The sequence below is a fragment of the Eucalyptus grandis genome, chromosome 4 (genome assembly GCF_016545825.1).
Source record: "Eucalyptus grandis isolate ANBG69807.140 chromosome 4, ASM1654582v1, whole genome shotgun sequence".
In the NCBI taxonomy this organism is placed as follows: domain Eukaryota; kingdom Viridiplantae; phylum Streptophyta; class Magnoliopsida; order Myrtales; family Myrtaceae; genus Eucalyptus; species Eucalyptus grandis.
Genome location: NC_052615.1, coordinates 5,514,943 through 5,659,121, shown reverse-complemented (window position 1 = coordinate 5,659,121; position 144,179 = coordinate 5,514,943). Strand labels below are relative to the sequence as shown.

The 144,179-nt window shown below is 38.0% G+C and overlaps 10 protein-coding genes across 15 annotated transcripts; 7 read left to right on the top strand and 3 right to left on the bottom strand.

Moving 5' to 3' along the window:
* Nucleotides 1-1,824: 1,824 nt before the first annotated feature.
* LOC104419788 (BTB/POZ domain-containing protein At3g50780) lies at nt 1,825-8,352 on the bottom strand. 3 transcript variants are annotated; one of them, XM_010031562.3, is made up of 4 exons: nt 7,532-8,352; nt 7,228-7,266; nt 6,284-7,149; nt 1,825-3,339 (listed from the first exon to the last, which is right to left on the bottom strand). In XM_010031562.3, the coding sequence occupies exons 3-4, from the start codon at nt 6,914-6,916 to the stop codon at nt 2,392-2,394; spliced, it is 1,581 nt and encodes a 526-aa protein (XP_010029864.1). In that variant the 5' UTR covers nt 6,917-7,149; nt 7,228-7,266; nt 7,532-8,352; the 3' UTR covers nt 1,825-2,391. The 3 variants fall into 3 exon arrangements, with proteins under 3 accessions (XP_010029864.1, XP_010029863.1, XP_039167267.1); XM_010031561.3 differs by lacking the exon at nt 7,228-7,266; XM_039311333.1 differs by lacking the exons at nt 7,228-7,266; nt 7,532-8,352 and having other exon boundaries at nt 6,284-7,221.
* Nucleotides 8,353-52,403: 44,051 nt separating this feature from the next.
* On the top strand, nt 52,404-60,331 carry LOC104440765 (putative hydrolase C777.06c). Of its 2 annotated transcripts, none has more exons than XM_010053732.3 (10): nt 52,404-52,689; nt 53,837-53,972; nt 55,628-55,755; nt 56,691-56,838; nt 56,925-57,030; nt 57,904-57,962; nt 59,193-59,228; nt 59,322-59,431; nt 59,706-59,774; nt 59,851-60,331. In XM_010053732.3, exons 1-9 carry the CDS (start codon nt 52,439-52,441, stop codon nt 59,761-59,763), a joined length of 1,032 nt encoding a protein of 343 aa, XP_010052034.2. In that variant the 5' UTR covers nt 52,404-52,438; the 3' UTR covers nt 59,764-59,774; nt 59,851-60,331. The 2 variants fall into 2 exon arrangements, with proteins under 2 accessions (XP_010052034.2, XP_010052033.2); XM_010053731.3 differs by having other exon boundaries at nt 52,406-52,689; nt 59,868-60,331.
* Nucleotides 60,332-62,828: 2,497 nt separating this feature from the next.
* LOC104440764 (B3 domain-containing transcription factor VRN1) lies at nt 62,829-66,490 on the top strand. Its single transcript, XM_010053730.3, has 6 exons — nt 62,829-63,126; nt 63,543-63,942; nt 64,296-64,396; nt 64,800-65,037; nt 65,531-65,716; nt 65,832-66,490. The coding sequence occupies exons 1-5, from the start codon at nt 62,992-62,994 to the stop codon at nt 65,701-65,703; spliced, it is 1,047 nt and encodes a 348-aa protein (XP_010052032.2). The 5' UTR covers nt 62,829-62,991; the 3' UTR covers nt 65,704-65,716; nt 65,832-66,490.
* A 5,580-nt stretch (nt 66,491-72,070) lies between these two features.
* On the bottom strand, nt 72,071-72,966 carry LOC120292463. Its single transcript, XM_039310655.1, has 2 exons — nt 72,601-72,966; nt 72,071-72,550 (listed from the first exon to the last, which is right to left on the bottom strand). Exons 1-2 carry the CDS (start codon nt 72,964-72,966, stop codon nt 72,071-72,073), a joined length of 846 nt encoding a protein of 281 aa, XP_039166589.1.
* Nucleotides 72,967-75,050: 2,084 nt separating this feature from the next.
* LOC104440762 (B3 domain-containing transcription factor VRN1) lies at nt 75,051-78,581 on the top strand. The gene is made up of 6 exons (XM_010053725.3): nt 75,051-75,300; nt 75,714-76,113; nt 76,464-76,564; nt 76,968-77,205; nt 77,726-77,898; nt 78,014-78,581. The coding sequence occupies exons 1-6, from the start codon at nt 75,166-75,168 to the stop codon at nt 78,281-78,283; spliced, it is 1,317 nt and encodes a 438-aa protein (XP_010052027.2). The 5' UTR covers nt 75,051-75,165; the 3' UTR covers nt 78,284-78,581.
* A 5,086-nt stretch (nt 78,582-83,667) lies between these two features.
* Nucleotides 83,668-86,400, top strand: LOC104440763 (B3 domain-containing transcription factor VRN1-like). 3 transcript variants are annotated; one of them, XM_010053727.3, is made up of 6 exons: nt 83,668-83,983; nt 84,337-84,437; nt 84,841-85,078; nt 85,346-85,381; nt 85,627-85,799; nt 85,913-86,400. In XM_010053727.3, the coding sequence occupies exons 1-6, from the start codon at nt 83,731-83,733 to the stop codon at nt 86,180-86,182; spliced, it is 1,071 nt and encodes a 356-aa protein (XP_010052029.2). In that variant the 5' UTR covers nt 83,668-83,730; the 3' UTR covers nt 86,183-86,400. The 3 variants fall into 3 exon arrangements, with proteins under 3 accessions (XP_010052029.2, XP_010052028.2, XP_010052031.2); XM_010053726.3 differs by having other exon boundaries at nt 85,346-85,402; XM_010053729.3 differs by lacking the exon at nt 85,346-85,381.
* A 9,996-nt stretch (nt 86,401-96,396) lies between these two features.
* LOC104442529 lies at nt 96,397-99,379 on the top strand. The gene is made up of 3 exons (XM_010055949.3): nt 96,397-96,609; nt 97,377-97,442; nt 98,848-99,379. Exons 1-3 carry the CDS (start codon nt 96,442-96,444, stop codon nt 99,346-99,348), a joined length of 735 nt encoding a protein of 244 aa, XP_010054251.2. The 5' UTR covers nt 96,397-96,441; the 3' UTR covers nt 99,349-99,379.
* A 15,733-nt stretch (nt 99,380-115,112) lies between these two features.
* On the top strand, nt 115,113-117,344 carry LOC104417970. Its single transcript, XM_039310654.1, has 3 exons — nt 115,113-115,173; nt 116,246-116,609; nt 116,744-117,344. Exons 1-3 carry the CDS (start codon nt 115,113-115,115, stop codon nt 117,342-117,344), a joined length of 1,026 nt encoding a protein of 341 aa, XP_039166588.1.
* A 2,166-nt stretch (nt 117,345-119,510) lies between these two features.
* LOC104417969 (ATP synthase subunit beta, mitochondrial-like) lies at nt 119,511-126,115 on the bottom strand. Its single transcript, XM_039310653.1, has 3 exons — nt 126,107-126,115; nt 120,937-121,549; nt 119,511-119,922 (listed from the first exon to the last, which is right to left on the bottom strand). Exons 1-3 carry the CDS (start codon nt 126,113-126,115, stop codon nt 119,843-119,845), a joined length of 702 nt encoding a protein of 233 aa, XP_039166587.1. The 3' UTR covers nt 119,511-119,842.
* A 9,830-nt stretch (nt 126,116-135,945) lies between these two features.
* LOC104440760 lies at nt 135,946-139,546 on the top strand. The gene is given in 6 exon segments (XM_010053723.3): nt 135,946-135,975; nt 136,471-136,645; nt 137,072-137,767; nt 138,368-138,803; nt 138,944-139,025; nt 139,337-139,546. Coding segments are annotated over 6 exon segments (1,629 nt in total).
* The last annotated feature ends 4,633 nt before the right edge of the window (nt 139,547-144,179 follow it).

Here is a 144,179-nt window from a genome sequence, read left to right as displayed (position 1 = left end):
AGGGGTGAGGAGGGGCAAGTCCTTGATGGTCTTCAGGATGGAATTGTTGTTCTTGAAGGTGGCATTTTCAGTTTGCATAAGCAACTTAGTGAGAGCAGGGGCGAAATTGGGCCATGGATCTAGAGGCTAGTAGGTAATAACAAATTGGCGGAGAAGCATAAATTGTTGATTAGCTTGATGAGGTTTCGGGCAAGGGCTTCAACTCTTGGATCTAAATTTTTAATGGGGGTTCCTCTTGTCTTCTTGATTGATCAATTGAAGAGTCTAATGTGAGATGGGACACTGAATAACACAGGGCGAAAAGGATGGAATGGGGTGAAGAGTGGAGAGATACGAGATATGAGATGGGTTTTTACTTACAGTTGAGCTTTGAGTTGAAGAAATTGAGATGGAAGTGAACTAGTTCGGTAAGGAGGTAATTTCTGCAAATCACTTAGTGAGTTGTTTGGGTTAGAGATGGATGTTTTTTTTTTTTTTTTTTGGTTAATATCCTGAAAAACTCTACCTATGACAAATTTACCCAAAACTATTTTTTTTACCATCAAAAACCTCAAACCAGTATACTTGTGACAAATTTACTCTCTATTAATTTTCGTTAAATTTTAATTAAGTTAAATGACACGTGACAGATGATTGGTATACCAATTTGGGATTTTACACTCCGTTTGTCACAATTTACAATTTTTGTGATTTTTTTTTTTGTGATATTAATCCAATTTAGCGGAGGGTATAATTGTCACAAATTTACCAGTCTTGGATTTTTTGTGATCGAATAAATTAGTTTTGGATAAATTTGTCATAAATATACAAGTTTAGAGTTTTTTATGGTCAATTGGGATAAATTTGTCACAAGTGTATCAGTTTGGGGTTTTTTAGGATATTAATCTTCTTCATTTTTTCTTTGGTACTATTGATGTACATTGGGGGTTCAAAACACTTGTCAATTATTGAAATGAAAGGAGTGTTCAAGAAAGAGAGATAATAAAGAGAAATAAATGAGAAGAAGGAAGGTGGCACAAGCAAAAAATTCCGTCATAGTGAGAGGGGGAAAAGATAGGGCCCAAAAAGGTTGATATTGTCGAAATATTCTGACGAGAAGTGTTTTAGCCATAATGAGAGGGGGGAAAAGCGCAACTCAATCATAATACACATAAATCAGAGGTTTGCGATTCCACGGACAAGATGTATTCTTTTCCGACAGTCATCAAGGTTTTTGATTATTTGAGGCACGCCAGTCTCGACTGTTGTGACTGATGCGAATCGAACAGCAAGTTGTGGACCTGGTCATAGTGTTTCCCACCAAAGAGAAACACAATTTACCCTGCCAACATGGCCCAATCTTGGCTTGGGGCGTTAGACAAACAACGACGGTTGCTGCGGAAACTCGAACAAACCAAAATTTTAGTTTCCGGCCCGACGACTCATACCAGAACTGGCGAGATCCGGATTGAGATCATTCGGAATGTATTCCGCGAAGACTCCGGCTTTCTAGCTGATTTTTCGGTTTTCCACTAACAAAGGGGGAAGATAAATGAATGCAAAACTAAAAGACTAAAACATAAGAAGAGGTGGATAAGGTGTATGTTTTCATCCAGACTCAGGTTTGAACGTGATAAAACATACGAGAACAACATAGTTAAGTCTGATTTTAACCATTTCTGTTTTCAGTTCTGTGGCTGGAACTGAAGCTTAACTTGGCCTTGGCCCTTGACTTTGGTCTGGAATCCCATTGAACCTGAAATACTTGATTCCAAATCCATTCAAATTGCCTCTTTCAAGGAAACCGACATCCGTTCGTGGGTTTGGAGTTTTAGCACATCCAGGGCAACAAATGGGAGAGAAATATTATCTCTATCAAGAAACTGCCCAGAATACAATATAATCTTGATGAACGAGTTTCGTCGCAAGCTCGCTTTGAGAATGCAACATGATAGAAATTAGCTAGAAACAGAGCATTGTGTACCGGGGGTAGAGAAGCAATATAAGAAAAGGCAATCGATGCAATCTTGAATACTTTAGAAATTCAGTTCTGATATACCCCGAGAGCCACCACGCCGTAGTCAAACCATGCACGTACTTGTTAGATGATCAAATAATTGCATCAAGAAGCAACTTCAAGCGTGCTCCCCGGAAAGCTTCTATATACAAAGCAATTCACTGCATTTTCGATCTACAGTGTCGGTGAACGTCCAGATGACACAATGTCCGGTCTTTGCTTCACCACGAACGGACCTCTAAGTTCTTCAAGAGGTTGGGTCTGGCACATGCAAGATTTCTTCTCTTTTCTCTACTCTTGCAATTCCCAGGTTGCATGAAGATTGCTTACGAAGAAATCCACTCAATTAAATCCTAAACAAAGCCTTGCTAGCAAGGACATTTTTTTTTACTTCCTTATTTTGGAGCTATCAAGCTTTCTATGTGGAGAGAATTCCCCTGCGACTCCACGTACGGCCTAACGAAAGTACGGCGCCACCAGACCTCAAATGCCCTCTGAAGATTCGGGCAATTATCGCCAGCCTTCAAGAAGCTGCCCAACCAGGAAAGCAGAATGCTCTGCTGGTCCTCCAATGGTAGGGTCAATATGGTCCTACCGATCCCTTCTTCCACAACCTTACGATCAAAGGACCTACACCCGTGTTGCAACCAGCTGTAATCGTTGATCAACGGCTGCAACCAGGTCTTCAACAACATCTGGCGTGTCTCCTTGGATGGCAACAACTGTCCTCTTCCAATTCCTACAAAGAGCCGTGCTGTGATGCAACTCACATGGTAGCGTGACATTATAGGAAGTTTCCCGTGTAAGGTCGCAAGTTCTTGTTGGCCAGCCCACATGACGGCGAAGTCATCCGCTGCTTGTCTGTCGGCTAAAATCTCTAGCAGCCAAGTGAGGTTATCAGACTCCAAGGCTATCTGCTTCACCAACATTTCTTTGCCAGCGATAATGCTATCATTCGATTCCAGTTCAGTGGCTTGCTTGAAACAAGAGACTAATGCATATAAACAGCTCCTGCATGAGTTATAGATGGCTTCATTACAACTGGGAAGACTACTGTTGTTCTCCTTGAGGAGCTTCAGTACAATGGATTTCATCTCGCGTCGACCTCTTTCCTCATTACTCTTGAGAACCATATCCATTATTTGAGAGAGCGTGTCTTTGGATGGGGCAGAGGCATTAGATGAGACTCTCTTCAGGATGGGAGTGACACCAATTCCTTCACCCTGGAGGTGCAAGATGGATGACACTACTTTCTCTTCTTCATCGTCGTCGACCCAAGGAACAGCTTCCAAATATTGCACGCATGAGTGTATGCATTGGTTAAAGCCAAGTGCTTCTGCGACCTGTGAAAGGCAAATATGTGTCAAGTTGTTGACATCAGAGAAGCCTCGTTGGACATTCACTGAAAAGTTTGTCAATGATTTAAAAGAAAAGAAACGCAAGGCAAGCGATTTTGACATAACTAGAAAAGAAAAGTTACTATGATGACATTGCATCTTCAAGTAATTCAAGAGAATATATTCAACAATCAGACTTCTTCAAATATCAAGTACTCATAAGATCATGCAATCACAAAACATAAACCCAGACGCAACAGCCTTATCAGCTCATGGTGGGTTCAGTTAGGGAAAATTAACTTTCAACTGAAATAGGAGGATTCCTGCTCAAGTAGCGGCTTATCTAATTGAAGATCATGTATTAACAAATTATGTCACAGCCTCATCATATGCTATTTAAGGCTGACACACAAGGAAAAAAGAAAATTTAACAGCCTGATTATGAGAGTTCATTATATCCAGGATGGGCACTTGATGCACCATGTGTTTATCAGTTCCAATATTTCCCTCAAGAGAATCATCAACTCCTTAGACAAAACGAAATCTAGTCATTTAAATTGTTGGCCCTTTGCAACTTAATAAACCATTTACTCCATGTTTTCTCTCAAAGGTCCAGCAAGAACTATGATGTCTTCTAACCAACCAGCTTAAACCGAAAATCTTCTATTGAGGGTATTCAATTCTTATCAGGTAAAATTAAGTTAAAGACTCCATTTAATAAATAATCAATATTTCAAAATTTAAATAATGGAATTACAAGTCTGCTAAAATCACTCAAGTCAATCAAAAAACTCATTTGCATGGGCCACATCCTAGCTCAAATGTGCTGCAGGTAACCCTTGAATGGTTCTCAAAGCCGATCCTTGAGGTTGAGACTAGTACCAATTAATCATCACCAAAACTAATAGCTCTTATGTCTTGTATGTGGCAATGAGGAGCTCTAAAAATCGTAGCAAACAAGCTAGACACTAGCATCTTGAGCCACCACCTAGGAAGAGAGAGAGAGACCAGAAACACAGCTTATAAATTCACAATAATGGTGCATGAGTCTATTACCTATCAAACTAGATGTCACATCAATTTTAACCCACTAAACAATTAAGTGAGGGCTAGACCCCTATGTGTTAATCCTGTCATGCATGACTCATCCAATTAATTTTTTGCAACTTGATGTCCCGCTATGTGCTCGTAAGCCACAAGGTATTTGCTCAATGACACACATATCATCATAACCAGGCAATTAACCCCAAAGCATTTAAAACATGATTAAAAAAAAAATAAAAAATCTGGTTGGACCTCTTGAGATCAATCATCCAAAGCCTAAAGCCTACACAGCCCATTGTATGTTCATTCAGTTATAAAGCCATGCCGTGTTTCACTAAATATTCAGCTGCTGACATGATAATTCAAGTGCTCTTAGGTTACAAGAAATCTACAAACTCAAGTATATTGATGCAGTAAAACTACAATTACTTTCTGTGTCAAATACCTAACGATCCATTGACATCTGCTAGATTAGGGAAGTGTCATCTAAAGGGACAAGTCTTGGCTACATTACTGCAGTAATGCTATTGGAGTAGGTGTTCATTCATTACAATCTGTAACGAGATATCCATAAGCCCCTCTAGTGCAATTTCTAATAAAAAGTAGAAAGTAATAATCAGTATTATCAGATAATCACAATAAAGAGTCAACTGTCAAAAAGGACAACAGATAAACAATGAAGTCATATTTGAGGCATTTTCGCATTATTCAAACAAACGGCCAGAAGCTCTCCGCAGTTTGAATTTGTGAAGTTCATCTAAATACTCTAGATTAAATTACTGACTGAAATACATAAATTACATCATTAAATTACGTAACCAGCAGAAGAAGATCCTGCTCAACATCTGGAATTGCATAAGCAAATGGAGACCTAACTGCTTCAGATAGGTTATTTTTGGTTAACAGCTCTGAGAACCCAAGAGTCGATAAGGGATCTACAGAGCGCGCTTAAATACCCTACAAGCTTTATGAAGAGGTACTGTTGAGTCTTGCCCTAATTAAATTTTACAGGAGGTCCCCCATGGCCTCGCTACAATTTGATCGATTGCAGATGCGTGGATGAAGGTTTTGATCGTTGTTTTGTCTATTTTCTCACAGTCAAAAAAACCATGTTATCCACCAATCGCATTTTTTTCTAATGTCTACAAAAGTCTGTAACCCTTCTAGCCTATATACTGAGAAACTTCAGTCTAAGAGCCTGCCGGAAAGGTAAACAAGTTTGCACCCTAGAAAGACCCAAATCTTAAGAGACATGGTAAAAGCTTGCCAACTAGGGGACCACCTTATATCAATCAGATACTTCCAGACTGTGCTGTTGCAATATGATAAATTGCCTTTTGAAGAGAATCTCTAGATTTGAATTTGCCATAGCGTGGTCTAGTCGAATAGACAAAGACATAAGACAAATAAATCAGCATGCCTCACAGCCACCCCGGTACATGACTCTTTTTTTCAACTCTTCTGCTGTACCTTCCAGTGCAACCAACCGAAGCAAATGGCCCTTACATGAAGTGTCATCAAAATTCACCTAGTAATACCTGTTTATGCTTGGTTTTCAAATTTGGCACATTGTCCACTGTCCAAGGAAACATGCAATGTCTCTGAATAACAGCTATGAATTGCTGTATAACGCGAATGGCAAGCTCTTCTCTTTTTAAGAGTCGCATGGAACAGGGACTAGTGAATGGAAACCCTCTCTATAAGCTGAAACAGAACTGCAGCCCTGACCGTAGCTTCTTTTACAACAGATAAAAGAAAGAAACTTTCTCCAGAAAATTATCCAGAGAGAAACCATCAACCCTTGTTAACAAGTGTAGGCTTCATCAAAATACTATTACGCACTGTTGAACTATCGCTGTATAGAAAGGTAGAAAACAACTACATGACTCTTAGGATTATGAATTACCTTGAGTATGCGTAGAACTCGGGGAACAGTTTGCTTGATCATCCTCTGCTTCATATCTTTGCAATACATTAGTCCGACAGTTTCAACGTATATCTCAGCATCCTCACAATCATCAATTTCTAAACAGGGCAGAGCATCCTCTTCTTCCAGTAGCTTCTTGGCAAAGAAACTGCTATTCTCTACTAGAACATTCCGGTGGACGCTTAACTTCACACAAAATCCCTGCTTCCCTAACAAAATCACCTTCATATCACTAGTCCCGGGTTCACCAAACTCAATTGACACCTTCCTTGGCAAATGATCTGGTTTTGGTCTCGGAGGTCTCTCGGGAGCTGCAGGTGCAGCAACAGCAGGAGTGTCAGCCGCCGCACTTTGGTTCTCAGAAACCACTCCCGACCTCAATGGGGCGGTTGTCGGCCTTTTCTCAGTCACTGGGACTTGCTTTTTCTGGATGTTAGACTTGTGTGGAGGTGAGGATGGTCGTGGCTTGTTTACAGTGTTTTGAACTTTGATGCTCTTCTGAAACACTGCAGGAGAGGGACAACACCAAAAACCCTCTGGGGTAACAGCAATCGGAACGTTTTTTATCTTTGTCTGGCCTTGTTCCACTCTCGTAAGTCGAATTTCAGCCATATTTTCCAAAAGTTACACTTAGAGCATACGATGGTGATTCTATGGCTAAGCAGGCCAACAACCCGAACCGACAATCACGTATTTTTCCAAATTCCTAAAGAAAGAAGAGCAATTTTCTTCAGATATGGACACTGATAAGACCACTTCAGATACTATCAATTTCTTAGGCTCTCAGATAACACAAAAGACTCTTCCTCCTCCTCAGCAAATCTTTGTGCTACTGCTAATAATGCCTGAAAAAAGAAACGGAAAGGGCTGAGATCAAGATTGAGTCCCGGAAGCGCATTCTGCACCAGAGAAAATGCCACCACCTTTCATTTCGAGAGAACAAGCCCAAAAAATAACTATTCCTGCGATTATAAAATTCGAACTACAGATAAGAAATTCTGCTCAATGCAGCAGAAAATGACGAACGGTCTCAATCACGCATCAGCAGAAATTTCGTCAAGCGCGAATTTTTCACATGGACTTAGCCATAGATCAAGCCCCCAAAGAAACAGCTCAAGAAGATATCATGCCCAGCCCAGAATCAAGAAAACAAGAACAAAGTAAACGGGTCTCGTCCTAGTCCCGAAAAAATAGAATCTTGAAAATAACAAGCTCAAGACTACTGACCTGGAACTGAAATTGGGGTATTCTGAGAAATCCCAATGAACCCATCTCTTATCTTGATCAATTTCTTCCAAAAGCTCCCAAAGGGGTGCTCATGAAAATGATTGAACCACAGCTCCGGTGTCAGGCATCAAGGGAACCAAATGAACAGAGGATTGCAGAGAGGAAATGATGGGGGCAATGTGCCTTCCTTTAAATCTGTAAAGCTAAAGGAACCGATCGCAAAAACAACTCACAAAGCAAAAAAGCAAAGCGGGAGACTTAAAATAAAGCAGAGGCCGATGGCTCATGGGGGTTTGTTACTAGCTCCCTGCTTTTGCCAGTTCCTTGTCTCAAAACCAGTTGCTTTTCATGATTGCACTTGAGCCTGTGGGTCAGATAGACTATTTCCGTGATTTTCTTTTGCCTCGATATAATTTCTCTCCTCTTCCCCCTCGGCTATGAAACGACTAAAAAGACTAGAGCACGCCTAACCACTTTCTTCCATTTGTTTTCTTCCTCTCTTTCTTCTTTTCTTTTTCCAGGCTTCTGTCGGTTTTCGTGGGATGATGCTGGATTTTTCTTGGGGAAGAGAAACATGAAGCAGATCGCTGTCCATCGTGTGTTTCTCTCTGTCGGAAATGCCCTCGGAGAAGTGCCCAAAGAGGAGTGGGCGGTGGGAATCATGTCGTGGGCATTTCGAGAAAAAAGACTCGTGGGAATTAGCAAAACAATCCAAGATAGAGGTCTGGATAAAGTCTTGGTGTTTGAGGAAAGATGAAAAGGATGGATTGTGGCTCACTTGTGATTTGAAAGTTTAAAGCACGTTGTAACTGGTACTCATCGAGAATGAAGTTGCTTCTTTTTCACTAGTTGGAAGATCCCTGTGGCAACACTGTGATTGGTAATTCCATATGTGAATTATATAGTAAATACATCACCTTACCTCTTTCGAAGATCATCCATTATGAAATCTGAACATGAGGAAATGTCTAGCTACGGATCCTTTCGGTTTGTGACTAATCTTAACCCAAGCCACTTTAGTTAGTGCCAATCGTTGTGTATGCACATTCTTCTGCTGATTTTGTTTGGATGCATCAAACGGGCAGCAATTCTCACGACACAAGGTCATACCGTTGTATATTATGACGTAGAAAGCATTAGTAACCAATGCTAAGAGCCAATGTAAACCTTTTGCTTGACAAATGCTTAACGTAAGTTGCTTAAAACCATGTCATGAGTTGAGTTTGTGGCATATGATCAGGGGCACGCCCCTTGTCTCTTCCACATAAAATCTTAGATGAAGTCACGGTTGCACATCATTATTGCCTAGTTGAAAGGGTAGTCAGCTCCTGAATCGTTCGATCCTAATTAATAACCCAAAATCTACTTAGACATAACTGGTTCCTAATTTTTAGAATAACCGCGTTGCAATCAACTTGGAGTCGAACCGACTGATTCTAGGATAGACTTGTGAAGTTGGACGTGAGCTTCTTCCAATGATAAGATATGTTGAATTATTTTTGGGAAAATCGGGACGTTAGCTTTTCTTGGTAGAGTGGTTGAAGAACTTCATTTTTTTTCTTGGGCCACCTAGGAGCAAATATCCTCCTTTCCAAGTTCTATATATATTTCTCTAATTAGATCAAGATTAGTATTATGCTAGGGAACGAAACAACCTCGATCGGTTCCTAGTGCTTTTACCCTTGAATCTATTCGGTTCACTTGGGAAAAGACTTTCTTGAGTATAATTGGAAGGATATTGGCCCCAGTTAGTTGGTACTTTCTACCTCAAAAGAAAGTCCACTGAAAAATTCAGCCCGACGCCTTACAACTAATGCTTACCACTACTAATCGGTTCCTAATGCTTTTACCGTTGGCAATACTATATTATTACTTCATAACAAATGTAGATTATACATTGACAGTATAAAAGAAAATTTACGCAGGTGATCGTATCCACTCTTGATTTGAGGATGATTGCTACTCATACCTCAAATTAATAATGTTTAAGGCTGTGTCTATGTGAAACTTTTTTTACACCAATACCCAAATCAAAAGGCTGCTACAGTACCAATTAGCTAAATCCCACGAAACCATTTCATGAAAGTTTAATGAAATCTTCCTTTCATAAAGCAAGGCGATTTTGATTCTTGAATAATCCGAAAGCTGGATTTATTGGAGCACACGCAAGACAGTTCAGCAGACTATTGACTAAAAGCTCATAAATGGGTTGTCCAAGAAGGAACCCATGAAGAGATTAAAAGAAGACTCATGCTTTGGACCCCATCAATTAGACTCCAACCTTGTCTTATGGGGATAGGAGAAGGTTGGTCATCTAATACCCCATCGCTTCTTGGAATAATCATCTTTTCCCATTAGTCAAACCCTCGGATATTACAATACATGATTAGGACAACGTAGAATCTAATCCAAGTCGGAAAAATCAAACTTTTGTTGGGCCCATCAAATATAAAAATAAAAATCAAAGTGCCAAAGAGACCAAAAGAACCGCATCATTCAAATTCCCTTGAAAGAGACACCAAGCATCTTTCTTTCTCTACTAAAGAATAGAAAAGGCAAAAGTCGGGAAGCTTCACTATTTGGGAACGACCGGGATCCAAAGTTGGCGTGACAATTATGCAACATGATGTAGAACATCGTTGCAGATTGAGATTATGAAATTAGCATCAACGAAAGATTGTTCTCTTTTGATTTTTGTCCAATTTGCACCTAAATTGATGATCCCTTTTTATTTCAATGATAAGAATACCATACTTTTTTTTTAGTAACCGAGGACTCCACTAGGGGTCTCTCGTGCCCGGACTACATCGAAGAGCCGGGCTCCTATATCTTGGGGGAGACTGGCATGGAGTCTCATCACCATAATCCCCCACTTAAGACACTAGCATCTGGAGATTCAAACTTGCAACCTCAGCGATGATGAGCAAGTCCTGAACCTTCACAGCTGCCTATCGATGAGTTAAGAATATCGTACTTTAATGGTTACCTAGAGCAATGAATTGATCACCTTGCTTCATCTTCCTACCACACATCCTAGCATGACAAATTACCTTAAGTATTGTCGGTGTACAGTCTAAACATGGTTCATTGTCAATTTCTAGGTAATACGTTGTCATTATATACCCATTATAAGGAAAGGAAAACATAATAAATTCATTGTGGTTCACAAATTAATTATTCAACATGAAATTTAAGTTATTTGGATTCTTTTTTATAAAAATTATATCAATAGATGCTTTCGAAACACTTATGAAATATATTCAAAAGAAAAAAAAAGTTCACCTTCTAATATTCGTGACAGCACAGAACACGAAAAACATCGAAGTTCGTGAAGTTTTCTCACTCGGGCGCTTGTCAAGTTCACCGAAATAAACGTTAATTCAAATCTCTCTTTTCGTGATTTAAGATCACAACTTACTGTGGATCGCCCTGGACATGTGCCATCCAACTTTGGGATGCTTTGCATTGGTGCGTGGACCTCGTCGAGACCTGGTTGCTTCAGCAATAATTGAGTCGATGACAGAATGATTCATCAGTGGAAGAAAAAGGGAGGGAGAGGGGGGCACGTTTTCATCATCAACCAAAGAAAGGGCCCCACCACCACCGGCACCACCACCAACGCCATCGAATCGCTCCCCTGTCAAAAGCCCCTCATGTCGCGGTTCGCAAATTCGTGTGCCATTTCTACGCCACTCGATCCTTTTCCAAGTTCCAAGATGCCCCTCGCACGTGCTGATCAAAGCCAGGTTGGGGTTGCCGACTGTGGAAGCAATCTAGCAGCAATCATGTGACTGCCCTTGCACCTCCAGTCCTACTCCTAGGTTGGAAATGTCTTGCATAGACCCGATTTCATCCGGCTTCATCCATCCAAAATGATCGCAACTATCGGTCATTTTTTAATCCCATATATAGGACTCGCATGACTAATATCTATGACACTAAGACTACATTTGGCAGCAATCGAGATAAAATTTGAGATAAGATATGATTTATCATATTTTACATTTGATTTTAAATTTAGGGCGTGATAAAGTCGAATATAAAAAAATATAGATAAGATAAAATTCTCCTACATGGGAGATGGGATAAAGATAGATATAATTTCTAATATCCATAATAGAAAAGTTATTTTTCTCGAATAACAAATTTATTAAATTAACAAAATTGAAATTATATTTCAATATAAATAATATTTGAATTATAATTTAAGAAATTAAAAATAAAAAATAGAAATTTATTTTTAATTAATCTTATTTTAATTTATATATTCAAATTTAATTATATCTTATAATATAACATTCAATCTATATATTAAATATTTATATTTATTACATTTTTAGGTATGTTAGTACATTTTATTATTTGATAAAATTTAATTAAAGAATGATGAAAGGGGAAAAAAATAATAAAGAAAATAATAAAAAAGATGAAAAATAAAATAAAAATAAATTAAGGAATAGTGTTATGAGATATTTTCACCAACTCTATTTATGACAATTTAGGTTCTTTTATAATAACATGCAATTTATATCAAAAAAATGTACATGATATGATATGAATATATCCGACTTTAATACTGTGATTCACCAAACAGTGGACATGATATAAAAAAAATATCGGGATTTCATATCCTATCATATCCAGTCCTATCCCGATTAGAAATCCGGACGACCAAATGTAGCTTAAATATATATGAACTCGAATCCATATATATCTTTGCCTTCGTATATGTTGCTAATTCATTGCATGACTTTATTTTTGTCTCTATTGCTTGAGTCAATCTAAATATCAGCTTAAAGTCATTTTACATAAGGATAACAAATGGGATTGGATAGTATATAGGTAGGAATGTGGACTACGATCCCGACAAATATATACCTTCGGATGGAGGTTCTTGGGAAGTAATGATCTATATACACAACAGATATCCTGCAACAAAATTCCATGCATATAGTTTGCTAATTGACAAGTACATTTTGATGAAATCAAATTATATATAGAATTATTGTACAGTCCATCGGATTTGAAGCTAAACTTTGCCACCGGCAAAATAAATTTGACAATTCAAACTGTTTGATTAAGTTTTCAACGTGATGTATTTTATTGTGGTCAATGCTCATCGACATACATGAGATTTTCACTTTAATATAACCGTTCGATAAAATATATAATATTTAATCTTTACATAAGACGGGATTTTTTTTATACATTTTTTCTATAAAGAGAATTTTTTTGAAGAACTTCTCTTATATAACAGCAAAAGATCTTGTTTATCATTTTGTCCTAATAAATATTCATTTTGCATGGAGAACTCATGTATAAAATGTTTTTAGTCCATAATCTTACTTATGCGAATAATTAAAAAAAAATTTCTCTTTCCCATAAATGAGTTTATGTGAACACTATAACTTTGATGGATGTTTTTAGAGAACTTGTTTTTCTTGCAAATTCAATCTCGCAGAACCTTGGTTGAACAATTATTGCCAAATTTGTTAATTTTAATGCTTTTCTATTTATTCCATTATGTCGACTAAGTTGTTACGATATAAGATATTTTACAGTTTCTCGGCCAAGTTTGGTAAGCTCTTAGTCCGTTGGTCAATTATAGTAAAGACTTTGGCAATTGCCGTGTTCTTTAAGCTGTTTGACAAAAGGATTAAATTTTACATGGGATTGGGAAAGAAAGGAAAAAAAAAAACTCGTACATAAAAGCAAATGTCATTTTCATGAAACATTTATCTTTACGGAACATTTCAGTCTCCACTAGTGTGATAAATAAATTATTCAATCTTCTTTTCGACAAAAATAGCTTAAGTATGTGAATTCATTTAGAGAAATGGAAAATTGGGTATTACTGGAGTAAAGATAAGGTTCTTTTCAAAGGATGTGAATCAATCGGTCAGCTGCGATTAGGGGTGTAAAGAAGGCTCGAATCAATCCGAAATTTTTATGCTTCCATATCTGGAGGAGAAAACATTCGCTTTTCGCTCTCAGATCTGGCTCTTGCAAACCCTCCTCCAAATCATCTTCTTCTTCCCCAAGAGTAGCACAAGTAGCAATGAGAAGGCTAAGACCATCTGCATCGAAGACTCGACTCTGTTGTTGCAATCACGAGTGAGAGGAGTAAGCTGGAAATCGCCAACCCCAAAGCCTTCTGCCTTCTCTGCGGTTCCATCCCCGTCCTCACCGACAATGTCTTTCACGCCTTCAACTCTGCCCTCGCCCCCTTTCTTGCCAATTGCGCAACTCTGTTAATGTAATTTTGTGAAGTATTCATCTTCTCCTTCTAAATCTTGGGCTACTAATGAGCCTTCCGTCGTTTGCTTCTGCCGTTTGCTTCCGAATTCTATTGGAAAATATTACGTATTGGAAGAGATATACGTAATACTGTTTATTGTAAAAAAAAAAACAGAGATAATAAACTGAGAAAATAATAATAATATATAATCTTTACAATTAAAGATGTCTAATTACAAACCAAATATAGATTTGAAAGATGCTATAAACCCATAAAAGAATTAAACAGGAGGTGAGGTATGTCTAACCAAATCTCCTTAAGGTGATTAGTTCTTGTCAATGAAGTCAAGTAGCTTAACGAATTATGTCTTCTAAGATAAAACACCTCAAATTTGTTTGAATTAACTTTATAAAAACAAGACTCTATCAAACACTTCTCGAAATCGATATACTTAGAGAAAATTGAAGTGAAAATATGAGAGTTGTTGCCATTTTTCAATTAAGAATAATTCAAATCTGTTTATAAAGTTTGAAAAGTCATGCACTAAAGAAATAAATCAATTAAATAGATAAATGAATGGTTTGCTCTCTACCTTCTCACGGGGATGGAAAGAAGAGGTCAACATGGAAGCCAAACGAGGGGGCCAAGAATATGAATCCAAGAGATATTACATGAATTGGGGATCAAATTTCTTATACTCACCACCTTCATCAATTTGAAGGGCATTGATCTTTCAATTAAAATATTTTTTTACTTGGGATTTAAATTGTACAAAAGTAGAGGGAGCATCAATTTTTAAAGTAGAAAAAGCCATGGGTATCCACTATAAGCATCAATATAAATGATGTAATAACAAAAACCATTCATAAACGTAACAGAGATGGTTCCCATAGATTAGAATAAAATATTTCTAGAGAAGCATTACAAGTGGTCAATGATCTAGTAAAGGGAAGACGATACGATAACATGATTCACAGAAACTAGATGAGGAAGAAGTAGATATTGGCAAACCATTCTTTGAAATAACTAAAAAAAGTAATGCAAGCACACATGTTAAGTGGAAGTAGAAGCTTATTCATCAATGAAGCAGGATGAAGCTAGTGGTAATTTTTTTGACTACAGAGGGACCTTATTCGTGATACATGCATTAACAAAACAATAGAGTTCATTCTTATTCTAGCTTTTGAGTAGAGGTTCCCCAAGGATCGATCCTTTATACAACAAAAAGTATGATGAAATTTAAATACCACATCATTGACCTTGGTAAATTGAGAAATAGATAATTGATTCTTCTTGATAGATGGAACATGATAAATAGTCTGTAGATTAAAAGAACTAGTGGGAGAATGTAAGATGGAAGAACCGATATGTGACATTTGCAAACCTAACTCATTTGTAGTGCGGATTTGCTCGATGTTGGAATAGTTTAGGCAAATGTTAAATTTGCCATGTCAGCCATAAGAAGGTGAGTGGCACTAGAGTTTGGTTACCAATATGGGTTAAACAATTCACCAATTGAAGAGACATACATTGTAGATGGAGAGTCGGTACTGATTTTATAGCTAGGATTAAATCGTTAATAGTATTCGGGAGCTGAGTGACCTACACAACCAAAGACCTTATAGACGATTCAAGAATGATAGTAAGTTTCATCATAATAATTTGCGACCATGGCCTTAGCCGCATACTCATCCTCGGCCACGTCCTCGACCATTGGAGGGAGTATTCAGTGCATCAAATGACTTGAATGCAGCATTCACAATAGGATAAGACTTTATTGGAGATTAAGTGGTTCTATTTTGAAGAATAACTTTATGATTGTAAAGAAGGCCGAGGAAGTCATCAAGAGGTAGTTGATCAAGACGAGTTGTAACTGAGGTAATGAATGCATCATACTTTGAACCTAAGCCATTGAGGATGCTGAGAACTAATTGGGAATTAGACATGGGATGAGCAACCACAAAGATGATCCACAATGTTCTTGGCTTTTTTAGCAAAGACTTTCATAGAAAAAGAGCCCGTCTTTGGAGATCGAAGCTAATATTCCAATTGCATTATGCGAGCTTGAGGAGCCCTTCTTTAGAGAGCCCTTCTCAAGCAAAGTTTTGACATAATGAGAAGTCTCAAGATCGATAATGTGCAAGAAAATTGATTCAGTAAAAATGGAGAGGATGTAGCAAGAGATGAGCTGACCTTGATAATGCCATGAAGTAAGATTCGAGTTGTCAGCACAGTAATATCAATAGTGATAGTAGGTGTCGGACTAGGATACAAGCCATCTACAAACTAAAGATGTTCGTGAAGACGAAACTAAGGAAGAAGTTGTGCTCAACAAAGGAGGTAGTTGTTGCGATCTAGCTTAATTTGGAGAACATGAGATGTATTGTCAAGAGCAAAGGTTGGTTGGGGAGGGGGCCAACAATAATGGAGAGCTAGCATTGGCTGTAATGGCGTTAGAGGACGTGGAAGAAGACATTATAATGAAGAAGAGAAATAAGAATGAAAATAAAATAAAATGGAGAAGCTCTTATACTATTTGAGATTTTGCAGGATCATTGTCAATTGTATAAAAACTTAAGTTATTAAATAAATGCGTTGTTTATTATTTAAATACTCTAATAGCATGAACTCAAGAGATATAAGGAGATACACGAACTGAAAATATGTATTTTGTTTTGCTTACTTTCATTGATCTATTAACAATAATTACAACAATTTCATCAAGAACAACTATCTCCTCATTTACTCTCTCGTGATGGGTAATTTTGCATATGTTCGTTCTCTCCATTTTGCTTTCTCTTTTTATCTTTTTTGCTTGGATCTCACTCAGTTCTAATTTGCTTTGCTCACACGCTTGTGCTTTGAGTGAGGGTTTGGGATATGGACCAGAGGAGTTATGAGGAATTCCCGTCGAGATCTTGCGATAGGTGAGAATGCTGTTGTAGAGGATTTGCATTTGAGGCATAGTTTCTCTCAGCATCGTCGTCTTCTTTTGTGACGAATACTGTAGGTAACGGTGTTCACTTTCGTTAGCTTTTCATAGGATTCCCACTACCTTGTGGAGGAGGAAGACAGCCCCAAAAAAAAAAAAAAAAAAAAACAAAGAACCAAACAAGCACGCAAACGACAGAACCCAAACTGACATGGTTTTTCAGTTCTAGGTTTATGTGGGTCAAGTCAGAAAAAGCCATGTAGCCTTTATATTCGGTTCGATTTGGGTCGGATATCTTTAATTACTCAACTTGAACCAAACTATTGACACTTTTAGTCAGGATCTCCAAATTCATTCTAGAAATGGTGGAATCTAGACTACCGGCTTTGGATGGTAGACTAACTCATACCTAATTTGACAAACTTGAGAAGCTAATGTCGTAATTCAACTCTTTTTTTTTTTTTTTTGGTTAGTAGTGTTGTAATTCAAATGAATGGTACATTTGCTTTACTACAAAATTCATTATAAAGGAAAATATTTTATATGGAGATCATTTTCAAGGAAAAGTGATAGTTTACATTTATTTAGTAGATTAGCGAAAGTGTTTTCCTTCTTACTAGAAAGGGAAGTTATTTATTTCAATCTAAATTCGTTACTTTCAGTCCATGGAAAATGTTTTCTATAGATTGAGCAGTTTCGTGCAGGCTGAGGTGGGGATGCGTGAATGAGGGAGTAGAATTTTGCAACCTACATATAGCACATAGCACACACAATGGTTTGTAAAATAAATATAAGATACGATCAGACAAAAAAACTCTAAAAAATCGGAAAATAATTTCCCAAAACAGTTTTCCTTTAAATAAACTGATCATAAAACGCAATCTCAGTAGAGCTATTAGTCCTGGAATTATAATTTAATTCCACAAATGGGATTATGACAGTAGACTGCCTCAAGAAATTGTCATTTTCAGCAAGCAAATTCATCTGGAGTTTATTCAACATTCCTTTTGTAATCTTAAAAAAAAAAAAACGGTGGTGCATGTAATATAAAACTAAATATTTACTGGTCCTCGAAATTGATAGGAAATTTCTTTCAGCGTAAAAAGAACAAACCAAAGATCAAGATGTTTGAGTGGGTCGAGCATTGAAAAGCTAGAAGGAAAGAAGAAGCAGCCCAGGAAATAGACATGAATACCACCTTTTAGTTGCAAACAATCCAATAAAATTAACTTACAATTTAGATAGTTATGTCAAAATCAGGGGTAAATTGAATGTCACAAAAGAAGGAGGGGCAAGAGTGTGAACAAAGGCAAAGTAGCAAACATCACGGAAACACCTAAACTCATCCTGGCCAACCACTATGGACTATTCGAGCCCATTCATGACATTTCGGTCAAGATTTGGACTAATTCTGGCAAATTGTTCGGACTTTTCCTTTGGATATGGGCCTGGGCCTGGCCTGGGCCTGGGCCTCTCCCCCTTTCAAGATAACCCATCTTCGTTCTCATATTTGCTTACCTAAGGAAAACATTATAACTCTCATTAAGGTCCATGTTTGCTTAATCTGACCAAGGGACCAAAATGTAGAACTATATCTTTGGCAAGTACTCCCAAGTCCCAAACTATATTTTCCTCTTGGGTTCAATGCACCGGGCCATGACCGACGCATGCTCGCCACCACGATCAAATGCACTTGGACCCGGCACTAGCCATGACTCTCGGGCCATGTTGAGACCCAACCTAGTACGCGATGTGGGCCCTGACCAATGCGCTCGGACACGACCTCAGTGATGACTACTAGGTCTCGACAAGGCCATGACCAAGGCATGCGTGTGATGGCTTTTTCCTCTCAAACCAGGCTTTCTAGACCAGTCAAGCGTTTTTAGTTTAGTATGGTTATCCACTTCCTCCGCTAAGTCTTAAAATTTTTGTGTGCTTCATACGAAACAGATCGCATTTAAAGTTTTCTAAATTTTTTATTTTTTTGGCCGTATTGCATTCAATCATTGACAAAGTCCCCATTTGACCTAACGAAAATTTACAATATTTTCTTTATTTTGGGGAGAGAGAGAGAGAGAGAGAGAGATCTGTTTATAGTCCTCCAAATACTTTTAGGTGAGTCGTTTAATCTAACTCGTCTAAGTCCGGGACCCCATGTGATCTCAATCGACGAGGCAAAAACTTACCAACTTTCAATTGTGAAAACGATCTCTCCCAAAAAATAAATAATTAATTTAATTAACTTAAAGAAAAGGAACAATTAAATTATATCAGAAATATATGTATTAGGTACTCCTGTCCCCCCAGCAATCTAAAGCCCTAAGTCCCCAACCATGGCGAATCATCAGCATCAATTGCACTTTCTCGTCAATTCTGGTTTCTTTTATGCCCTTTTTCGCAAAAAATGAAAAGTGCTTTATGTCTGTCTGAACAGTTTAATTTTTATTATTTACTCTAGCTTTCTGGTAGTGGTTTATCTTACGAGCTTTACCCACCTACGCATGTCAACCAAAAGTGGGAGTTGGAGATAATAGCTTTGCTTTCTGTCTCTTTTAAAAAAGTTTAGTAGAGAATATTTGCATTTTTTTGAATATGTTTGCATATCCTCTCAAATTCTGTTTGGAACCTTTATCTTTTCCAATTTCTGCTTTTGGGTCCTTTAATTAGTAGAGAGGACTAAAAGAGGATTTGCTCGAAAAGAGTCGAAAGTTAAAAGTCGGTAGAGAATATTTGCTCTGGCTCCCGTTGTTCTAGCACTTCGTTGAAAGAACCGTGCACTAATTAATTAATAAAAGTGGAGAAAGAGAAAACATGCATGAAACTTTTCGCTTGCACTTGTAAAGGCAAAGTGGGTCAACAATCAATGCTGCTCATTGCTCTTAAAATATTCGATTGAAACTTTAATGTGCAAATTTACCCTAGATTGTTTTATAAAACTATGATGAAATTATCTAATAGGTTAATTGTACGATATCAATTTAGTTCTAAAATTTTTAATTTGTACAAAATTTTAACATAATATTTACAATCAATTTTAGTTGAAAATCACTAATATGATGATATGCCACATAGGATAGTTTATAATGACTTGACCACCTTTCGTTAACAATTATTGATGAAAATTGATTGAAATTATGTTGGAATTTGAGAAGGTTCATAACCAATTTGATAAAATAAAAAGTTCAGAACTAGATTAACATTCGTATAATAAATTTATGATTGAATAAGTAATTTTTTTTTTTTTTTTTGGTGAAGGTTAAGAATATATTGAGCTTTAACCAATAATTACAAAAGATTCGAGCGCTACAAAAACTTACACTCACCAAGACAACAAATCGGAAGTAAGTGGAAGGAAACCGAATGCAAAAAAGACCGCAAGAGTAGGCCTAAGGAAGCAAAACAGCCAAATAAGGCAAAAAAAAGCAGCGGGAGGCCGCGAAGGCTAGATGAACCACAATCTACACACACATCCGGTAGCGACAAAAGTAAAGAACCGTCAAGGATTGAATAAGTGATTTTTTTTTTTTTTGTAAAGGTTGGATTGAATAAGTGATTTTATATGCTACAACTAGACAAATGCGCGGATTGGATCCAATTATTTCCTAGCTATGACTCTTGCCGATAGAATTGATAAAACCTCTCTCCCAAAAGTCAAAAAAGGGCGTCTCCAAAAAGAGGATTAACAAATGATAGGGAATTCCATCATTGCTCGGGTGATATTCCCTCGAAAGAAAAAGGTGGTTGAGCCGTATATATTGCTTTAAAGGCGTACCATCTCTCTTTTCTGGCTCTAATCCCTCGAAAGAAAAAGACGACACCAAAATGTCAATGCCACCATGGCCCATCGCTCTTGACGGTCGTTGCACCCAAAAATCGATTGGGAGCTGGTCATTTCGTTCCCTCCTTTATACCGACGGGAATTCAATCATTTTCCGACCCATACATGTGCTTATGTAACGAACTTTTGTCGTCCCTATATCTCGGTGTTAGAATAGCAAGATTGTTAGGAAATGATGCATTCTCCCTTTATATATCTCAAATAAGAAGTAGCAATGGCCGACGGACCGTGCCATCGCCTTTGCTCTCGAGGCTGGTACCTGGGCACTGGCCGAGGGTGGGGACCAAAAATTCTTTCAAGTGCAATAATTAGGTCAAAGAAACATAAGAAACGGAGCTCAAAGGCCAATGGGTCAGTGACCGTGGAATGCTGGCCGACTACTTAACCGAGTTATAAGGAAAATAGAAAATTTCTTATAAATTAGAGATCTTTCACTCTCATTTTTGCCTTCATCCTCTCTGACAAACCCTCTAAAATTTTGAACTTTCTAACAATTTCCCACATTGTGTATACCTCTATCCAACTCGCTTCCCAAACTAGGAGTCAATACCTTCCGGTTAACAAGGGCACTTCAACTTCTTCATCGGCACAAGAACTTAGGAAACTCACAATGCGCTCGCTCCACTCGAGCAACAGCAATACTTCCATAACGAGAATGACAGAGACAGATTTTATGGATAATTATTCATAAATTTAGGGCAACACTATGCTGCCCTCCTCCCTAAGGCGACACCAACACCCTTCCCCTCGGGGAAACCCTTTACCGATGTTGGAAAACAACAAAACCCAAATACCGCACAGGCTTTGTGATTATATAAGTGTCCAATAGTTGGGAAACTTAAAAGGCGGTTCCTCCTTAATACTTAGAAGAAGGCGGTGTGCATGATACGTGAAGTACATATTTATCAATTTTCAAAGATAGGACACGCCACTTAAGGAGGCATCAAGAGAAATATAGCATTGAAATGTTCGACCAAGGCTCGTAGAAGCTTAGGGGGTGCATGACAAACTACAATTTTTATTCCATAAATAAATTTTCTATTCGGACTTGTTTTACCGGAATAAAATCCGTTTGATAAAATTATTTTATTTTTATTTCTGAAATAGATTTTGTTCCAAAAATAGGTTTGGAATAAAAAAGCAAAATTAAAAATTTTCTACTTTTCTATTTTTGGAATAGAAATGAAAATAAAAATTCTTCTTATCGTCCGTCCTTACTACGAAACTTGATTGTCCATCCGTCACCACCGACCACTTTGTCCGCGGCCGGCCAACGCCACTTGCCATCTGCCGATCCCGCGTTGTTTGCCAATCGCCGGTAGCCTTGCTATCTCCACCGGCCGTCGCCGCCACCACCATCGGTTCTTTGTTGTTCTTTGTCGTCCGAAATGAATAAATTTTGTGTTATTATCAAATAAATTTATATTTTTAAAGTAAAAATTTTATATCGTTATTAAACGCATATTTTTACTTAGAAACTCCTCTAAGAATAGAAATAGAAAAAATCTATTTCTCTTCTAAAAATCAATTTCTTACCAGAATGGCTATTATTCGTGCCCTTAGCCAATACAACGGTCCATACCAGCCGCTTGTTCAAGTACAACGAGACGAGCAGCCGGTGCTACTGGCACGTTATGCACTCGCTGCCGACCAACCACTTTTGTATTGCGCTTGCTTACATAATAATCATGAAAAGGACCGATGTGAGAGGGTCTTATAATAAATGGACACGGACTCCGATAACACGACCTGTATAACTCCTCTATTATTGTTAAGAATTGTGGCCTCAGCAATTGCTTCCTTTTTATTTATTTAAATTGACATTGGAGGTGCACAACTGGTTGAAACTCGAGAACTCGAAAGGAGCAGGATACCTAACATGAGGATGGTCGTCGGCGTGGAGGTCACGAAATCAGTGTTCCAGTTGCTCCACACGAGAAAATATATAAATTTTGTCATTGACTATAGAACTGGATGTATTACCTACCAAGATAATATTTTCATTTTGAAGGTAATATGTATTCATCATATCGTTCCACATAAATGAATAAAAAAATACTTTCTTACCCAAAGAATTTGTTAGAAACTACGTTAAGGCTAAGGCTCACCTTATGGATAGGATGAATGCACTTTGTGAGAAAATACCAAAAAATTTCTACATCCCTTGTGTGGATGCCATTTCGGTTCCAAATTTTTCATTTAGCCAATTTAATCCTAAAATTTTTAATGATTTGCCAATGTAATTCTTTTGACTAATTTTGATCAACAATTGCTGATGTAGATGCCAATCAAGTGGATATTTTTTTGCATTTTTTAATTTTTTCAAAAAATCTTATAATTTTTTTTTTAATTTTCTTCTTCTTTTTCCCTAACATAAGCACCATCCATGCCACATAAGATGGTCGGTGTCCATATCAATAATTTTCGACCAAAATTGTGCAAAATTACTAAATTGGCAAAATCGCCAAAATATTTAAGACTAAATAGGTCAAGTTTCTCTCATTCCCTTCCTTCTTCAGTTGCTTTTCCTTCTATTTTCTTTTATTTCTTACTCTACTCTCCCAATCTGGATCTAGATCTAAGAACTTTTGCTCTCCCGTTCTCATAAATCTAATAGCTTTTCTCTTATGATCTAATTCTAGAACTAGGAATTTTAATAAATAAGTATCACCCCTCCAGTGTTAGTGGTGTCCACAACAGCTCCAATGTCAAATTTGTACTTGTTCAATATGTTTTTGTTTGAAATTTTGGTATCTCGTACTTGTTAAAGGGCTCGCTCTCACAAGTGTTAAATTTGAACTTATTTAGCATTTTTCTTTTGTTTTAACCAAAAAATATTTTTTTTATTGTCTTCATTCGGTGATAGTGTTATACCGCCGAAAGGTAAAGCCGTAACTAGAAATAGAGATTCCGGCACGTGTTCATCACTAATAATGATGTGTCAACGGTGATCAGCCAATCATTTTGCTTGGATACAATCACAAATCTATTTTTGAAGGATGAGTGTATGCTTACCCACGTCTGACCATGCTTTAATGATATACCTTATAGTTTCTAGCAACTTTATGGGCTTGCTTTAGCGTGGTGATTTTGGGTTTTTCTATAAATCCTTGCTTGTATCGTTTTAGTAATGAATGAAAATTTCTTTAACAAAAAAATTCAAATTGAAAAGTTTATGAGTGAGTTAACATCCGTATGTAAGTTTATATTTTTGTTTTTGTAATTATCCATGTGCTTTGCATTATTCTGCACGATGAAATCAAGTATCACCGGTCATCAATCGGGAACCACCAAATTTAACGACTTAGATGGACTCATGATGCGCGCATCAAATTGCGTACCACCGGTTAATTTTTCCTTGCACGACTTCAAATGAACTGGCATTAATGAAAAATCATATGTGTGACAATAATTTAATGACCTAATTTTGAAATCTTTGCAGTCAAACGTTGGAGTAAGATGTTGTTCGGATACTGTACTATTATTTTTTCTTTTTATAATAATATCGTCCTCGGAATCTTCGACTTGAAGAATGATGTGTCGATCTTCGTGGACAATAAAATAGGCGTCGTAACCATGCGATCCCGCGGTGCATTCGTTGTTACGTCGTTGATTTGTTCGCTCAATATACGATGAAAACTGAATTCTAAAGTTGAATTTAGTGCACAAATGGCTGACGTTTCGCATAGAAACATCGGGAGACAGAAACCCGTGAGTAAGACACAAGCAATGTTGACATCGACATCGGAGTTTGGGGGAAAGACAAACCGGGTAGATTTCATTTCGTACATCACACGCATTATCAGTTTAGGGTGCATTTATTTTTGAAAAAAATAAATATTTTTAAAAATTTTCCTGAAAATGATCATTTATATCGTTTATAAAATGAATAGACAAAGCATATTTTTGTTGTACGTGAAAATATTTAGATATGAATTGTTATTTATAGTTAAAATGTTTTTTTATTGACTAATTATTTTAATCGATGTAAGTAATCATTCTTAGAAAAATATTTTTGAAATTGTTCATTTTCTACTAACAAGCAATGCCTTACTACTAACACAAATTGGCTCAATGTATAAAAATAGTACAATGATATTACGGGCATTGCAAAATATAACATAAAATTCGTGAAAGTTATATCGAAAGTTAAAAAGAAAGATGACAAATAACAAAAGCCTATTATCAAACGTATTCATGGTAGATCATTTACTATGCAATTTGGTTCACAAATCGAATTAGATTATTTTCTGCAATCTATGTTTGTTCTCCGTGAAAATATTTAAATGTTAAATAATGCCTTCATCTTATATAGAACGAGAGTGAAATTTCTTAAGTTCAAATACTTTCATGCTTCTATTTTATGTCTCCCTCTTATATATTCTGCATTTTAATCTCATGCCAAAGTTTAGGGTATGCACTTGAAGGATTGTGAAAGTATTTAAATATCTAATCACCATCTATTTGCTTAAAAATTTAAAATTATTAGTAAATGATCCCACGAAATCTTCTAGTCTTAACATTTTCTTTGCCTAATTACCTAAAAGTCTCCACCTTTTTGGCCAATTGCAATTGTAGCCTCAAATTTTTTTTTTTGGTTGAAAAACAAACTAACTTTTACTCTAGTTCCAATTCTGCCCTCATCTAAAAATTACTTTAGTCATCCGACATGGCATTTTCAAATCAGCAATAAAATCCACCTCAGTAAGTTAGAAGAAATTAGGGCTCGAATTTTTGGGGGAGTGGGGGTGCGATTTCTTCAGTTTGTCTAAAATCTTTTGTTCTCTATGTATCGAACTTACTCTCAAAGTTTTTATAACTTACTTACTCTCAAAGTTGCGAAGCCGGAGCTAGCAAGAAGCTTCTCCATCCTCCACATGTTCGCTGCCATGAACGAGGCTCTCGGTAGACACTCGTTTCACTTGAAAGAAATGATCGTGAATAGGAGAAATTCGTTTGTGAATTGATCGAGTTGCAAACTCCAAAGCTCTCGATCTCTTCCTAGTTCCCACTATCTCATAGGCTTGCACTCGCTCATTTCATTGCTTCTAATTTCCCTAATTTCAGAGCATGGGACGACCTTATTTTTGGAGCGGTTTTTCTGCGTCAGTTTGCTGACGAGGATTTATGCTAACGTGAAAATGCTGTCAAATGACTATCAGCAACTGTTGAATTAAGAGTGATGGAAGCAAGTTTGGAATTAGAGTGAAAGTTGGTTTCTTTTTTATAAAATAAAAAAAAAAAATAAGTTTTCTTTTAGGTAGGGTTTTCTTTTATGGGAATTAAGGCCCATTTTCTTTAAACAAACTGAAGTATGAAACTACACGGTACTGACTATTATTACTCAAGCTTTCTGTTATCATTTATTTGTGAGAACCTGTCTTTTATTCCTAATGGAGCTTAGATTTCATTTTGTGTGAATCTATGAAACAGTTAAATGTTTACCACAGAAATTATTAGGTTCTTGATGAAATTACTCTAAAAAAAAATGGTTTGGTTGGATTACAAGTAAAATCGAACCGCCTGTTTGGGTTTGCTTCCAAATTACAATTTGGCTAGATTTTTCTTTCATATATATATATATATATATATATATATATTGAACCCCGGTCCGAACTAAATTCAAATCAAACTCCTTAATTTTAAATCAAGTAGTCATATATGAAAAGAAGTTAGCCAGAGGAGAAGTATGCTTAGCGATCGCATTACTGCTCCTCCCATGTTTAATGGAAACTGCCAAATTCACCAATAACGATAGCCTTCCCACATTTTTAGCTCCACTATCTATTAAAAATATTGCAACATCTGCTTTTCAGCAAAATCTTTCTCATTATGAAATCCAGCAACATCTCCATTTTGGGAGGTGATTTTGAAAAATTTCCCCCCTCATTCCCCTATCTAACAGACATTGATTTGAAGATTTCCACTATCTCTAGCATTAGCACCAATAATACGCTTTAAATTGTTAAATTGAACCGAACTGAATTGAAATTTTCAGTTCAATTTGATTTGCCTTTGATTTCTTTCCAAAACCGGACCGCCTAAGTTTAAATGCACCCATATTAGTTGTATATGGTTTATTACTTTGGACAGGCTGAAATGTTGTCATATTTTTTTTTTTAACGAACCTTTGTTGGTTGTTTATGTTTTAATATTATGTTGACTTACGTGCAACGTTGTCGGTTTTTCGAAATGAAGAACTACATACAAGTTGGAATTGTAGCAATTGTTATTACATTGAAACTTCACTCTATTGAGCGACTTTATCATTAGATATTGATTTCAGTCCTTGAAAAAACTGAAGTTGATAAAATTAAACGCCCAAAGGCAATAAACAAGATAAGCACAAAAAAAAGAAAAAAAATGAATTCACTTCGATTCGGTTTTAAATCCTTATTTAGTTCAGTCGAGTTTCGTATTCTTTTTCAAGTTGTGTCTTTTCAATTTAGTTTGAGTTTTCTTCCGAATCGGGCTAAACTGAACCTTTTCAAAACATCTTTTTGGTGCATATATTGACAAAATTTTCCATTAAGTATTTCTACTTTTTTGCAAGTGTGGAAGCACGCACCATTGCTAAGTTTCTGATTTTGCACACGGTCCTTGAACTTGCATCGTGTATCGCATGGGTACACGCATCACAGATGAAATTGCTCGGTTACCTCGAATTTAGAATAGAGAAAAATTCTAGGAACTTGGAGTATACAGATTGGGGATTCTAACTTGGGAAATGGATCCTTGTAATGAACATGGATTACAAGGAGGTGTGCTACAACAACTCTATGATGAACTTGAGAAATGGATCCTCGTAGATTACCCTGAATGTAGACAAGATTTCGAGAATTTAGTCCCAATGATAACAGTAGATACCAAAGCCAGCCCGGATTGGCCTCGATCTGAGGCCATTGAAATTCTAGATCTCCATTCCAATCAAGAGATCCGTTGCACGAGCCAAGGCCACATCGGGATGATCCTCAGGGTTCATCACCATTGTCGTCTCCGTCGTAAGATCATGGATGGTGGAGCACACCTATGGTGACAAGCGTGGTTTCTTAAGGCATGGTAGAGGGGCAGACAACAGTAATTTGGTGGGTCAAGGAAGAGTGGAGAAGGAAGAGAGTGTGGGTATGTAGTACGTTTTTTTTTTTTTTTTTAAGGTGTTTGGTGGACTTGTGGTGCATATCCAACGTCTAGCGAGTGTAGGAGACGAATGAGAAAGCAAAATTAGAGATGACTCACTCGAGCCTGGAGATGGCCAACGAAATGTTCATGGCTTGGCCTGGCACGATGAGTCTCGTGACCCCTTAGCAAAAAAGGTTCGTGCCAGGCGTGGCGCCTTCACTCCCCAAGCCACTGGCCTGGGTGAGCCCTAGGCTGATCTAGTTTGAATCTTCATACTGGCAAGCCGTGTACATTGATTGGGAAACAAAATAAAATGGGGCCTCAAAAAATTGCATAGATTTTCTTATAGATTAGAGATCTCTCATTTTCACCTATATTCCTCTCCTACAAATTCTTCAAAAATTTTGACTTTCTAATGAAATCCCACTTTATACGTGATTCCTAGCTACTTTGGCCAATAATAGACCACAACGCTGTCTAACTTGCTTCTGGATGGTGAGCTAATACCTTTAGGCAAGCAGTGGCACTTCGATTCCTTCACTGCCCTGGTGACTTAGAAAATTCCCAATGTGCACTCCACCCAAGCAACAATAAGAATTCCATGATGACAATGACGAGAACACAATAACCATATGGTTATTCGCAATTGCTAGGGCAATAACGGCCCATCAACACTCCACCTATGTAGTAACAAAATTCCACAACAATGATGACAAGCCACAATAACCAAATGATTATGTGGAGTTGTAAAAGCAATAGTGGGCCAACACCCCTCCTCTTGGCGAAACCCTTGCCCTTGACGCTAGCAATTAGCAAATCTTGTATGATGTAGTGCAAATTTCGTGGTGACATGCATCCGCTATTTTTCGGAATAAGTCATCTTTAATGATATTTGGTGGTGTGCACGATTTGTGGGAACGAGTCATTTGCCAAATTTGGAGGTGAAATGGACTTGAAGAGGCACCAAGACAAACATAAAGCTCAAATGTCTGGGCTAGGGAAGCCTGACTAGTGCAATGGGTCATACCGGCAGCTTGTTCAAGTACAACAAGGCGAGAAACCAATGCCTACTCTAATATTATACCTTGGCCATCAAGCAAACCTTCATCTTCTCCCAAGATTCAAGATTCGTGCAACATGTGCAAGGGGCGTCGCAACCACATTTTAGGCTTGTTTCATGGTCATTGTAAATTAGGAATTGCAATTGACTTTATAAAGAAAAAGTGCAAATTAGGTCCAATTACCGGAAATTTATGAGACACTCGGCAAGGCTATAAACAAAGTAAGTCTAAACCTTTATAGGTTGCACTAATGTGACACAAGTTTTGATTGATTTCAACTGAATGTATGGATTAATCCAATCCAATGACATGGCAACCAAATTAAAGATCTGTATCCCAATTGGTCACCTCGCCATGATATGTAGCAATCGCCAATTTTGCAAAAATTCTAAAGAGGCACTTCCATGGTGTTTTACAAACTTAATCTCCCATAATAACTTTTCATCCCAAGTTCATCTATTATAATTCTTATATAGAGGATATCATATCCCAAAACAGTTATTCTTGAAATTCTTAAACATTGATTGCATATGACATTACATATTGGAGTTATGTAATGTCTTGGAGAACTGATCTCTGGAGAATATGTAGAAAACCTCCACCCTAAAAAAATCAAATATGGTGAATTATATTTTCTTTGTCTTTTTTGGGAAGGTAACGGTCGGCTGTAAATTGTAACTGGCAGGGAAGTTTGAGCATTTTATCTGGTTTCGTTTTCATTTTTGGGATATTCTTCTTGATTTCTTTTGATGTACTGAGGAGCCTGTGGTCCTATGAGGACATAGCCCCCATCCATTTCCATTTTGGACACCATGGGAGGGAAGAGGGAGAGAGGAGTGTTTTGCTGTGTTTTTGCTCTTTCGCTGGTTATGATTGGCATTGACTCACTTGTCCAGAAATGTCTTTGGAAAGTTCTAGCTTTTCCTGTTTCTTTCTCGTGGGATTCCACGCTCCTCTCTCTCTCTCTCTCTCTCTCCAACCAGCAGTGAGATGAATAAACAAATCAGGGCAGAAAAGGAAAGGCATGAACAGGCTCGGATGGGGCAGAAAAGGAAGGCATGAACAGGCGATAAAGAGTCGGATGTGTTAGTGGAGTTTGGCTTTATTCGATCGAGGCGCTCGTCAATTTCAATCACCGCATAATGCAGGATGGACTAGCCAAATGAAAAAAACTTAAATCAATAATGCAGCGGCTTCATGGACCAACCAAGCATTCTAAGCCAACATATCCGGTGTTAAATAATAAGACCGCTCTAGAATTATTAGAAAGATAAAGTATACTAAAAAATTTAAATTTTATCATGAAAGTTCAATAAAATTTTAAAATTTTAGAAAAATGTAATCAAGTCATACTTATCAAATTGGTAAAAATAAGTCATTTTATTAATTCTATCCAACCTTGATTAACGAAAAGCTTTTTTTTTTTTATATTCTCTTTCATATGTGGCATTGAGGTGGTTAAAAAATAAAGCAAAAGGTTAAAATGACATTGTTTTGGTCCAAATATTTTTTTTTAAAAAGTTTAGGTAAATAAAATTAAATTATAAACTAAATTAAGAAAAGGAACAAAAAAAGAAAAAAGAAAGCACAAGTAAAAATCATAAAAAAAAAAAGTTATGTCAACATTTTCCGTTAACAAAATTAGATGGAGTGAATAAAATGATTTGATTGCATAAATTTGACAAGTTTTATAATTTGACTACACTTTTGAAAGTTTCATGACTTAATTACATTTTTGTGATAAATCTTAAAATTTCAAATACATTTATCCCTTTTATTATACTCTTTGGGACTACGCAAGTGATTTGTTTTGTTACAAAGAGTAACCTAAATATCTGGATGATCCACAAAAAAATCCTAAACTCTTTCTATGTGGAAAACTAACATCCCAAACTTTTTCTTTTTCACTGTAGGTCAATATTCTCCAATTATATTAGCGACCCGAAATACATTGATTTAGATTTTTCTCTTTACGCTGCTAAAAATCCAGCACGGTAAGCGCGCATGGCTATGCTTCTAGTTGATGTGGCAACATGTGTCCATTGTCATGTTGGATTCGTTTGCCTGACATTGTCCATGAAAACTGTTACCTCGAATTTTTAATGATTCCTATTGACGGAAATATAGCAACAGGTTACTTTGTGTCATTGCAAAAGAAGCCGCAAAGACCATATTACACATGCTAGGACTGCGTAGCATCTTTCACATTAGCAGCCAAAAGATGTCGATTAACAAACTCTGGTTTAGTTTAAGTATGGCTGAGAATACAGAAAAACTATGGCTAGGCGTTTCTAACCTAGTATATATATTTATGATATGGAACGCTGTGCATTAGAATCTCAGTGAAATAAGATTCTGATTTTTAAGCAATTAAGAATAATATGGAAACAAATTAATTATCTTCGTGGGACCACAATCTGTCTCCATGTGACGGTGATCCAGAAATCGAAGGAAAACATAAAAAGAAATCTTGAAGAATAAAGTCAATTTTCACTTTAGACCTCCGCTGCAAAGGCAAGCATATTCATGAATTCTCCATCCTCCATTCCTCAATATGTCAATTTCCATACACATATCATATAAAAATCATGCGACTACAGGTACAATCATATGTATTAATTTATTACTATGGTAGATCAATAAAATATATACTAAATATTTTTATTGATAAGGATAATAGTTTTTTTAATATGCTTTCGTAAGTGATATAAACAGTCTCTTTAGAAATAATTTTGGGGAGGGGGCGGTGGAGGGGAAAACACAGGTGTTGTCCTATTGTGGTGATTGTATGCTTGTGCCAAGTAGATGCGACCGTCGCAAAGGCTTATGGGAGATGAGCAGCGTCCATTTTCGTCCAAGGCCCCGAGTTTTCTTTCGAGGGTACGGGGAAGGGTAGGACAGGGGATGACGAAGGTGACCGTCATGCGGTGGTGGCCGTCACCTGACAGCGAGCGGGCGGTCTCTTTCCATTTTTCCTGTACTTTAGAATGTTTTCTTTAAGGGGATGGACTGAGGGGTGATAGGGACGACAACAGTGGCCATCAAGCGTTGGTCTCCACCTCCTGCGGCTGCAATAGCCGGCTCCGTCGTCGGTTTCTAATAGCCGGCTCGGCCCACAGTCTCCTTCTTTCGCATCACAGGGTGGTTGTGGTCTTCTGTTTGGTCTGGGGAGGGGAGGGAGGGAGGGAGGGAGAGCCCATGTCACAGGGGCAGAGAAAGCTTCAGCCACATCATCGAGTCTGTCTGTCCTCAAAAGGACGAAATAGACATTTTTATAAAGTACGGGATTTCAAATTGCGGGTAACAGTATAGGGATCAACATTTTCTTTCACTAATATTTCTAAGTTCTGATAATAAGGTATTAATTTGATTAGTTTTTGAGGGGTATATTTTCTTTTTCCTCTTCAGGCACAAAAGAAATGGCCTCACCTCTAAAGAAAACACACTCTCGATGCATCACTGAAGTGATTGACGTAGTAATGAAAGGGTCATTCTATCATCCATGAGATCATGTGTTTGATTTATATAACATCTGAAAGACTTGTTTTTGCCCTTAGCTACACAAAATCCCATGTGGAGAAGTTCTTTGACTGGCTAATAGATTAGTTCACTTCAAATCTTCTAAGTACAATTGATATGAAGTGAACATGAGATCTTTTGGAAATACCTCGAGATGGTTGTTAGCATAGATCATTCCACTCGGCTATTTTGTATTATCCACAAAAAAGAAGTAAAACACTATGTGACCTGCCAATTGGCTACATTACCATTTGGCTCAATCTCATCAAAAAGGCTTCCACTAAAATAACAATATGACGATGTGAAAAAAAATAATAATAACAATATGACGAAAAAAACCCTCTAAGCTCTCTCTCTCTCTCTCTCTCTCTTCGCTCTCTCTCTCACCTCTACTGGCAATAGAAAAAAGATGCTTTTATTATATCTGAGTAGGTCAGAGTCACGACAAGAAAAAGGAGACTCGGCCAGCTTCATCACCCTTATTATTATTATTATTATTATTATTATATCACCCAACTTTTCACGGGCCTCGATCTTGGCAAGGTCAAGCCCCAAAATTTTCTTTATATTTTCATGGATTCTGTGACAAACATGAGTCTCTTTGATGCTGGAGGACAATGCGGGTATCTCAATTTTCAATGGACAAAAGAAAAATCCCCCCAAAACTTCAATTCCCTTTGGAGCATCCTATGGATCTTTTCTCATGAATCACCTTTCGTCCCTTTTGAGGCTGAGCCCTGCTTTTCCTCTTCTAATTGTTTTTTTCCCTGTCTTTGGCCCTTTAAAACTTTTCCCATCTTCAATTCTGGGATGCCGTTGCTGCACAACGGAGGTAGAAATATATATTTCCCCATAAACAGTAAACTAGAGTAAAGGCCAAAGCAAAGGACAAACCTAATGCTACGACGCCCGATACCTTTGGTCGCATTCTTTGATGGAAATATTCCAGCAACTCGAAGCTTGCAGGACATACTATTCATAATTCGGGTTGAGAATATTTTCGATGTATGACTTTTTTTCCTCGGTAGATCAGTGATACATCACCTAGGTCACAGTTGAAAAGTTTAAAATAGAATTAACATAAATGCAATAAGTCTATGACTTTTTTTTAGGTAATTATCCTTATCTAAACAACATTGGAGCACTAGAAATTAGACCATAGTCTTTGATGGGACCCACACGAAACTCACCATTTTTAATGACACAAATTCATTTTGGTGCAGCAATATTGGTCATAAATTTATGGTATAGATGTGAATTCAGTTTTAAACTTTCTAATTATGTTAATTTAGTCATAAATTTTTGTGCATCCCATCAATTTTCATCGAAAATCATTGAGTCACTGTCTACCATCCTACGTGGTACATCACCACATCAGTGATTTCCGGTGAAACTTGGCAAGAAGAACTACAGTGGAATTCTGTAGAAATTTAAGACTTAATTGACAAATTTAAAAGTTCTAAGACTATGTTAACATCCATGTAATATATTTAGGACTAATTAGAACCAATTTCTTCATTTACGTTGAACCCTCCTAGATGGAGCTTAATCTGCTCATTTTATAAATCTTAAACTTAAGATCAAGCTAACATTTTTCCATTCTTATCCTTTCCTTGAATGTACTCATCCGACACTACATTCTTAGCTCATTTTGCATAAATATCGATGCTTAATTGATCGTGCAAACCTCTATGCCTTGAAGCTTTTTCGTCTCGAGACTTGAGAGCAAAAGGTCGATCATTACCTGTAGCAATTGCGGATTAGACGTCCATAAATTAATGCGCCTATCTCTCCAATCTTCACCATCTATATTTTTTAAATATACAATAACGAGCTCTTTCTCCATCGGCTGCCTCTAAAGTTGACACGCATGACTCTAGATAGCAAAAGGTTGATCATTCTTCTTGCAAAAGGAAAAATTATCCAAATAATTTTTAAATTTTTTTACACTTTTACCAATTCAATCTTAAACATTTTAATTTTATTAATTGAATCCTAAAACTTTTTATCTTTTTTCAATTGAATCCATCCAACTAATTTTGGTAGGAATTCGCTAATGTAGACTTTGATTATCTTATATAATATGGTTAGTACTAATATGGACAATTTTTTATAATATTTTAATATTTTATGAATTTTTATTTTTTTTGTTCTTTTTCTTTTGTTTTCTTTTTTTCCTTATTTTTTTCTTTCGCCTCTAGGCGACAACCAAATCACCATGGAAAACGCAGCCCCGTGATCAACTCAACCTTGTGACTCACCCTCCACCACCACCTCACCACCGTTCCAACCCTCCATCCATCACCATCCCAGTAGCTTCCACCACCACAATCCTCCAAGCCCCTCTAGCTCGAAGCCATATTTCAGAGGTGCGGCCTTAAATTTGAGGCCACGACCTCCAGTAATGAAAGCTACCACCGGCAACTATGGGGCGTTAGGCTAAATAGCACCGACACCGACACGCAACACGCGATACGATACGACACGACACGTCGACACGTTTTTTTTTTTTTGTTGGTAAAAACAACACATCGACACGTTCTTTATAAAAAAAAACAGAGAATTCTAACATGTTGGGACATATTGTATATTAAATATATATTTTTATATATACATAATAATTATCATTTTTATGATTATTTCAATCAAATTAATTTGAATCAAATTCATAAATAATTAAATAATTTAAAAAAATCTAGAATGAATATACACTAAAAACATTAATCCGCCATTTATTAATATCATTCATTATTTCAATTTGACAAATTCAACTCTATTTCAATAATTCATAAAACTTGGAGGAAAAACAAGCGATCCATTTTCTAGACTTGCATGTTAGATATGTTGGAAGAGAAAAAAAAAATTATGGGGTGAATTGTATATCACAGAAGTGGAAGTCAAAAGAAATGTAAGACTAGGTTTTTTCTTCTTTCTCCATTTATTATGTTTATTATTATGTTTTATTTTTTCACATATATATATATATATATATATATATATATTGACATCTCATTTATTGAATTTTTAAAATTGACATTGATATCGGAATCATTATGTATGTCAGAATTCCGACTAGAGTGTCGAAGAGTGTTGAGAAAGTTGACCAGATGTTCCGACACATGTTGACCGAGTGTCAGAGAGTGTTCAAGAGTGTCGAACACGTGTCGAAATGTCCGACACGACACAAAAACTCTTGGAGAGTGTCGATACTTCATAGGTGCTAGGTGAAGGTCACCAAGCTCTCGTCAACCGCAAGTGAGGGCCGTGCAACCCTTGCCTAGATATGGGCGAGGCAACCTCACCCTTAGCAGCAATGGCCTTCTAGGTCGTGGGCGAGCAACCTCGGCCAACCCCACCGACTACTTAAGTTTCAAGCTCAAGGCCACAAACATGGACACGGGATCTAGAGTGAGCTTTAAGCTATGACTAGCCACTCGACTGTCAAATCTCAAACTCCTAGTCATGGCCATGATGGTCTCTCAAATCTATGCAAGGCTAGGCAAGGGCCGTGCGACCCTCGCCTACAACCAACAAGGGCTAATGAACCCTTATGAGCCACTAGTAAAAAAAAATAGAGAATGAAAAGAGAAAGGAAAAATAAATTAATAAAAAATTCGAAAAATATTAAATTTTATTAAAAATTGTACACGTTAACGCCGATCATGTCATATAGGACGTCAATATCCATGACAATAAATTCCAGCCAAAATTGCCTTGATAGACTTAATTGACAAAATTAAAAAGTTTAGCATTTTCTAGACAATAGCATTAGGACTTAATTGGTAAAAATACAAAAAATTTAAGACCTTTAAGACAATTTCCCTCTTGCAAGGAGTATTTTTCTTGTATTCTCCAGTATTTTTACTTCCAATATATGCTTGCCTTGTTCCAATCTGCCATTTTTTTTCCTATTGTTTGTTACATATCGTATTAGTTCGACCAAAAAAAAAAAAAAGCACTAATGTATTAGCAAATATTTGATCGACAATTGTATATACATCTACAATGAGCTTTTAGTGAGTGAGTTCCAACTTTTGATTTTGTTTTCATTTTGTATTGGTTAGCTGAGATTGTATAAATTTTATTTGATTAACCACTAATTTATTAGCCAAAGAAGGTTGATAAATTAATTCTTAACAGAAAGAATATGATCGACAATAGTGCATAAAATTTTATTTTCTTTTTTGCACCGGAGATGTAATTGAGTGATATCTTCATACTTCTTCTATAACTATCCAAAGATGATATTTTGACAAAATCATGTTTTACAATTACCATTTTGTAAAAAATCAAATTATCATAATCTGCATATTTGAATCACAATAGCGTTGACATTAATATCAATTAATTTTTATTAGGTACTTATTTTTTTAATTTGTGTTAGAATAGTTAAAAGTGAAAAGGATACATTTTCTAAATATTTAATTTGCATATTTTATCTGTATAACTTAAAATAATGAAAAATACACATGAATATATTCTTATACAAGTTGTGGGTTAACGGTCTAGTATAAGTGTATAACAGGAACCTCTTCTTCAAGAATTGCCTATAAGATGACACCTAAGACTCTAAATTTCGAAGGATTAATCATCATCCTTGCATAATCTACTTTTCCATCACTTTGCATTCGTGCTTCCAATTAAATTTGGTGCTTGCCAATTCAGTACCGTTAGTTTTTTCCCAACAAAGATTTAATAAATTTTAACGTTGCAAGTTAGCCATTAGTGAAAATTCTAACTTTCTAGTAACTTTTCTTATTTAATATTTCATTGGAAGTTTCTTATTATCTACTCTCAATATTTCGAAATTGTAGTTGATGACACATAAAATATCATATAACAACGACAATTAAGTTTTTTTATAACTAGTATATAATCCCCATATTTTACATAAGTATAATATGAACTAAGAATTTTATCTTTATTTTTTTTCAAAAGAAGAAGATTCATATGAAATAAGATACAGAAAAATTCCAAATAAGAGCCTGAAGTGCTCTCATTTTCTTAAATAAGGGTTCGAAGTGGATTTTGTTTCAAAAAATAGCCTGAAGTAGTCAAATCATCTCAAATAATGGCCTTTGACTGGCCAGTGACTATTTCGACCATCGAATAAAGGGTATTTTGGTAAAAAAAAATTATAACTATTTTTTTTTCCTTTTCTCCTCTTCCCTCCCTGTTGCCGTTGTTGATGGCCAGCAAAGGTCACCCTCGCTGGATCTAGCGAGGGTTGCCCTCGCCAATGTTGAGGCAGCCCAAGCAAGGCAACCCTCACTTGATGCTGGCAGGAGTTGCCCTCGCCAGATCAAGCAAAGACGGCCTTGCCCAACACTAATAAGGGCAACCCTCGCCAGCCCAGGCGAGGGTGACCCTCACCCAATGCTGATGAGGGCAACTCTCGCCCTCAATTGAGTTGGCGAGGCCATGCGAGGGCAAGGGTTGCCCTCGACCGATCTAGCAAGAAACTCCCTCACCTAATGCTAGGGGGGTTGCCCTCACCAGCCCACCCCCTCACCTGAGCTAGCAAGGCCATGCAAGTATGCGAGGGCAAAAGCTACCCTCACTAGATTTGGTGAGGAATGCCCGACACCAGTGAGGGCCCTCGCCTAAGTCCGATGACCTCCACCATGGCTAGCGAAGGGAAGGGGGAAACTGATATGGCCACTTCAAAATTTTAGTTAAAAAGACGAAAATAGCCTTCAAACTAAAAGGTTATGCCCTTTCTAGAAATTGATATGGCCACTTCAAACTCTTATTTAAAACAAGTTCTACTTCAGGCCTTTATTTGACACGATTTGGCCACTTCAGGCCTTTTATTTAAAATAATGTCCACTTCGGACCTTTATTTGAAAAAATGAAGGTATTTTAGGCTCTTATTTAGAATTTCCCTAAAATGCAACTTAACATATAACTTACACTAGAACACATAAAGAAATTTACCTTTGTGTAATAGACGTGTATGTTACTAGTTGAGTCTTAAACCCATCAATTTTAAATACACCACAAGCAAGATATGTCTTAAATAAATGGATAATTATTAAATCTACCGTCGATATAAATATATCCCCACACATTCACCATTGGATGAGGGACATACATGTGTAGAGTTAGTATTTTCACCAAACTCTTCCACATATCACTCGTGTAACGGTGAATATAAAACTTTTTTTGACACCGGCAATGATATATAAACCAAATGACCCATGACTCGTAAGTTGCTCCTTGAAATTTCAGTTTACTATGAACTCTTGAAATAAATTAATTTCGTCTACTACCTACCATGATGTTGCTCCTCATAAAAATAGAAGAGATTGATTTAAAATTGCTTCTTTCAAAACATTTACCTTTTGCAAGAAATAGAGAGCATAACGTCAGTTGCGTTATAAAAAGAGGACAGGCCGAGACGGGAGGGGCTGGACTTAGAGATGACGCTGCGGTTGGGCCGAGTCATCGACCAAGCTTGACTGCTTTCGAGCATTTTATCAAACTATCTCGATTTGCCTAAAAGGGAGACCCGACTTGCTAAGTCATGGTAGAGTTTAGTTTATAGTACTATGTTTGGGTGTGCTTCATATTCCTAATCAATAGAAAGGCACAACGATCCTGCTCCCCAATGAAAGGGCAAGGGTCTAGGGACCGCCCGGCGAGGGTTGCGGAGGCAGCATTCCTAAGCCACCAGAGGATTTTTACCGTTCAAGCTCATATTTTGTTGATAGTTTAGATTTGGACTCATAAATAATTACTAGTATATATAATCTCGTTCTTTTATAATTGAGAGTTGTAATAGAGAAGTGCGATGTGCTAATTCTAGTGAAATCTTATACTAGATAGATCTTATATCTCGATTTCTCTTCCTCATTTTTACTCTTTGTTTCATTGTGTTTGAGCGCCTAATCCTAACATGCTAGAGATTTAAAGCATACAATTATAATCAATGTGTATTTTAAATCTTAATCAAACTCACGTGATATATTACCAATTAATCACCTCAAAGGGAATCTGGTGAGCTAATTTTTACTAAGTACATATATGTATATAATTAGTATTACCGGCCTTCAAAATATTTTCTAGAGCTAGGACTTTCCTAATTGAGATTAAATATAACCGCGTGAACATATCCTTTACCATAAAAAGAATAAAAACTATTTTTGTCTTGGAATACTGGACAATAACTATCAATATGACGGACTTTATTTGCCATACTTGAAACAAGGTTTTATCATAGTAACTTGTTATAGCGATCAATTCAAATTCAAATTATACATTTGATCGGTCGCAAATATAGGAGACTTAGGGTGCATATGTTTGGGAGAAAGTGTTTTTTCGGGAATTGATTTTTCGGACTTTCACCCGTTTGGTTTGCGAAAAATGATTAGTGAATCGAAAACACTTTTCGATCCACAAATATATTCATACATAAAATTAAGAAAATGAATTCCTAAATGTAAAGATATAAAAACACTTTCTGGAATTGTTTCTATTAGGTTTTTTTATTTTTATTTTTCTTCTTTTTCTTTTCATTAAGCTCGAGCTCACCAATGTGAGGTTGCTCATCGAAATATGGCAAGTCTCGCCAACTCGCACCTGTGCTTCCAGATCGACCGTGCTTCGAGATCGGCCGAGCTTCGGTGGATGGAGTCGGCATAGAGGGAGGAAGGTAGTCGAAGATGGTGGCATTGGTAGTGGTGGAGTGGAGGAAGAGTGGTTGGTGAGGCAGAGAGGCGGGTGGGAGGGAGAAGGAAAAAAGAGAAAAAAAAAAAGAAACAAAAGAATAAAAAGAATAAAAAAATTATTTAAAAATTTAATTTAATTTTTTTCTTGAGATAAAGTCATAAAATTGAAATTATTTTCCAAATGAGATTAAAACACCATAAAACAATTTCGATCATATATCACCAAACAAATAAAAATTATCCATTTTTTTAGAAAATATTTTCTCCAAAAGTATTTTCCTTTATCATGATGTATTCTTCTAAACAAATGCACATTGAAATAGAAAGCCAAACTTCTGCGACTTAAACTCATCACCCACTCAACTGGTAGATCATGCTTACTATCGACCCTTAGAAAATGGTTGCCGAGGCCACCTATGATTAACGAATTGTCGAATGAGTTTGGACAGATCTTGGCAAGTTGGGCCCGAGAAGGGAATGGCTTGCCAAGGCCTACTCATTTTGCTCTTCGAATGACCGGGCCTAACAAGCATATTGATGTCAGGCCACTTGTCAATTGAGATTCACAAAAGTATTCGACATTTAAACTAAAATGAAATTAGATTTGTTAAATGAAATATGGGTCTTTTTGATATCCTGGAAACGATTTTTTTTAAATATAATTAGCAAAATTTATTTGGTCAGAAAATTAATCAATAGTACGAGTGGCGCCATGTTACATTTCATGAGCTAGTATTGCCTTGTGCACGAATCAGGCAGCAATCTCTCACTTGCCAGAAATCGTACGGATCCATCCTGGACACGAAGCGAACCTTCCTCTATTCTTTTTATAAGGCATCACCCCTCAAGTTTCAAAGCGTACAGGTCCCCCCCTAGACATGAAACGAACCTTCTTCTTTCTTTTCTTTAATAAGCATGAAGAAAAACTCATAAATGTATTGCCTGTCGAAACATAGGACAGAAGTTCCTACGCCACCAACTTGCTAAGATAGGGTAGAGTTTAGCTTATAATACTATGTTGGGTATGCTTCAAACTCCTAATCGACATAGAGATAGCACCCTCAAGTTGCCAATAATTTGAGCCCATATTTTACTGATAATTTGGATTTTTGCTAATAAATTACTACAATATATATATAATCTATTTTCTTATAACTGAGAATTGTAACATAGAGTTACGAAGTGTTAATTATTGTAGAATCTCCTATTGGATGTAATTCTAATTTAAAAGTGAATCAAAATAAATTTTATGTCTCAATTTTTCTTTCTCATATTTACTCTCTATTCTGTTGTATTTGAGTACCTATCCTAAGATACTAGAGATTTAAATCATACTATTATAATCATCATATATCTCGGATCTTTATAAGGCTCACGTGATATATTACCAATTAATCACCTAAATAGAGAATCTAGTGAACCAATTTTTACGCTGTACATATATGTATATAATTAGTATCACCAACCATCAAGATCTTGTCTAGAACTAGAACTTTCTTGATTTAGATAGTAACCAACCACGTGAACGTATCTTTTTACCATAGAGAGAATAAAAGCTATCTCGTTGACAATAACTTGTTGTAATTATGGTTAATGGATCAACGAATGCCAATAAATTAAGATACGTCTTTTCTATTCACGTATCTCTTTTGGATTCACGAATTTCTTAAACTTTTCCGTTCATGTATCTATTGAATTCATGAATTTTCTAGATCCATGTATATTTTAGTTTATGTATTTATTGAGTTCACGAATCTCTTGAATTCACGTATCTCTGGATTCGTGAATCTCTTGAATTCATGTATCTCTTGATTCATGAATTTCGTGGATACATGCGTCTATTTAATTCATGTATCTCTTTTGTACATGAACTAAAAATATCTATAAATAGATGGGAGCATAAGAGCTTCAGAATGGTTTTTTGGTTTTTCTGACTCGATTCCAAAAAGGCTCTGATACACTTTTCTACTCTTCTGAATTTTCTGAGTGTCTTTGGTTCAATTGAACGGTTCGGCCGAGTCCCGTTTGCATAGTGCTAATCCAAACAGGTTCGAGATGTTGTATCTTGGGAGGCATAGTTCGTGAATCTGCGGAGTACCATTGGCGGAACTAATTGCCTTAAGGAGATTCGGATATCCGTACCTCACCTCCAATTTCATGTTCTGATTGCAATAAACAGTTTGTGTTTTATTTTTGGATTATATTCCAACAATCTTAAGGCAATTATTCACTCACTTTTTGTTGTTCTTGTCGATTATTGAGATGGCTGGAAACAACCAAGTGCCCTTCAATGTCCCGAATGTTTCGGAGACGTTCCTATGGTCGATTCGACCGATGCTATGGAAGATGTTCAACCCTCGAGGTCTGAATTTGTAGCAGCCAATGCTACGGGCCCTTGGGCCAACACCAATTTTGGTGGTGCGGGTACAAGTCATATGACTGGTATACCCGGGACTGTTTTTCAGAACAGTATAGGCCAAATGGCTTTTGGCTCTGTTTCTGGAGGGATGGTTCAACGAACCTTGCCTACAGTGATGGCAACGCCTCCAGTTACAGCTAATGAGAAACCGGAGAAATTTACCGGAGTGGGCTTTAAACAGTGGCAGCAAAAGATGTACTTCTATTTGACCATGCTCAATCTGACGAAATATTTATCGGAGGTGTGCCCGATAATTAGTCCAAATGAGCAAGATGTCACGACGCTCGATGCGTTGGAGGCTTGGAAGCATGGGGACTTCTTATGCCGAAATTATATCCTTAACTGTTTAGTGAATTCTCTTTATAATGTTTATTGTAATATTGAATCTGCTAAACAATTATGAGAGTCCTTAGAGAAAAAATACAAAACTGAGGATGCTGGCACCAAGAAATTTGTGGTTGCCAAATTCTTGGACTACAAGATGGTGGATTTTAAATCTGTCATGAGTCGAGTTCAAGAATTGCAATTAATTCGAGTGACATCTCGGCTGAGGGAATGATACTTAGTGAATCATTCCAAGTGGCAGCCATGATTGAGAAACTACCTCCGGGCTGGTCAGACTTCAAAAATTATTTGAAGCATAAACGGAAAGAGATGAGCCTTGAAGATCTCATTTTGCGCCTCAGGATCGAGGAAGACAATAGAAGGAGTGCGAATCCTTCTTCTGAGCCAAAGGCCAACGTTGTGGAATCTTCCAAATCCAAGCAAGATAGAAAAAGGAAGATGTCTTTTCAAGGAAAAGGCAAGCAAAAGGAGCAGTTCCAGAAATTCCAAGGGACGTGTTTTATATGCAACAAGCCCGGCCATCGTGCTAAGGATTGCAAGAAGCGCCCGAAAAAAGGCAAGAACGAAGGTGCAACCCAGCAATCGAATCTAACGAGCATGACAATATTGAGAGACCGTATCTTTGGTAATGTCTCAAGCATCTCGGTGTCGAACACTAATGGCTGGTGGCTAGACACGGGTGCCACAAATCACATCGTGCGAGATAAACACATGTTCTCATCTTATGAGAAAGCTGAAGAAGATGAGAAGCTTTATATGGCTAACTCGCATCAGCAAAGATCGCCGGAAGAGGAAAGGTGATCCCGAAGTTTACATCCGGCAAGGAGGTCGCCCGCTGAATGTGCCGCATGTACCGATATTCGGAAAAATCTAATTTCTGGCCCTATACTTGTCAAGAAGGGTTTCAAAGTTGTATTTGAATCTGACAAGTTTGTACTTTCAAAAGGAGGGATGTATGTGGGGAAAGGGTACTTATGTAATGACCTGTTTAAGGCTAATGTGGCTGTCATTGATGTAAACTCAAAGTATGTGTACCCAAAGACTATTAATAAAGAAAAGTCTTCAGTTTACACTGTTGTGTCTCCTTATCTATGGCATGGTAGATTAGGACATGTAAACTATGGTACAATGAAGAGAATAGCAAACTTGGGATTAATTCCAAGATTTGAGTTGGATGCCCGTTACAAGTGTGAGACTTGTGTTGAGGCCAAGTTTGCCAAGAAACCTTTCAAATCCATTGAAAGAACAAGTGAACCTCTACAATTAATCCATAGTGATCTATGTGATTTAAAGTTTGTAGAAAGTAGAGGTGGAAAGAAGTACTTCATCACATTTGTGGATGATTGTACTAGATTTTGCTATGTTTATTTACTATCTAGCAAAGATGAGACTATGAGCATGTTTGTCAAGTATAAAACTGAAGTTGAAAATCAACTTGATAAACGAATCAAAGTGCTTAGGTCTGATAGAGGAGGAGAATACAGTTCAATCAATTTGAAAGAGTTTTGTGCTAGTCATGGAATAATTCTCCAAACGACTGCACCTTATACTCCACAACAAAATGGAGTTGCTGAACGATTGAACAGGACACTAAAGGAGATGGCTAACGCCATTCTTTTGAGTTCAGTTTACCTCGAACTTGTGGGGAAGCAGCTTTAACTACAAATTATATTCTTAATAAAATACCCCACAAAAGACAGGTAAAACTCCATACGAGTTATGGAATGGAAAGTTGCCATCCTACAATTTTCTAAAAGTGTGGGGGTGCTTGGCCAAGGTGGCGATTCCTCCTCCGAAACAAACTCGGTTGGGACCTAAAACGGTGGATTGCATATTCATCGGTTATGCTCAAAATAGTAGCGCATATAGATTTTTGGTTCATAAATCTGAAAATGCGGAAATTCATGTCAATACAATCCTAGAATCAAGGGATGCTGAATTTTTTTGAGGATATATATCCTGCAAAAAGAAATCAATGAGAACTTTCTCGAAAAGGCTTAGAGAATCGAGAATCGAGAATGATGAAGTTGTGGCCAAAGAAGCCGAACTTCGAAGGAGTAAAAGGTCTCGAATCGAAAAATCTTTCGGACCTGATTTTCTAACATACATGTTAGAAGGTGAGCCCCAAACATATAAAGAGGCAATGTCATCTCCGATGCTCCTTTCGAAAGAAGTCATTGACAATGAAATCCATTCTATCCTAAGTAACCATACTTGGGAATTGGTTGATCTTCCACCTGGAAATAAACCAATTGGATGTAAATGGATTTTCAAGAAAAAACTAAAAGCTGATGGTTCCATTGATAAGTACAAAGCTCGGCTTGTAGCCAAAGGGTTTAGACAAAAAGAGGGTCTTGACTACTTTGATACTTATTCACGTCACAAGAATAACATCGAAGGATGTTGATTGCTATAGCTTCGCTATACAATTTGCAAATACATCAAATGGATGTGAAAACGCATTCTTAAATGGTGATCTCGACGAGGAGATTTATATGGAACAACCTGAAGGGTTCAAGGTCAAAGGACAAGAACACAAAGTGTGTAGACTTGTCAAATCATTGTATGGACTTAAACAAGCTCCTAAGCAATGGCATGAGAAATTTGACCGGGTAATGATTCAAAATGGGTATAGAATCAATGAGTGTGACAAATGTGTGTACACTAAATCCACTACGATTGGATATGTACTTATTTGTCTATATGTTGATGACTTGTTAATTTTTGGAGATAACATTAAGGTCATCAAAATCACCAAGAACATTCTCAAGAAGAACTTTGAGATGAAAGATTTAGGTGTTGCAGATGTTATACTCGGCATCAAAATTCTAAGGAATTCGATGGCTTAGGTTTAACACAATCTCATTACATTGAAAAGGTATTTGAGAGATTTAAAGGATTCGGCATTAAAGATGCAAACAATCCTTTTCTTCCACACCTAACTTTAAGAAAGAACACTGGAAATAGTGTTAGACAGCTAGAATACTCTCAAGTAATCGGCAGCATCATGTATATCATGAATTGCACTAGACCTGATATTGCGTACTCGGTAAGCAACCGAGTAGATATACCAAGAACCCAGGTCATGAGCATTGGAATGCTTTGATGAGAGTATTAGGATATTTGAAAAGGACAAAAGACTATGTTCTACAATATGGCAAATATCTAGCTGTTTTGGAAGGTTATTGTGATGCAAACTGAATTTCAGATTCTAATGAATCGAAATCGACTAGCGGATATGTGTTCACGCTAGGAGGTGCTGCAGTGTCATGGAAATCCTCTAAACAAACTCTAATAACACGCTCTACAATGGAATCAGAGTTTGTTGCTTTGGATAAAGCTGCTGAAGAAGCAGAATGGCTTCGACATTTTTTAGAAGATGTTCCAATGTGGCCAAAACCTATGCCTGCAATTTGCATACATTGTGACAATCAAGCGGCAATTGCAAGGGCACATAATGTGATTTATAACGGTAAGTCTAGACATATTCGTCGTAGACATAACACCGTAAGGCAGCGATTGCTCTCAAATGGAATAATTTCTTTGGACTTTGTAAAGTCAAAGGAAAATATTATGGATCCGCCGACAAAAGGTTTGTCAAGAGAGCGAGATAAACTGCGCATCGAGGGGAATGGGTTTAAAAGCCTTAACCCAATAAAGAGATTCCGAGGGTGGAAACCTAACCTATGCGATTGGAGATCCCATGGACTAGGTTCAATAGGACAACACAAATTTTGGAAACTCTAGTGTAAGCACCGTCTCCCATTCCTAAGATGCAACAAGAAAGCTTTCCTACAGCGTTATTAAGGGTACGCTATGCGTTTAATGATTCCTATAACTTGGGATGTAACATCCAAGTAAGATATGGTAGGATATCTTTAATAGGAATGCACCTATATGCGTGGAGCTGGCCGACTCTATGAAAATCTTTAAAGGCTAGATTTTCTAAAGCACGCACGAATCCCGAGAGGTTCAGGGCCGAAAGAACGAACACAACCGAGAACCAATCTTGAATTGGAAATACTCCGTGTGAGGTTTATTGTCTAGGCTTACACAAACAACTGGCGATTCAAGGCTTAGTCCATCGACTAGTTAAGTAAGTCCGATAAGCTTTCACTAAAGAAGGTTCAAAGCGAAAGCTACCTTTCTTGATGCGGGCTATTTCAACAGGCATGCTCAGATTCCTTCGAGTCAAAAATGTTTTGTTGATCCATTAATGTAGGGGATTGTTGTAATTATGGTTAATGGATCAACGAATGCCAATAAATTAAGATACGTCTTTTCTATTCACGTATCTCTTTTGGATTCATGAATTTCTTAAACTTTTCCGTTCATGTATCTATTGAATTCATGAATTTTCTAGATCCATGTATCTTTTAGTTTATGTATTTATTGAGTTCACGAATCTCTTGAATTCACGTATCTCTCGGATTTGTGAATCTCTTGAATTCATGTATCTCTTGATTCATGAATTTCGTGGATACATGCGTCTATTTAATTCATGTATCTCTTTGTACATGAACTAAAAATATCTATAAATAGATGGGAGCATAAGAGCTTGAATGGTTTTTTGGTTTTTCGACTCGATTCCAAAAAGGCTCGATACACTTTTCTACTCTTCTGAATTTTCGAGTGTCTTGGTTCAATTGAACGGTTCGGCGAGTCCTGTTTGCATAGTGCTAATCCAAACAGTTCGAGGTGTTGTATCTTGGGAGGCATAGTTCGTGAATCATGAGCACCATTGGCGGGAACTAATTGCCTTAAGGAGATTTGGATATCCGTACCTCACCTCCAATTTCATGTTATGATTGCAATAAACAGTTTGTGTTTTATTTTTGGATTATATTCCAACATAACTATCTAGGTGACGGATTTTATTTGCTATACTTTTAACAAGCTTTTATCATAGTAACTTGTTACACCGATCGAATCAAATCCAAATTGTACATATGATCAAATGCAAATATAAGAGACTGAAATAGAAAGCCAAACTTTTGCAACTTGAACTGTACACTCCAGCAATTGACGGATTAGGCTTGCTATCAACCCTTGAAATTTGTGGTCTAGGCCACTTATGATTAACAAATCATTGAATGAGTTTAGACAGATCTTGACAGGTCAAGCTCAAACCTATTCATTACGCTCTTAGAGTGACCAGGCCTAACGAGTATGATAATGTTAAGCCACTCCCTAATTAGAAAGGTCTATCAAATCAACATGTGCAAGATCCACAAGAGTAATCAACATTTAAATTAAAAAGAAAATTAGATTTATTAAATAAAATATGGATTTTCCGATATTCTGTAAATGAGTTATTTTATAATTTGCATTTTGCAATACTAAGCATTAATTAAAGCTAATGGGCAATGTTACATTTCATGAGCTGGTGTTTGCCTGGTGTACGGATCAGGAAGCAATCTCTCACATGCCAGAAAGCGTACAGGTTGAGGTCCCTCCTACACATGAAACGAACCTTCCTCTTTCTTTTCTTAAGAATTTGCCCCACAAGTTTACAGAGCTGTTGCAAATTGGCCCCCGACGTCCCGATTTTTATATTCTGCCCCCCTGAATTTTTAGAAATCGATTGCAGTGCGTCCCTCGGCATCGACTTCCACAAACTTTGTCTGGAGCCCCGACCATGTCCACTCATTACGAAAGACAAATTCGCCATACATTACTCAGAAACATATCACATGTCAAATCATGTGACCGGAGTTCCTGCGAGAATTCAGTCGGCTACATTTTGTCTCGCGTAAATAGATGATATATCTGATCGCTTTGGCCTGTCACAATCAGGAGCAGATACATGAGAACACTTCAACCGCAATCAATGCTGGGGGCACATGACCGCTGATTTCAAAAAGTCACGGGACCAACTTGCAAAATTTAAAACGTCGGCGGGTGGGTTGATGCAGATCAAAAACTCGGGAGCAATAGCTATTGCATACATTAGTAAGCTGAAGAAAAACTCAAGAAACATATGCAGAACATATGACCGAAGTATTCAACCGTCTACGTTTTGTCTTTGTCTTCCATAGATAGATAATGTATATGATTACTCTGTCTTTCATAATCAGCCACGTGCATTCACGAGACTAAATAGGGGTGTACAATCAAACTAGTTCTATCCTACAACAAGTTCCGAATGAATACCCATATGGAAATTGGATCGGATCGCCCTATTTTGAAATCGGTTTTACAAGTTAAAAAACCAAATCCTAATTCATTTTTCCCCAAAATTTTAATATCAGCACTCTTTCGTCGTTTGTCATTCTTTAGAATTCTTCGCCAGTCTTCCTCTTTACCTTCATTTTTATTGATGAATGGGGAGTAAAATTTTATAATTAATGTTTTATGTTATGTATTTGAACTTTTTATCGTTTATAATTGTATGTAGCTACTACATATTCATCTTATGAATTGTTATTTTTAAAAAATTATGATTTTCAATATAGATTTCAAAATCAGTTCCAGACAAATACGATAGGTTTCAAGATCCAAAAATTAAAAACCAATTATAACGTGATAGGTTTCAAATTTCGACCTTGAAACAGACTCATCTTAAAACCGATCACCTTTATAATACATGAAAACACTTTAGCTGGAATCAATGCCAAGGGAACATTGCCACCCGTTTCAAAAAAGTCATGGGACCAATTGTAAAATTCAAAAAGCCGCCCTCAATTTGTCGCAGTGCGTGCTTTTTGGTCCACACGGCACTTTTACGTCAATAATTTCCGGCGGTAAAAAACGAAAAATTCCCGGCACCCTCGTACGGTACGAGGAAGAAGAAGAATCGCCGAAAGTAAAAAAAAAAAAAGAAAAGGAAGTTGATGAATTGCGGGGCAAGTAACGCCACTATTTTCCGGCGGCATAATCAAAATTTCAAAGCCTCGGTCGTGCTTTTGCCGAGCAACGACAAAAAAAAAAAAAACTGCGAGAGAGAAAGAGAAAGAGAAAGAGAATAGCTCGTCTGTCTGGGTCCTCGACCACTCCGGGTGCGCCACGTGTCCGGCCACGAAACCTGCCAAAGCCGTTATACGCTTCTTCGCGCGTGATCGATCTCCCCAGTCACTCCCAAATCTCCCATCCTCTCCGCGCCATCTCTCTCTCTGATGGAGGTCGAAGATGCTGCGGGAATCAGCTCGAGCGGCGCCTCCAACGGGGCGGCGGCAGGAGGCAGCGGCGGAGGAGGATCGGCCCTGATCTTTCTCGGGACAGGGTGCTCAGGCTTCGTCCCCAATGCGAGGTGCCTAATGCAGCCGCCAGACCCGCCGTGCCCCGTCTGCTCCCAGTCGCTTCTCCTCCCGCCGGACGCTAATCCTAACCATCGGTCCACTTCTCTTCTCTATCCACCTCCTCGCTTTTTGTCGATTCGATCCGATCCTTTTTGTGGTTCGACGCATCGTTTGTTTTTTCAGACCGAGATTGGCGAGTGTTGTTGATCATGTTGCACTTTGATTCAGTCTTTGATTGGAAGAGATTTTGGAAATTTTGGAAGAGCGCAGCTTTTTTTTTGGGCCGGGTTTTAGAATGTTCATGAATCACGGAACAAGTAATGGCACTGTTCTTAATTAAGAAAATTGAGTTAGTCTGTGGTTAAGGATAATGTTGTAAGGCACTATACATGTCTACGTAGAAGTACTCAAAACCAAAGTTCTAGTGTAGTTGACTGCTATGAGACCCCATTATTTCATATTTATTTTTATTTTCCTAACAAAGGTGGAATGGGAGAACAGTGCGGGGTTTCTCACCCCCACCTACCTAAGGACCAAGTAATGCCACTGTTTACCTAAGCAAAGATAGGGCGTGCATGGAAACACTCAAAAAGTGTTTCCGGCACACTTTGTACGGAAAGTGTTCCCGGAACAAAAAAGGAATGTAAACGCTGTTTAGTTGCGTTTTTGTTCTTTTTTGTTCTTTTTTGTTTCAACGAAATAAAAACAGAAAAAAAAAACAAAAAAAAAGTTGTTTCTCGGAAAGAAACACTTCGGAAGAAACAAAAGAACAAAACGTCTCTTCTCTCTCTTTCTTCTTTTTTTTTTTTCTTCTTTTTCTTTGGTTTGGTCCCGGCCTCGGCCATGGCCGGCGACCGGCCGTCGAGGCTCACCGCCCGTATCCGGCGAGGCTCGGCGTCGCCGGCGCGGGCGAGGCCGAGCGTCGCCGGCCCCAGCGAGGCTCGGGCTCGCCCGGATCTGGCGAGCTCGAGCTCGCCCGGCCATGGCGAGGCTCGGGCTCGCCGGATCTGGCGAGCCCGAGCTCGCCCGGCCCAGGCGAGGCTCGGCGTGGCCCGCGCCGGCGAGGCCGAGCCTCGCCTTGGCCGGGCGAGCTCGGGCTCGCCCGATCCCAGCGAGGCTCGGCCTCGCCATGGCCGGGCGAGCTCGAGCTCACCTGCATCCGGCGAGCCCGAGCCTCGCCGGCCGGGCGAGCTCGAGCCTCGCCGGGGCCGGCGACGCTCGGCCTCGCCGGACTGGGCGAGCCCGAGCTCGCCCGGCCAAGGCGAGGCCGAGCCTCGCCCAACCACGGCCGGGCTCGGCCTCGCCGTGGGCCGGCGAGCCTCGCCGTGGCCGGGCGAGGCTGCGGCCCGTCGGCCGAGTCGCGGAGGCCGGTGGCCTACCGGAAAAAGAAAAATAAAAAGAAAGGAAAAAATAAAAAATAATAAAAAATGTTTAAAAATTAAAAGAAACAAAAAAAATAATAAAATTTAACCAAACGTGTTTCGTTCATTTTTATTCCCTGACCAAACGTTACCAAACGCGTTCTTTTGTTCAAAAAAATTGTTCCCAACAAACACTTTTTTTTTGTTTCCCGGAACAAAAAAAGCACGAAATAAATCCATGCGCACCCATAATCAAAATTTCAAAACCCCGTCGTGCTTTTGCCGAGCAATGACAAAAAAAAAAAAAAAAAAAAAGCGTGAGAGAGAGAAAGGCCCCGCATGGTAATGTTTACTGTTCTGGAACAGAAAAAAAAAAAAGTGTTTACTTCCTAAACAATTTTTGAACAAAAAACGCGTTTGATAACGTTTGTTAGGAATAAAAAATGAATAAAACACGTTTGGTAAATTTTATTCTTTTTTTTTGTTTCTTTTAATTTTTTAAATATTTTTATTATATTTTTCATTTTTCCTTTCTTTTTTATTTTTCTTTTTTCGATCGGCACCGCCTCCTCCGTGACCGGCCGACGGGGCGGCCCTCGCCCGGCCACGGCGAGGCTCACCGCCCTCGGCGAGGCCGAGCCCGAGCCTCGCCATGGCTAGGCGAGCCCAAGCTCGCCTCGCTCGGCCTCGCCCGGATCCGGCGAGGTCGTCGACTCTCGATGGCGTCGCCGGCCAAAGGAAAAAGAAGAAAAAAAGAAGAAGAAAAGAAGAAGAAAAGAGAAGAGAGAGAAAATGTGTTTCTTCAAAATTGTTTCTAGAACGTAAGTAACTTTTTTGTGTTTCTTTTTTTTGCTCCAATTGTGTTTTAAGAACAAAAAAACAAAAAAAGAATAAAATGCAACCAAACGCGTTTTTATTCTTTTCTTGCTCCTGGGAAAAAAAAAAGTACAAAATGTTCCAGAAAGACATTTTTGGAGTGTTACCATGCAGGCCCAAAGAGAACAGCTCGTCTGTCTGGGTCCTCGACCACTCCGGGTGCGCCACGTGTCCGGCCACTAAACCCGCCAAAGCCGTTGAACTATATACGCTTCTTCGCGCGTGATCGATCTCCCCAGTCGCTCCCGAATCTCCCGTCCTCTCCACGCCATTTCTCTCTCTCTCTCTGTGATGGAGGTCGAAGATGCTGCGGGAATCGGCTCGAGCGACGCCTCCAACGGGCCGGCGGCGGGCGGCGGCGGCGGCGGCGGCGGCGGAGGTGGAGGCGGCGGAGGAGGAGGAGGATCGGCCCTGATCTTTCTCGGGACGGGGTGCTCGAGCGCCGTCCCCAATGCGAGGTGCCTGATGCAGCCGCCGGACCCGCCGTGCCCCGTCTGCTCCCAGTCGCTTCTCCTCCCGCCGGACGCTAACCCTAACTACCGGTCCGGTCCTCTCCTCTGTCCGCCTCCTCGCTTTCCTTCGATCCGATCCGCTCCTTATTGTTTGTTTTTTTTTTTTTTTTTGGGACCGGGATCGGCGAATGTGGTTGATCGTGGTGCGCTTTGATTCGGTCTTGATTGGGAGATATTTTGGATATTTTGGAAGAGTGCAGGTTTTTTTTTTTTTTTTGGGGGGCCGGGTTTTAGAATGTTTAGAGCGATGTTGTGCGGATGTGCTGTTGCAAGATTGGATGCGGTTGTGCTGATTGTGCATTGGGTATTTTGAGGGAGCATCGGTATGTCCATTTGCCATGTTTAGGCAGGTTAAAACTGGCAGTGCCTTTATCTGGTAAGCGAGAAGAATGGGGGTAGTAAAGTAGTAGTTGAGTGCCGCTTGGAAACTATGATTGCTCCCTTGACACCACATGTCTCATTTGGTACTTGGGGACTTTATTGGAACTTCTACTGGTTAGTTGGACCCTCATTTGGACTGGAAGGAACGACGCCTGTTTTGTATTCACGGTAGTCACGTGGTTGTATCGCAGTTATCTTGTTTTGCTGTTATTTGCCTCATTAAAGTGGGTCTTTTTAAACATATTGTGGCCGAATGGCTTATGCACTTTACATAGCCTGCAGTAGCTCATAGCCAAAGTCTAATTGAGTTCTGAACCAATAACTTAGTACTCCTCAGGACAAATGATATTTTTCTGAATGATATTGAGGGGTTATTGACCAAAATTGACAAAAAGGCCAACAGATTCTTGCACTTAAAACCTGTAATGCTAACTTAACGTTACTAGCACAGGGTGAGTAATGTCCTGTAGTTTTCCTGCTTTGGTTTGAATTCCTTCTTGCACAGTATTATCTCATTTTGAGTAAGAGTTTTTTTTTTTTGTTTGGCTTCGCTATCTAAAGTAGATAAACTAACTCTATGAGGTTCCTCAACCTTCATTGCATCAGTTTCTCGGGAAAACTAGGAAAAGCCCTGCTGATTATTTTAAGAAAATTGCTTGTCGCCTGTCCACTTGTTAGGTTGCTTAGTATCTACTCCTGCATCCGAGGCAGATCATGGTGAAATTTTGATGTTGAGTTCTAATGATCTCTCATACTTTGAAAATGAAGATTTGATAGTTTATCCTGTCAATTGCAGGTGCAATACCTCCCTTCTCATTGATTACTGCCCGGATCATACTAAGCATAGCTATATATTAATTGATGTTGGGAAGACATTCAGGGAGCAAGTACTTCGGTGGTTTACATTATATAAGATTCCCCATGTCGATTCAGTGAGTTAACCCCCAGATCATGCTAAGCATAGCTAAATATTTGCTTTTTTGAATTCCAGTCGTTGACATGTGACTGATCTTGATGGATTTCTTCATATAAAGTTTCCCGTTCATTAACTGTATCTGTTGATTCTACATGTGGACTGTTAAATGATCATTTTCACACAAGATCATTCGTGAATGCTATATGACATGGAAATCTTAGCGTCAGTAGTCTTATGTTCACATATGTCACCCGATGGGGAGGGTGATCTTCTGGCCGTCATTGTATGTATGCAAATCTCTCAACAGATTGAAAAAACGATGCCACTAAAATAGCGACAATTCTGCAATTCACAGATGAAGATGATTCTAACCAACAACAAATGCAAAAGGTTCTCGTTTGACTTGCCAATTGGTTCATCCAAGTAACTCACCATCTAAAGGAGATATTGTCAATGGCCTCATCCAAAATTGGGCTCAAGAAAATATCGAAAAAATGTAATAAAATATGTTATAGACCATAGATACCAGGACAAACATGAGTAGTACATTTAGAGAACCAACTTTGCTGCTGTAGAAGGAAGAAGTTTAAGCGCCCCCCCGGGGAACTCACACACGCCCCTCTTCCTTCTTCGAGCTTGTTGCATTAGAACATATTGTTATTTTACTCTCATGCAGATCATAAGCTAGGACATGGTAAGTACTATGCATTTTATTATGAAAACTCAGGGCCCAGCTAGTTTTATGCTGGTGCGGGTCATGTTTGTTGAGTAATTATTAGTTTTTAAGTATTTAAATTCTTTTTCCCTGGCATTGAACACTAGTCCAGGCTATCAACTTTTTTCTATTCTGGAGGATGTATTCCCGAGGGGACAAGTGAATAGAATGGCTACTTTAGTCTCAAATCTTCCTGGACTATAACTTCTAGTAACTCTGGGATTTGACCATAGGATTAAAACCACGCGTTGGACTTTCATCTTGCACAACCTGAGTTGGTTTTCCCTTTTTTGTCAATTTGGAGGTGAAGTTCTATAAAAGAGAACAATGTTGGCCTAACTGGTGGGTTTTGTGTCACATGTAGAAATCTGACAAGGGCAGTACCAAATTTCATTATGGGGAAAATATAGCCATGTATTTGAAACATCATCATACCTCTTGCTATTTTAACAGATTTAAAATTGCAAACGGCAGCACATATCTCATAATGTTCCTTTGGTGGACTTTGTTTTTAATTCATGGCAGATCATTTCTGCTATCAGCCTTCTCTACCATTCTGGCTATAAATAGAAGAGAATTTGGATATTCCTAAGAATGTTACTACTAGGCCATGCTCAAATGGTTGGCTACTTCTTTTCTATCTATTCTTATCCATTTTAAATGCTAAACTGTCTTAAGAGAAAATATCAATATTATTCTCTTGGAGCATTAGTCAGCTGTGGCTGGTTCTATCTTCAAAAACTATACCAACAGAGAATATTCATATCACATGGTAGTAGGCTGTGATGATCAGTGCAGCATATTCTATAGTACCTTCTCCATTGTATCCCATTCTGACACTCTTTTAGGATTTTCAATTTCTTGTTTATATGTTTATCAACATCACGTCAAATGCTTTGCAATAGAAGCAATCTCTAAGTGGTAGAGCCTAAAGCTAGTATCTGTGCAAAGTGCAGATAATCTTGACTCATGAACACGCTGATGCAGTTCTTGGTCTGGATGATATGCGTGCCATACAACCTTATAGTCCCACAAATGACATTGATCCAACTCCTATATACTTGAGCCAGCATGCAATGGACAGGTACACTTCAAGACTCGCAAGAGTAAATTCTTGCAAATATTTTATACTCTATCTGGGCCTTGTTTCTAAAAACATTAGGCTCCTAGCATAGTAGATGATTGCTTTTACCATAAGTGGTATGATTTAAGGAAGAATATATTTATTGAGCACAACATTCTCGACTTCGCTGCAATCATTTCTGTCTTATATATTCCTTTTATTGTGCCTGAATTTATTTCAGTAGAAGCTCCCTTGTTTTGTGTTTCTTATGCTTGACTTTGTGAAGTCAAAGAAAAGTTTGTCAATTATTGTGGCATCAACAGGATTAGTTTTTTTGTTTTTTTGGGTAAAGTACTGTTTTTTGAATTACCCTCAGTGACCTTACATGCTTTTCATTGAGCTGACATGCTAGCATCAATTAAATGTAAGAACCTATTTTGCATAAGTTTTGAGATGCTCATCTATTTCATCTTTTGTTTTCTTGTCTTGAAAGTCTCTTTCTGTTCTCAAGTATCCTTTCAGTTTGATCACTGTGTGCATGACCCCAATATCCTTACTCCTGCGCGAGGTTTTTGTTGCTAAGCCACGAGACCTCAGGTTTTTCATGTTCATTCTGCCCAGTAACTTCATGCTTCTGGCAATACAGCTGAAGAATGGCCTAAAAGAACCCAGCTCTCATGGCTTGTTTTCTCTTTATGTTCATTCTAGCAACAAAAGTTGATTTTTCTGATTCGTTAGTTAACTTAGTAATGGTGGATCACACAAAAGTACTACAAAAGGCTTGTTTTATCTCAATTTTTTTCTTGTTTTATTTTTTGGGTTGCCCCCCCAGGGCAGGGGTGGTGCTTCCAAAGGGTGTTGTAATCATAGTGAGGATTTACACAGGACATGTCGTGTTGAGGTTTTTAATATGATAAGCGGTACTTAAATGATCCTGCTTATTTTCTTTGAGACAGCATTACAGAGAAATTCCCATACTTGGTTCGGAAGAAACGTAAGGAAGGTCAGGAGGTGAGACGAGTTGCACAGCTTGACTGGAAGATTATTGAGGAAAATTGTGAGAAATCATTTGTTGCTTCAGGCCTGCAATTTTTTCCCCTACCGGTGATTTGCCAGCATCTCTCATATAGCTCTCTTATTTACAGTTTTTCTTGGTAATAGTTTTTTCATTTTCAGTCTTCTGGATGTAGGTGATGCATGGAGAAGATTATGTATGCCTTGGATTTCTTTTTGGAGAAAAATATAAGGTAGCTTACATATCTGATGTATCCCGCTTCATCCCAAGCACAGAGCAAGGTGAGTGTAAGAACATGAATCTGCCATTCAAATCTTGTTGTAAGGCACAATGACCATGTCATATGGGATACGTGCTGATGTTGGGAGGCTTAGCAAGCAGCAAAAAACAAATTGACTTAGGTTTCCAAGTGAAGTACATAGTTGAAACTGGAGCTTTCCCAAAAATAGTTTGCATGATTTCTATCAAAGAATGGTATCCGTTCCAGAGATGGTGGATAATTGACATAAGTGATACTTCCGTTTTATACTCAGGTTTCTTTAAGATTAATAATGGTATTGTTCATTTGTGTTCATTATTCTGTTCCTCCAATATGAGTTATTCCATCAAAAAGCATGTCAATGGTCCTTATTTACTTGAAGCTATGGTATTTACTTAATACATGTTCACGGTAAAATTATTAGGCTAAAGGATGCAAAATCAATATTTTCTTCAAATGTGGACATGGTCTCACATGGTGGTTCTGTTTACAAGCTCCTGCTTTGTTGTATTATATGCCTGAACACAATATGTTACTTGTGATGTGGTCTCGTGCAGCAGACTTGTTGTTCATGAAAATTTTATAACGACAGCCCTCATTTTTAAAATCAAAGATGGAAACAAAGGGAACCATCCAACTGCTCCTAACGTCACAAATCAACGCTCCTTTATTGCTGAATCTTACTTTCACTAAAACCAAAGGATGACAACAGATTGTGAAAGAATATGGAGAAAGAAGCATGAACGCATAGACAATAGAAAAGCACCGTGAGCACGTAGTTACACATGCTCATATAGCACTAGAGATGTTGATAAATATATTCCTATTTACTCTACATGAAGACACAATATGAGATTCCCAGGATTAAAGATTAAACAACTTGATTGTTTTGCAGTTATTTCCAAAAATGGGGTTTGGCAGCTGGATCTTCTTATCTTGGACACTCTGTACAAGGTCATTAATCTTTTGGCTACTCCTGATGGCATCTTTTGCATTGAAGGCTACCAATAAAACCTTGCTTTCATATGAAGTTTTGATGAATTTTTGTGGCAATTATAATTTATAGGATTATGAATTAGTCTTTCGATGTTTTACTTCATTTACATGTGGCTTTAAGGTTCACACATTCAAGTTGCACTGATGGTGTAGAGCATGCTCAACTTGGCTGGTTTAGTTGCTTGACCTTTCTTATGACTGTTTGCTTCTTGAGATATTATGTAAGAAGAACCAAGAGAATATGGATCCAAGGACGTGGTACTGAATGAGATACATCCAAACATATTTTATTTTATCACAGTAAGTGGTCGATTGAAATATGTGCTCACAGAAGTCCATTGCTCACTGGTTTCATTTCATGGAGCTCGTTCTGAGATCAGTAACTATTTCAGATTCTGTGGTTAATGCACGAGCGAATAGAATACCAGTTGTAAAGAATCTTGGGTTTCAGAGTGGATAATCTTTTCTTTTTTGAGAGGGATGGAACAAGAAGATTGTTGTAGATAACTGAGTGTGGCTGTCTTTCTGTTCAGAAATTGAGATGAATACGAGGGAATTTGTTTCCCTTCTGTTATCACGCCCTTATGCACCAAGCCTATTTGAAAGATCAACAATCCATGTGCTACAAGAATGGCTGTGGGTAGGTCTACATTGTAATAGTCAATTCTTGCAAATGTTTTAGCAGGTTTTGAAGTCCAAGTGCCTACAATCATGATACCAGCTGATTCTCTTGTTTATTAGGGTTGATTTTATCTTAGCGTCACATCTTAGAGAGTACAAGTATTAGTTGGTTTCCTTACTTTTCAGAAGATATCACAACGGATGCTATTGTTGAACCGTCACTTTTCTGATAGCATATTTCCTTGTTTGGCCATTTTCATATTAAATGATGGACCATTGTCTTTATAATATGTTCCCCTTAAAGCAATATGATTTGTGCTGTTCAGTGTTTATGGAGATTATTGAGGCTGGTGGTCATTTTGTGAGTATTTTTTAAGTTATAGATCTACAGATTTGTGTTTTGACTTCAGGCTAAACAGAAATATGGGGATGTTTCTTCAGGTCACCATTACATGTGCCTGCTCATACCCTTTTTTCTGCATTAGCAGTATTGGTTTGTTGTAGCTTATTGTACTGTTAATTTCGTGGCAGCATTATCCTGTACTCAAAATCTTACTTCTATTGCAGGAAGGATCTCATAATGTTCACTTATGCTTGCCTCAGGTTTAACACTATACTTATGATATTAATTAGAGTTTGAAGGAACAATCTCCTGAGGATGCATCTGAATAACTTGAGATTTTTTTTTAAATGCAGAGTCTTGAAGCCATCAAGAGGATACGTCCAAAGCAAGCTCTACTAATTGGAATGACTCATGAGTTCGACCACCATAAGGACAATGAATTGCTTATCGAATGGTCAAGAAGGTAACCTACTCATCAAGACTTTCTCAGTGGCTTTTGACACCTGATTGACAACAGACCATGTTTTGTCTATTAAATGTGTCAGTTTGTACGCCTTAAAAAACTGTGTTTCCAAGGCGAGGATTTGTCAATATAGTTTTTGCATGCTTTTCCTTTTTATGTATGTGTGGGGACTAGCGGTGTCCGTAGTTCAGCCACCCTCTTCTCCCTTTCCTCTGATTATTAATTTAGGGACCAAGAATAAGGCTGATCTTAACTTGTAAATTGTTTGAATCAGAGAAGGAATCGATGTGCAACTGGCACGTGATGGCTTGAGGGTTCCCATCGATCTGTAATGATTGGCAAGGTTAGATTGAACCCAATTATCGATTTATAGCTTCAGTCTTGCATCATTAACATTTTCATTTATTGCTTATTGCTAGATATGTTCTCATTGCAGATCGGACATATTGTCAGATTAGGAGCATATATGGTTCACATCCCATGTTGGGTCAACGGGACGACGACCATGCTCAAGCAATTACGTGATTTATTGTCCTGGCCCAGATTCAAATTGATTTGGAAGGTGCTTCGTACAGCGGAGGGCACTCTGCTGACTGATTATGACTATATCATTACCGTGTTAAATGCTTTGAGACAAAGGAGCCGACGCCTTAGCATAGAGCAATTTGTACCTGTTCTGTAACATTGATTGAATCCCCCAAAGGAAAGCAGAAGAGGAAAAACTAAGAGGGTAAAGTTTGTGTGTAAAACAGTTCATTTACATTCGGTACTTGCCCGAAGCAAGGTCTCTCTCTATCTCTCTCTCTCTCTAAACCTTGCCGAAGCCTTTTGGCTCTTAATGTAACTCCTCGTTCATCATAAGGGTTGCTTACCCTGATTTCACTATCAACAATTCACTGAGAAAGGGGCAAACATACTTGCTATGAATTTACGTACTTTGATGCTGGGCTTAATCAATGGGCAGGCAGTGCGGGCTTGAGTCAATCAAAGACCAACTTTGCTGGTAACGACTGCGAAGTCGACCGAAGCCAAACGTCCAAACGTATCCCCACTCCCAATCTCTCCTAATAGAAGGGCCTCCTCTTCCCAAGGCGAGGTGCCGAGATGGGGCTTGGAATTTGTGACCACGCTTGACCCGACAATTGCCGAACGGTTCGGACTCAAAACGAACAATCAACCCTGCCCGTGTGAGCCTATCTTTTAATAATTTTTAAAATAATGTTTTTCAATTTTTTTCTTTTTTGTTTTCCGTTCTTCTTCGGCTGATCACTGGCCACGGTGATGAATGGCCAAACATCAGTGAGGTCTCCACCTCGCCAAACCAGCAAGCTCAAGCAGGCCTCAGCCTCACTTGATTGGTGAGCTTGTCCCTTGCTTGGCCAGCCGTTGCCGTCGTCACTGCTATGGCCAACAACTGGCCAAGGAAGATGGAAAAAAGGAGGAGGAAAGAAAAAAATAAAAAATAATTTCAATTTAAAAAAAAAAAATTTTGTAAAGCTGAAGAGGGAGAGAGTGTGGTTGAGCCTATGGATTAAAAATGAGTTCTAAACTCAACCCGTTTAAACCCATTTATTTCAGCTTTTAAATTTGAAATCCATTTAAAATAGACTCTTCTAAATTTAAGTGATCTATATATGATCCATTTATGTTAGGTCTACTCCCATGATATGGATGGCCGATTGAGTCAAATTCCCATGTTTAAGATGTGACTAGGCTTACATGATTACATTCATGCTCACAGATCACAAGTCATAGGTCACAGCAAAATCCATTGTCATATACAAGATCAATTTCCCAAAAGGAAAAGACTAGAAAAGGCTAAAATTGTCGCTGTTGCTAAAAGGGTCCCATTTCGCCATATTTAGACACTTCTATTATCTTGATTGCTGATCAAAAGAGATGCATTTATTGTGAAAACCAAATTCTTCTTAGCACAGAGAGGATACAGTACTACTATTACGTTTATTACATTTGTTTTGCTGCTGGTCGATTCAGTTAATTATAGCTCGAAGTTCTCCTGTTCGATTCGAAATGGACACATGTTTGTGCTTATTAGTATATACAAAGCGTTTGCAAAGGCACAAAGGCAGATATGGACGAGAGGGTATGTCGATCTTTCTTAACATAGCAATACGTCGAGAGGGTACGCCAAGATAAGGAGTGGCTTAGGCTATCGGCTAAGACCAAGTTGGCCAGTGCAGCTAATACACAACTATTGAAGAAAGAATTTTCTGTGGTTTGTAAGTGCCACATCAGCAAAAAAATTTTAGAAATTATAATTTTAATTATGTCAACTATAACATATTTAATCTAAACTTTTTTTATATCAAAAATCCCAAATTATGTTTATCGTAACACATTTATCTAAATTTTTTTCTTGTAACATAAAAACTCTCACATTTATACATATATGATACATTTATCCTCCGTCAAAATTCTAGCCAAAATAACATCATTTTATTTCACTTAAGCTATGTGGACATTATGTGGCATTTCTTTTCTAGAATTCATGTAGGTATATTTTTAATGGTACTTATTGATAGTGTTATAATTATGGTTAATGGATCAACGAAAACCAATAAATTAAAATATGTCTTTTTTGTTTACGTATCTATTGAATTCTTGAATTTCCTAGATTCACCTATTTTTTTAATTCATGCATTTATTGAATTCACAAATTTCTTATATTCACGTATCTCTTGATTCATGAATTTCTTGGATACATGCATCTATTTAATTCATATATCTCTTCTCTACATGAACTTTAAAACTCTATAAATAAATAAGAGCATAGAGCTTCATAAGGAGGCTTTTTTTATAGAACAATTCGAGACAACGATTCTAAAAGAAATTTGAAATACTACTCTACTCTTTTGATTTTTTTGGGTGTACTGGTTCTTCAATTGAACAGTTCAACTGAGTTCTGTTTGCATAGTGTTAATCCAAACATGTTTGGGGTGTTGTATCTTAGAGTCATAGTTCGTAAATCTGCGAAGTACCATTGGTAGGAACTAATCGTCTTAAAGAGATTCGGATATTTGTACATCACCTCTAATTTTATGTTATTTTTCCAGTAATATCTTATTTTATTCTTCTCCAAAATTTGTAAATTTACATAAAAAGAAGCATATTATAAAATTATTATCTTTTTCTTTACATTGATATTATGATTACAACAAACAATTTGCTTTCTCTAAATTATATTTCAACGGATAGAATCTTGATGAAGACTAAATATGCCACATAGATATAAAGATTTGTTGTATCGCGGAAAAACAAATTTAGGAAAAACATGTCTGAAATAATTTGAGGTTTTTTTTTTTTTTTTTGATGATTTTTGCCCTTTTTGTAAATTGCAATAAAGTTTAGTAAGAGACAGACAAGTGAATCCGCACTCAAAAGGAAAGGCACCAGACCAGAAGAGAAGCCATTTCTGGAGCCGACAGGACAAGACAAAAGCGCACGTTTCCTTGAACCTGCCAATCCTTCTCCCCTCCTTCCTCCTCTCCCCTTCTTCAGCAGTCAGTCGGTCGGCCAGCCACGGTCGCCGGAGACCGGTCATGGGTCGCCGTCTCCGCCACCGTCGCCGGAGAGAAGGCGGAGGTGTCGAACCGGAGATGGATCCCGGTAGCCCGCCGAGCAGTCCTCATTTCTTCAAGATCGTGCTCTCCCGCGCGCTCGAATCCGGAAAGCTTGTGAGTTCGTCCGCACTTCCCGTTTCGCTCCATACCCATCATTCATTTTCACGAAATTTTTGATCTTGCCCTCCGCCTCTCGCAGCTCGTGCTGGTTCGTCGAGGATGTCTCTGGTTTTGCAACGAAGAACTGTTCAATTCTTGCAAAAAAAGGGGAAATCGAAAATGAACGTTTGATTAGTATACTAGTTTGGCGATTTGGCTTTAGCATAGCTACCATTTCTGGACATTATTATTGTGGAAATGAACGTTTATTGGATAATTGAACTCCGCACTTGTATAGTGACGGCACTGTCTGTGAAAATTGATCATTTATCTAGAAAATAGAATGTAAAAGTTTCCTATCTTTCTTAGTTGACATCTTTGAATTTAGCTATACATGAGGGCAATGGATTTACCATAAATTTTCATCACAGGGAATCCCAAAAAGCTTCTTGAGAAGATATGGGAAAGACCTCTCGGGTTTGGTGCTTCTCAAGGTTCCGGGTGGTTCGACCTGGCCGGTGAAACTAGAAAAGAGTGACGATGGCAAGGTTTGGTTGTGGAAAGGGTGGCGAGGTTTCATGGAACATTATTCGATTGGTCATGGTCACCTCCTAGTCTTCAAGTACAAAGGGGACTCTGTTTTCCACGTGATAATATTCGATAAGAGTGCTTCAGAGATTGATTATCCATCGAGCATCGAAAGCGATATGTTAAGCCCTGAGGAGGAATTCCTCTCGCGAAAAGAGGAAGATGTCGTGGAAATCAAAGATTCAGAGGGTTCCATGCCTTGTTCACGGCCAAGTTCATACAGGTCATCTCGAGAATATGGAGGTGTGACTTGTGTTCTGCGTCATGTTCCTTCTTGGCATAACTCTCTTTCCTCAGTTCTTGCCATTTTCAATTTCTTCCAAACTTTTTAATAAGCTATTTTTATATGTAATTGATAAAGTCTGTGGAAATTTTAGTTAATTATTTACTTCTAATTGGAAGGTGATGATGAATTTACTACATCAAGTTATCTTTATCTTGAAACTATAGATCATATTATTTTTTCCATCGATGCAAATGTCATAGTCAGTTAATTGATAAAATCTAGTGCAGTTCTCATTTCACAAGTGCAGACGAAATCAAGCAGTTTCGATGTAGAGTAAGCCATCTTGAGCTGGTTTTTCATGGTTCTGCAGTTCCAAGTCTTCTCGCTGCTTTTGAATTAGCCAGCGAATTCAAATCGGAACATCCCTTTTTCAAAGTGGTGGTACAGCCTACGTATGTTCGGAAATCTTTGGTAAGATCCTTGGCTCTATTTGTTGGTGGCATAGGTCGAATTCAAATGTGATCACTGTTTGTATTTTGTCATATATTATAGTGTTTGCCAAGTCGAATTAGTTTGTGTAGGAAACCAGATGGCATGTTATTTTCCTTGTAGTGTTCATGGTACGAGTCAAATTGAGATGCAAATCCTATCTATAACTTGGCTCCAAATTGATGGCTTCAGCTTTAGTCCAGGAGCATATATTAAACGCGAAATTGCAGGTTAAGTGGTTACGATTGATGACTTCCATTAGCAAGTAAAATCAGTTGATTAAAACTCCTGAAACTAGAAATTTTATCATAAATTCACATATCATATATCCTTATTGTATCACCTTCGTTAATCGTATACTGGTTGTTCAAACACCTATTGGCAGACCATCCCTCGTGAATTCTTCATCAAGCATGTTCAAAAGAACAAGCAAATCGCAACTCTTAGGTACTCAGACAGATCGTGGCAGGTGAAGCTAAGGAGCCATGAACATATGGCATGTCTCTCTATTGGTTGGTCCTCATTTGCAAGAGAAACTGGTCTCCTTCTAGGAGATTGCTGTGTGTTCGAGCTCATTGATAGGGATGACATTGTCTTCAGAGTCTCCATTTTCCGCAGTGATGGTAAGAACCTAATCTATGTCGATTGAGATGAACACTAGAGGTTTCATTGTATGCTGTGTAAATCACCGAGGAACTCAGTATCCCAAATTGCCACTCCTTTGTTCAGTTCAGCAGTGATGAATCCATTTAAAGTGCACTTTTTATCTGTTTTTTGTTCTTAAGTTATGAGCCTTCCGAGATGATGAATTCTTCTGTATGGTTTGTGAGGTTTGTAATAATTCAAATGCACACTTGCTGATGACGTCACATTTGCATCTAAATTTGCAGGTGTCAGTCAGTTGCTGCTTTATAAGAAATGTTTCTGCTTATGTACTTTCTATTCTTAATCTGTTTTCCAATCCTAAAAAACCTATTACGGGATAATTATTCGGGAAGTGCAAAATCTACTTGATTACATCTTATAGGAAGAGCATGAAAATGACCCTGCATAACGATTTGCAATCCATGCTAAATCCTTTCATGGTCAATTCATGAAAAGTTCATACCGGTGCAGGTCAGATCCTAACCGAACAATCTCAATGCCAAGAGCACCCTTCAGAGTCAGCTTTCCACGCTTCTCCATGCCTGAGCCCTGTCATTGCTCATGAAAGAGCTTGCCAATTTGAATCGGAGTATCCATTTTGCAATGTCGTGCAATCATATCGTGATATCGCCAAGTCATATTAAAAGACAAACCGTGGTAAGCCAGAGGTCTTACTTATCTAAATCTTCTATGCTTCGCTCTTGAGTTTGCATGCTTATATTATGCCCGTTTCTTATCATACATTGGTTCGTCATCAAACCACCGTGAGCAGACCATTCCATGGCAGTTCATAAAGACATACATTCAGAAAGACCATCAAATGGTGAATCTTGTTTATTTGGGCCAATCGTTTGAGGTGAATCTCCGGGTCTATCAGCACTTACACATTGCCATCTTGGGGGTCGGTTGGTCCGCGTTGGCAAGAGAAGCTCACCTGCGCAAAGGAGATGTCTGCATGTTCGAGCTCCTCGATAGGGACAATATCGTGCTCAGGGTCTCCGTCTTCAGTAGTGCGAATAAGGAAGTGATTTGCATTGAGTGAGACTAACAGCGGGAAGTGTCACACTTTAGGCTGTTTTCGGTGCTGAGAGGAAGTCGAGAAACGAACTGCCTAACACTACTAGTTCGTGCTTCCTTTATCTAATACCGTGATTTAAAATCATGGAAGAAGCTCACTTCTGCTTGCTCGCATAAATCTTCTTTGTTTCCCGGTAACCGCAAATCAGGTGAATGTAAAATCTACTCAAATCAGAACGTTCATGAGAGCAGTTCATTGACGGGCTAGAAGAAAAACAGGGCAAGAAGGAAGAAAAGAAGGAAAGGCAGTTTGTGTGATGCTTTTGAAGCATCACTGCAATCATTTTACATAAAAATGATTATGTACTCGAAAAAAATATCAAGTACGAAGTATGACATTCTATCGTTCTCTTAGAGCAAAATTAGTAATTTTTTGGCCCTGGAAAATTTAATAAATTGTTACTATCGTCGAGCTACTCGAGCATAAATAACAAAGCGACGTGTCCATCCATTACTTCACATCAACACTTTCATAGACAGTCATGTCAAGAACAAAGGCCACGGAAGCCATTTCAACAGTGGTGATGCCGCCATCTTCTATGAAGACAAGCCTGGTAAAATCCTGTTTTGATGCTTTCATTGGCTCTGTCAAAGGCCTATTATAATTATCATTTTATCAAATGGGAGATCCTACTGTGTTTTGTCACAACTATTCAGGTTTATCAAGAGAAATTTTCTTACTCTATGTATTTGGCTTCTGTTTAGGCAATCAGCATGCCACAAAGGTGACATTGAAGCAACAAGTTGATGAAACTACATTCAAGTCATCGATATTGTTTTCTGCTTCTTCTGTTTCCCCTCAATCTGTGGCTACTATTCATGTATATCGCAAGATTAATGACTATTAATGACTTTAGATTATGTACCTATCCTAGATTACAGTCTAGGAACATAAATGTTGATGCTTCACCTTCACGTTGCTGGTTAAGATCAATTGTCTTCATCAGATAGTAAGGACTGTCCATAAGAATCCTGAAAGTAGAAAAGATTGCCATAAGTCTACATCTTGTGTGCTTCTCCTGTGACTGTACTAATAGTATGTTCTTTCTACAAATCTGATGTTATAGCTGTTCATGGGCATGCAGGGTATTCCTCACAGATTCATCAAGAAACACATTCAAGAAAACAAGGAAACTGCGACTCTTAGGATTAAAAAAATGTAGGATTTGGTTATCAATTGTCATATTTTGCCTTCTTAGTGTAATTATGCCTTTATTTGCTCATACTTTAATTATATTATATGTTTAATTTGCATATTTAATTATGTTTAATTGCATGTGTTTAATTTTACTGCAATTAGACATTGATAGTTATGATTGTTACTTTAATAATTGTGCACCCGCATGATCACCTCATATGTTTTTTTTTTTTTTGGTAAAATGTAAGAATATATTGATAAGCTTTGGACAAATGTACAAAAACGGCACCAAAACTTACACTCTAAATGCGAACAAAAGAGTGGAAGGGAGCCGCGCAAAAGCCTCAAGAGGCAAGTACAGAAACAAAGCAAAAAACAAACACAACCCAGCCACCAAACCTCCATGGACGCCTGGGAAACCGAATGAGGGATTATGCGCAAGGTTGAAAACAAAGCCCAAAATCATTCGAGTTGAAGACGACCGAATGAGAACAAGGGAAGGGTAGAAGCCCCGTAAGATTAAGTGAAGATGGTTGGGTAGAGATCCCAACCTCTCTATAAACGCCGATTCCTTGGAGTGTCAGGGACATCTTTGTAGGTAATTGCTTTATCTTTAACCATTTTATCAAATGGTTCTTCAAAGCGGGAATATCAAGAGAATCCCCTCGAAAAATCATAGCATTCCTTTTATTTCAAATTAGATAGCAAAGAGCTCCAAAGGAATATCGGGAGAGACTATGGAAGAAGTCCTTACCATAAAGGAATTTAATAGCCCAAGCAAGGTTTTCCGCTCAAGTGCCATTCCTCCACGGTAAATTGCACCTGGTAGCCCAAAAGTACACAATGGGTTGAAATATTACAATCAAAGTACAAATGGTCGGTCGAGTCTGGCTAAGCATTACAAAAAGTGCAAATCGAGTAATCAATCCTTCCACACGAGAGAAGAAGTGACTGCGTTGACAAGCGATTTTTAGTAATAAGCCACAAAAGGAGTTGAAACCAAGGGGCTAAATCCTTGTCCCACACAAAAGAAGTCCAAGGTGCTTTGGCTTTAGAAACTCTGATGAAGTTCCAAGCAAAAGCTACGGAGAAGGCCCTCGATGAATCTTGACGCCAAACAAAACGATTGCGGTCAACCGAAGGAGGAGGAAACGAAAAACCACAATCCTCCAAACGCGATTTGCAGGATCTGCCAGCATAAGAATACAAAGATGCCATAACCGCCCACGCAGGAACGTCCGGATCCGACAAAAAAGTTTCAGGAACTTGTAGATGAAGAGGGCCATAAGGCAGCCAACTATCAAACCACAATGAAATAGAACGGCCATTACCGACCTCCCAACCGAAGGATTGCCTAAAACAGCCCCGGAGTTGAAGGATCTTCTTCCAACTCCATGCACAAACCGAAGGCTGAGGGGCAACCCAGAAGTTATATTTCTTTAAGAAGTTGGAGTGGATCCAACGGCACCAAGTGATTCTTTATCCGTAAAAAGAATCCAAATAAATTTCAACATTGAGGCTTTGTTACAATCCTTGATAAACCAAATACCCAGCCCTCCTTCCTCCTTAGGCAAACAAACATCCGCCGATGAGACTTTAGCACCTCCCTTATCCAAGGAAGTGCCTTTCCAAAGAAATCTACGAAGAATGCTTTCAATCCCTAGGATAGCCGAAGAGGGCAAAGTGAAGACACTAGCCCAAAAGGACTGAATAGCATGAAGCACTGACCTTATAAGCTAAAGTCTCCCGGCAAAATAGAGAAACCTGTGGACCAAAAGCGGACTCGCGCAGTAATGCAGTCAATTAATTGAGTACAGTCAACCTTGCTCAACCTCTTTGAGATGATCGGCACCCCAAGATAAAGAACCGAGAGTTTACCTTCCTGAAAGCCAAAAGCCAGGAGGATTCTGTTGCACAAAGCATGATCAACTCCCGAAAGGAAAATGTCGCTCTTATTTTTGTTGGGGAAAAGACCACTCCATGAAGAGAAAATGTCGAGGCTTCTTTTAAGGATTACAACCGACTTCCAATCCGCTTGGCAAAAAAGGAACACATCGTCTGCAAAAAACAGATCAGTGAGCTTGGGAGACTTACATCTCCAAAAATATTTAAACTCCTTGGCCGAAGACTTTGGTTCAAAATTCTCGAGAAGATTTCCATGATCAACGTAAATAAATAAGGTGGCATTTGGTCGCCCTGCCTAAGGCCTCTGCCTCCTGGGAAGAAGCCATGAAGCTCCCCATTAATAGAGATAGAGAACTTGGGTGTGTGCACACAAGCCATAATCCGACGAATAATCTACAGAGGAAACCGAAAGGCAATAACAGTAAGCTCTAGGAAATCTCAGTCCACATTATCATAGGCCTTGCAAAAATCCACTTTGACCGCACATCTTGGGAGGTATGGGTCTAGGTGGAAATCTGCAAACAGCTCTTGAGCCAGTAAGATATTATATATTATTCTTCTTCCCTTAACGAACGCATTCTTGGAAGGATTAACAAGATCCTGAAGCACAAGCGCAATTCTATTGGCCAAAATCTTAGTGATAAGCTTATAGACAGTATTGCAACAAGTAATTGGTCTAAAGTCATTCACTTCACATGCATTCGGCACCTTGGGAATTAGAGCTAGGATAGTCGCATTAACTTCCTTAAGAAGACAACCTGAGGAGAAGAAATCTTGCACAGCCTCTGTAACTAAGGATCCCACGATATCCCAGTTACTTTTAAAGAATTCTGCTGTAAAACCATCTGGACCGGGGGCTTTTCCCTTAGCAAGCGAGAACAAAGTCTTCTTAACTTCCAAATTAGAGACCGGCGAAGCTAGGGAACATACCTAGCTATCGGACAACGGCTTCCAAATAAGAGAAGTAAGCTCTTGAAGATCAAGCTTAATTAAGTCAACTCGAGGAGCAAGGAGATCCGAAAAAAGGAAAGAAAAACTTGGGGCACCAAATCAAGATTCGAGACCACCGAACCTGCAGTGTCTTTGACAGAGAGGATTCGGTTATTGAGATGTCTAGCTTTGACAAAATTGTGGAAGAATCTCATGTTACGATCTCCTCCCTTCAGCCATCTAATTCTAGATTTTTGCTTATAGAATGATTCCTCTTGACCATGAAGGTCTATAAAAGCACGGCGCTGCCCTTTTCAAGTTTAGCAAGCGGAATATTTTCAAGATCCAACTGAAGGAGATGTTGAGTAGAACGCGGGGCTTCCCTCGCTTCAAGAGTTCTCAAAGAAATATTCGAGAAAGCTTCCAAATTAAGAGCCTTGAGGCGAGCTTTCAACAACTTCAGTTTAAAAACTAGCTTAAACATGGGAACACCCCAAACTTGACTATCCCACGCTTGCAAAACCGTAGAACGGAAGTCCGGGTGTTCAGCCCAGAAATCAAAATACTTAAAAGGCTTCCTCCTTGGACGGGGATCAACAACCCTGACAACTATTGGAGTATGATCAGAAATTCCAGGATTGAGAAACGACGCCTCCGAGTATGAAAAGTCCATTCTCCATTTAGAGTTGATGAAAACTCTATCAATTTTTCGCATCTTCCTAGCCACACCCGCCGAAGTCGACCAAGTGAACCAAAGGCCAGAGTACTTGAGATCCTCAAGTTCCGTTTGGTCCAAACAGAGCTTGAATTCATCAAAACAGGGGATCCAGGCATTAGAGCTACCAAAGCGGTCAAAATGGTCCTTGATTGCATTGAAATCTCCCGCTACTATCCAAACAGAGTCTTGAAAAAGCTCGTCACAATGGAGTAGATCAGACCAAAGAGGCCTCCGACGCCCAAAGGAATGCGCTCCATAAATGGCAGAAAGACAGCAAGGAAAATTAGAAGATAACCCCTTCAAACACCCATGGATGGCTTGGTCATTCGAAGAGATCAACTCAAAACTGACAGCAGCTGGATCCCATCCAATCCAGACTCTACCGTGCGGAGCAAAATCATAGTTCGCAATCCAATCCCAGCCTCTTAGAAGATTAGAAGATATGGAACCAAATAAAGGCTCTGGAACTTTAGTTTCAAAAAGCCCTATAAGGCAAAGCTTATTCGCAACAGCAAACTTTCTAATTTCCGCCATTCTTATAGGGTTCATAATACTTCTAACATTCCAAAACCCAAAAAACATAGTTAGCAAAAGGAGGGAATTACTTCCGCTTGGAGTGCTTGCGACTAGCTCTAGTCGCCTTTGAGTCCACTGCAGGAGAAGGTCCCGGCGGGTCAGGCAGCAAAAGGAGAAGCTGATCCTGGATCGAACTAACCCCAGCAAGTTCCGAAGGACCACTCAAAGGAGGGGGCCTAAACGTGTGACCACCATCTTCACTAGATGAAACCGAATTGCTCGTATCATCTTCCTAGTCTCCAGACAGAATAACAAACTCTGGTGCCAAGTCAGAAGCCTGAGAGGAGAGGCCAGAACTAATTTTCACAAGGGGCTTAGCAAGGACTTTAGGAGGCTTTTAGCACTGAGCAACAAGCAAAGCTTCCTTCAAATTGAGAAGCTGCCCCTCCTCCGAGTGTGGTGTCAACGAAGTAGTAAGATCCTGAGGCTTTTGCTTCTTCTTTTTGCCTTTGACCTGATTCCACCCAGAATCAGGCTAAGCAGGATCAATTTGGTGTGGTGGAGGGGGCAAAGTATCCTCAGGAACCGCAGCCTGCTGAGCAAGAGTAGAGGAGCCACCAGAGGAACTCATGGTCTGTCCTGCATCAATTGTCTTAGCTATATTCAGCTAAATAACTGCAGATTCCAAATGAGGAATCAAGATAGGCGCAACCGAAGACATTCCCCCTTAATCCTCAGACGCATCCACCGAAGTAGGAGCTAGTATGGCTTGCTGAGAAGTGTTTCCACTTGCGGCCTTACTCTGAGGGCCAGACTCCTCTGAAGAAGGACCAGCATCAGCATGCTCTGTTCCAGGTCTACCAAGCTTGTTAGCCGTTGCACAATTGTGGCCAAAAATGCCACATCCAGCATAGGTAGTGGGTCGCCACTCAAACTCCACCCTTATTTCACACTTCATACCATTATGGGTTGTCTCAATCAATTTACAATCATGTTGATCAGCAGTAATTTCGATGTAGACCCTAGCAAAGGTAAGGCTATTCGCCTGCTCTGTTCTCTTATCAACATAAAGGGGTTTGCCGAGCGCACTGGCAACTCTCCTAATGAAGTGGGCAAACCAACACGAAAAAGGAATATTCGACAGTCTGACCCAAACAGGGACCACGCGGTGGGTCTCCCTTCTCAGCTCAAGACCAGGGGTCCATTGCTGCAGATAAGTGGTATTCTGGCAACCGTCATCTAACCACCTTCAAGCACACTTCGACAGAACTCCCTATCAGGAATGCGAAACATAAAGAGTCCTTTGCCATTTGACATGACTTCAGCAAGATTTGACCCCCACGCTTTCTTCATGGCCTCTTCAACGACCTTAAAAGGCATTCGGCAACCAATGAAGTAGCCCATTAAGCATTCGAACATTTTGAGATCTACAGCTTCCAAATCTTGATTAGTGATCTCAATCACAAGTCTATTGTTAACCATAGTCAATGGAGTATACACTAGATCATAGCCCTTGGCCACGGTTCTTGCCACCGCCACCCAAGACTTTCCCGAAGAATTCTTAGAAGTATCCCTGCCCTGAGGCTTAGCTGAACGGGACCTTTCCCGTTGGACAAGTCGCATCCCAGCACTAGCGCGAGGAGCTCGCGTTTCGTTCGAACCAAAAGGAACAGTGCTTGAATTCGGAATTTCTCACATAGCTATAATAGGAAGCCCACCATGGGAACTTGTCCCCTCATCCCCATTTCAAGCCCTCACCGACTCCCGATCCATCTCAGATTACGAATCATAGCAACGAACCAAGCGGGCAGAACCCTAGCCATAGACAGCCATGCGAATCGAGTAGAGAGGACGTACCAGGAGCCGTTGCCGGGGGTTTAAAAGAGAGGTAGGAGGCGCCACTTCCCACCAAAAAATTGCCCCAACCATTGGTCAACGCATTTGGAATCAGTAGCTCGACTTGCAGAAGAAACAGTAAACCAGTCGCCCAAGAAGAGAGCTATTGTGAACAGTAACCCGAGAATAATCAAATGGCCAAAGTTTGTTATAATCACCTCATATGTTAGTGGATAGGTATAAAATCAATCTAAACTGTTAGACAAAAATATTTTCTTTTTAAAATCCATTTAAAATAGACTCTTCTAAATTTAAGTAATCTATATATGATCCATTTATGTTAGATCTACTCCCATGATATGGATGGCCGATTGAGTCAAATCCCCATGTTTAAAATGAGACTAGCAAAATGAGACTAGCGCTTACATGATGACATTCATGCTCACTAACCACAGGTCATAGGTCACAGTAGAATCCATTGTCATATACAAGATCAATTTCCCAAAAGAAAAGACTAGAAAAGGCTAAATTTGTCACCGTTGCTAAACCGGTCCCATTTCGCCATATTTAGACACTTCTATTATCATGATTGCTGATCAAAAGAGACGCATTTATTGCGAAAGCCAAATTCTTCTTAGCACAGAAGAGGATACATTACTACTATTACGTTTATTACGTTTGTTTTGCTGCCGGTTGATTCAGTTAATTAAAGCTCGAAGTTCTCCTATTCGATTCGAAATGAACACATATTTGTGCTTATTAGTATATTCGAAGCGTTTGTTGAGGCACGAAGACAAAGACGGATCGGAGGGCGTGTCGATCTTTCTTAACATAGCATTACAGCAATACGTCGAGTGGGTGCGTCAAGATAAGGCCAAGTCGGCCAATGCAGCTAACACACAAATATTGAAGAGAAATTTTTATGTGGTTTGGAAGTGCCACATCAGCAGCAACTGACGTTTTTGTGGACGCTTGGAATAAAAGATAAGAATCTGATTTTTACTCGTATTTTAAGAAGAGAAAGATGTATTCATTTGATTCTTGTTCATTGTGCTAGTATTTTAAGAATTTCTTTAGTTAGTCTTTTTTATAGTTCTTTCGTTCCAATAAAATATCCGGTAGTGCATTGAATTATAAGACTAGAAAAAAGGTGCCGTGCCTAGAGCCATGGTCCTTTTAAAGGGCTAACTAACGAAGGATATATGGCAAAAAAAAAAGACAAATTTACACATTTCAATAAAAACACTAAATGTTTGGGATAGATTTGAAAAAGTTTTTGTTATTAAGTTGATCCGTATTATTATCGCTATTGTCATTATTTTGTTCTATATTTTAAATGATCATTATATTTTCCTTATCATCTTGTATTTATTGAATGAAATAAATTTGTTTTAGCTTATTTTGAGGCAAAAGAGTGATTTGAGTTGAAAAAAATAATTTTAATTATGCCAACTATAACACATTTAATCTAAACTTTTTCTTACATAAAAATCTCAATTTATCCCATTGTGACACATTTATCCAAATTTTTCTTCTAATATAAAAATTCTCCTACTTATATATATATAAAACATATTTATCCTCCATCAAAATTTCGGATAAAATAATGTTATTTTATTTCACTTAAACTATGTGGACACCATGTGGCGTTTCTTTTTCGAATTCCATGTAGCACTCATTAATAGAATCTTGACGGAAACTAAATATGTCATATAGATATAATTTTAGGATTTGTTGTATTGCGGAAAAATAAATTTAGGAAAAACATGTCGGAAATAGTTTGAGTTTCTTTTTTTATTAATTTTTTGATGATTTTTGCCCTTTCTTGCAAATTGCAATAAAGTTTAGTAAGAGACAGACAAGTGAAGCCACTTCCGGAGCCGACAGCACAAGACAAAAGCGCACGCTTCCTTGAGCCTGCCAATCCTCCTCTCCCCTTCTTCAGCAGTCAGTCGGTCGGCCAGCCACGGTCGCCGGAGATCGGTCATGGGTCGCCGGAGCCGCCACCGTCGCCGCAGAGAAGGCGGAGGTGCCGAGCCGGAGATGGATCCCGGTAGCCCGCCGAGCAGTCCTCATTTCTTCAAGATCGTGCTCTCCCGCGCGCTCGAATCCGGAAAGCTTGTGAGTTCGTCCGCACTTCCCGTTTCGCTCCATACCCATCATTCATTTTCACGAAATTTTCGATCTTGTCCGCCTCTCGCAGCCCGTGCTGGTTCGTCAAAGATTTCTTTGGTTTTGCAACGAAGAACTGTTCAATTCTTGCAAAAAAAGGGGAGATTGAAATTGAGCGTTTGATTAGTATGCTAGTTTGGCGATTTGGCTTTAGCATAGCTACCATTTCTGGACATTATTATTGTGGAAATGAACGTTTATTGGATAATTGAACTCCGCAATTGTATAGTGACGGCATTGTCTGTGGAAATTGATCGTTCATCTACAGGGTAGAATGTAAAAGTCTCCTGTTTTTCTTAGTTGGCATCTTTGAATTTAGCTATACATGAGGGCAATGGGTTTACCATAAATTTTCATCACAGGGAATCCCAAAAAGCTTCTTGAGAAGATATGGGAAAGACCTCTCGGGTTTGGTGCTTCTCAAGGTTCCGGGTGGTTCGACCTGGCCAGTGAAGCTAGAAAAGAGTGACGATGGCAAGGTTTGGTTGTGGAAAGGGTGGCGAGGTTTCATGGAGCATTATTCGATTGGTCATGGTCACCTCCTAGTCTTCAAGTACGAAGGGGACTCCGTTTTCCACGTGATAATATTCGATAAGAGTGCTTCGGAGATTGATTATCCATCGAGCATCGAAAGCGATATGTCAAGCCCTGAGGAGGAATTCATCTCGCGAAAAGAGGAAGATGTCGTGGAAATCAAAGATTCAGAGGGTTCCGTGCCTTGTTCACAGCCAAGTTCAGACAGGTTGTCTCGAGAATATGGAGGTGTGACTTGTGTTCTTCGCCTTGTTCCTTCTTGGCATAACTCTCTTTCCTCAGTTCTTGTCATGTTCAATTTCTTCCAAACTTTTTAATAAGCTATTTTTATATGTTGATTGATAAAGTCTGGAAATTTTAGTTAATTATTTGCTTCTAATTGGAAGGTGATGATAAATTTACTACATCAAGTTATCTTTATCTTGAAACTATAGATCATATTATTTTTTCCATCGATGCGAATGTCAGTCAGTTAATTGATAAAATCTAGTGCAGTTCTCATTTCACAAGTGCAGACGAAATCAAGCAGTTTCGATGTAGAGTAAGTCATCTTGAGCTGGTTTTTCATGGTTCTGCAGTTCCAAGTCTTCTCGCTGCTCTTGAATTAGCCAGCGATTTCAAATCGGATCATCCCTTTTTCAAAGTGGTGATACAGCCTACTTATGTTCGGAAATCTTTGGTAAGATCCTCAGCTCTATTTGTTGGTGGCATAGGTTGAATTCAAATGTGATCACTGTTTGTATTTTGTCATATATTATAGTGTTTGCCAAGTCGAATTAGTTTGTGTAGGAAATCAGATGGCATGTTATTTTGCTTGTAGTGTTCATGGTAGGAGTCAAATTGAGATGCAAATCCTATCTATAACTTGGCTCCAAATTGATGGCTTCAGCATTAGTCCAGGAGCATATATTAGACACGAAATTGCAGGTTAAGTGGTTACGATTGATGACTTCCATTAGCAAGTAAAATCAGTTGATTAAAACTCCTGAAACTAGAAATTTTATCATAAATTCACATATCATGTATCCTTATTGTATCGCCTTCGTTAATCGTATACTGGTTGTTCAAACACCTATTGGCAGACCATCCCTCGTGAATTCTTCATCAAGCATGTTCAAAAGAACAAGCAAATCGCAACTCTTAGGTACTCAGACAGATCGTGGCAGGTGAAGCTAAGGACCCATGAACATACAGCATGTCTCTCTACTGGTTGGTCCTCATTCGCAAGAGAAAATGATCTTCTTGTAGGAGATTGCTGTGTGTTCGAGCTCATTGATAGGGATGACATTGTCTTCAGAGTCTCCATTTTCCGCAGTGATGGTAAGAACCTGATCTATGTCGATTGAGATGAACACTAGAGGTTTCATTGTATGCCGTGTAAATCACCGAGGAACTCAGTATCCCAAATTACCACACCGTTGTTCAGTTCAGCAGTGATGAATCTATTTAAAGTGCACTTTTTATCTGTTTTTTGTTCTTAAGTTATGAGCCTTCCGAGATGATGAATTCTTCTGTATGGTTTGTGAGGTTTGTAATAATTCAAATGCACACTTGCTGATGACGTCACATTCGCATCTAAATTTGCAGGTGTTAGTCAGTTGCTGCTTTATAAGAAATGTTTCTGCCTATGTACTTTATATTCTTAATCTGTTTTCCAATCCTAAAAAACCTATTACGGGATAATTATTTGGGAAGTGCAAAATCTACTTGATTACATCTTCTAGGAAGAGCATGAAAACGACCCTGCATAACAATTTGCAATCCATGCTAAATCCTTTCATGGTTAATTCATGAAAAGTTCATACCGGTGCTTATGAGAATTCGCCTCTTTGTATTGCAGGTCAGATCCTAACCGAACAATCTCAATGCCAAGAGCACCCTTCGGAGTCAGCTTTCCACACTTCTCCATGCCTGAGCCCTGTCATTGCTCATGAAAGAGCTTGCGAATTTGAATCGGAGTATCCATTTTGCAATGTCGTGATATCGCCAAGTCATATTAAAAGACAAACCGTGGTAAGCCAGAGGTCTTACTTATCTAAATCTTCTATGCTTCGCTCTTGAATTTGCATGCTTATATTATGCCCGTTTCTTATCATACATTGGTTCGTCATCAAACCACCGTGAGCAGACCATTCCATGGCAGTTCATAAAGACATACATTCAGAAAGACCATCAAATGGTGAATGTTGTTTATTTGGGCCGATCGTTTGAGGTGAATCTCCGGGTCTATCGGCACTTATACATTGCCTTCTTGGGGGTCGGTTGGTCCGCGTTGGCAAGAGAAGCTCACCTGCGCAAAGGAGATGTCTGCATGTTCGAGCTCCTCGATAGGGACAATATCGTGCTCAGGGTCTCCGTCTTCAGTAGTGCGAATAAGGAAGTGATTTGCATTGAGTGAGACTAACAGCGGAAAGTGTCACTTTAGGCTGTTTTCGGCGCTGAGAGGAAGTCGAGAAACGAACTACTGAACACTACTAGTTCGTGCTTCCTTTTATCTAATACTTTGATTTAAAATCATGGAAGAAGCTCACTTCTGCTTGCTCGCATAAATCTTCTTTGTTTCCCGGGAACTGCAAATCAGGTGAATGTAAAATCTACTTGAATCAGAACGTTCATGAGAGCAGTTCATGGATGGGCTAGAAGAAAAACAGGGCAAGAAGAAAGAAAAGAAGGAAAGGCAGCTTGTGTGATGCTTTAGAAGCATCACCGCAATCATTTTACATAAAAATGATTATGTAATCGAAAAAAATGTCAAGTACGAAATATTACATTCTATCGTTCTCTTAGAGCAAAATTAGTAATTTTTTTGCCCGGGAAAGTTTAATAAATTGTTACTGTCGTCGAGCTACTCGAGCATAAATAACAAAGCAACGTGTCCATATCCATTACTTCACATCAACACTTTCATAAACAGTCATGTCAAGAACAAAGGCCACGCAAGCCATTTCAACAGGCTCGTGTAGAAACCCAAAACCACCGTCATTCTCCTCATCATCACCCTCCCCCTCCTTCATCTTCTTCTTTGAGCTTTCAGTGTCGCTGCTGCATGGCTTGCTGCCGTTGTTGCTGCCGCGAGAGAGAGGGTGAACGTGCTGGCCCTCACTTCTTCAAGATCATACTCTCCGACACACTTTGATTCTGGAAAGCTTGTGAGTTCAAACTCATTCTCAACTTTGCCTCCACCATCTCTTGCCAATGTTCCATTTTACATTGCATGCATGGCTTCACTTCTCGAAATTTCACACACTTTGCATGGCTTCACTTCTCGTAATTTCACACACTTTCTGTTCATCCAAGAATGTTTCCTTGGTTTTGGGAGGAGAAATAGCTAGTGATCCTGCTTTGAGTGGACTGCATGCATGAGATGTCTTCTCACTATGTCGTGGGTATGGTGTAAGCTTGGGGTTCATGTGAAAATCAGATGAGAGCACACTTCGTTAAATGTAGTCATAAGTGATTTGACCCCTTATGTCCCATATAATGTTTTGTATTTCAAGCTTTATGTCCATGGTAATCGATCTTTCGTTCGAATCCGTAGAACGAAACATTTCTTAGCTTTTTGCAAGTTCCTTTTGCATGATGAACGAGGGCCTCGAGATGACCCCTGAAGCTCATCATATAACAGGGAATTCCACGAAGGTTCTTGAGGAAATATGGAAACCATCTTTCGAGTTTGGCGTTTCTCAAGGTCCCACTTGATTCAACTTGGCCTATAGAACTAAAGAAGTGCAACAACGGCACAGTTTGGCTGCAGAAGGGGTGGCGGGAATTTATGGAACATTACTCGGTTGGGCACGGTCACCTCATAGTCTTCAAATACGAAAGGGGACTCCACTTTTCGTGTGATAATATTCGATAAAATTGCTTCTGAGATAGATTATTCCGTAGATAGATGATGCATATGATTACTCTGTCTTTCATAATCAGAAACGTGCATTTGCGATGCTAAATAGGGGTGTGCAAGTAAACTAGTTCTATCTTACAAACGATTGTAACTGGTCCAAAAGCAAGTTTCGAATGAATACTCGTATGGGAACTAGACTGGATCACCTTATTTTGAAACCGGTTTTATCAATTAAAAAGCTAAAATTCTAATTTCTTTTTTTCCCTAAATTTTAACATCAGCACTCTTTCATCATTTGTCCTTTCTTAGAATTCCTCGCGAGTCTTCTTCTTTACCTACATTTTTAGTGATGAATGGGGAATGAATTTTTATAATTAATGTTTTACGTTATGTGTTTGAACTTTTTATCTTTTATAATTGTATGCGGCTATTACGTAGTCATCTTATGAATTGTTATTTTTGATAGATTATGATTTCCATTATTCATCTTTTACTTTAAATCATTTCTTTACTTATAGCCTCATATGATTTTGTTGTAAAAAATGAACAAAAAATAGGGATAGAAAATCAAACAGGTTCTTAAATAGATCCTAGAATCAGACTAGAAAAACAATATAGGTGTCAAAATCAGTTCCAGGCAAATACGATAAGTTCGAGGTTCAAAAATTGGAAACCGGTTATAACATGGTAGGTTTCAGATTTTAACTTTGGAACAGACCCACCTTAGAACTGATCACCTCTAAAATAGTTCATTTACATTCGGTACTTGCCCGAAGCAAGCTCTCTCTCTCTCTAAACCTTGCAGTAGCCTTTTGGCTCTTAATGTAACTCCTCCTCCATCATAAGGGTTGCTTACCCTGATTTCACCATCAACTAATCACTGAGAAAGGGGCAAAAATACTTGCTATGAATTTCCATGCTTTGATGCTGGACTTAATCAATGGGCAGGCAGTGCGGGCTTGAGTCAATCAAAGCCCAGCTTTGCTGGTAACGACTGCGAAGTCGACCGAAGCCGAACGTCCAAACGTATCCCTGGTCCCGAGCTCTCCTAGTAGAAGGGCCTCCTCTTCCCAGGGCGAGGTGCCAAGATGGGGCTTGGAATTTGTGACCACGCTTGACCCGACACTTGCCAAACGGTTCGGACTCAAAACGTACCATCAACCCTGCCCACGCGAGCCTATCTTTCCATCTGAATCTCCCATGTAGACCTGCTAAATGAGTGAGTAAAGTTGGTTTGGGTCGGATCATAAATGGTCCAACCAAACTAATCCATTAATCTATTTATGATCCAATTATGCATAATTTAAATTTTCTTATTTATACCTAACCCGACCTATATCTATACTTAACTCTTATCTAACTTGACTCATATTGTTAAAATATTTCCATATTAGCTCAATTTTGAAAAACTTATTCTTATGTTTATATATATATATATATATATATAAAATACTAAAATACTCCCAAATCTAGAAAAGCTTGTTTCTTAATTTTTTTTTTAAAATCGTATTGCTAAAACACTTTTATTCAATACTAATCTAGTGGGATTTTTATAATTTAAAAAAAAAAAGAGCGAGGCTCTATTTTTTTCTTGAAATTTTTTTACGAAGTTATTTTCTAGGAAAATAAAAATATTGTTCGTATTTGCCTAAAATTTTAAAATAAATCAAAAAATATTTTCTATCATTTTGTATGAAAAACCTAATTTGATTTTCCTTTGTACACTCCTTTTGATAATTTTAACCTTTACTTTTTTATTTTATAAAAAATTATTTATTTATTTAAAAAAATTATTTTTAAATTATTCTTTCTTTTTTGTTTCCCATTCTTCTTTGACTAACCACTAGCCACTATGACGATTGGCCAAACATCAGGCGAGGTCTCAACCTCGCCAAACAAGCAAGCTCAAGCCTCACTTGTGTTAGACCTTAACAAGGCCTCAACCTCACTTGATTGGTGAGCTTGTCCCTCACTTGGCTAACCCTTGCTGTCATCATTGTTGTGGCCAACCACCGGCCAAGGAAGATGGAAGAAAGAAGAAGGAGAAAATAAAAAATAAAAATAAAATTCGATTTTTTTTTTAATTGTAAGGCTAAAGAAGGAGGGAGAGTGTGGTTGATCCTAGTGGATTGAAAATGAGTTCTAAACTCACCATTTAAACCCATTTATTTCAGCTTTTAAATTTAAAATACATTTTAAATAGGCTCTTCCAAATTTAAATGATTCATATATGATCCATTTATGTTAGCTCTACTCCCATGATATGGATGGTCAATTAAGTCAAATCCCCATATTTAAAATGAGACTAGCACTTACATGATTACATTCATGCTCATAGGTCATGGGTCAAAGCAGAACCCATTTTCATATACAAGATCAATTTCCCAAAAGAAAAGACTAGAAAAGGCTAATTTTGTCGCCGTTGCTAAAACGGTCCCATTTCGCCATATTTAGACACTTCCATTATCATGATTGCTGATCAAAAGAGACGCATTTATTGCGAAAACCAAATTCTTCTCAACACATAAGAGGATACAGTACTACTATTACGTTTGTTTTGCTGTAGGTTAATTATGTTAATTATAGCTCGAAGTTTTTCCCGTTCGATTCGAAATGGACACATGTTTGTGCTTATTAGTATATTCAAAGCGTTTGCGGAGGCACAAAGTCTGAGACGGACAAGAGGGTGTGTCGATCTTTCTTTACATAGCAATACATCAAGAAGGTGCACCAAGATAAGGAGTGGCTTAGGCCATCGGCTAAAACCAAGTTGGCCAATGCAGCTAACACACAAATATTAGAGAAAAAAATTTCTGTGGTTTGCAAGTGCCACATCAGCAAAAAAATTTTAAAAATTTAATTTTAATTATGCCAACTATAACTCATTTAATATAAACTTTTTTTTTTTACATCAAAAATCTTAAATTTTATCTATCATACACATTTATCTAATTTTTTTTTTTCTTATAACATAAAAATTCTCACATTTATACATATATGACCTATTTTTAATGGTACATATTGATGAAACCTTGATAGAGACTAAATATGTCACATAGATATAATTTTAAGGTTAGTTGTACGGCGGAAAAACAAATTTAGGAAAAACATGTCGGAAATGGTTTGAGTTTTTTTATTTTTGTGATTTTTGCACTCGAAAGGAAAGGCACCAGACCAGAAGAGAAGCCATTTCTGAAGCCGACAGTACAAGACAAAAGCGCACGCTTCCTTGAACCTGCCATTCCTCTTCTCCCCTTCTTCAGCAGTCAGTCCGTCGGCCAGCCACGGTCGCCGGGGATCGGTCATGGGTCGCCGGAGCCGCCACCGTCGCCGGAGAGAAGGCGGAGGTGCCGAGCCGGAGATGGATCCCGGTAGCCCGCCGAGCAGTCCTCATTTCTTCAAGATCGTGCTCTCCCGCGCGCTCGAATCCGGAAAGCTTGTTAGTTCGTCCGCACTTCCCGTTTCGCTCCATACCCATAATTCATTTTCGCGACATTTGCGATCTTGCCCTCCGCCTCTCGCAGCTCGTGCTGGTTCGTCATGGATGTCTCTGGTTTTGCAACGAAGAACTGTTCAATTCTTGCAAAAAAAGGAGAAATTGAAAATGAGCGTTTGATTAGTATGCTAGTTTGGCGATTTGGCTTTAGCGTAGCTACCATTTCTGGACATTATTATTGCGGAAATGAACGTTTATTGGATAATTGAACTCCGGCACTTGTATAGTGACGGCATTGTCTGTGGAAATTGATCGTTCATCTACTGGGTAGAATGTAAAAGTTTCCTGTTTTTCTTTGTTCGCATCTTTGAATTTAGCTATACATGAGGGCAATGGGTTTACCATAAATTTTCATCACAGGGAATCCCAAAAGCTTCTTGAGAAGATATGGGAAAGACCTCTCGGGTTTGGTGCTTCTCAAGGTTCCGGGTGGTTCGACCTGGCCGTGAAACTAGAAAAGAGTGACGATGGCAAGGTTTGGTTGTGGAAAGGGTGGCGAGGTTTCATGGAGCATTATTCGATTGGTCATGGTCACCTCCTAGTCTTCAAGTACGAAGGGGACTCCGTTTTCCACGTGATAATATTCGATAAGAGTGCTTCGGAGATTGATTATCCATCGAGCATCGAAAGCGATATGTCAAGCCCTGAGGAGGAATTCATCTCGCGAAAAGAGGAAGATGTCATGGAAATCGAAGATTCAGAGGGTTCCATGCCTTGTTCACAGCCAAGTTCATACAGGTCGTCTCGAGAATATGGAGGTGTGACTTGTGTTCTGCGCCATGTTCCTTCTTGGCATAACTCTCTTTCCTCAGTTCTTGTCGTTTTCATTTTCTTCCAAACTTTTTGATAAGCTATTTTTATATGTAATTGATAAAGTCTGTGGAAATTTTAGTTAATTATTTACTTCTAATTGGAAGGTGATGATGAATTTACTACATCAAGTTATCTTTATCTTGAAACTATAGATCATATTATTTTTTCCATCGATGCAAATGTCATAGTCAGTTAATTGATAAAATCTAGTGCAGTTCTCATTTCACAAGTGCAGACGAAATCAAGCAGTTTCAATGTAGAGTAAGTCATCTTGAGCTGGTTTTTCATGGTTCTGCAGTTCCAAGTCATCTCGCTGCTTTTGAATTAGCCAGCGAATTCAAATCGGACCATCCCTTTTTCAAGGTGGTGGTACAGCCTTCTTATGTTCGGAAATCTTTGGTAAGATCCTGAGCTCTATTTGTTGGTGGCATAGATCGAATTCAAATTTGATCACTGTTTGTATTTTGTCATATATTATAGTGTTTGCCAAGTCGAATTAGTTTGTGTAGGAAACCGGATGGCATGTTATTTTGCTTGTAGTGTTCATGGTACGAGTCAAATTGAGATGCAAATCCTATCTATAACTTGGCTCCAAATTGATGGCTTCAGCATTAGTCCAGGAGCACATATTAGACGCAAAATTGCAGGTTAAGTGGTTACGATTGATGACTTCCATTAGCAAGTAAAATCAGTTGATTAAAACTCCTGAAACTAGAAATTTTATCATAAATTCACATATCATGTATCCTTATTGTATCACCTTCGTTAATCGTATACCGGTTGTTCAAACACCTATTGGCAGACCATCCCTCGTGACTTCTTCATCAAGCATGTTCAAAAGAACAAGCAAATCGCAACTCTTAGGTACTCAGACAGATCATGGCAGGTGAAGCTAAGGAGCTATGAACATACAGCATGTCTCTCATTTGGTTGGTCCTCATTCTCAAGAGAAACTGGTCTCCTTGTAGGAGATTGCTGTGTGTTCGAGCTCATTGATAGGGATGACATTGTCTTCAGAGTCTCCATTTTCCGCAGTGATGGTAAGAACCTGATCTATGTCGATTGAGATGAACACTAGAGGTTTCATTGTATGCCGTGTAAATCACTGAGGAACTCAGTATCCCAAATTACCACTCCTTTGTTCAGTTCAGCAGTGATGAATCCATTTAAAGTGCACTTTTTTATCCGTTTTTTTCTTTAAGTTATGAGCCTTCCGAGATGATGAATTCTTCTGTATGGTTTGTGAGGTTTGTAATAATTCAAATGCACACTTGCTGATGACGTCACATTCGCATCTAAATTTGCAGGTGTCAGTCCGGCTGCCGCCGCCCGTCGCCACCGGCGTAAGAAATGTTTCTGCTTATGTACTTTCTATTCTTAATCTGCTTTCCAATCCTAAAAAACCTATTACGGGATAATTATTCGGGAAGTGCAAAATCTACTTGATTACATCTTCTAGGAAGAGCATGAAAACGACCCTGCATAATGATTTGCAATCCGTGCTAAATCCTTTCACGGTCAATTCATGAAAAGTTCATACTTGTGCTTACAAGAATTCGCCTCTTTGTATTGCATCTTTGTATTGCAGGTCAGATCCAAACCGAACAATCTCAATGCCAAGAGCACCCTTCGGAGTCAGCTTTCCACACTTCTCCATGCCTGAGCCCTGTCATTGCTCATGAAAGAGCTTGCGAATTTGAATCGGAGTATCCATTTTGCAATGTCGTGATATTGCCATATCAAATTGAAAGACAAACCGTGGTAAGCCAGAGGTCTTAGTTATCTAAATCTTCTATGCTTCGCTCTTGAATTTGCATGCTTATATCATGCCCGTTTCTTATCATACATTGGTTCGTCATCAAACATGTGAGCAGACCATTCCATGGCAGTTCATAAAGACATACATTCAGAAAGACCATCAAATGGTGAATGTTGTTTATTTGGGCCGATCGTTTGAGGTGAAACTCCTCGTCTATCGGCACTTACACATCGCCATCTTGGGGGTCGGTTGGTCCGCGTTGGCAAGAGAAGCTCACCTGCGCGAAGGAGATGTCTGCATGTTCGAGCTCCTCGATAGGGACAATATCGTGCTCAGGGTCTCCGTCTTCAGTAGTGCGAATAAGGAAGTGATTTCCATTGAGTGAGACTAACAGCGGGAAGTGTCGCACTTCAGGCTGTTTTCGGCGCTGAGAGGAAGTCGAGAAACGAACTACCTAACACTACTAGTTCGTGCTTCCTTTATCTAATACCGTGATTTAAAATCATGGAAGAAGCTCACTTCTGCTTGCTCGCATAAATCTTCTTTGTTTCCCGGGAACTGCAAATCAGGTGAATGTAAAATCTACTTGAATCAGAACGTTCATGAGAGCAGTTCATTGACGGGCTAGAAGAAAAATAGGGCAAGAAGGAAGAAAAGAAGGAAAGGCAGTTTGTGTGATGCTTTTGAAGCATCACTGCAATCATTTTACATAAAAATGATTATGTACTCGAAAAAAAATATCAAGTACGAAATATGACATTCTATCGTTCTCTTAGAGCAAAATTAGTAATTTTTTGGCCCGGGAAAATTTAACAAATTGCTACCTTCGTCGAGCTACTCAAGAATAAATAACAAAGCGACGTGTCCTTCCATTAAGTCACATCAACACTTTCATAGACAGTCATGTCAAGAACAAAGGCCACGCAAGCCATTTCAACAGGCTCGTGTAGAAACCCAAAACCACCGCCATTCTCCTCATCATCATCCTCCCCCTCCTTCATCTTCTTCTTTGAGCATTCAGCGTCGCTGCTGCATGGCTTGCTGCCGTTGTTGCTGCCGCCAGAGAGAGGATGAACGTGCTGGCCCTCACTTCTTTAAGATCATACTCTCCGACACACTTGATTCTGGAAAGCTTGTGAGTTCAAACTCATTCTCAACTTTGTCTCCACCATCTCGTGCCAATATTCCATTTTACATTGCATGCAAGACTTCACTTCTCGAAATTTCACACATTTTCTGTACATCCAAGAATGTTTCCTTGGTTTTGGGAAGAGAAATAGCTAGTGATCCTGCTTTGAGTGGACTGCACGCATGAGATGTCGTCTCACTATGTCGTGGGTATGGTGTAAGCTTGGGGTTCATGTGAAAATCAGATGAGAGAACACTGAGTTAAATGTAGTCATAAAGTGATTTGACCCCTTATGTCCCATATAATGTTTTGTATTTCAAGCTTGATGTCCATGGAAATTGATCTTTTGTTCAAATCCATTGAACATAACATTTTCTTAGCTTTTTGCGAGTTCTTTTTGCATGATGAACGAGGGCCTCGAGATGACCCGTGAAGCTTATCATATAACAGGGAATTCCTCGACGGTTCTTAAAGAAATATGGAAACCATCTTTCGAGTTTGGCATTTCTCAAGGTCCCACTTGGTTCAAACTGGCCTATAGAACTAAAGAAGTGCAACGATGGCACAGTTTGGCTGCAGAAGGGGTGGCGGGAATTTATGGAATATTACTCGATTGGGCACGGTCATCTCATAGTCTTCAAATACGAAGGGGACTCCACTTTTCGTGCGATAATATTCGATAAAAGTACTTCTGAGATAGATTATTCCTCGAGCAGTGGCGGGGTATCAAACCACAAGGCTGAATTTCTCTCACGAAAAAGGATAAATGTAATAGAAGCTGAAGATTCGAAAAATTTCAGGCCATGTAAAAGACTGAGGGCCAAATCATATTTACCTCTGCAGAGTTTGAGCTGCTCATCTGGAGAATTTGAAGGTCCGGTTTGTGGTATTATAAGTGATGGCATTTCTGCTGCCATCACTTTTTTACTTCATTTTTGTTTAGTTGTGGAATTTTTCAATATAAGCTTTTTTGTATGATCATTTCACTGTGGCACAAATTGTGTTAACTAGTTATCTCTAATGCTCAAATCAGCGTCGATTAGAATCCTCACTTCTTAATGTACAGGTATGATTAAACAATCCAGAGAGCAACCCTGGGCCAGTTTTTCGTGGCCCTACACATCCGAGGCCTCTCACTAGGCTCAAATTAGCCAGCAAGTTTGAATCAGAACATCCCTTTTTCAAAGTGGTGATGCCGCCATCTTCTATGAAGACAAGCCTGGTAAAATTCTGTTTTGATGCTTTCGTTGGCTCTGTCAAAGGCCAATTATAATTATCATTTTATCAAATGGGAGATCCTTCTGTGTTTTGTCACAACTATTCAGGTTTATCAAGAGAAGTTTTCTTACTCTATGTATTTGGCTTCTATTTAGGCAATCAGCATGCCACAAAGGTGACATTGAAGCAACAAGTTGATGAAACTACATTCAAGTCATCGATATCATTTTCTGCTTCTTCTGTTTCCCCTCAATCTGTGGCTACTCTTCATGTATATCGCAAGATTAATGACTATTAATGACTTTAGATTATGTACCCTATCCTAGATTAGAGTCTAGGAACATAAATGTTGATGCTTCGCCTTCACGTTGCTGGTTAAGATCAATTGCCTTCATCAGATAGTAAGGACCATCCATAAAAACCCTGGAAATAGAAAAGATTGCCATAAGTCTACATCTTGTGTGCTTCTCCTGTGACTGTGTACTAAAAGTATGTTCTTTCTACAAATCTGATGTTATAGCTGTTCATGGGCATGCAGGGTATTCCTCACGGATTCGTCAAGAAACACATTCAAGAAAACAAGGAAACTGCGACTCTTAGGTATTCAGACAGATCGTGGCCAGTGAAATTAATTAAGAGCCATTCGCGCAACCATGTGGTGTCCTTCGGAACTGGTTGGCTTGCATTTGCGAGAGAAACACGTATTTGTGTAAGAGATGTCTGTGTATTTGAGCTCATTGACAAAAATGATATTGTGTTCGATGTCTCCATCTTCTGCAGTGCTGGTAAGTACCTGATACTCCTGTTCATTGAGATGAACACCGAAAGTGTCGCTTTAGGCCTTCTTGCAAGGGCACTATGAAATTGATTTCCGCCAACTATCTAACATTTAATTTCCCACCTTCTTTAAATAGTGAGTCAATCAATGAAACGTTGATGCCAGTGTCCATTGAAGTTCTCATTTTTGTTTTTTGGACTATATAGGTATGATCAAACAGTCTAGATGCCATCCTGCATGTCCAAGCCCTGTCTCTAGCCTTGAATTAGCCAGCAGATTTGAATCGGAGAACCCCTTTTTCACGGTGGTGATGCAACCAACTCACATTAAGAGATACATGGTATGATCCTGGCTGTTAATTTACCACTAAACTATCTCAAATCTAGTCATGAATGCTAGCTATATTTTTTGCCTCATATTAACATAGGCCCAATGATGAACAATAGTTAATAAAAAGGAAGAGGCGTTGGTTTCTGTTTAATTAGATGGTTGATTTAAATAATTAGCAGATCGAAATGGAATGAAAGAAAGTCGAGTTAAACACGCTGTCTTTAGTTAAGTTTCAATATTTGATCTTAGTACATGTTCGAGTTAACAGTATACCTTTTGACTTCAGATTGCAATTAAGATTGATGGCTTTCACTAGTTAAGATTTTTCACTAGCAATTCCTATACCATGTGGTTTTGCCATAAGCGCACGCAACTATCAAATATTTATGGACTTCCTTCGCCGTACATGGGCAGAGAGTTCCTCGCGGATTCATGAAGCAACACATCGTGGAAGTCAATCAAACCGTGACTCTCAGGTATTCAGACAGATCATGGCCGGTGGAGTTCAGGTTCTATCGTCGCGAGCGAGCGGGGTACTTCTCCTCTCCCGGATGGTCTGTATTTACGAGAGAAACAGGCCTGCGAGTAAGAGACATCTGCGTGTTTGAGCTCATCGGCTGTGGTTTTCCCATGTTTGAAGTATCGATTTTCAGGAGTTTCGGTCCGGAACTGATTTAAGATCGACTGAGATATCCACTAGAAGTGTTTGCTTTCCATGAATTTGGAATTCCTAATTATGCCTTCTTTTGCCTTTCGATGTATCAATGAGAAGTGCAACGCCTTTTTTTTTTTTTTTTTTTTTTTTTGGGATTATTTCCTGTTTGAACTAAGTTACAATTGTATGACAATCCTTCTCTGAGGATTATCTCTCAAGTTTGGCACTTCTCAAGGTTGCACATGCATATTTCAACTTCAACGTGGCCTTTAGGACTAGTGATAATTATTTGACATCATTTGGTTGAGGAAGAGGTGGTATGACCTTATGGATTGAAATGATCCAGCTCATCTCATCTTAAAATTGAAGGACAGAGGTAATATCTATTTCTAGTTAGAGGAAGTCCACTCATGCCTTTGATTGGTTGGTAAGTTACAACTATGGAAATTACTCATATCATCTTGAGAAATGATTTCATGTCAGTCTTTAATATATTTCATGTCTGAGAATAATAATCATTTTTAATCACAAAAATTAATATCTTTTTTTAATAATAATCTATTTTAAATCACAAAAAATCAAATAAAAAAATTTTAAATAAAAAATTTATGACTCACAATGAGTTGTTATTCTAACTTAAAATCATTATGCCAACAAAGTTCTATAGCAAAGCCCTATCAATTTAGTTGTTATTCTAACTTAAAAATCATTATGCCAACAAAGTTCTATAGCAAAGCCCTATCAATTTAGGGATATACTATGTTAACAGCTCCTCATTTTCTTCTCAATAACAGAGCATTCTTGACCACTCAAATTTCATGAAAATTGGACCGCTTTCTTTACCAGTTTTCAAAAAAAAAAAGAAAATTAAAATGTTCACTTGCTATAAATTATTCAAATGTAATAATTAAAGGAAATTGAGTTATAAGTATAGGAAGAAAAGGATCCACGCACAGCAAACGGTTTAATTGGCGTACATATGGAGCTTACAATATCAAGGTTATATAAATTAATTTTTCTTACATTTAACTTTTTGTTTCAAAATTTAAAACTTTTAAAAGATTAATTTTAAAAAAAAACTATGAAATACAATATTTGGTACTACATGTCTATATTTCTATAGTTTGAGAAGTTCCTTATTTTTTATACTAAATAGAAGTCGATTACGAAAATCGAAAATCGTACACTTATGTTTCGTCGAAATTGATCCCGCAACCATATCTTTTATTGAAAGTTGTTGGGGGTAAAAACAGTAAGACTGTCAAAACTTTCATAAGGCTCTCACTTGAGGGTCAAAACCTTTTTTCTTTTTACTTACTTGAGTACCACAAATTTGAAAAATCAATCAATTGAGTGCCAATTCTGATTTGCCTTCCCATAAAATCTAATGTGGACACCGATCATCCCATGTGACTTCGCCGGCACTAAGGTGGACAATGTTTTTAATATTTATTTAATATTTTTTTTTAAATAAGAGATATGTACACTAAAAGTCCTAAAACTCATCATAAAAATGCAATTGAATCATAAAATTTACAAAGATTGCAATCAAACCCTAAAACTTATCAAATTGACATAATCGAGTTCTTCTGTTAACTCCATTCGTTTATACTAATGGAAAATGCTGATGTAGCTTTTTTAAAATATTTTCTCTCTCCTACATGGTGATGCTATGGCTTAAATTCTAACTTATTTAAGAAAAAATATTAATTCACTAAAATAAAGAAGTATTTTGAAAAAATTTAAAAAGGAAAAAAAAAAAAAGCTAAAGGCAAGGGCGGCAAGCCCTTGCCATCGCCACCCCTGTCGTTGAAAAGCCGATGGGGGCTTGGCCAAGGCCAGCAAACCTCACCAATCACAAGGATCACGGCCCTCCACCAGATCTAGGCGAGGGTCGCCAACCCTAGCCAAGACCCAGCGCATTCTGATGAAGGCCTACGCCCTTGCCTTTGCCCTTTTTTGTGTTTTTCAAATATTTTTATTTTGTTTGATTAAGTTTATGGCTAAAAATTAGAATTAAATCCAAAACGATGCCGTTTTAGCCTAACATTCCATGTTTTAACCACATCATTGTCACTAAGAAGAGAGAAAATATTTAAAAAAGTCATGACAGCATTTTCCGTTAATCTAAATGGACAAAAATAACGGAATGACTCAATTGTACTAATTTGACAAGTTTTAAGATTTGGTTGTATCTTTTGTATAATTTATCATTCAATTATATTTTTATGACAAGTTTTAGGATTTCTAATAAACATATCCTTTTTTTATCATTATTTTTTGAAAGTTTCATTTTTAATTTACATTTTTTTCTTTAGGGCCGCACGAGGGTCACTAGAGACCTTGCTAGCCGCAAAATCCTCGCCCAATCTAAGTGATAGCCACCTCGCCCTCAGCCGCAAAGGCCTTGGGCAAGGTTGTTGAGGCCTCACTAGCTGCTAGCAAGGCCATGGGTGACACCGTCCAAAGCGAGCGAGGGCCCTGGTCACCTCACTCACAGCCCACCCAAAGCCTTCGCAACAAGATCTAGATGGGGGCCGCCTTGCCCTCACCACGAAGGCCTTAGGTGTGGGCATCACGGCCTCACCAATCACCGGCGACATCGCCCAAAGCTGGTGAGGGAACTCACTCAATTTGGGAGAAGGCAACCCTCGCTGGCCCTTTAAAAAAAAAAAAAAAAAGAATAAAAACTCAAAAAATTAAAAATTCTACATAGGATGATTTGTCGGAATCGGCACTTATGTAATCAATTTTACTCCGATGTGACACTCAAGTGAGCAAAACAAAAGTTTTGGCACTCATAATGTTCTCACTCCAAAGTTGTTCTTTGATTTTTATTAGAAGATAGATTCCATGGTGATTCCAAATAGAAAAAATCACCAGTAAACAAGAAATAACTACAAATTTTACTTCAAACAAAGCTATACATACAAATTGTGCCGGAATGTAATCGATGATAGAGTTTAGAAATACAACCACTTCCACAAAAACACACGTACACAATTTTGAAAGAAAAGTCAAAATAAGTATAAGACTTTCGTAATTAGACTTCTATTTAGTAAAAGAAATATGAAACTTTTCAAATTATACAATATAGACATGTAGAATATCATATATAGTATTTATATTTTTTAAAAACTTAATTTTTTAAAATTTTTCATTTTAATGTCAAAACACTAATCTTATATACCCTTGATATTACAAGCTCTGTATGTACATCAATAGAAGTGTTTGCTGCGTGTGGATCGTTTCTTTCTTTCACTTAAAACTCAATTTCCTATTATTGTTGCATCAGAATAATATATGGCAAGTGAATATTTCATTTATTTTTGAAAACCAATGAAGAAAGTGGTATGGTTTCCATGAAATAGGGAAAATTCCAAATGAAGGTCCGACATGCTCTCATTTTCTCAAATAAAAACCTAAAATGGACCTTATTTGAATAAGGGTTTGAAGTGGTCATACTTGTTCCAAATATTGACCTAACCTTACTGGGCAAAATATTTCGACCAATTAGAGATATTTTCGTCTAGACATAAGTTAAATTTAAATTAAATTAGATTAAAATATTTTAAAAATTTCTAAAAATAACAGGAAAAATACAGCCCCTCCCACTGGTGGCTGTTGCCCTATCGCCAATGGGACCACAGTAAAGGCTAGCGAGGTCGTTAATGCCTAGGTGAAGACTAACAATCCTTGTCAACTAGAGGTGAGGGCCTGCAACCCTCTCCCAAATCTAGTCGAGGGTCGCCCACCACCAAGCTTGCACAAGGGTGAGCGACCCTCGCCAAGATCTCAAAGAGGATCATTGCCCTCTCTTGCTTCGGCAAGGGTCATCGGCCCTCACCCAAGCGCCGGTCATCTCCACCGCCCCACCGGCAATGGGGTAGCAGCCACGAGGGGAGGGAGTAACCTCCTACCTGTTTTTTCTTTTTTTTTTTTTTTTTTTTTTTTTATAAATAAAAAAAAAAATTTTAAAATTTTAAAAATGAAATTGCCCTTCACAGCAAGTGAATTCAAGCCCTTCTTTTAGATTGATATGGGCACTTTGAGTCCTTATTTGAAATCAAATCCATTTCGGGCTCTTATTTGAAAAATTGAGAGCATTTCGGCCGTTATTTGAAGCAATGTCTATTTCAAATCCTTATTTGAGAAAATGATGACACTTTATGTCCATATTTAAAATTTTCCCTAAGTAATATGACTGTTCAAGAATGCTCCGTTATTGGGAAGCATAGCATATTCCATCAATTTACTAAGAATAGTGTGCATAATATTCATGTTTTGTTTATGAAGTTCATTTTAATTGCAAGCAGTGCAATTTTTTTCCCCTTCCTTATATGTAATATGAATAACCAAGTAATCCATTACATTTATAGAAGCAAATATTTTGTGTTAGCCAATTGCCATCAAAATTGTGTAAAAAGTTGTTGATATAATCTTGTGACTATAGCTAATTTAGAATATTTATAATCCGATTGAAACGAGGGAACATGTTCAAAGATTATGCAAGAAAGCTAGGGTCACCCCAAAAAAAAACGCATAATTTGATTAAATTATATAAAAGGAGGACAGTGGATTGATTGATGGTCTCATATCAAGCAACACTTACAAATATAAATATCATTTTTTGTTAACAAAAGAGATGGAATATTGATAAAATAATTGAATAAGACATATTTTCTATTGTTTCTGGTTGCTCAACTGACCTAGTGGGTTTGATGTGTATTTTCTTGACATCTTAAGAGCTATTGTAAGAAAGTAACTATACAAAAAAGCATTCCGTGCGAAGTTGACTTTTTGCATTCCTCGCCTTTAAGGGTTTGTTTGGTAACACTTCTATTTTAACAAACAATTTCTCAATAAAAGAATGTGTTTGGTAACTATACAAAATTTCCATTTTAGAATAGAAAAAAAATAGGAATATGTTTGATACGATTCACAAAAAATTTTTGTAATGTAGTATTTTTTTAATTTTTTTCTTATTCTTCCTTAATGTTGCCGCGGGCCCCCACCACCGCCACCGACACAGCCACCCACCGCATGCCGCCACCAACTGCCGCCACTGTAGTGGCGATAGCGATGGTTGGTGGTAGCAACAGCCAACAATGGTCGGTAGTTGTTGACAGTCGACAACTGCAGCAATAGTCGGTCAGCTAGCGGGTAGCGGCGATTGACCAGGGACAAGTCGCAATGGGGGTGACGGCCAACAAAGAAGAAGAAAAGAAAAAAAGAAACTAGAAAATAACTTATTTCTGGAAATTTTTTCATGAATAAAAAATTACTTTTTTCTATTTCTTATTTATGTTCTAAATCTATTCCTTGACTACTTTCCTATTCCAAATAACAGAAAAATTAATTGACGTTATCAAATGGATTTATATTCTTTCTTTTTGTTACGGGAAATAAAAGAATAAAAATTATGAGAAACAGAAACGTTACCAAACAAAACCTTAACGATTAATAATATGTTTATATTATCCACTGGTAAATGAAAATAATATATATAAATATATTTCAAGAAAGTTACAAGGGTAAGTGTTCAATTGAATGTGACCAATTCCCAATCGAATTATGTCTGCATCTCAAAGTAAGGCTTTTCAAACAAGGCAAAATTTATTTCACTGCAATCATTTGAAATTTTTTTTTTTTACGAGATACACTTCCTTCACCACCACTCCCCTACCATCCTCTGGTTGCCGTGTTTGGTGCTAGCCGCTTGCTACCGCCTTTGCCCACCGCCAATTGAGGATGGTCGATTGTCGTTCACCGGCACTATCCCTCGCCCTCGTCCACCGTCCACCGCCGCCCGCCACCACCAATCGCGGCGTTTTCAATTGCCGAAATTCATGCCACTGCCACCCATCGCTGCCTCCACTGCCGTCCCCTTGGCCGGATTGGTCCCCAACGGCGGCCGTAAGTCTCTTCTCACTGCTGTCGCAACGGATCATCTATTCATCCGACGATTGCTCATCAATACTGACTTTTTTTGTGATAACAGTCGACATAATTCCGCTATTCGTTCTTTTCGAATATTGACGTATGCTAAATCTTTAAAGAACTTTGATATAATTATCATTTAAAACAGGGTTTCTTGGAGCGCACGCTTGCACGCACATACGAACATACGTACGCACGGTCTAACAAAGAAAACAAAGGCCTTCTAGAAGCCCACGGCATCTTCAGTCCAAGCCATTAAAATCGAAATTTCCCTCTCCTTTGTTTCACCATCATCTAGAACTCGAACGAAGCAAAATCGCACCACGTCACCTCCTACTTTCTTTTCCTATGACTTCTAACTTCTCGTGACTCTCCCAATGTTTCAAACTTCAAAGTCATGAAGACGCCAAACACGACCAAGAAAGTTTCTGCGGCCCACTTCAATAAATTCCAAAAAAAGGACCTTGGCGGCTCTCAAATTCAGGCTTCTCCCGTTTACTATTTCTTTATTGTTTTTGATTCATTGGAAGAGGGGAGGAGAAAGAGAAAGAGAGGGAGAGAACGAAAAAGGGTGGTGAAAGGCCGAAAGGGAGGATGTCTTGCTTTGTGCCTTTCAGCTGGAGGAACTTAGACACGAGCTTTTTCGTGTTCAGGCCGACTTTCGCGGACGAGCTCGTCGACGCTTTGAAGCGATTCTCTGTGTCCACCAAGGTTCTCGGTTGCGTCCAGAGTTCCATTTTCAGGAGCATTCATGGCAACATGGTACGTTTTCGATTTAACCCATTTCAGACCAAGTCCATCTCGTAAACCATCTTCGATCCCACCAAAATTCAACCTCAACCTAGAAATGTTGCACAAATTGATTGAAGTAATAAAACTTCACGACGAGTCAGAGAATTTTGCGCTTCTCTTACTTTGGGGAATCGTCTGCTTTATTTTAGTCCTTTCACTTTCTTTTTTCTTCATGTTTTCTCCCCATTTTTTAAAACGATTTAAAAACTAAAAAATTAAATTTATTCTTATCTTATTTTCAACAAAAACTAAAAAGAAAAGTTAAAAAATTTATTTTTAAAATTTTTAAAAATAAATTAAAAAATAATTTTAACTTTTTAAATATGTTTTTTTATAAATATTTTAACTAAAAAAATTATTTTTAATTAAAAAAATTTAATAATTTTTAACTTTTTTAAATTTTTGGTGAAAATAAGATAAAATGAATAAATTTGATTTTTTTAGTTTTTAAATCTAATTTTAAAAAAATAATTAGAAAAATAATTAAAAAATTAACGTGGAAAATAAAAAAAAAAAAATTATTTAAAATGCCACGTCAGCATTTTTAACGGAAAAGGCTAACGACGTTGATCTTAGGACCCGTTTGAAATAATTTGACAAGTTTTAGGACTTAAATGCACTTTTACAAGTTTTAGACCGAAACGCATTTTCATGACAAACGTTATGAGTCATGTTTTCTCCCGAACACGTTATGAGTCATGAATTTTCTCACTGATAATGGTAGCGTGCTTTCACAGATCATATGGTACGGAGCATGGACGAGGAAATCAAGTGACAACAAAGAGTCGCTGAATGCTACCCTGGTGAGTTCTTCTTCATTACTCAACACTTCCTAGTTTTGTCCATTCTTAATGAATAGATCACGTCTTGAACTTCAAACATGGTCCAAGATGTCTCGCCGGAGCCACTTATGTTACAACTCAAAGTGCAGTCCTTGATGGTTGCTCTACTAACGACCGCTTATCTTCGCTATTACTTCGATTCTTAGAATTGTTTCTGTGTCCGGCGCCAACTGGGGAACCGTTGGAGTGCAACACTCCCTCTGTTCCGTCCACACAAGATAGTTATAGCGTCGCATGGGTCTGTGATTCCTGGGGTCACCCCCGAGGAGTTGACAACAGCGAGGGTCGAACTTCGGACCTCTTGCTTCTGAGTTAAAAGGTCCAAGTGCCTAATTACTGCGCCAACCCAGACGATGTTGGGCCGTTTGGTTCAACTTTGGGAAAATGCAAAGTCATTTCCCCAAGTATTCTTGAGTAAATGGGCATTCTCTGAAAGCAAATGTGTTTGGAAGTGTATATTTTGCAAAGTAATTTTCAGGTGAAAAAAAAAAAGGAAAAAAAGAAAAGAAAAGAAAATGGAGGAGATGGAGCTCCGTGATCGTTGGGGAGCGGCTAGTGGTGCTGGCGTTGGTGGTGGTGGTGGTGAAGCGGTGGGGGTGGCAATGGCGGGGAGGCAGCTCACCCGAGGTCACGCGGCCTCGGGCAAGCGTCGCCCGGGTTGGTCGACACTCGCCCGGCCGCGCGACTCGGCCGCCGACTACACGACCCGCACACTGAGGCCGCCTACCTCGGCCGCGCGACCTCACACGCGTTGCCTCGACTACGTGACCTAGGTCAACACCTAAGGCCCCGCAACCTCGGGGCGACCTCGCTTGCCCGAGTCACTCAACCTCGGCGGCGGCGCCTAGGTCGCGCGACCTAGGTGATGCCTGAGGTCGCCCGACCTCAGGCCACCTCGGCTAAGCCCAATGGCCAGATCTGGCCCTCTAGCGACCAAGCATCGTCCACCGCGAAGAAGAAGATGAACGGTGAAGAAGATGGGCGGTGAAGAAGACGATGAACATTAACTTGGAATCGTATATCCATAATGGGAATGCTCAAAGCAGCCCCAACCCAGCATTGGGGATGCTGGCATTGGGCAAATGGACATTCAAAAACACATGCCAAACACAAAATATTTTCCCCAAGGGGCTTTGGGAGCCCAAATTCCCTTGGGAAAGCTTAACCAAACAGCCCGGTTGGTTAATGATAGCTTGTCCATGCTTGCGATGACATGCCTTCTTGTCTTAAGAATATTTTCTCCAAATTTGAATATGGACCCAACTTCTCACGTCAATGCAAGAATTGTCTCTCTTTTCTCGTTTGATAGGAAACGCTTCGGATTCCTTTTCCTTTCACTGAAAGCTTTTCCCCCTCTTTTTCTTAGCTATCGATGTTGACCGATGTATCGAACATGGCCATCCTACTCGAGCACAGCTTCGTTGAACCCTACGCAGGCGAGTCGCGAGACGGCTCGTTGGCCGCCAAATTCTCAACGGGGGACATCATATCGTTCCACGCAGCCGAGTCCACCAATGGCGAGATCGGTGACCTAGCCTACGCATGCTTAGCGATATTCAAGTCTCGGTTCATGAAGATCGAGGGCGTGAGCGCTGGGGTTTGCATGAGATCAGAGAACCGGCCGAAGGTGGCGTGCGTCTACGTGTGGAAATCGCTTCAGTTATGTTACTCGTGGATCTTGAACTCGGAGTACCGGAAGGCGATGCTCCCGTATCTCGACCGCTTCTCTCTCGATCTCAAGTACGACATCTTCAAGGTCGTTTACGTGAGTAGTGATAATTCAGTGAGTTACTATCGCCGTGTCTCTCTTCATCCCATGTTAGGGCATGAGGGAGAAAGCAAAGAGAGGCAGGTCATCCAAAATTGATGAAGAGTGGTTCATTTGTTGTGAATGTATATCGCAGTATATTTGTAACGAAATTTTGAATCTCTTTTACTATTTTGAACTCTAGCAGGCATTGAAATTCGAGCCAATTGACGTGTCCAACTCACCCTCTTTGAGAAGGTACAGAAGTCAAATCCTTATTCAGAATGTTCTCTCTCTCTCTCTCTCCCCTCTCTCTCTCGTCTTTGACCTGAAAATGTAAAAGAGGCTGTCGACCTCCTCGGCACGACAGATGAGGCACGATGAGCTATCGATCTCTGAACTCAAAGATGAGGAGAGAAAAAAGGCATGGCACGGGAGGGGCCAGACACGATAGAGAGGAAAGCAAGATGAGTTTGTAGCAGTTGGCCCAGTTAGCCCAACCCTAGAAATCCGAGTTCCTCCGAATTCCTTTGTTCAAATCCCAAACCTAAACTCATTTATATACATCAAATCTCAAACTTACCCCAAAGCCAAGCGATTATGAATTTATTACCAAAAAATAGAAATCAAATCTTTCCAAAGATCCATAGATCATGTTAAATTATGTCTCGAATTTGAACGTTTGCAAAATGTGATTCGCTGAATTTTTGAAGATTTATAAATAAGAAAAAAAAAAAGGATGGGCACACATATGAATTCCTTCCTCGGAATTCTTGCTGAAAGTTTTTATCCACGGTGGGGCCAAACACGACTTTCTTCTTTGCCGTGAAGATGGAGTCCCCGCATGTGTATAAAACAAAGCGTAGGTGGGCCCAGGTCAAAGTTTGACCCTGGGCACACGTATAAAAGAAGAAACAAAAATTTTGCAGGTCTCTCTCCTCCTTCCTTCCGAAAGTTGCCGCCGAAGCCTACGTACAACGATCCGCGAGAAGCCGTACGCCGCCAAGAGAGAGGAGCTGCACGAGGAAGCTGAAGATCTTTTTCTTTTTGGCATACGACTTGAACACGTGGTATTTATGTACCGTGAGTTTATATCTAAGATAGAGCTTTAGATTTGAGATTAAATCTAGGTGTAAGAAACACTTGAGTATTTGAGCAATTGTAAATTTTGATATTCCGATTATAATAGATTATTTACCGATGGCTCTCTCCGTGAATGTAGATACCGATACTTGAACCGAATCACGTAAATTTCTAATGTCTCTATTTTTCTCGTTTATTTCTCTAATGATTTCGTGTTGACGTAAATTACAAAATCCTGTCATTTCCACATATTATATCCCAACAGATCCATATATTATAGCGCTCAATATTTGCTTATCCACTATCGAATAAGTTGTTATTGTTTGCTCCTCACGTGATATAACAGATATTAGAGGGAGAGGACGCATATTAGGAAGCGAATGGAAGAATGAAATATGTTTAGAGTTTGACCAAGAAAAGCGTGGTCACGCCCCGAACCCTAAGTGCACGCGCATCTCTCGGCGGTCGACTAAAAATGTGATGTCCCAAGACACATCACCAACCCATTCTTTTTATCTTTCATTAAGCACATGCAAAATGAATTAAATAAACCCCCGATCAGCAAACAAGCATAGTGAATGTAAAACATGACACCTTTTGGCTAGCCCTGTTACTAGTGAAATTTAGGTTGACCCTGATCCTTGAAGGTTTTTGAGAGGGTCGATAGAGAGTGGCCGTAGAGAGGCTTGTACATATTAAACTTCCTAGGCATAACAGTGGATAAATAACTAAGTTGTTTTCGACGACATTTGTCATGTTTTACAATCCATATGTTTGTATGCTGACTAGGGGTTTATTTAATTCGCTTCCGCGTGTGCTTAATCGTGTTTTACAATCCCACCACATCCGCACTCAACGGATCTCCACTCTATGGCCCTGAAAAAGGTTAACCACAACGGGATGAGATAAATCTCAGTAAGTCAACAACCTAAACCTCGATTAGGACGCAAATTTGCATCGGAAGCAGCCTAAACGGACACCACACAAAACTCACATCACCTCAACACGTCTCTACATATTAATGCATCACATATGCCATTATAAATATGACAAGCGTAATTAATAACCGGAACACATAATTCTCATCCTCCAAACATTCACATGGGTCCCGATTATAGCTGTTCATGGGCAAAGCATCACAACCATTCAGGCGTATTTCAATTATTACAACCCATCGACCACGGCTAACTCAAAAGTCGGCGGTCATCCGTCATAACCGGGCATCATCCTGCCCCATCGAGTACGGCAACGTCTAGAACTTCCACCTAGATGGCATTCCATAAAGGAGCATCGGTCCAATCTCAACTGCAACTCGGCTTCTAGACCTCCTCCGAGCATCTGATAAAAACCAAGCATCGTCCCGCATAATCATACACATCAGGACGAGATCCACTTAGTGACCATACAAGCACATACTTAGCTAAGAATATAATGCTTTGTGTTCAAATGCCTCATTTCCAAATAATGAACTTAGCCACTTTTTCTTCATATTAAAAATCCCAGTAAAATAATCGTGCGTGGTCACATATTTGGAATCAAACCGTCAAACTTAGTACGCTCCCATTTTAAAATTCCACGGTTTTATATAGTACATAAAAGTTGGTGTCAAAACTCGACACCTCGCATTTTTTTCTATTTAAATGCCCATCAAACCAAGTTTTGTATTAAAAATCAACAACTACCATCAAGCAATCATTGGCACTTCATAGCATATATAAGTCACCAAATTCATGCATAAATTCATCCAAGAAAACAAACGTAAAATTTTACAAAACGGCTAATTCGTCATTAATTATGCTAATTACGATTAATCAAATAAATCGCGATTAATTAAATAAATTGTGATTCATTAAACTGAACCAACTTAATTAACCTAACCATGCAGGCACATCATCAATCAAGTCAACTTTTTTCTTCCATCATACAGCCAAGAACACCAAAATCCCTTTTTAAAAACCAACTTGGCAACTCTTTTTTTTTGTTCAAAACTTTCCGAAATAAATTCGTACGGGGTCACGTATTTGAAATCAACCTGTCAAACTTTGCACGCATCTAATTTGAAACCTCACGATTTTATTGAGCACATAAAACTTGGCGTCCAAACCCGACACCATATTTATTTTCTATTTCTTTGTCTAACCACCCATTTTGGAAACAATTTAGAGTCACCCCATTTTTTTCTTTAAAAATATTGAAAATAAATTCGTACGCGCTCATGTACTCAAAATTAACCCATCAAACTTTGCACAGTTCTACTTTAAAACCCCCATTATTTTGTTGAACATTTAAGTTTTGGTATCCAAACCCAACACCTTATTGTTTTTCTATTAAAAGGCTTATAAAGCCATCTTTTGACATAAAAATCAAAACCAACATAGGGCAACCAATCTCGTAATATCACGCATAAGTTCTCAACATGCCAAAAATCAACCGAATCACAAAATATACATTTTCCAGCAAGCAAGATACCAAGAGCAACCATAAAACCACAACCGGCCCTCACCGGTAGAAAACGAGTCCACTTGCACGTCTCCAAGATTAATTCCAGAAATATAACCAAACGAGTTCATAAAATCCTCAAATTTAAATATGTTATAAAGGACACTTAAAAAAAATTATGAAGACACCTTAACCCAGATCTTTCTAGAAAAGGAGCAGTAAATTGCTCAAATCATTATCAAAACTATGTCCATATCCAAAAATTATGTTTTCAAAAACCAGCTTGGTTCAAGGTCTAAAACTCGTCCATTTGCTCTAAAATTCGACTATGTTAAACTTCAAGATATGATGAAAAACTTTTGTGAAGAAACTCTTTTGAAAATCGAACCCTAAGAATTGATAAAAATCTTTTAAACACCAAAAGATCACTGGTTCCAGCACAAAACGAAATTCTTCCTTGCATTCAACGAAGCTGAAATCTTATTCTTTTATATCCAGAAAATCTTGAGTAAAATATATGTCATAAGTGAAGATGTTTAGAATATTTTTCAAGAAAGAAGTAACCTCAAAATCGTAGCACATTTTAACCCACAAAAATAGTAACAGGCAAGTGTCCAGTAAACAGATTGAAGAGAATTCGGACTCAACTCCTTTGAGCACACCTTCAAGAAACTCACATGCAAGACTTCCCACACATCACAGCATACATGCAAGCTAAATCCTACATAGATCTAGCTCCTAAAATCCGAAAAGCCACTAGATCGAGCTAAACTACCCTTATTAGCGCTAAACTAACCACCCTTAAGCGTAATTAACAACCTAATCAACGATTAGAGAATTAACTCACCGGATTATGACGGCGGCGGGCTTGCGACGACGTCAAGGACTCGAGACAACCACAGGTTGCACGAAGGCTCGACGGTGGCTTCTACGGCCTTACAAGCTCTTGGCCAAGGGGAGATTGGCTCGGCTTAGGTGGACTACAGCTCGGATGGACACGGCTATTGGCGAGCTGGTGACGAACAGCCGATTGTTGGAGTTGGGACGGTGGGCTGGAGGTGTGAGGGTGGGAAGCTGCTGGCAGTGGGTGGCTGCTGGGGTGTGGTGCAGCAAAGATGGAAAATGGAGGGGAAATGGAGAGGAGTGAGGGTTGGCAGCATAGTGAAGAAGAAGATAGTGGGAAAGAGACGTGAAGGAGAATTGGGATGAAGAAGGTGGTCGGCTGCAGCAAGGGGAAGAGAATGCATGAATGGGGGAAAGGGAGAGGAAAGAGAGGGAGAAAGAAAGAAGAAAGGAAGTCAAGGGAATAGCCAATGAGAGGCTTAGCAAAAATATCTAAGCACTCGTCACTTTGCCCTCATAGTCTTCATGCCTCTAAAGTCTTATAGTCATCCAATCACCATTTAGCTCTCATTTCCCCCAATTAAGCCATTTTAGAGGTAGAAAAACCCTATTTTTCAACCCATCCGAATTTCCTTTTTATTTTCTTTTTGTACAAAACCGTTTTTCTGCAAAATTCCGGACTTAGTGAAATTTCGCTAAAAGATGAGACGACGTCCAATAAATAAATCGTGACATACTCGAACATTTGATTCTCGAAACCAAATTCAATTTCATGGTTAAAATCAACCGAACGCGACTTTAATACAACCTAACCTATTTGGTAGCTTTTAGGGATTTTAACGCGTTTGACCCATAGTCGATAATTTTCAATCTACGTTTGTGCATCTCCAAATCATAGACGGCCCTTGGTTGTCATAAAATCGCGAGATTTCAATTACGTGTCCCAAATATAATACCGATCAAAAATTGGGTTATAGTCATTCAACACGAATATTGGAATTGTGTGGAACCACCCGTAATTCAACTATGCAATTCCATTGAATCGACTTATATCTGTTCGCTAATCGATTTATAACGATGTCCTATTGACCCTAACCGATTATTGGTCGAGCGGTCAGTTTCTGATCGAATTCTCTAATCTATCACGTTTATATCTCTTAACGGTCTCACCTAATAGATTAGTTAACTCGTGAATGATCAGTTCCAAGTAAATCAACCATAAGCGCATCAACGAAACAACCATTTTATATATTCAAATTATGGGCCAAATTTCGAGATGTCACAGGAGGCACTAGCAATTTCCTTCAAGAAAAAGTATTAGATTTATATTAATAGTTGTAGATAACTTCTTGAGGCAAACATGGATTTGCTATTGTTAGAATCAGGCAATAACCCAAAAAGAGATTGGTAAAATGGTCTAGCATATGATGATTGACAATAGCATGAACTTTTGTTTAGGGTTGTCATACAAATTCTACATAAAAGAAAGGCCCCGTTTGGTTCGGCTTTTCCAAAGGGCTTTTGGCTCCCAAAGCCTCTTGGGAAAAAAAAAATTGGTGTTTGGTTCAGCATTTAAAACCTCCCTTCCCAAAATGCTTGCCTTTGAAATGCTAAAAGCCCAAGGCAAGTGGGGACCTGCTTTGGGCATTTCAACATTTTCGGCATGCTAGTGTACAAGATTAATGAATTTTTGCTGATTGCCTATTTTATCCACAAAATTTTATTAAAGTCCAATTTTACCTAATAAAAAACAAAACCCTACCTTTCTCGACGCTCTTTCATTTGTTCTGCAGTCCATCACGCGACGGCTTCTTCTTCGTCTCACAGCACATCCGCTCTCGCCAATATCCACCCTGTGGCTCGCAACATCGCCTCCACTCTCGCCGCCTCTTTCTCTCTCCTCTCTCTTCCTTTTCGTCGCTAGATGGTGATCTACCTGTTATCTCGATCCTCTTGATCTGTTCCGATCGTTTGTTTTAGCGATTGAATCTACTAGTTTGGCCTATTTTCCTTCCTCTGTGTTATGCGGTGTGTTGTGTGGTTATATGGGTCAGATCGACCGTTGGAGCCTCTCCTGCGATTTCGCTTGTTTGGATTTGATGCTCGCATGTTTTTGATGCTCTCCTGCAGTTTCGCCTATCCATTAATCGGGTCTTTTCTGTGTTGTGGGATTTGGAATCTTGTGCCTTTGTTGCTTTTGATGTTCGTTCACCTGACGATGGCTTCCGAGTTTATTACCTTGAGAGTTGATACAAATAACAGTAGGACAACTCGATGTTCTTGTCCATCCTCTCTCTCCTAATGAACGCCCGGTCGAATTTGCCCGCAAGATCGTTACCACGATCAATCCCGTCATTGAAATTTAACAAACGAGAAAGTATCACCTTTTTAATGACTTATGTCTTCTGTTTTTTAGGGGAATTGTTGGAGGAGAAAAATTGTATTCTTTCCAATTCTGTTTTGTCAAATTACAAACAGGGCTGTAGTGTTAATTGTGCAATATTGGACTTTTATTGGTTCTTGATACGTTTCTTTGTTTGACCACAACACCGGCTGATTTCTACTTTTTAAGTGTAAAAAGAATCATTGTTATATTGGAATTCATACTCCAATATTTTATGCTTGCAAATTGATTATAAGTTCTATTCTTACATATCTTAACAGAACAAAATGTGACATTAGTTGGGTATAAACGGGGAAGGAATTGTGAGCCAAGTACTGATCTAGATTGTACGGTTAAGTCTACTACTACTACTTTATTTAGACTGAGTGGTGCAACTTGATGCTTCAAAATATGGACATTCTCATTTAAGATCCTTAATGATAGATTATTTGATGCATTTTTTGGAATTCTTTAGAAATCCTTTAACTTTGTGAACGCGACCAAAACAAGCTCTCCAAGATGTACGTTGTTGTTCTTACTTGATTTTCGCGATTTTGATGGTCTACATTGGAGCTTTTTTATGTTTTTGGTAGATGATAATGTTGGGTTTGGGATGACCATGAGCTTTGGTTATGGTAGTTAAATTGGGTTTTCAGCACATATTGGATTTCTTGTTTGTGGAAGTCAGTCAGAGCATGCTGTATTTGTTGCTAATTATATGATGGATGATCAATGTTTTGGTGATGGGTACAGTCTGGTAATGGGTGGCCAGAAGCATGGGATGGTTATATTCTATAAGGCATTGGAAATTCGGAAAAGCTCGATTGGTTGATGAATCTTGAGTGGATAAAATGCAAAGAACTGGCTTTTTGCAAGTAACTTATTGAGATTTATTAGTGCAGTTATGGTAGCTTAATAGGTATAATTCCTTGCCAGGCAGTTTTTCCAATAGAACATATGGAAATTAGTGCTTTTTTTTAATGGGTTTCTGATCTTCAATTGTTGCAGAAAGGTGGTGAGGCTATCGATTGCACAAATCTTGACTATGATTTCCCATAAACGAAAGGCTGCATTGAGGGAGGTTTACAAGAAAAAGAAGTACTTGCCCCTTGATCTCCGTCCCAAGAAGATCATAGCTATTCAGAGAAGGCTTACAAAATATCAAGTAGTGATTTGCTCCTTATTTCAAAGTCTTATCTCTAATTGTTAAAAGCATCTTCCTTTTGGAATTGCTCGCGAACTTGTAAGATTTTTCGCTTGGATATTCTAAAAATGGCCAGTATTGGTTCTTTTTTTTAATCTAATGAGTGAATGGTCGAGGTGTGTGATCCTCGCTCGTCACGAGCTGCGTAAGATGCTTGACTGATTGCTAAGAGTTGTTCGCACTGTTGTTGGTGTTTTTTTTTTTTTAATCTAATGAGCGAGTTGAATGTGCCGAGACGCCGCTTGCTTTGATTTCTTCATCTTTGGAGTTTGTCTTGTCTTTACGGACATGATACGATGGACTTTGAGATCCTGTTTCTGAACCTCAACTCTGTTTGCTAAGTTTCATCATGTTGATCGTTTCTTTTCTAGGCTTGTTTCATCGTGTTGGCACTCCTTGTAGGTAAAACTATTAAATGCTCATGAAATAGTCATAAGTTTACAAAGTCATTGAGGTTTGTAATGCTAAGTATAACATATTTCTTTTTTCCGAACATATATGACCATGTCTACTATCATGAAATGACTCTTTCTAGTCAAATTTGTATAAAAGGAACTTGGTTTTATTTTTCTTAATGAAGACCTCCCTTTTTATATACAGTGCTTACTCAAAAAAAATTAGCATCCACAATCGGTTGCTTCACCATCCACCAAATAAGTTCACCTTTTTTTTTGTCTATATCATTTTTATCTTTTAACAATCAATAGCCCAACTTTTTATCAATACACTAGAATAATCATTAATTAATGAAGATGATTAATACTACAATAATTAAAAAATATTTAAAGTTGAAAACAAACCTAAAAGAACCCTAGGCCAAAAGTTGAGGTTTGCATGCAATCTATAATCAAATTCGTTTAATATAATTTTTAAATAAATTTATTAATATGTATCTTTTACACTACTCTCAACATGAAAATATAAAATGTTATATAGTCATTGTTTCTTTTTTGCAATTTTAAAAATACTAAAACTAAAAAACTTAATTTGGTCACACCAAAGGGCTTTTCAAATATATGTTTACCAAACAATCTTGCATTTCCCTAAAGCACTTTTCAATTGTAGTTTACCAAACAGTCTAGTATTTCGGAAAACCCATTTACGTCAAAGGTATTTGCATTCTCCCAAGGCCATTTCCCCAAAGTCAAACCAAATGGGCCCAAAGTATGGTGACACACTATGCTAATTCCAATTAATCATAATAAGTTGTAGAGTTGATAAGCAGAACATTACTAAAAACAGCACATAAATTATTCTCAAGTGCCAGACAACCCAAGTGCCAAAACTTAACACGAGTAGACACTTAAATACCAAAATTTCCAAAATGTATACTTATATACCAATGGTGAGAATTTTTGGCCAAACTATTGATGTAGCATTTTCCAACGATATTTTTTATTGACATGACAAGTACTTTTCAAAAAATTATTCACGTAGCACCAGCATGACTAGATAAGCCCAAAACAACGTCATTTTGCCCTCAAAATTGATTTTTAAATTAAATATTAATTTAATTTAATTTTATATTAAAAAAGGAGGCAACATTCAGCAAGGGCCTTCACAACCCTCGCTCTTGCCGCCCCACCATTGCCAAAAAGGGCTAGCGAGGGTCAACAAGGGTCGTCGGACCTCAACCAATGGGCGGCAACCTTGGTCGACTATAGCGAGGGCCTGTGGGCCCTCTCCCAAATTCAGCGAGGGTCGATGACCCTCACCCAATCAGGCTAAGTGCCATCACTAGCTAAGGCCAAATCATTGTGTAGCCCTACCATAACCAATGGCGGCCATTGGCCCCTCTAGGTGAGGGCCGACAACCCTCGCCAAATTTGGGGGAGGGCCGTGACCCCTCGCCCCATTGTCACTGACCATTTCCAATGATGGTGGGGTGGCAGCAACGACAAGGACTGTAGAGGCCCTCACTGAATGTTGCCTCCTTTTTTTAATTTAATTTAATTAATATTTGATTAATATATTTGGGAGCAAAATAACGTCAATTTGCACATTAATTGCTGAGTGGACATTCTGACGAATGACATGGACCACTTTCATTATTAAAATAATGCCATGTCAAATTTCTATTAAGTCTCGTTGGAATTAATACTTAAGTATACTTTTTGGAAATTTTGGTATTTAAGTATCTACCCGTGCCAAGTTTTGGCACTTGAGCATTTTCTTGCCAAATATTCTCTAGTGCTAATATTGCTAGGAAATTCCTAGTAAATGTGCTCAATATGGGATCTACTTGGTGATTAGATCAACTACATTGGATGTTAGACTCCGAAAGAAGTGTGGTCACAGAACGTTATTGATTATTCTATTCTTAAAATATTTAATTACCCATGTTATCTTTCAGTAGTGATGATAAAGTCAATGGGAGGGATAAGAAAGTGAATATTTCTAGGATATGTACAACATGAACAAGTCTATCGGTTGTGATGTCCGAAATTAATTCACTCGTTATCGATAGAGAAATTATATTTGATAAGTCCTAAATATTTCTAGGTAAAAGTGCTATTGGAAACATTCATACAGATTTAGATGGTGTTTAGCTTAAGATGAAATTGCAACCAAAACCTCTAAGGTGAGCTAGAGCCTTTAGTGCCGATGGTTATTTGAGCTGTTGAGTTTAACGTGGAGCATGTTTGATCTTATGACAAATATGAATGCAAGGGTGGTTTTACTTTATTTATGACAGAGGAGGTCATGTCTAAAATTTCTTGAGTAGCTAAAGGTATAAGTAGAGTAGGTATTATGATGAACCCCAATGTTAAGGTAAAGTTCGAGTATGGTCTAGACTTGAAAGATGTCTGTGCCAATTGAACCCATGAGGAGATATGGCAGAGTAGCAGTAAAGTTGAAATTCTAACAAAACAGTTGTGAGCTAACTCAAATGTTGAGCTAAGGTAGAAATTTTTTAATATCTCAAGTTTAGGCCCTTAAAAAAGAAGCCCTATCCGAGTAGATTTCCTAATTTAAATAATTTTTCTATTTAGAATCCAAAATATATCTATATAAGGGGTCTTCTTCTTGAATTGCATCCAAGAGGCTGTTTTTCATGCATTACACTCAAAAGTAATCTAAGAGTGTTGAAGCCAAGAAATCTTTCGATAAGACTTGTGTAATCCCTTTGTGAGATTGATAGATTGTTTTGTAAGAAATTGTGAGAGCTAAATATTGTGTGAACTATCAGGTATAATTAAGAGTTGGGAAACATTGAGATTGTGTAAATGATTCAAATGTGTTGTATTCTCCATTATATCACTTGATCTAAAGTGGAATCTTGTATTGTTCTCCCTATGAAGTAAGTCCCACTAATCAAACCATGCAGATTCGGTATTCATTTTATTTTCTTATTCTATTTATTTTGTTGTTTGATCGCTTGATTTTCATATTAGGATCATTATATCACTTGATCTATAATAGAATCTCATTTTGTTCTCCTTGTGAAGTAAGTCCCATTGATCAAACCGTGTAAATTCGGTATTCATTTTATTTTCTTATTCTATTTATTTTTTCGTTTGATCACTTGGTTTTCATTATAGGATTTTCTCTTAACATGGGAAATGGTATTTTGAAAAACAGATGAGGCAATGTGGTAATGGCATGAAAAGTGAAGAAGGTAATTGGTATTTTTCCCATTTTTAAATGGGCAATCCAACCACAGCTCAAAATTCGATTAGACCCATTAAAATACCAGTAGATCGAGAAGTCAAAATGAAAGGATCATATTCAGGAACTTTGCACATACAATTTATAATATAATGGAACGGTCTCTAAAATTAAATGGCTGAATTTGTATTTGACCCATCTTGCATCGGCTATGCAAAATAATCTGCTTAAATCACACCACTTGAAATTCGGATAGCTGAGGCCCAACGGTACATAATAACACCAGATGGTCCAGCCCATAGCGAGGGCATTTTCGATCGAAACGCACAAAAACACATATATACGTATGTACATGCATGCTTATATGCATATATATAGTTTTTGCGTTTTTTCTGAACCGCCCATTGACCCTTTTGTTGCGAACTTCAGTTTGTTTCTTAGACATTTAGTCGGAATATTTCCTTTTATAACACAATTTTTGTATCTAAAATTGTGCTCGTCATTAAGAAAACTGGAGTTCGTAACTTTCATTTCGAGAGTAATTGAGGAAACCATGTGAAATGCTCCTTTTATGAAGAAAACTGAGGAAAAATTGGGTTTGAGCATTAATAATAATTGTTTCTCCATCAACTTAGGTTCTTTCAAAAAAAGAAGAAATAATAAATCAAATCAAATCAAATCAAATCAAATGTAGTTTCCTACGCTCAATGATAGTTTTCCGTCTCCATGTGTTCGTAGAAAATTTAACATTTTAGGAAAATGTTTTCCAAGAAATGACATTTCTTTAACTGAAATCTGAAAATAAATTAGAAATTATTTCCAATTTGAAAAGGAAAACTTGATCTTATTTTCGTAAAGAGACATGCACTGTTCACGTGATATAAAGGTTGTCTAACCATTGGGATCTCAATCATGGTGGGGATTCTTGAGCCCAGCCATTAGGATCCAAGCACAAGCATGCTAACCCAACCATGATGGATTCCAGCTCGGTGTTAGTGACTTGGGCGCACAAACCAAAAACCCGGGCACCAAGGTCTTAGGCCTAGCCTCAAGAGACTTGGGTGCAAAGTTTTTAGACTTGGGCTCGACCTCTAAGGAACTTGACCCAATCTCTGTGGACCCAACTTTAGGCAAGGGTGACTTGGGTGCAAGAGTCAAGTATCCAAGCACAACTATCAAGGAACGAGTAAAAGTATCAAGGCAATGGACCAAGGTCTAGCCAACTAGGAATTGAGCCCAATCTCAATTAATGCGAGCCTAAGTGTCAAGGACTTGGGCATAGGAGCTAGGTACCCAAGCATGCTGTCAAGGACCCAAGCACGAGCACCTAGGTCTCAAGCCCAACCTCCATGGACTTGCGCCCAAGTGCTAAAAAAAGGTTCCGAACCTAACCTATACATACGCAACCAAGTAAAGTGTGAGAATCGAGTACTTGGGCATGATTGCCAAAGACCTAGTCAGGGGCATCAAGTTCTCGAGTATAGCCTTCGTAGACTTGAGCCCTAGCATTGGTGACTTAGGGGAAGAGACAAGTTCCCTAGCACGACCAATCGAGGACCCCAGCACAAGCACTGAGGTCCTGAGCCTAGTCTCTATGGACCTGGGCTTGATGTCAATCAACTTAGGATGAGTGTTGAATTGAAACTTGGGCCTAAGCGCCAAACCAAGATCCTAAGCCGCGGCACCAATATCTTGGGCATGGCCATTGAGTACTAAGGGCATGGCAATCAAGGACCTAAGCACAAGCATTAAATAAGGTCCAAGCCTCCATGGACCTAGGGCCAACCTCGTGGACTCAAGCTAGACCTTGATGGATTTGGGCCTTGGCGCAATTGACTTGGGCGTGGAAGTTGGGTATTCAAGCATGGTTATAGAGGACTTGGGTACAAGTACCAAGGTCCCAACCCAACCTTTGTGAACTCAAGCTTGGCTTTGATGGACCCAAGCTTGGGCACCAATGACTTTAGCGCGAAACTAGATACCCGAGCATGGTCATTGGGGACCCAAGCATGGGTAATGGGGTCCTGAGTCTGCCTTTGTGGACTCAGTCCTAATGATCAATAATTTGGGCACCAAAGCTGGGTACCCAAGCATGGCCAATGAGGACCTGAGCATCCCCACCTAAGTCTTGAGCTCATCCTCCATGGGCTCGAGCCCAAGTGTAAAAGCTAGATAATTATATAGGAATCAACATCTTGGGTCTGACCTCGAGAGACTTGGGCCCAACCTTTGTGGTCCTAGGCCTAACCTTTGTGAAATCTAGACCGGGAGTTGAGTACAAAGGCATGACTATTGGGGACCTGAAAACAAGCACTAGGGTCCAAGGCTTACCACCATGTGCAACCAAGCCCGATCGCCAAGAGTTGGGGCACAGGAGTTGGGGTTCCCGCACCCAAGTGTTGTTATCTACGCATATTATAGAAAATAATTTCTTATTCTTAAAAGAGGAGATTATTTTTCTGAATATAAAATTTGTATTGATTATGAAATAATTTTTCATTGACTCATTTACTTAAATGATCCAAACGCCAAAAAATGAATGTTTTCCAACAAATTTCTATGCGCAAGACACGTGAATCTTAGAGAAAGCCTTTTCTTGCGACCAGCCTACCATTACTTAATTCGCATTGTCGTGACCTTGAATTGAATTGATTGATCCTAAAATTGGCAGCTTTACGAAAGTCAACACTTTTTTCAAATCTTGTGGCCGCCCAATACATGCCAGGAACGAGTATAAATCTAACGCTTGAAAAACTCGTGACTTTCCGGCAATGCTTGTCAATATATATATAGGCTTAATAGGTCGGTCCACCAAAAATAAAAAACATAGGCAAAACTAGGATGAGAAAAGTTTTCAAAGTAGAGCATGCATGTCACGGGTGTTGAGGTCGACGTTTTTATGTGCAAGCAGACCCTAACGTAGTTGCGCAAATGGCGCTATTTGAATTTGATATCTCCATACTTGTCCTTCATTCCACAAGTATACATCATCAAAAGCCTTTTCAAAGACTTTTAACTCTCTCTCTCTCTCTCCACATATGCCCATGATCACATGCAAAGCAATATGGACTCTTCCGAAGAATAATGCCCCATGAAATGTTCCATCATTATGCTCGGATGGACTATGGAGGGAAAAAAGACAACTTTACGAATCGTTTTGAACTTTTCAAATGTAGACGAAAGTAAGTCAAGAAAAAGGAAGCAATCACACGACTTGTAGTGCGCCTGATATTCAGCAATTATTCACTCGACTATAATAATCCTGTCGTTAATTGTTATGCTATTTGGGTTGAAATCGTTGAATACTAAAACTAATGTGCAGTACCACGTCAATGTATCACGCGGTGTATATACCATATAATGTACTTTCATTTATTATAAAAACATCATTTTCTTTTCCCATTTGGTTAAAACAAAAAGAAAACAAATCCTTCCCCTTGTTTGATGGCTGAGGGACCCATTTGAGAAAGCTGAAAATATTAATGCACAAGCTGAGCTTCTAGTCAAACTCATCCTCCTAGAGAGTCCCCATGTAATAAATGGGGCCGCCTACGATTCGTTTTGATTTGTCAATATCTAAGCAAATAATTAAGACTGGAGCAGATCTTTTTGAGTTTTCATTATTGTGCTGCTGTATATGCTACGGTGCAGCACAAGGACATCATGTGTGGCAATATGACCACAAAAGGTAATTGTCTTTATAATCATTAGGGAAAATCTCAAATAAGGACCCAAAGTGAGCCTATTTTCTCAAATAAGGACCCAAAATAGTCGTTGTCCCAAATAAGGATCTGAAGTGGCTAATAAGTCTCAAATAAGGACCTGAACCCCACCAGCCGGCGAGCGTGTAATATTTCCGGTGGCCGGAGTATGGGCAATTTTGTCCACAAAAAATATTAATAGAATTTGACAAACCCTAAAAACAAACCCCCCAAACTCTTCACGTCTTTTGACCTAAAAAAACCTCTTCACGTTCTCCTTTCTTCTTCTCTTCATCTTCTCCGTTCTTTGTCCTCTTTTGCTTGGAGCACTGAAATTTTCTGTTAATGGAACACGAATTGAAACACAAAACAAAATCCCTACCTTCGTTTCTTCACATCTTCTTCTTTTGTTTTCTGTCTTCGTTTCTTTCCAACGAAGAAAAAAAATCTCGAGTAAAGCCACCTTTTTGTTATTGAGACACTCGTGTGTAACACAAGGATCTCGATTCTTCATTATCCTTTCCTAGTTTTGCCATACACTTTGATTCACACTCCAGTTTCGTTCAAATTGGTGCAATCGATCCTTCGTTCGTTCAAAGTGGTTGTAACTTGTCGAAGCAACATGTCGACAGGGCGCGGGCATGTGGTGGAATATCACACAGATGGCAGCGAGGATGGTGATGGTAGGACGAATTCTTTTGTTTTATGGTGTTCTTTTTGCTTGTTTTGTTGGATTTCTGAGTTTATGTCTCTTTTGTCCGACAAAATGCATATGAGTTGTGTCCACGATGGATTTCTAATTAGATATTACTGCTGTTGGGGTCCTACATGTTGCGATGGTGGTCCCTGTTTTGCGATTTTTTTATACTCTCTTTTTGTCTTTTTCTGGTTTATATTTTGTCGTTGATGGTTGGAACTCACGGCCTATCATGGAATTTAAAAGCCCACATAGATTCTCATAGGGAAAGTAGATAGACATTTAAAAAAAAAGCTATAATTACTCTGATATGGGTACTCTTATAGAAAGTATTTAGAGGACGAAATTTGGTGGAAAAACGTTGAGACAAAATCAATTTGAGTCTATGTGCGCATGAGTTTACCGTTAGAGCATGAGGGCATCTTGTTTCCAATAATTTTTGTGCGCACTACTTATTAGGAACTGGAGGTGTCTTGTTTTCTGCATTTTTGTGCACTGGATGTAACTTCTAAAGCAGCAATTTGTTAGATTACTTGTTAGAAGTTCCTTCTTCTCAAGTTATTAATATGAAGACTATTTAATCTTTGTGTCAAGATGCATTGCAATTAAGTCTTCTTTATAGGATTGTGTTTTCAGCCTTGTTTGTTGAACGAGAAAGAGAGAATTCAGACAAAAGTTGAGTCGACTAAACTTAGTAGTCGTTTCCATAATTTTCAAGCCGATAACATATGAGCCTAAGAAATGCTTTGAATGGGATCAGTTTTCTTTTCCTTATGGTATATATCTCTAAGTTTGGTTCTCGGGTCACCATGGTTGGCTCGCCTAGGGAGAAATTTATGGCAACATCGAAAACATTTTAACTCCATAATGCACAATATTTTGACAAACGGTATCCAATAAAAGAGTGGTATATAGTCACTAGTGTGCCTAGTTTTCTTTCATTAATCAAAGCATGGTACAATTTTATTGCAATTGTTTACTATTTTTGTTTTGTTTTTTCCTAGTGTACGTTTTGCATGGAAATATATTGACTTTATTTTTGCTTCATTTTGCACCAGTTGAGGGATGTGAAGAACTAAACTATTCAATATATGACGGTGGGTATGATGGCGTTGCTAGAGAAGATGGGTTCGCCTTTGTTGATCTTGATGAGTTATACATGAGAAATGTAAGTTGTGCTAACAAAGATGGTTCAATGGAGAGGGATATGGAGGTTGGAGACATCAGTCAGTATGTAGATGTGTTAGCTGACAATGTAGATTTCTTGAATATGAATGGCGAAAATGAGTATACACATCCCGAGTTTAATGCTGAGGTTGATATGGAAAATCCTGTCTTCAAGTTAGGAATGTGCTTTAGCAATGCTGAGGAGTTTAGAAAGGCCGTTAGGAACCATGCCATAAAAAATGGGAGAAAGGTGAGGTTTGTTAAGAATACACCTAATAAATTGAGGGCGGTGTGTTCGATGGTTGTGATTGGCTTATATATGCTTCCAAAGTGCAAAGGGAGCATACTTTACAAGTCAAAACCTTTAACTCCATACATACATGTAATAGAGCTCTACATGTTCCTCAAATAAGCACTAAATGGTTGGCAAACAAGTACTGTGATAGGTTGAGAAACAATCCTACATGGCCAGGTGCTTCAATGAAAAAAACAATGGAGTCTGAGAATGTTTTAAAGTTGTCGAGGACAATGGTTTATAGAGCTAGGGCAACGGCAATGAGTATGATTACTGGGAATGAGGAAGAGCAATTTCGGATGCTTAGGAGCTATTGTCAAGCACTTCTTGATGCCAACCCGGGATCCACGTGTATAATCAAAACCGAGCAATATCAAGACCAATACAAGTTTAAGGCAGTCTATATTTGTCTGGATGCATTAAGGAGGGGCTTTGTAGAAGGATGTAGGCGCTTTGTAGGTTTTGATGGTTGCCATTTGTCATCAGGCTACAGGGGTATACTTCTAGCAGCGGTGGGCATAGATGGCAACAATCAAATGTATCCCTTTGCATGGGCAGTTGTCGGACAAGAAACATATAAGACATGGCATTGGTTTATTAGTTTGATTATAGAAGACTTGGGGATTACCGACCCTGAAAATTCAAAGTACTGGACTTTCTTATGTGACAAACGAAGGGATTGGTGCAAGCACTAGCAAATCTAATGCCTGAAGCGGAACATAGATTTTGCTTAAGGCATCTTTATGAAAACTTCAAGCTACATCACAGAGGGTAGAACTTAAAAAGCTCCTTTGGAAGGCTGCCATGGCGACTAGAGTATGTGATTTTGACTTGGCAATGGAAGAGCTGAAGGCAATTAATAAGAAAGCTTATGAATGGTTGTCTCAAAGGCCTCCGGTGCAATGGAGCAAGTCCTACTTCAGGACAAGCTCAAAATGTGATATTTCATTGAATAATTGGTGTGAAAGTTTCAACAAAAGCATCATTGACGCAAGGGACAAACCTATCATCACAATGCTTGAAGCTATAAGAGTGCAGCTCATGGAAAGAATTCATAAGCAAAGAGATGGGATGGCTAAGTACACTTTGGTATGATATGTCCTAATATCCAAAAGATATTAGATCTTCAAAAACAATTTTCAGCATCATGGATTCCTAGCTGGAATGGGGAGGATGAATTTGAATTGAGTGGCCCATATGGTGACAAGAGAGTTGTTAATATTAGACATAGATCTTGTAGTTGTAGAAGATGGGACATCAGTGGAATCCCTTGCTTTGTCATGCTGTGGCAGCTCTTATATACATGAGAGAAGATCCTGAAAAATGGGTTCACACAAGTTTTAGTAAGGAAACGTTCATGCAAACTTATAGCCATGTTGTGCATGTTGTAGATTCTATGGACACATGGCCTGCTAGAGAGCCATTACTCCCACCAGATGTGCCCAAGCAAGTTGGCAGAAAGAAGAAACAAAGAACAAAATCAGTGAATGAAACAACTGATAAAAATTTGAAGACAAGAAAGAAGAAAGTTGTGCAAGAGCCCGAGGGAACAAAATTGAAGAGACAAAATACTACAATCACTTGTGGGAAATGTGGCGACATAGGCCATAACAGGTATCATTGCAATAATCCATCAATAGTATCGATGACAGCAGCAACGACAACGGTAGCATCGGCATCTTCAGCCCTTGTAGCATCTTCAGCTCCTTTAGCCCCATTAGAATCACAACCTGAGATAGTTGAATTTCTTGCTTCAACTTTTGGTAACATCTCAAGCTCGTCAACATCTATAGGAAGGACAAAGATGCAAGTATCCATTTACCCTTGACTTTGTCCTAGAAGTGTTCTTATTTGCACCTTACTTCTTTTGACTAATTAATTTATTTTTGATTCAATCGTAGGTAAAGAGGAGGATGTAAGGATCTCAACTTGAAAGCAGTGGTAGACGAGCAATTTTTTTTTGGAGAAACGCAGGACCAACAACACAATTTCTCTTCTTGTTAGTTGATGTGGATGGGTCTATTTTGGTCTATTAGGGAGCATTTTAAAGTATAAATATGTATAGGTCTACTTCGTTAGGAAGATTTCTTTCGTGGGATATTTATTTTTTCCATCATATAGGGGGGCCGTGTTTCATGGTCTTCAAGGAGGACCACACATCTTGTAGTCTCGTGGTTGATGTATCTAAGTTTTACGTTCCTAATATCTATTATGCTTTTACCCTTTGCTGCATATCTATCTATTTGATAGAATTATGGAATCTATTGATATCATTTGACTCCATTTAGCGCGCTGAAACACGACTTCCTTGTTGCTTGAACTTTGGCTAAACTGGGTTCCCAAACTCAAATTGAAGTAATACCCCGGCTATGTTTTCCAAGTTAGAAATACCATTATGTTCTTAGAGAATAAGTCGAAGCTCATTAGTCCAACTCAAATTGAAGTAATACCCCCGGCTATGTTTTTCCAAGTTAGAAATACCATTATGTTCTTAGAGAATAAGTCGAAGCTCATTAGTCCAACTCAAATTGAAGTAATACCCCTGGCTATGTTTTTCCAAGTTAGAAACACCATTATGTTCTTAGAGAATAAGTCGAAGCTCATTAGTCCATGGACGTCAGTTTCTCTGCCCACTGAACTTGATCTGTTAATGGCCATTTAGACATCACGTCCAAGCTTTAGACAACATAATTTTGCACCTTTTTCATTTTTTCGTACATCCCTTGCATCATGTATGAAATCAAAGCCTTGCATGATAATCATTTAATTGTAGAATATAGACTATGTCACTAGACTGGGCTGTTTTGGGGAATCTTTTGATATTAGTGCTTCATCAGCTTATCATATAAGACTCATCACCGTAGCAGAAATAAACTTCTCTGTCCATTGAAGCCCAAGGAAATGCAGGTGTACAACTTGAGTTTCTCAGTTAACATGTTCTCATGGTGCAATAAGGAAAGAGAGAATTACAAATTTCCATCTTTACAGTATCCTTTTTAGTTTCACATAGGGAGATCACGATACAGACTTTCTTGACATCGAAATTTGTATCTGCAGCAGCACTTCTACATCATAATTGATTTTGTACCACACTAATCCATGATTTGTCCCTCTATTCTTGTACTTCATTGCCATTTTCTCGAACTCGATTGTAGGAAATTGCTTTGCATACTACTCAACATCGTGGCGAAGTTTAGGACCCAGTTGTAGCAATCTTTGATTGAAAGTGAGGGGAAGACCTCATTGTGGCCAAGAAGTCCTTCAACTTTGTTCCTGCTAGACAAATTTTTTTAACATCAAATAAAGAAAGCGTGAACAAAAAAGAGGAAGCAGTAGAGAAAAAGCATTAAGCATGCTTGAATGCAAGAGGTGATTTGAACCATCTATAATTGGCAAACAAAAAATGAATTTGGTAGAATCATTCATCTTTGGTTATGACCTTGATTTTCACTACCCAACTGACGACAGCATCAAAGAACTCACTACTTCCACAAAGTCCTCTTCGACAAGAAAGCAACAAGATGGACAAATTTATAAGTAACCAACATAAAAACCCTGAATATGAAAGCACAATCTAGTCCACAAGAAGCCTCTACCATCAGGAGCCATGGCGGATGCATCTCGTGCAACATAGCAATATGAACAGATTCCGTCACAATTTCAATTCCGTCACAATTTCAACTCTGGAACCATCAATTCCTTACAGAGATTTGAAAGCAAAAAAGAGGGATAAATTGATTCCTATTTTTGATGGGTTAACGGTAGTACAATTAAAGTGCCTACATTACCTACAAGTAAAGGGTAGATGAACTATAAGATTTGCGTAAGTTCTTCAAGGTATATCTAGCAGACTCGTAGAAAGGAGAGAATGTGAAGTTTTTGCATTACCTTTTTCTTCAAGTTTACTAGAACCGAATGACTTCAGTCCCCATAAACAAGTTCAATAAAAAAAAAGGAAACAGAGGTAAGAAAGTAATACAGAGTATTTCACAAACATCTCAATCTCGAGCACAATTCGAATCCACCCAAGACAGAGGACATCTCCATCTCATCTCAAGTACCCACATCTCGAGCATAATTCGAATCCACTTTCACGGACCCAACCATGAGAGAAAGAACATCTCCATCTCGAGTATCCACATCTCGGGCGCAATTCGAATCCACTTCCACGGACTCAACCATGAGACAAAGAACATCTCCATCTCGAGTACCCACATCTTGGGCACAATTCAAATCCACTTCCACGAACCCAACTGAGAGAGATAGAGAGAAAAGGAGGGCACGTACCTTTGGAACTCAGGGAGCCAGTACTGAGCACGCGCTGACCACGCACCAGCCCTTCGGTTCCGTCCATGGCGATGGTCCTCACCATGTTCTCGCCCAGGTGTTGGGCCACCTCCAACACGAGCCTGATCGAGTTGTCGAACACCTCCAGGGCCGTCAAGATCGGGGGCAAGCCCTTGTCGAACCGCACGTCGACCACGGCGCTGATCACCTGGCACACCTGCTCGATCGCGCCGGGGCCGGTGAACTCATCGGTGATCCTACCCTTCCCGGCGCCCTTGGCCGCGGCGACGGGGGGAGGAGGGGGCGATGCGGCGGCGGCGGCGGAGGTGGAGTAGTGGGCAGTGCGGGTGAGGAGGTAGCCGTGGGGGGGAGGGGCGGTGGTGGTAGTGGTGGTGGCGGGGGGCGGAGGAGGGGGTGAAGAAGGGGGCGGATTTGGGGTTGGAGGAGGAGGTGGGCCGCGACGGCGATCGGCGGAGGCCGGCGGAGCGGAGGAGGGTCGGCAGGAGCCGGCGCGAAGACGGCGACGCCATGAAGGAGGGGTGGGGGGTTGAGAGTGAGAAGGGAGGAGTGAGAAGAGTACGAAGGGTTTTGTTTTTTTAGGGTTTGTCAAATTCTATCAATACTTTTTGTGGACAAAATTGCCCATGCTCCGGCAACCGGAAATACCACACGCTCACCGGCCGGCGGGTTCAGGTCCCTATTTGAGACTTATTAGCCACTTCAGATCCTTATTTGGGACAACGACTACTTTGGGTCTTTATTTGAGAAAATGAGCTCACTTTGGGTCCTTATTTGAAATTTTCCCTAATCATTATTAGAAAGGTCGCGGATGTTGTTTGAGAGGTTGAACATTGAATTTTGAATTGGGGTGGCTCTATCCATGCGTTCTATCTTCGGCTAGATTAAGAAATTTCAAATCAAAGGTTTTGATTGATTAGGCTATGCTTTTCGAATGATTTGCATCGAGTTGTTTGTCGCAACTTCTAAAAATTGAAAATAACTTTTCTACTTTGTCTTCTTTGTCACCAAAATTTAAAACATTATCTAAATCTTAAAAGAAGAAAACTTGGACTGATAATCCTAAACGTTTCGCTCAATATGCATTCAAGTCCTCAACTAATGGAGTTAGTGCAATAAAGTCCTCTCTACAATAGTGCAACCGATTATATTGACACCAGAATCTAACATGCATTTTTTTTAAAATATTTTCAATATTGACGTGGCAAATAAGTCCAATGTCGAAAACAATCAATTTTTTTAAGAATAGAAAGTTCATAAGAGCCAAAATTTAAAGAATAAATCACAAAAGCCGAAAGTTAGGAAAGATAACAGAAATACCAAATAACTGAAGAGAGTACGTTTGGACAAATTGAGGGTGGTGTTGCCCACAATCTTCACATGCTCCCACGTATGTCAAAACATATTTAAAATTATCATGTCAAGTATCGACAAATAACATCAGAGAAATTTATTTGCAATCTCAATAAAGATTCAATTGCACCGGAGTCAAAATATCAAAGACTCAATCGCATATTCTCAAATGTTTAGAATGATATTGCAAATTGGACTAGACATATAAGACTTTTGGTGGAATTCTCTATTTTAAAAAATTCTGAAAAAAAGAATTATATGTAAACTTTGAAATTATTTTTTTTTAAATCTAAAGATTGCTATCACTTACATTAAAAAGGTCGAAATGTGTGAATCGCAAATTTTGGTTTTGCATGACAATACATTAGTATGGCAGTGCCTAATGAGGCTCCTCTACGCATGCCACGTGTTGGATTCTCTAACTACTAACTTTTTTTTTTTATGTATCATTTGCTTAAATATAAATAACCCGACAAATTAGCGGCCGAGGCCAGCGGCACATAGCCTTTGGTTTCAAGCAAGAGGCTGATTCGAAAGGCGAGGACTTGTAGCCTTTGGCTCCTCCTCCCTTCGGCTTTTGATCTCGTCTTTGCAACGTGGAGAGCACGGCCCCAATAAGAAAAGAGGACTGCTAGTGTAGTCAACTCGACAAACGCATTCTTAATCGCTTTGACAAAATGGGTATGAAGGCAACTTTGGTCAAAACCCTAGAGAGAAAGTTGGAGTGAGACAGAGACAGAGACTATACGTGCCCCTGCATTACCCACCAAAGTACCAAATGACATGGGCCCAATGACAAAGAGAAACTAACAATGGGGCCTTCAAACCACTAGCCGTAGGACCACAATTCATTAAAAAATTGGTAAAAAAGAACCCTGGGATTTCATAATAATCAACGATTTTTGCAAAAGAATGTATTGGGGGGACACAACCCTTTTACTTTTTCTTTTTCTTTTTTCTTTTTTTTGTTGTGTCCTGCCTGATCTGGTTTAGAAGGAAGTGAAATCAGTCTTTTCGATAAGACCACATGAAGCCAGTGAGATTTGAAGCTTTGGAGGGACCATTTTTGGCATTTGCCTAGGGCTTTGAGCAGTGAAGAGGATGAGGTTGAATCGGGACTCCTTTGGTTGCTCCAATGAGCTTTGGCGATACTGACTTGATGGAACAAACAGTAGTAATCTCTCTCTCTCTCGCGTCATAATCCAAAGCAGAGATTCATGCATATACAATAAACATTAACAATAAGATAATATGCATATATAAGGTATATTTATTTTACAAAATATTAATGAGTTTAAAAATAATTTCTTAAAAATAATCATATATATTGCTTATATACATGAATAAATGAAAAAAAAATCATTGTTTGACTAATTATTTTAAGGATGGAAAAGATTATTTTTAAGAAAAAATTTCAAACGATTGGTTTTTCATAAAATAAATAGAACCATATACATATACATGTGCGAATGGATAGAAGGAGGGGAGGGGATGAAAGCATAAAATTGTATATTCATAATCCAATTAAGTCTAAATTTTTATAATTTATGTAATCCAATCTTAATGAATATAAAATTATGAGCTTTTGAATTGGTCAACCCAAGTCACCGACATTTCAATCCCCGATTATCTGCCCCAAGCATCCTAAATCTCTAATAAACTTTGCTTAAAAAAAAAACTAGCTTAGGTGGTAAATCAGCGATTTTACATTTAGATAAAGCTGAGATCAGCTTATGTTTTCGATTATCGTGATTGAAGGATCAAATTAGATTGATTTAGCTGATGAAATACGCTAATGTGGGAAAATGTTTTTTAATTGATCTAATTTGCATATCTGAAAACTGTTTTAAAATGTTATGAACATTTCTTAAGGGGGATTTGGCTAGATCAAGACCTAGTTTCTTAGATTAATCCCAATTGGGATCGTAGGGTTAATCCTGACGTAGTGTCTACTTTCACCACTGTGAGGCCCCATAATTCCCTATCTATCTTTATCTTCCCGACAGAGAGGGAATAGGAGGACAGCGCGGGGTCTCTCACCCCAATGCGATTCTCTTGCCTATTTCTTCTGTGAGCTTTTTAAGGACCTACTCAAGTCAGAAGATTAATCTCGATTGGGATCGTAGGGTTAATTGTGAAAAATCGGCAGCTTCGGGTAAAATGTGCAAAACCAAGGACGGCTTAAAAGGCTTCTTTGCAAATTTTATGAATCTGAAACTTTATCAAATACGATAAATTGTTTATCTTGAACTAATTTGTGAGCTCGTTTATCAAATTTCATGGAAGTGGAGGCTTGAAAGTTGAGGTTGTTGTGAAAGTGAAATTAATCATAATAAAGAATGTTAGGGTCTAGTTAGCAAATCTAGGAACTGGTCCCTAAGTTTATTAATGGGACCGAGACATCCTTTGTAATTAAAATATATATAGGAAATGAGATGTTTTACAACCGTGATTAGGCATTAGAATTCACAGATATCAAAAAAGAATTTTGTGTGTATTTGATAATAAGGGTCTTGGGTATAATAACTGAGATTACTTAACATGGATTTCTATTGAAATATGGGGAATAATTTGTATTTACTGATTTGTTGGAAATGATATCATACTACAAATGAGAAGGTTCCCGTAACAATAAATGAAAATTTTCAAGAGATTAGTGCGCTTATTGTCCGTGTTGTCTTGTATGCACTCTAATACTTTGTGATATTTGCACTATATACAGATTAATATCGTGCAAGATGTATCGATGAGAATGTGTTAAACATTAACACTAAAATGTTATGGCACTTATGCTTATGAGATGCTTGAAATATTAGATTTGAAGTGCCCAGAGATAATTATATTCTGTGTTACTACATTATGAGAATGAAATATACATGACAAAGACGATGTTGTAGAGACATTATTCATATTGCTATATTAAATTATTGTAATATGCTTCACAATCGATTTTTCAAAAGTGAATTTTCTTTTTTACATGATCATGCATGTATGAAATACATGAAAGTATTGAATGACATATAATCACAAGATGGACCTCTACAGAGTTAATATAGATAAGAAATATGATAATCCGTACACAAGATAATAGGCTCATGATCCAATAGTGTGTTATATGATCCCATGGTAGCCTTCATGTGGATTTGCAATAGTACAATAAACTTTGCCAAGGTAGAAACCCACAATGAACTCATGATTCTCTTACCCATTAAAGAAACGTTCAAAACGATGTTACATTAGTCGAGGCGAGTCTCGATCAATCGACCATGGAGGGTGGACATTCGCCTCTCAATCCTCTATATATCAATAGAGTTACTAATGATAAGTCGTTGGCTTAGATAGGACCACTTCCCAACTAAAAATTTTAGACTAAGATAATGTTTGTCCCATGTTATTTAAGGCCGAATTTCTCCTAGTATTTCGCAATGGCAATATGCTGACCGTACAAAATTCGACCTGTAAAATGACATCGCACGATCCATTTCTCACCTTTTTATGAGTCATGATGGTCTGTCTGAGCTGTAATCAATTTCATCAAATAGCATAGAAATCCTGAGTTCTTTGACTGTTCCACCTCTGTTAAACTTTTGCTGCACAGGCCCCAAGATAAACATTCAGTGTTAATTATGATGCTAATTACTTTTTCCCCCCTTTAGGCATATCCTTCTGGGTCTAGTCCTCTAGGCCCGGATAATTTTTTTATAGGATTTACAAAACAATAATATTGTCCTCTTTTTTCTTTTTTTGATTTTTCCTACTGGAAGAGATGATTTAGGGTATATAATGAATGACAACGTACCTTTCTCATATCAGGTTAATACATTTCTGTCTTGCTCGTATACAACAAAATTTCACCATACGCAATTAGGAACATTTTAAATAGAAGACCACGAAATGTTTACCTTGAAATCAAATTCATAACCCACTATGTGTCAATATTGGTTTTTCCAAGATATAATTACACTACAGTATTAGGGCCTATTTTCTTGGGAATTATGCGAAAGCACACTTCTCTGCCGAAATAATAGATATTATTTGAATTTCCAAAAATTATAAGAAAGAATATATATATAATCACGTATTAATACTTATATACTGTAAAAGCCTAAGGTGTATTGAATTAAGAAAAGTTTAAAATGTGTGAATTGTAATACTTTGATTAAGTAAAAATTAAAAGCCAGTACAAATAGACAATCATATTGTGTGAGATTTGCGGTCTCAAACAATTCTAGTCAAGGTTACTCATGCGAATAATTTGTCTGTTCAAATCTTTCTAACACAATAAAATTATATATAGGTATGACAATTTTACCGTACATGATTAGGGATATTTCAAAAAAATATATAAGGGAATGATTTCCTTAAAATAAAAATCAATAACTGGCTATATAGTGTTGTTGGTTTTTGCACACCATACAATTATTAAGCTCATGCTATTTTCACCTTCTAAATGGTTATAAAACCCCGTCCAAAAAAAAAATGTCTATAAAACTCCCCAACTTATTGAGTTGATGAAAGTAATCTCAACAGAATTAATTAATCAAAACTACAAATGGAATGGATAAAAATTATTGTTTATTTAAAATGCAAAAATCACACATTGTCGTGAAAATATAAGATTGATCATATTAATCATGACAATGATATTTTATTCCACTGCCTCATGTAATTTTCCATTTGTCTTTATACAAATTTCATTTCCTTGCTTCTATCTATTAACGTGCTCAAGCTGACTTCCATGAAAAACAAATCGTTATGGGTTTGAACCTTGTTGATAATCTTTACAAATTAATATATTTCAATATAAATTACAATCATAACGAGTTCACAATTTTAACCAAAGAATTTCCCTAAGAAAACTTGAACTTAAGAATTGTATAATGCGAGGAGCTATTCCAAATTCAACTACAGAGAAACATCATAAATAAAGTTGCCATATTAATATTCTTTTAAATTAAAATCTTAATCATTAAATTTATTAAAAGACTCATAACTTCATGATTCTCGTAAAAAAAAAAAAGCAATGAATACGTGAAGTTTTCTGATTTAAAAATGAAAGAGGACAAAACAACAGTTTTTATCAAAGTTATATTTTTTTTCCTCTTTCATCAATTTTACTATTAACAAGGTCTCAATTCGGGCCATTTTGGACCATTTAAATTTGAAGGTGTGTCTATGCAACAAAAAGGAATTTTAAGATGTGTCTAAAAATATAAGGATGGAAATAGCGTGAGGCAAATATATTATTATTGTATGGCTGTGGATAAGATTTGAAAAAGGAAGATTTTCTCTTGGAAATAGGGGAATGTAAAAGAAGAAGCTGCACACTTCTTCCATGTGAACGGGATTTAATAAAATCTGACCACAATAGAAAAGGAACTTTATTAGGCAAAAGGGAGGAAGGAGTTTCTTTTTTTTTTTTTTTTTTCTTTTTTGGGTAGAAAGACTGAAAGAGTTTTTTTTTTTTTTTTGGTCGGTAAAGACTGAAGGAGTTGAGAAGGGGGCAGTTTCATTCGTTCCAATGCAAGAGAGAGAGAGAGAGAGAGAGAAAGGGGAGTGATGAATTATAGAATTCCGAACCTCCCCTCCTCTGTCTCTGACACACTGTCACTGTTCAAAAATATAATTTTCATTTTCATTTTTTTATTTAAAATTCACCCACTCAAAGATATAAAGTGGGCATCGGTGGACGTGCTCCCTAAAGTATCTTTGACTGATGACTTCATTGAAAGTTATCATTATTATTATATATTCTTTTCTCTTTTTATTAAATTGCTTTTTTCCAAATTCAGTTTTCTTTATGATCTTAAAATAAATCGCCGGAAAATCTATTCCGCGGCGAGGAATGCAGAAGACCTTGGTTCTCATCTCAGAAACAGCCACGCCAATGCTGGCGGAACTATCGGCGGTGGATTTTGTTTATTTATTCTGGTTTAGGTTTCTCACCTTCTTAAAGTTTGAAAGTCTCTGTTTTATTTATTTAGATTGGATTAAGACGATTGCATATTTATGTCGTCCCGATGTATGAGAAATTAGGATTTTGTTATATCAAAAATAGCATGCTAAGATCATCTAGAATGATTCAGATTTGACTGGAAAAAAAGATGTAAGAATAATTGAATCATTCGTATATCATTATAGTAAATTTCAGAAAATTCGTTAGATTAACTTGTGTTAGAAAAAGTAAATTGCGAGATTTATAATATGCTAGCGCCAATAATGTTCTTGCATTACTTTAGCCATAGTTTTGTTCTTGACAAAAAAGGAAAAACGGATAGTGTTGTCATATTTATTTAGGGTTTGTCCAATAAAATCACATGCCTGACAAAGCACCTCAGAAAGGACTGAAAATATGATGAATTTAAAGTGGTGTGACTTGTCCGAGTCCCACGATTTCTACACTCATGCACGTCAAGGGTCATTTCAGACCCATAATTCAATGACAAAATATAATTAAATATTATCCTAAAGTCCTCAAAAAGAGGTGAGAAACAAAAAAAAGATGTCTAAAATTCAATGAAATCCCAACTGCTCTCGCCCAAATTTGTACGGGGAATAAAAATTGTAGTTTTCCCCCCACTGCTTTCTCGTAATTAATAAATGGCCACATCACTTTAGAATTTAGAAACTCAACGACCCTGGACGTATTTTTCTCTAATTTTTCAATCAAGAAGGACATGCACTGGTGCATGAATTAAAGGGAGTTGATTTTTTGGCCTCCCTTAATTAACGTCTAATAAGTTAACTTACCAAGGAGGCGTTGATGCCGAAGATGGTTGGATATTTACAATTCATCTTATTATAATCGATTGCTACCAAGCAAAGGTTGAAAATGATTGATAGGAAAATATTCAATATTCACTATGTTGAAGGATGCATATTAGAGAATAGTTGATGCATTGAAATTTGCAATATTTTCTTATTCTATTATTTAAATGTCCTCCATAATTGTGGGCTCTTTTGAAATTCACTAAACTTAAACTTCCCAATGGATCCTATCCCAAATTTATGAAGGGTTTTCTTATTGAAATTTTTTGAATAGATGCAATGCATGTTAAGCATAAAACAGCATATAATGCATGAGAGATATATCCCGTGTTTACAGTTATAATGCAAAGACTTATCTCAAAAACGAACCGGTTTGGCTCCATGTGATTCGAATTTGGAATCAATTAGTCTTTGAAATTTATCATTTTCATTTCCCTATCATTGCAAAAGAACAAAAAATTAAGGCTATAAAGTAATTTGGAGGAATGTTTTGCAAGATTCGAGGCTATTAAATATATCATTTCTATGGTCTATACGCTGTTTGAGAGCATCTAGATGATATGTAGATTCTACACTATAGCTCTTTTGGGGAACGATGGAGACGTTGCCTAAAGTATTCGATTCATCCATTACCGTGGACGGTCGTAGATTGGCTTACGTAACCTAGGAGGACCATACTATGATGTCTCACCGATATTGAAAATAACAAAACTTTGTTGGGTATTTAATAAATTTGATTGAAGTTGCAACGACATTATAAAAAGACCAATGGCTATATTGATTAAAAAAAAGGGTATGGGTAAATGACATAAATGATTTATGAACTTTGATATAATATGTAATGTAGTTCCCAAACTTTAAATTTATTTAATGCGGTAATTCAATTTTACTCTAACTTGTAATGTTATCCATCGATATTTTTTTTTTTTTTTTTTTTTTCTCATGTTATCCATCGGCGTGGAGTCGCAACCTACTCTCGAAACTTACGAGTCCCTACCTTTAATGGGGATTTGATTCAATTTTATCCATCGATTTATTCAAAATGATCCCTAATTTATTGTACATATTTAATTTAATTTTGTAAAAATATTTAATATCATCTTCAAATTTGAATTAATAAAATGATGACATTAAACATTTTTAAAAAAATCGTGAAACTACGCATTAAACACATTAAAAATTGAGAGACAACATTATATATTAAACTAATATTCATTGATTATTTTACATATTAAATCAAAGTTCATGAATTATTTCCATCTTTATTAAAAAAAAAAAAGCATTGGCAATCAAAATCAACAGTCATATAAAAGGTGTTTAAATCCGGAGGCAAACTCATAAAGGTTGTAAGTGTAGAAGCAACCGAACATTGACGAATCATTACGAACCGGACTTTCCATTCATAAATCTCGTGTCCGCTGGGTTGTCAAATCACAAGACCCAAGCTCACATCGAAATGACGCGGATATCATCAGTTTATCGCAGCAAAAGAAGACCATGGACTGATTTCCACGTGAAAATCGATGGACAAAAGATGTATTCAAAGCCCGCCATATACAGAAGATTTATATGACTAAAGCCAGATTGATTGAAGCTTCTTCTACAGTGGATGTCGGTGGGATCTTACAAATAGACCGAAGGAAATAACAGTCGAATTTTGGGGGCCTATAAGAAGACCAAACGGCCGAACTTGGTCGGTCGGTCGGTCGATGAGTGCTGATCCTAAAAGTTAGCAAGAGTGGTAAGCTTATATTTAATAATTACTTGGTTTTTAGCGGGGAGCTGTAGAAGGAGTCGGGTTTGACCTTTATACCAGGACGATATTTGCGCTCTTTGCTAAATTAGTGGGTTTTACACCCAACCAAAATCAATATAAATTTATGTTGCAATTTCTCTATGTAAACTTATAATTTGTTTACATTTTTCTAGTTCATTTGCATGTGGAAGTAGAATTTGGAAAAGGCATTAGTTCTACAAAAATCAATGCATATTTGAAAAAACCTATTCCCCTCCCTCTTTGATTGCTTATGTGGATATGATATTTTGTATCGAAGCATGTTCTCTCTCTATTATAAAAATGTGGTACTTTTGATGGGGCTAACTATACGTATTGAAAATATAGGATGGTCATGTCCATTCGAGAAATTTGAAAAATTCCTTCACATACATCCACATTTATCTTAAAAAAACTATCACTAATTCTCTTATCGCCATTGTTGGTATAAATTTGATGGGAAAAGTATTAAAAAGGTTATAAACCTTTTATATTTGTGTCAATTTAGTCATATTCTGTTAGTGTTAATTTTGTTCATAAACCTTTTTACTTTGTGTTAATTTAATTATTTTTTGTTAATTTTGGCCGAATTTTGCTGACTGAGTGCTGGCCGTTTGGCGTGGCACAATTGGCACTGACGTGAACAACTTTTAATAATTTTATGATTTTCCCTTCTCCCCTCCTTCCTCCAGCCAGTTGCCAAACCTCGACGACTGGCTAGAGGCAACGCCTAGTGAGCCTCATTAGTGGCCTCAAGGGTCGAGCCTTGGGCAACCTCTAGCGAGGCTAGCTCGAGACTACCCAAGCTACGAGGGCGGTGTTGCACCAAGCTGGTGAGGCCCTAGTAGCAAGGGCAGCCTAAACAGAGGCTAGGCAAGGGCTCAAGCCTTGCTAGAAGCCAACAAGGTCGACCTTGACCTCGTCGGCTGTTGCCTCTTGCTGGTTGCCAAGGTCCAGGTGATTGGCTGGAGGAAGGAGGAGAAGGAAAAAAAGAAAATTAAATTAAAAAATATTAAAATATTATTAAAAGTTGATTATGTCAATATTGATTGTGCCATGTCAACTAACTAATTGGAGGAAGGAGGGGAGAAGGAAAAAGGAAAAAAAAAATAAATAAATAATATTAAAAATATTATTAAAAGTTGTCAACGTCAACGTCAATCGTGCCATGTCAATCGGCCGCCGCAATTAGTAAAATCCTAAAATTAATCGCTAAAATTAGTCGAAAATGATAATTAACTAGCACAAATATAAAATGTTTATGACTTTTTTAACACTTTTTCCCAAATATAACACCCATTTTCAAAAGAAACAAAATTAATAAAGTTTGACCCATCAAAGTTAACATTCTAGCTATAACCATGTTTTCCTCTGAAAAATGTATGTCAATGTATAGTGCACTATTCCTTCTTAATTGACATGGTTGTAGACACTTTTCTAAACATAATATTAGTGTAAAAGATCATCTTCAAATGTATTTATTTCAATTGAGATAGATTGTGACATCAAATATATATTTTTTCATATAAAAGAATCAAATGAGATGAAATTAAGATCAACAGCCCTGATCTGTCCTATCACCGGACCTAGGTCCCTGAGGCTTGGACTAGGGCTAAAGAAACATAGGAAAACATACGAAAATTAAAACTATTTTCCTTAGCAATAATTGAAAGAATTATACAATACGTCCCTGTATCTTCACGTTTTTTCTAATCAAATTTCTATACTTTTTATTTGTCTAATCAAGTTCATATATTTTAACAAATTTTCTAATCAATTTTTTCCAACCTAAAATAAACCAAATTCAACCGGGGTGGGTTGTTGGATTCATATCATGACATTGGCCATGCATCGACCAAAAACTCTCCACCCACATCCATGTTAGCTGAATTTGGCTGCATCATATTTAGGCATCATTCGACCACCACGTTAGCTTAATTTCGTCAAATTTGGTACTAAAGGGATTAGATTTGACAGTTTATGAAAGTCTAACAACATGATTAGATAAATTAAACATGTAGGGGCTTGATTTGAAAAAGACGTGAAAGCACGGAAACAAAAAATGGATTTTTTTTCCAAAATAACTTCCTTTTAATATATTTTTTAAAAAGTTCATTTTCCATTAATGTATGCCTTAAAAAAAAAAAAGGGGGAGTTTTCTCAACAAATATCCTTGATGCACTTACGATACATATTAATTTTAATTTGAACAATCCTGAATTATAAACTATTCATTTCATATAATTAATCATATAATTAAGGGCCGGTCAATTCATTCACGCTATGTCAATTGGCTGCCTATTAAGTACGTTTAGATATGAAAAAAAAAATCGTAAAAATTCTAGCATAAAAGATCAGAATGATATCGAGTCCACGTGTCGTGGAATCGAAAAGAGGGAAAAGCTTCGTTGGGTTCGTTCGTGATAATTAAAGCAAAGATCCAATATCGCTGTAAATGCGATTTCGATTAGATTTGATCAAATGATTATGCTGCCCTCTCGCAAACCCCTTCCTAATTCACTAACTTTTTCTCCTTCACCTATTTATGTCGATTTGATTGATTGATAACGACATATTTACCTCCCCAAAAAAAGCAAAAAAAAATTCACAAAGTTTCTCCGAGAATAAAAAAAAAATAAAAAATAAAAAATAAAAGAATTCCAACTTTTCATCATTGCCCCCCATGCGAAGCCCCCCTCGGGGCTGGGGTTTTAATGATTTCAATCATTTTCCCTGTCTCAGACCGAAGGAAATTCTTCTTTAATAAAAAGAGTAAAAATAAAAATAAAATTTCAATTCGAGAAACTACCGAAATAAGAGAGGGGCGAGCGACCCACTGAGATGTCGACACGTCATCGTTGACCGGGTACTGGGGCGGTCAAAGGGGATGACGTGGAGGGATCGGGCGGGAAGTACCTTTTGCACTTTCTTTGGATACTATTTTTGGAGGAGTACCTTTCACCGTCGGTTGGTAAAGACCGGACGGGATGTTGGTCCCCCTCAACCCCCGCAAGGTCTGAATGGAAGAATACCAAAGCCCGTTGGCCATCGAAGACCGTTGACCACTGTCGGTTTGAATTTTTGACCATAAGGAAAATTCTCCCAAATTTCCCTTACTTTACTTTTTAGTTTGGAAAGATGCGGTTGAATTGATGAGGATTGGTAAAAATATATTTTCCCAAGGAAAATGAAACCCTTCTGAAAATTGGACTTTGGAGTTATATTAAGAACGGATGAAGAAAAGCTCATCATATTAAGAGATAACGACATAGATTATTTTTAAATTTGGACATAATGTATAATGTAGTCCATAAATTTTTTATTTATGTTCAATATAGTTTTCAAATTATACGAAGATGTTTAATATTATCCATAAATTTGAACTAATAAAAAGGTAGCATTGGATAATATTGCACATCAAAGTAAAAGTTCAAGAGGCACATTATATATGGGGTCAAAGTTTATATACCATTTGAATAATTTTTCCTTGTATTAATGAAAAACGCAATGCTAATTGCTATGTAAAATCACAGTCTTTCATGATATTGTTAATTGCACAGTATGTGGAAAATAATTGAATTTAGGTATGACGATAAAGTCGAAAAATAAAATTATTTTCTATGCTCTCCCTATTCCAAATTGATAGAATAAAATTAGTATCTTTTCTTTTCTATTTAAAAGATACCAATTTATATTTAATTAGTGTTTCATTTGTGAAATGGATGTATACCTGTATTTTTGCTTAATTGTAAATAACTTCATTTGGCGTGCATATGACATGCTTATGCCTTGTTTAGTAATGTTTTTGTTTCTTTCAATTTATGTTCTTTTGTTCTATCCATTTAATAATGTCAATTAATTTTTCTATTCTCCATAATAGAAAAGTCGTCGAGGAGTAGATTTGAAATAGAAACAAAGAAGTAGAAAAAAGTAACTTTTTGTTCTCGGGAACAATTTTTATAAATAAGTTATTTTTCTTTTCTTTTCTTCTTTCTTCTTATTTGCCGATTGCTACCCCCCTTTGCCGCTTGTCACCAGTCGACCATTGCCGTCACCGCCACCCACCACTGCCCACCATCGATGTCGCCAACCGCAAGTTGGCCAACCGATGCCGATTGTCCTCACCGACCACTGATGATCGTTGATGGCTGATGGCATTGTCGATGAGGGTCAGCGGCAGGTAGTGACGGTCGACGGTAGGTGGCGGTAAAGAAGAATAAGAAAAAACTTAAAAGAAATTCTAAATTAAAAAAAAAAATTATGAATCATACTAAACACATTCCTGTTCTTTTTTCCATTCTGAAAATAAAAAAATTTATAGTTGTTAAATGCTTTTTTTATTGAGAAATTGTTTTGGGGATAGAAATTAAAATATATATTATTTTTTAAAAATTATTTTCTGAAACAAATATGTTACCAAATGAACCCTTAATGGCATCCGTTCAAATCCATCTGACAACCAATATAATGGGAGATGATTATTCCAAATTGACTGAATAAAATCAGTATTTTTCTTTTTCTATTCAAGAGATAACAATGTATATTTAAGTCGTGTTTCATTTGTGAAACGGACGTATACGTGCATTTTTGCTTAACTGTAAATAACTTCGCCTGGCCTACATATGACATGCTTAATGGCATCTGTTCAAGTCCATTTGCCTACCAGTATAATGGGAGATGATTATTTACTAAGCAAAAAGGAAATAAAAATTAGAGTTTTTCTACTAAATTACATTCTCATTATCAATAAAATAATAAAAATAATGAATCTGCAGACTGCAGATAATGTTTTAAAAATTTCTAGAGATTATTTAGGCTTAATAAAAAATTTGGCAAAATTTTTATAATAAAATCAATAAAAAATGGGTGGACCCACATATTTAATTTAATATTGGAAATTTTTTTGTATTCAATACACTTTATGTCTTATTCTATATACCGAATTAGACTGTCATGAAAGTGCAGGCTGCAGCAGATGTCCATTGAGCTATAAATTCTTCTTTCTCTCCCTCTCTCTCTGTTCCACCCGTAGAGAGAGAAATCGTTCATTTCCTGTGTTGTAGAGAGAGAGAGGGAGGGAGGGAGGGAGGCCGGCCATGGAGTACGAGAGGATAGAGAAGGTGCAGGTACGCCCCTGTTTCTTCAATTCGGATGCGAAATTCAATCACCCTTTTGCCAGTCATCTCGAGCTCTGCTAGTTCGCTGATGCATTCGTCGAAACGTGCTCGTTCTCTTGACGATGATGCCTTCTTTCCATCTTCCAATTGTAGCCATTTTCTCCTCCTCCTCCTCCTCCTCCTTCTTCCCCTGCCTTTTTTTCTGTGTTCGTGCGGTGTTAAAGAGATGAATTGTGGTGCGGATGAGTCTCGCTTTTGAGTTGAAGAATTCGGTTGCGCGGACATGTTTGTTCGTTTGACCGGTCTCTGTTCGTGATGATTCAGCGAGATGTTTGCTGTTTGAACGAGAAGTGTTTGGGGTTTGGATTTGCGGCTGTGTTTGGAGTAATCGTTGGTGAAATGATGGTGCTTGTGTGGTCTTTCTTTTTTCGAGATTTAATCTTCTGATGATCTTGTTCGAGTGTTTGACGCTTGTCTTTCTGGGTTTGATTCTTGAAAGTGCAGACTGGTATTATCTCTCCGAGCAAACTGAGGATGAAACTGATGGGTCCGCACCACCACAGGAAGAAGGATGGGTCTAACAGCAACTCTTCAAGAACGTCTCCTTCCAAGCTCGAGGACTCCGAGTTCGCGAAGAACAGCTTGTTGGCCTGCGACGGTGCCGAATTCGACGAGGAAGGTCCGCGGCCCTCGCCCTGTCCGCTTCTTGTTTTTGATAGTTTGAGCTGGGATGGTCTTGAAAGAGCAGAGTTTTCCGGGCAATTCTCAGGGGAAACTGCTCTTGAAAACCACCTTATTTTCTGAACAAACTTATGAAGTGCTTTGAGTTGGTTTTTCTCAGTTCTTCTTGAAATGCTGAGAGTGTCTGAACGAGTGCTGTCGATTTTGTGAGTACCTGGTTTAGATTGAGATGAGATTATCGGAGAAACAGTTCTTCATTCTGTTGTAAAATGCTTTTCCTTGGACCTTCTTCAGAATTGGTTTCAAATTTGTTGGAACAAGTAGAACCGGTTCGAAAATAATTTCTATTTTTTTTCTTGTGGAAAAGAATCGTGCTTTTGTTCTTAAAAATCAGCACTTGCACTGATTTGAAGCTATACTTCAGTTGCAGCTACCAGGGTAGAAACCACATTAATCAAAGTACCTGTTCAGTCGTCCGTTTCGGAACCAGGCCACTATAATCAGGCCTCACTCAATTCCAGAGCCACGGTCGTGAGAGAAAATGAGAATGTAGGCCGTGCTCGCTTTGAACAATACGCCAAGGGAGACGGCAGCAACTCCAGTGCGGTGTATCCTGTGAGAATATTAGAGGACGAAAATCTTGATTACGATAGCAATGCTAGCTCATCCAGTTTCGAGTTTCACAAAGGAGAGAAGTCAGTTCACCACCACATCAACCGGTCGCTCTCGAGGTCGATGCCGTCTAAGTGAAACGATGCTGAGAAGTGGATAATGAACAGGCAGAGCGGCCAAGCTAACTATTGGAAGAAGTCCGTTCTGCAGAACCAAACAAATCGCCTGCCGGCGATGAACACAATAAGAGTTGCTCCTGAGCATGCAGGGTGTGAGAATAAGTTACCGTTTGCTAGGGGGTCCGACACCAAGAGAGTCGATTTTTGCCATCCTACTTACCAAATGGGACATGATAAGTTCTCTTTTGGCCCTCCTGAGGGAATGCCGACTTTAGGTCTATCTAATGGTGGAAATTTGCGGGTTGATGCAAATTCTCAAACTAAGGATTTGAAGGAAGTAGTTCATGCAGACTCCTCTTGCACAAAAAGCTCGACAGAAGAATCGACAGGTATGAAACTGTTTTTTGCTTTTCACATTTAGAGTGCCCCTTATCTTTGATAAAACTATAAAAACTATAATTGAGCAGTTCTAGTAAGTTTATAAATCTCCACTGGAACGTCCTTTCCATTTGATTCGGTTGCCTAATTAATGTACTCTCCACTCTTACTGAGCTAATCATATGTTTATCAGCTCATTTATTTATGTGATCACTAACTGGGGTGACTGGATGGATAGCGTATGGTAATTGTTTTGCAAGGAGCCACCGGCAATTTAGGTGCTTGTACGGTGTCATTAGCACAGCTAATGTATTTATTTGCTGATTGATGGACGGATTGATAATATGATGAAGGCTTAGGAGTGTTTAAGAAATACAGTTCAGAGGGAAAAATCAATGTAAAGCACGAGCATGGTGCGATAGTCACAGTGCATAATATTTCGTGATTTTCTGTAGGCATATGAGTATCCTCGAAAAAGTGGGACTGTTGCTCATCACTGCCTCACAAAGTTCAGTACATTATCTTTTTTTTTTTTTATCATGGGATTTTTGTTTAGAAATGATAATTTCCTTACTCTTGCCTCTGATGTTTCAATTTAATCAATAAAGCAGGCATTCCTGCAATTAGAGAAGTTTCAATGAGAGATATGGGAACGGAGATGACTCCTGCCACTAGTCAAGAGCCTTCAAGGACAGCAACTCCTGTGGGTTCAGCTACCCCGCTTCGTAGCCCAACTTCATCGGTGCCATCAACTCCTCGAGGAGGAGCACCAGCTCCCACGCCTGTGGGGCATGCCACTGATGAAGAATCTCAGCATCGCAAAAAGGAATTGTCCGAGGAAGAAATGAAGATGAAGACGAGGAGAGAAATAGTAGCCCTCGGAGTCCAACTGGGTAAAATGAATATTGCTGCTTGGGCAAGTAAAGAAGAATCCGAGAAGAATAAATCTTCCTTGGAAAAAGCTAATTTGGAAGAACTTGAGCGGATCGAATTTGAAAAGCGCGCAGCTGCTTGGGAGGAAGCTGAGAAATCTAAACACACAGCAAGGTTCTTGTTAAAATTGGCTCCCCTTCTGACTGGATTTCATTCCACTTCTTCTATTCTCTCTTGAAAAATGCAATATGCAAAGGTCTGTTTCTATAGTGGGAAAATCTTTTTAGCCTGACAATAATAACCCACATTCTCAGATACAAGCGTGAAGAGATCAAACTGCAAGCATGGGAAAGTCAGCAGAAAGCAAAATTGGAAGCACAAATGCGGAGAATAGAGGTACTTAAAATCATTATCCCTAACGATGATAGCCATCGAGAAATAGAACGGTTGTTTAAGAAGCCCAAAAATTAATTGCTGGAACTGGGTCATGATCGAGTTTTTTTTCGCTATTATCTAGTTATTATCTAGTTTCTTAGGCCTAGTGCAGCTGCCGTAAAGCACTTTCCCCTCATCCTCTTCGAGTATCAATGGCCGGCGTAGCAAGCCATTGTAACATTTGAAGTTATATAGAAAGCCGAGAATAGGTCAACTAGGTTTCTTAATAATTTCAGCATTTCCCTTCATATTTTAGAGTGACTTCTTTTCAGGCTCAAGTTGAGCAAATGAGAGCCCAAGCTCAAGCGAAGATGGTGAAGAAGATCGCGATGGCAAGGCAAAGATCGGAGGAGAAACGGGCCGCAGCCGAGGCCAGAAGGAATCGCGAGGCAGAGAGGACTGCCGCGCAGGCGGAATACATCCGTCAAACCGGACAAATGCCGTCGTCGTCTCCTTACATCTGCTGCGGTGGTTGGTTGTGATAAGGACATCAGAGGGATAAGACAGACGAGAGGAAGTGGCCCAAAAGAGTGTTGTGGCTTATGTATACATTAAATGTGTACCCTTGTACGTATCAATCAAGCTTCCCTGTTTTTTGGCTTAGATGTAGAGACTGTTCTTGAATTCTCACATGGCATGTTGGTCGTGATGATGTTGGTGGTTGAGAGTACATGAAGAATATAGGTTGCGTCAATCTCTGTGGCATTTGAACTCTACAGTACTTTTGACAGCAACTCTAGAAGAAGACGGCTTCCATGGCAGGAAGCTCTCATTTCTTGGCCAATGAGCTCTGATGCTGAAGGTTTCGGGTTATATTTTTGTACTGCTAGCGCTTGAATTCCGGCTTTGGGCGAAAAATATTTTTGACGAAGGAATGAGAATTAAGATTGTCTTTGGTTAGATGTAGAAAAATGTTTGATGTTCTTTCATGGCATCAAAAAGTTTACTGATTCAATCGGTGAGAAAAGCATGGTCTTATTGACTTAGATAATCTCAAATTCTTTGCAAGTGTTTCTAGAAAAGAAACCTCTTCCAAAATTTCAATTTCTAATACCTTTATCGATCAGGAGAATCTAAAAACTTGCCTTTCCGCTAGCACAAAAGATTGAAATTACTTATGATAAAAATAAAGGTTCCTAAGTAACTATTGAGTATATAATTTATAGTGTATTATGCTATAACAGTCTCAAACAATCTATTTAATAATACAATACTTAAAATAATTACTAACTATTTGGTTCTAAATTAGACAGTTACATAAAATTCTAAAAAAAAATCTCTGTTTGAAAAGAGGCAAATTACTTTTACAATGTATGATAATCAGTACGATAATATTATTTATATTTATGATGTATAGTTATATTAATATAACTACATAACATTTATAGTTCGATGTAATTAAGTAGTAGCCAGTTCATTCATGTAATTATACCATCTGATTATATGTAGTGTATCTTATATAATTGAAAAACTAATGATTGAATAAAGTTCCATGGTTTGAAATATCATATCATAAAAATTAATATTGTGATAATATAACAATCAAAATATTAATTATCAATGTTATTTGATATTAATTTAAATTTCAAATAATATCTATTTTTAAAGAAGGCAATTGTCTTTAGTAGAATAACGAACGTCATCTATAATGTTTGTGGTGTGATATGTAACAATTTGGTGATAAACAGGTTATATAATTACAAATAATATTTGAGTGAGCAATTAATTGCAATACTCGTGTTGTAGAAATGTTTATGATACCTTATGTTCTATAATTTTACATATTAATTGTAGAACTTTTCATAATATGATTAGCATATCTATTAATTGCTCGATCAAACATTACATATGAAAAATTTCATATTTGATGTAACTTTTGCATAATGTAATAATCAGATATAATGTATAGGTAGACTAGATTATTATCTTTAAAGTCATTGATACTCATATTCTTAAGATGTAATCAACTAAAAAAGGCGAAAAAATTTATTGAACTAAATAATGTATGCCTAAGTAAAATGTACAATTAAAATGTTGTACATGCATAGCGTACGAATGAATTTCATTTATATTAATATGTAATCACCATAAGATAATTATCACATCATTACCGCCTAATATTGTAGTAAAGTAATAAGAAATTATGCTATATTTGGGATAATATCATCATTAACATATTAATACAGCCACTTGATCAAACGAATTATGTTCTTCATTGGAAAACATTGGTTTTTCTTATTATGCATATATTTCAAGGAAGAAATATATGTATGGATTGGCGCCATGCCTTCTTTTTTAAACAAAAAAATCATTTTTTATATAATCAAAGTAATATAAATAATATAATAATCGGGTGCAAGCAATTATATGAACATAATTATTAGATTGTATTGGTGATTATAATGATTGTTCTAGTTTTAAGGACAATTGCCTCTTTTTCATAGGAAATTTAATTTTATCATAGACGATCTTAGCATTCGTTAAAAGAATTTTTTTTTTCTATTAAAAAGGCAAGCTTTTAGATTTTACAAAAATTGATGATTTAAGAAAAATAAAGTCACATAGAAGTTTACGTAGTACAGAGTGCTCTTTATAGGTAAATAAGTTTGAAAGCGCCCTCTTCATGGGAAAAAGTTCATAAAGGAGGAGATTTTTGGAAAAGTTCAATCAGATAATTATTTACGAAATAAGCAATTTTTTATAGGGTTAATACCCTAAAAAACCCCAAACTGGTACACTTGTGACAAATTTACCCTAAACTATTTTTTTGACCATGAAAAACCCAAAACTGGTAAACTTGTGACAAATTTACCCCGACTGACTATAAAAAAACCCTAAATTGGTACATTTATGACAAATTTACCCCAAACTAATTTATTTGACTACAAAAAACCCTAAACTGGTAAATTTGTAACAAATATACCCTATGCTAAATTGGACTAATACCACAAAAAAATCATAAAAATTGTAAACTGTGACAAACGGAGTGTAAAATCCTAAATTAGTATACCGGTTAACTGTCACGTGTTATTTAACTTAATAATTTGAGAATAAAATTTAACAAAACTTAAAATGTGGTAAATTTGTCACAAGTGTACCGGTTTTGGGTAAATTTGTCAAAGGTATACCAGTTTGGGGTTTTTGGTGGTCAAAAAAATAGTTTGGGGTAAATTTGTCATAAGTGTACCAGTTTGGGGTTTTTTAGGGTATTAACCATTTTTTATATAAAGAAACAACGTTTAGCTGGCACGCAAAAAAAAAAAAAAAAAAAAACCTAAAATTATCATTATCTTGAAAATTGTTTCCAAGCAAGAATATAGTTCTAAGCGTTTAATGTCATTTCAAATTATTGACGGAATTGGTTCTAAATCAACCTTTTCAAGATCCTTTTGCTCAAAAAAAAAAAAAAAACCTTTTCAAGATCCTTCTAATGTCTTGTCACTTTTTTTTTTTTTGGACGGTCATGTCTTGTCACTTGAGTGAGTCATTTTTTGTTTAAGTTTTATTTAAGTAACTAGTTCCTTTAACTTTAAAAGGAATTACTTGACAAATCAATGATTTCTTAATGCTATGGTATGCTTTTTCTTTTTCCCTTTTATATGCTTGAAAAAAGATATCTAAATAATTTACATAAACTATGAGCTCACCAAGATTCTAGCATAGCTATCATGTCAATTCAAAGATGATTTTAGATATTAATTGATAAGAAGAATAGATACTTCAACCTCCGGTGGTTCCTCGGTCAACAAAAAAAAAAAAAGAATAGATACTTCACTTGATCATAGCCATTAAGCACTAACTTGTCAAGAAAAACTGTTTCTGGAAAAATCAATATATATAGGGGTCCGTTTATTTAAAGAAAAACTATTTATGAAAAATGTTTCTTGACTTTTTCATGTATGGAAGAAAGAAAACTAATCGATTTACAGAAAATGTTTTCTATCAACCGAAAATAACAAGCTTAGTTTGATGGAAAAATTTCATCTTCTATCAAAAAAGAAAATGCCTTCCCTAAATCACCAAACAAATAAAAATTAACCGTTTTCCTCGAATTTTCCAGTGATTCATCCCAATTGACCCCTCATCTTCCCGGGTTCACAAATCTTCATTGAAGGACAACCACATGTGCATTCCAAATTTGAGAGGTTGCATATTTGTCTGTCCATGGTGCAACATCGTCACGGCGGGAGTTGCGTCGGAGCCGCCGTTGAAGAAACATCGTCGATGTTGATGGGCGACAGAGTCATTGCCATATGGCCGGCGGTGAGAAAAGGGACTGGTCGGTGGAATTCCACCGGCGTCGTGAACCAGATGAAGGGCGTCAACAGATTCATCGATATCTTCAGCAAAAATCGTAATGCCGGCACAATAGATGTGCTCGAACCGGCGTTAGAAGTGGGAATCAAAGGCTCGGTTTGGGCTAATTTTTCCCTTTCGATTTTGACCCATCAAATCAGACATTCACGGACAATGGGCCTTATATTTCGCGCGAAATGCAGCACGTGACATGCATTTGAACTCGTTTGGTGAAAATTTATTGCATTATACAATGCCACCTTAATTATTTCACTTGGACTTCCAAATTTAAATTGTTGACCACAACACCAGATGAGAAGCAATACCAACTAATAAAAAAATTTAACCATGATATTCCGATTAATTATCATAATTAGTAGAAAATCATATTGTAAGGCAAGGCATGTGTGGGTGGATAGACACAAGAAGCTAGTTACCTATATCACTCAATGCAAAACAATCACATGGTTATATCACAAGAACATGCTGTAGTCTTAAAGGAAGGGTTAAGGATTTATCTAGTGTTCGTTATGTATTATGAATGATCAGATTTAATTGATACGGAGCCAAATTCCAATAGACTACCAATAAAATTTTACCTCTAATTCGAGGCGTCCAAAATGCCTATACGAACTCAATTTATTATTTGGGGATAGAAATGTAGAATCAAAGAAAAGAAGTCTTGGGGATAATAAAATAGAGCCACTTTAAGGTTCCCTATGAAATGAGGCAGTAACAAAGTCACTACCAAGAAGTTCTAGGGGTTACTCAAAATATCTTGGAACTTTTTATTTTACCTTAAATACAAAGAATTTACTA

Coding starts and splice junctions, on each gene's coding strand:
- LOC104419788 (XM_010031562.3), bottom strand. CDS start 6,916: ATGGCTGAAATTCGACTTACGAGAGTGGAACAAGGCCAGACAAAGATA. Junction 3,340..6,283: donor GAGTTCTACGCATACTCAAG/GTAATTCATAAT, acceptor TGCCTTTCACAG/GTCGCAGAAGCACTTGGCTT.
- LOC104440765 (XM_010053732.3), top strand. CDS start 52,439: ATGGAGGTCGAAGATGCTGCGGGAATCGGCTCGAGCGACGCCTCCAAC. Junction 52,690..53,836: donor GACGCTAACCCTAACTACCG/GTCCGGTCCTCT, acceptor TGTCAATTGCAG/GTGCAATACCTCCCTTCTCA. Junction 59,229..59,321: donor TTCACTTATGCTTGCCTCAG/GTTTAACACTAT, acceptor TTTTAAATGCAG/AGTCTTGAAGCCATCAAGAG.
- LOC104440764 (XM_010053730.3), top strand. CDS start 62,992: ATGGGTCGCCGTCTCCGCCACCGTCGCCGGAGAGAAGGCGGAGGTGTC. Junction 64,397..64,799: donor CGTATGTTCGGAAATCTTTG/GTAAGATCCTTG, acceptor ACCTATTGGCAG/ACCATCCCTCGTGAATTCTT. Junction 65,038..65,530: donor CTCCATTTTCCGCAGTGATG/GTAAGAACCTAA, acceptor ATACCGGTGCAG/GTCAGATCCTAACCGAACAA.
- LOC120292463 (XM_039310655.1), bottom strand. CDS start 72,966: ATGCGACTTGTCCAACGGGAAAGGTCCCGTTCAGCTAAGCCTCAGGGC. Junction 72,551..72,600: donor ATAGGGAGTTCTGTCGAAGT/GTGCTTGAAGGT, acceptor ACTTATCTGCAG/CAATGGACCCCTGGTCTTGA.
- LOC104440762 (XM_010053725.3), top strand. CDS start 75,166: ATGGGTCGCCGGAGCCGCCACCGTCGCCGCAGAGAAGGCGGAGGTGCC. Junction 76,565..76,967: donor CTTATGTTCGGAAATCTTTG/GTAAGATCCTCA, acceptor ACCTATTGGCAG/ACCATCCCTCGTGAATTCTT. Junction 77,899..78,013: donor ATATTAAAAGACAAACCGTG/GTAAGCCAGAGG, acceptor CACCGTGAGCAG/ACCATTCCATGGCAGTTCAT.
- LOC104440763 (XM_010053726.3), top strand. CDS start 83,731: ATGGAGCATTATTCGATTGGTCATGGTCACCTCCTAGTCTTCAAGTAC. Junction 85,079..85,345: donor CTCCATTTTCCGCAGTGATG/GTAAGAACCTGA, acceptor CTAAATTTGCAG/GTGTCAGTCCGGCTGCCGCC. Junction 85,403..85,626: donor TAAGAAATGTTTCTGCTTAT/GTACTTTCTATT, acceptor TTTGTATTGCAG/GTCAGATCCAAACCGAACAA.
- LOC104442529 (XM_010055949.3), top strand. CDS start 96,442: ATGTCTTGCTTTGTGCCTTTCAGCTGGAGGAACTTAGACACGAGCTTT. Junction 96,610..97,376: donor GGAGCATTCATGGCAACATG/GTACGTTTTCGA, acceptor GTGCTTTCACAG/ATCATATGGTACGGAGCATG. Junction 97,443..98,847: donor AGTCGCTGAATGCTACCCTG/GTGAGTTCTTCT, acceptor TCTTTTTCTTAG/CTATCGATGTTGACCGATGT.
- LOC104417970 (XM_039310654.1), top strand. CDS start 115,113: ATGTCGACAGGGCGCGGGCATGTGGTGGAATATCACACAGATGGCAGC. Junction 115,174..116,245: donor TGGCAGCGAGGATGGTGATG/GTAGGACGAATT, acceptor ATTTTGCACCAG/TTGAGGGATGTGAAGAACTA. Junction 116,610..116,743: donor AAAAATGGGAGAAAGGTGAG/GTTTGTTAAGAA, acceptor TACATGTAATAG/AGCTCTACATGTTCCTCAAA.
- LOC104417969 (XM_039310653.1), bottom strand. Junction 119,923..120,936: donor TGGCTCCCTGAGTTCCAAAG/GTACGTGCCCTC, acceptor TTTGTCTAGCAG/GAACAAAGTTGAAGGACTTC.